We start from the raw sequence: 144,179 nt of genomic DNA on the forward strand, positions 1-144,179 counted from the left end.
TTTCGTAACCGCATTCAACGGGTGGCATAGTCGAACAATATCACATCTGCCACTAAAAACATCGCCACTTAGTTTGACACCCTGGGCACGGACCGGGTCACCGCCACGAGGACTACCACCCCCAACGGATCCGGCTCCGGGTATTCCCCAAACATGGCCCAGGGGGCGCGTCAAACTTTGGCGTAGTCGGCAGGATTTCGTGCCCGCAACCACCGGGTACTGCGTGCCTGAAAAAGACTGTTAAACTTACCTGTGGTGAAGATTCCCGCCATCCGACGCCATCTTTTGCCTTCTTCCCGCCATCCGTGGAGTTTTCCCGCCATCCGACTCCATCTTTTGACTTCTTCCCGCCATCCGTGGAGTTTTCCCGCCATTGGACGCCATCTCGAGGACGCCGCGCGGGAAGAAGAGGGGCGTGGACTCCGAAAGCGCGCGAGAACTGAAGCCCCGCCTCACGTCCGGACGTTGCATAAGGTCCTGGAAGGAACCCAGCAGACGCCGACGTCACAGGAGCGCGACGGAAGGTCCTCAACCCTGACGATCCACTGCGGAGCCGCGGCCTACGGAAGAGGATCATCGCAAGGTAGGCCACGGTCCACTAGGGGGGAGGAGGATGTCGGATACGGAGGAGAGCTTCACTGCCACAGCCACCGCCAGCACCACCGCTGCTGCGGTCATGCCTTTCACCATGCCCTACATCCCGGGGGCAGCCTGGCTACCCCAGTACTCAGGGGAGTCACATACCCTAAATGACTTCAGAGAAAGGCTGGATAGCCTCTTCCAGGTGTACCCCCTCACAGAAGAGCAAAAAGTGAGCATCCTGGTGGCTCAATTAACAGGGGCAGCCCAAAGGGAGGTAAAGTCCTGGCCACTTGGGAGGAGGAGGACTGTCGCAGAGATACTAGCCCGGCTGAAGGACACCTTTGATACCCGTACCTCAGCCGAGATCAAGCTTAGATTCTACGGGTGCAAGCAGCGAGCACATGAGAATATAAGGGACTATGTGCTAAACCTACAAGAGGCCCTGAGAGCCATTAAGCAGGCCAACCCTGACGGCATGGGAAACGAAGACAAACTGTTGACTGAACAATTTATAGAGGGTCTACATTGTAATGCCCACCGAACCCATTTGCGGGCCATGGCCTTACAGGACCCTCATCTGGACTTTGCACAGTTCAAGGACAGAGCCATCCGGGTGCTCCGAGAACCGGCACCAGGTGGCGCTGTGACCCACAAACGCCCTGCTACCACTTACCACCAGGAGACGGCGCCCTTGTCGGCAGGGCCTGTGGGAGCTGATGTGCAGGCTTTAAACAATGACCCGGCTACAGACCTGCACCATTAGGTCCAAGAGCTAACTAAAAGCGTTGCCGCGCTAACCCGAACTGTGCAGTCTTTGCAGGTTTCTACTCCAGGGAAGATCCAGCTGGCATCCGGACCGGAGGATATCCCGTGGCGCCGACCAAGGAGGACCCCACCGGCCAGAGGAAGACCCAGCGACCGATACAACGAGGACGGACAACCCATCTGCCGCCGCTGCAATCAACCCGGACATATGGCAAGGTACTGTCCTTTAAACTGGCACAACCTGGGGTAGAGGGCCAACCCCTAGGAATAAGATCACCAGGCCCATCGAACTGGCGTGACAAATACGTGGGAGGACGTCCAGTCTTGCCTGTGGTACTGGATGGCATTCCTATGAGTGCCCTACTTGACACCGGGTCACAGGTCACCACCATCCCGTACGTGCTCTTCAAGCAGTACTGGAATGACTCGGATATAACCCGCTACCCAGACGACGACTTGAGTATCATCGCCAGCAATGGTCAGCCCGTGCCACAGATCGGATTTAAAGAGATGACCATTAAAATCGGTAAAGTCGAACTGGCAGCACAGGGACTGATCATTGTAGACATTGACAAGCGCGAGAGTCACCCAAAGATAACTCTAGGAACTAATGTGATTGAAAATTGTCTTGCAGAGGTGATTCTCATTTTACAGCAGGTTGCCAAGAACGCCAGCTCCGGTCAGCAGCGGGTGCTCCAAAAAGAGATCCGGGCACTGATGCGACGGCAACAAGTGGAACTCTCCGGTGGTGAGATAGGTAGCGTGAGAATGTGTGACCCGTTCCCTATTGCCATGCCCCCAAAAAGTGAGATGATGATTTGGTGCCGGGCAGCTATTGGTCTCAGAGGTAGAGACTACCAAGCAATGGTAGAACCCGTCTACTCAGACAGTAGGCCCACCATTTTGACAGCACGGGGGGTGGTTGATGTACGCCATGGGAGGGTGCCCGTTCGCATAATAAATATCGGGAAGAGGGAAGTGTACCTGCCCCGGTATGCTACGCTAGCCAAATTGTATACCATCAACCAAAATTCTGTACAGTCCGTGGAACCCTTGCCTCCATCTCATCCAGAGGAAGGTAACGGCTCTAAGCAACAAATGGAGGACTGGTGTCAGCAACTGCATTTGGGTACTGACTCCACTCCCTCACACCAGAAACAGGGAGTCTAACGGGTGGTTCGAGAGTACGAGAGAGTGTTTAGTAAACACCCGCTAGACTTCGGGCGAGTAAAGGGGGTAGAACACCACATCCCCACGGGAGACCATCCTCCCATAAAGGAGAGATACCGACCCGTACCCCCTGCACACTACCAACACGCCAAGGGGATGCTTAGAGACATGAAGGAGGCTGGGGTAATCAGGGATAGCTGTAGCCCCTGGGCAGCTCCACTAGTCTTGGTTAAAAAGAAAGACAACACTATGAGAATGTGTGTAGATTACCGGAAAATCAACCGTATCACACACAAAGATGCGTACCCCTTACCAAGGATAGAGGAGTCTTTGGCTGCTTTAAAATCTGCTAACTTCTTCTCCACTTTGGATCTCACTAGCGGGTACTGGCAGGTTCCTGTAGCAGAGGCGGACCGGGAGAAGACCGCATTCACCACCCCGATGGGACTTAGCGAGTTTACCTGCATGCCGTTCGGACTCTGCAACGCACCAGGAACCTTCCAACGATTGATGGAATGCTGTCTGGGACACCGGAACTTTGAGACGGTCCTGCTGTACCTGGACGATGTTATAGTTTATTCCAAAACCTACGAGGACCACCTGAAACACCTGGCGGAGGTGTTTGAAGCCCTGGCAAACTACGGTCTGAAGGTGAAACCGTCGAAGTGTCACCTGCTAAAACCAAAAGTGCAGTACCTGGGACACGTGGTGAGTGCTGACGGAGTGGCCCCCGACCCTGATAAGATCACCGCGATTAAGGAATGGCCAAGACCCTCCAGCGTAAAGGAAGTGCGGCAGTTCCTCGGGTTGGTAGGCTACTACCGAAGATTCATTCCCGGTTTCACCAAAAAGGCAGCTCCTATGCAGGACCTCCTGATAGGCCAGTCCAGGAAGGCCAAGAACCAGAAGCCGCCCTTCAGATGGGAGAAGCTGGAAGAAGAGTCCTTCCGCCAGCTGAAGATGGCCCTCACGGGGGATGAAATCCTGGCGTACCCTGATTACAGCCAGCCATTTATCCTCTACACCGACGCAAGTAACATCGGGCTGGGAGCCGTACTGTCCCAGATCCAGCAGGGGAGAGAACGGGTAATTGCTTATGTAGCACCCTGAGGATTCGGCTGCTACAGGAGTATTACACCTCAAGACAGAGGTGTGGTATTCCACTCCCGGGTAAGGATGGAGTGTGGAACTGAGCTAGTAGGCTGCATGCACTACATGCATCCCATTTCCGGGGGACAGAACGACGGTACTCCCACCAGTTTATGTGCAGGTACGACAGCGTCTGTCCCTGGCTGGAGTGGGAGGGGGGTGGAACATCCCAGTAGTGTAGGGGCAGATAGGGGGAGTAGTCTGGGTAAAGATAGGAGCTCATTGGGTGCTGGTCACCTGAGCTCACACATAGAGGGAGTATATAAGGTGGGCACCATCTTAGAACAGGGTCAGAGTTTAGCCTGAGGAGCAGAGCAGAGGAGCTCAGCCAGGAGGGCTGACAGGGAGCTGTGGCTCCGGCTGGGCCCAGCTCCAGAGCAGAGCCTGCAGAGGGAGAGAGGAGAAAAGAAGGACCCAGAGAGGAGACAAGAAGGGAACCCCAAGATCCCAGAATAAAGACAAAAGGGTGAAGGGTTGGCAGACAAGGGTACCGGATCCCAAGCTGGCAGAGGCCAAAACCAACCTTAGCCAGGAACCGGAGGTCGTGGTCAGGATCTGTCACGACCCTCACCAAATCCACTAGAAAGGCACACCGAGTATAGGGTCAGGGAGCCCAAAGGAGGCTTGACCACCAAGAGACCCGAGGGAGCCGGCCAAAAGTGGATCCCTGGTGGGAACGGCCAGAGGAAGGGAGAGTCAGAAAGGAGCTCAGGACCACGCTCCGGAATCGCCTGGGGGTTAGCCGAGTCCAGGACCTGGTGGACGCAGCACGGCTCGGGTGGTCACTCAAGGCCAGAGTGACCAAAAGAACACCAGTAAGTAAAAACCCTGAACTGCATCTCCTGACTCTGAGTCTTCTTTCTGCATCATCACAACCCCCATCATCCACACCTGCTGCCCTGAGGCCATACCCCTCCCGTTGGGGGTTATACCATCACTGCTGCACATATACCACCGGCCTCAGCGGACTGCTCTGCAGCGGCGGCGTCAAAGCCGCACTCAACGGGTGGCGTAGTCGACAATCAAGTTAACATCTACTGCCATAGACTGCCACTTAGTTTGACACCCTGGGCACGGACCGGGTCACCGCCACAAGGACTACTACCCCTATCCAGATCCGGCTCCGGGTATCCCTTGCACATGGCCCAGGGGGTGCGTCAACTTTGGCGTAGTCGGCAGGATAACGTGCCCGCAACCACCGGGTACTGCGTGCCTGAAGAAAAGTTCACATTTACCTCAAAAAGAAGTCTCCCGCCGGTTCCGGAGGGTCCCAGCCATCGGACGCCATCTCGGATCGGTTCCCGCCGGTTGCCCGCCATCTGCAGCTTTTTCCCGCCATCCACAGAGTTTCCCGCCACTGGGAGGCGATTCCCGCCATCTTGGACAGTTTCCCGCCCTGGCAGAGCGGACGCCATTATGGGCGTGCCAGAGGGTGGCAAGAGGCCACCTCCCATCGTGGGCCAGGTCAAGGAATGGCGCCAAAAGCGGAAACCGCCCCCACCAGCAGAGACTGTGATGTTAGAGATGTCCATCAGCGTGAGGGGTCTGCCCCTGGAACTGACAATCACCAAGTTACCCCAGGACCGCCCTCAGTATGGGCGTATACAGAACAAAAGAGAGAAGATGGGAGCAGCTTGGAGGAGTCTGGAGGAGCCGTACCCGGAGATGGAGGGAGAGGCAGGCAGCACCGACCCAGTGGTCAGGAGCCTGTTGCAAGCGACAACCCCAGAAGGCCTGGTGGAGATCCTGGCGCAGCTCCCCAGAGATCGGGAGCATGCACGGACCGCACTGGAGGGCTTGGCTCAGAGGATGGCCCGAGTGCAGCGGGACGTACTGGCCGCATGGAGCAGAGAGATGGCCCAGCAGGCTGGAACCCGCCAGCGAAGCACGCCACCCACAACAAGGAGCATGTCCGCCTCTGAGGACGGTGCAGGAGGGACGACGGCCGGAGACGACGCCGCGGAGGGAGTTGAAGAAAAGGGAGCAGGTAATGGGGACGACAACATCCCGTGCCCGATGGTCGCAAGCCTGCCCCAACTCCCCGTCGCAGAGCCCGAGACCCCACTCACCACTCACGTTGCTGCATCGTCACCGCTCCAAGCTAGGCCTCAAGCGGCAGGAGCCACGACCACGCCCCCTGTGACGTCACGCGCCTCAACCCTGAGCGCGGCCAAGCAGGAGACGCCACCGGCCTGGTCGCAAGGCCGAGTACCCCCGGGCGCCGCAGTACCAACAGCGCCCTCTACCTCCACTGAGCCACCGGCCTGGTCGCTGGGCCAAGTAACCCCGGGCGCCGCCGTCTTCACGGTGCCCTTTACATTCAGGGTGCCCCAAGCCTGGTCGCAAGGCCTGGTGAACCCGGGCGCCGCCACCACAACAGCGCCCTCAACGTCCACAGCGCCACACCTGGGTGAAGACCTATTTGCCCAGCACACATGCCCGGATGGGCAGCCCTTTGTGTGGCCACTGGAGTTCCACCATCCCCGACTCCGGAAAGAAAGACCTCTGGATGAGCCCCTGATCCCGGCTCCGGCGCCCGTCAAGATGACCCCGCTCTCGTTAGAGGAGGCGCAGTTTGAGTGGGACCCCGCAGGAGGAGACCTCATCGGGTTCACTCAAGAAACCCGGGCGGCTGCAGCGGAGCGTGCAGAGTGCTGCCGCCAGCAGTTGGAAGCCTTTGACCGAGAAAGAAGAGAGAGGCGGGTCCGCGAGCAGCGGCTGCAAATAAAAAGTGCAGAACAGAAGAGCCGGACCAGGAGGAACCCCCGTGCAGCCCACGGTCCCCGTGCCACCGGGACTGTAATTAAATTCCAGTTGCAGCACGGTTGGGGCTTCATTCGAGATCATCACACCCCCGGCGACGTCTTTGTGACCAGAAGAGATGTCGAGTCCCACCTACCGGAGGGACACAGAGGTCGTGACCTTTACCTGGGTGATGAGGTCACCTTTACCCGGCACCAGTGTGCCAAAGGACCCTATGCACTTCATGTACATCGCCTGACGGAAGAGGAGTTGCGGTGTGAGGAAGGTCAAGAGGACCCGGACGGGTCTGAAGCCTACCCTCAGGAAGGAGCAGGAGGGCATCGTCACCATTAAGAGGTGAACTGAAACTGTAAAATAGTTACCCGTAAGGGTATCTGCCATGCTGCTAATTTAAATATGTTCCCCGTTGGGACAAGTGTGAACTGTTCCAGTGTGTCCCATCTCCCCACAGGCTGAGGACTGTGAGCAGCCATCCCTTTTCCCCACTGGCCGAGGACTGAGAGCGGCCATACCTCCCCTTGTATATAGTTGCGCTTTCTAAGGCGCCCCCTACTGGTTTTATAGGAAAGCTGTGTTTTTCTTGAAGAGACTGTGGCACTTCCCTGGTCGCAATTTGCACAAGTGGCCAGAGGTCAAAAATGTTTTATAGGAAAAGTTTTATTATGCTGAAAGAGTTAATATTATTATATGATGTGTCCGTAACATTTGATGCTGGTAACATTATAAGTAAGAAGTACCTCCCATAAAGGGATGATTGAAGGATAATGTTTATAATGTTTTATATGTTTATGATGTTTTGAAAAAAATTGTATGTTTTTGGATGTTTATTCTTTTACAGCCCGAGGACGTGCTGTGGTATACCAGGGGGGAATGTAGCACCCTGAGGATTCGGCTGCTACAGGGGTATTACACCTCAAGCCAGAGGTGTGGTATTCCACTCCCGGGTAAGGATGGAGTGTGGAACTGAGCTAGTAGGCTGCATGCACTACATACATCCCATTTCCGGGGGACAGAACGACGGTACTCCCACCAGTTTATGTGCAGGTACGACAGCGTCTGTCCCTGGCTGGAGTGGGAGGGGGGTGGAACATCCCAGTAGTGTAGGGGCAGATAGGGGGAGTAGTCTGGGTAAAGATAGGAGCTCATTGGGTGCTGGTCACCTGAGCTCACACATAGAGGGAGTATATAAGGTGGGCACCATCTTAGAACAGGGTCAGAGTTTAGCCTGAGGAGCAGAGCAGAGGAGCTCAGCCAGGAGGGCTGACAGGGAGCTGTGGCTCCGGCTGGGCCCAGCTCCAGAGCAGAGCCTGCAGAGGGAGAGAGGAGAAAAGAAGGACCCAGAGAGGAGACAAGAAGGGAACCCCAAGATCCCAGAATAAAGACAAAAGAGTGAAGGGTTGGCAGACAAGGGTACCGGATCCCAAGCTGGCAGAGGCGAAAACCAACCTTAGCCAGGAACCGGAGGTCGTGGTCAGGATCTGTCACGACCCTCACCAAATCCACTAGAAAGGCACACCGAGTATAGGGTCAGGGAGCCCAAAGGAGGCTTGACCACCAAGAGACCCGAGGGAGCCGGCCAAAAGTGGATCCCTGGTGGGAACGGCCAGAGGAAGGGAGAGTCAGAAAGGAGCTCAGGACCACGCTCCGGAATCGCCTGGGGGTTAGCCGAGTCCAGGACCTGGTGGACGCAGCACGGCTCGGGTGGTCACTCAAGGCCAGAGTGACCAAAAGAACACCAGTAAGTAAAAACCCTGAACTGCATCTCCTGACTCTGAGTCTTCTTTCTGCATCATCACAACCCCCATCATCCACACCTGCTGCCCTGAGGCCATACCCCTCCCGTTGGGGGTTATACCATCACTGCTGCACATATACCACCGGCCTCAGCGGACTGCTCTGCAGCGGCGGCGTCAAAGCCGCACTCAATGGGTGGCGTAGTCGACAATCAAGTTAACATCTACTGCCATAGACTGCCACTTAGTTTGACACCCTGGGCACGGACTGGGTCACCGCCACAAGGACTACTACCCCTATCCAGATCCGGCTCCGGGTATCCCTTGCACATGGCCCAGGGGGTGCGTCACTTACGCCAGTCGAAAACTGCGACCCACCGAAAGAAACCCTGAGAATTACAGCTCATTCAAGCTAGAGTTCCTGGCAGTGGTGTGGGCAGTCACCGAACGCTTTAAGCACTACCTCGCCTCTTCCCGGTTCACCGTGTACACGGATAACAACCCGTTGACACACCTGGACACTGCAAGACTCGGTGCCCTGGAGCAGAGATGGATGGCCCGCCTGTCCAACTATGAGTTCACAATCAAATACCGGGCAGGACGCTCCAATACCAACGCGGATGCCTTGTCCAGAATGCCAAACCTACCGGACGTAGGGGAAGATCCAGGGGAACTGGAAGAAGTAGAACTCCCCGCGTTTCACCGTCATGGGACTACCCAGTATTCCCACCGTGTAAGGGGTAAGCAATCCGCTACGTTCAACCCCTTACCTCATTACAACTGGGCAGAAACGCAAGACAGTGACCCCGCCGTCCGACTGGTGAAGGAGATGCTGATTCAGCCAGATGCCCGCCTTGACCCAGACGCTCCGGAGGAGACCAAGCAACTGTGGGCTGAGAAGAGTCGACTGTTCCTTTACAAGGGGAAGTTGTGCCGCAGAATGGTTAACTCCCGGACGCATGAACTGTTCTGGCAAGTAGTGGTGCCAAGAAGAGACGCGGCAATGGTACTGGAGGCATACCACGACGGAGCTGGGCACTTCGGATGGAAGAAGCTGGAGTTCCTACTGCGCGGGCGGTTCCACTGGGTAGGCATGAGAGGGACCATCGAGAGGTAGTGCAGAGACTGTGGCCCATGCAACCTAAGAAGGAAGGACCGTGCCAGCCAGAAGACTCCCCTGCAGTCCATCGTCACCAGGCAGCCGTTGGAACTGGTAGCCTTGGACCATGTAAAACTGACCCCCAGCAGAAGTGGCTACGTCTATGCGTTAACCATCGTGGATCACTACTCCCGGTTCTTGGTTGTAGTCCCCGTCAAGGACTTAACGGCTCAAACAGCAGCTAGAGCCTTCCAGCAGCACTTCTGCCGTCCACACGGATACCCAGAGCAGGTGCTGACGGACCAAGGACCTGCCTTTGAAGCGGAAGTCTTCCAGGAGTTCTGCACTCTGTATGGCTGCCGGAAGATGAGAACAACACCCTATCATCCGCAAACCAATGGACTCTGCGAGAACATGAACCAGGTGGTGATAGACCTTCTGAAAACATTGCCCCTGGAAGAACGCAGTCTGTGGCCTGAGAAACTGCCTGATCTGGTGGACCTATACAACCACATCCCTGTAGGTTCTACCAACTGTACCCCGGCTTACCTAATGAGAGCAAGACCTGGTAAGCTGCCTGTTGATCTGGATATGGGAGTCCTGACACCCGAGGACACTTCACCAGAAGCAGACTGGGACACAGAGAGGCAGCAGCAGTACCGGAAAGTACAGGAGAGCGTTGAGCGAAGTCTCTGTCAAGCAAGAGAAAGACAGGAGAAGACTTACAACCAGCATGCTCCCGCTGTTCCCCTGGTACCTGGAGAGCAGGTCTTGAAGAGGAAAAGACGGCTCCACAAGTTGGACGACCAGTGGGAGAAGGACCCGTACACCGTACTGCCATCAAGCCATGAAAACCCAAAAATCTGCACAATCAGTAAGGATGGAGGAGAAACCACAGCCATTGTCTCCCGAGGTCACCTGAAGAAGTGTCCCGAGCAACTACGAAACCCTGAAGAAGATCACGAAAACCCTCGACTCGCAGAGGAAAGGGAAGAGATGGTCAGTACTGTACTCGGAGACTTCCCTCGGTCTTGGACACAAGTAAATGGCGCTGTTGTAGTACCCGTCCTCACCTTCCTCCAGCCAGCATCCCAAGTGCCTACGGAAAAACAGGTAGAGCTGGAAGAGCAGCCGGTCCAGGAGGCAGAAGACCCCACACAAGCAGACCAGGAGAATCGACCCTCTGCTTATAGTGAGCCTGCCGTGCCCCTAGTGAGCCAAAGAGTCCGTAGACAGCTGCCCAGCTTACCTTTGACAGCTCCTACACCCTGTAGCTCAGGACCGGTCAGTAAGCTCCGTAGGTCTACTAGGGCCACTAGAGGCCAGTTGCCCGTACGTTGGAGGATCTAAAGTGTTCAGACTGTTTTATTGGTATTTACCTGTTTACTGTTGCTTGTAAATAATTATGTTTTTTCTAGTTATTTTATAGGTGTCTTTTGTGGATTAACCGGAACTCTGTTGTATATATGTTTGGAGCGTAACCCAGGAACGGACTAAAGACTGTTAAAGACTCGGGGCAGAACAGACCCCTACCTGGTTACGGCTCCCTGTTCTTTGGTGAAATGGACACCCTTTTTGCTTCAAAAATTGCACCCGGTTGCGGACACGCCGTGACCACCCTAATGTGTTTTTCCTTATTGTATTGCTCCTGTTTATACCCTGTTATGTTTTCAAAAATATGTTTAGTCCCGGAGTACTAAATTTTACTAGGGGGGAATGTGGAACCCCAGGGGTCTGGTTACCACAGTAATAGCAATATTACGTCTGTGAGCAGGTGGGAGGTCTCCTGGTCAGGAATCCTAAGCATGCCACACCTCCTGCCCAGTCCTGGGAGGGGAAGAACTTCCCCTATAAAAAACTGGGGCTGAGGTGGGGTTAAAAAAGAACACAGACAGAGACAGAGACATAGTCTGGTCTGGTGTGGAGCAGTTGCAGGGAAAGTGACAACAGGAGCTCTGTAGGAGCAGGAGTGAGTGCCAGAGGCTGGAAGCTAGATAGCTCGCCTTGGCTGAAGAGATCTCACCGGACACGGAGTCCGAGGCTGTGGGCACTGTTCCATACCCAGCAGCAGAAACCGACCGGCAGGGGATTTCAGGTCCTCTGGCCAAGAAACCCGAAGGCACAGTCACACGCAAGGGACTAGCACCGCCGTCGTGGAGCGGAGGCTACCAGAAGGCCCCGAGTCACCGGCCATACGGGTGAGCACCACACGGTACACTCAGGGACGTGGGCTACTTTTACCCGCTTCTAGCAAGGTAGCCAAGAAGAGTACAGTTAGTTGGGGAGGCCTACAACTCCGCCTGGCCAGGGGAGATCCTGTCTGCTCACGGACTGACCAGACCCCGACCGCTAGCCAGTACTCCCGGGAGGGTCTATCTTTGTCACCAGTAAAGACCCTGAACTACACCGCACCGTCTCTGAGTGGTTCCTGGTGCCTGCGTGCAATTCTACCATCCCCATCATCCACGTCCGCTGCCCTGAGGCCATACCCCTCCCGTTGGGGGTTATACTACCCACGCTGCACAACTGTACCACCGGCCTCAGCGGTCTGCCCTGCAGCGGCGGTTTCGTAACCGCATTCAACGGGTGGCGTAGTCGAACAATATCACATCTGCCACTAAAAACATCGCCACTTAGTTTGACACCCTGGGCACGGACCGGGTCACCGCCACGAGGACTACCACCCCCAACGGATCCGGCTCCGGGTATTCCCCAAACATGGCCCAGGGGGCGCGTCATTAGCTGTGACATCTTCTCACTATCCAAATTCACAAAAAGATGGCTGTTACATTCCCTACTTCAGCTTTTATACAGGCTATGATAAACCCTCCTGGTTGGCTGTGATGTGCTATGTGATGTGATAGCTGCAAGGCATTATGGGGAAGCTTTCTCTGGCCTATGAAATCTTCTGCAATGTTTAAATTGGCATCGCGTTCAGCAAATTCCTATATATTCTAAATAAATTCCATTTGCATGGAATCAATTAACTCACCTCCAATACACATATGTCAGTCACTCTTTGTAGCCACACTTCTCTCTAATTAATGGAAACAATTGATGGGGCTCCACCCTTTAATAAATTGAAATTCCTTAATCTCCCCCCCCCCCTTAAACTTGGTTCAAAGGGGGCCTTCAATTTTTGCACCTTTAGTAGAAGAGTCACATTTCACTGAATAAAATCTCACTGTTTTTGTAGAACCCTTTAATGTTCCGACACAATGTATCATGCAGCAGAACAGCAGATTTTCCCGACCCCGGCACATTATGTAACACGTTCACGTCGTTTAGCGATGCTCTTTGAAGTAGATCCAGCTCCTTCTCATTAATTTGCTGCAGGTTTAAAGGATTTGTCTCCTTTTTGTGGCCAGTTTTTACATATGTAACTCCTTAGCGACCATCATAGTCCTGTCGTATTCCTCTAGCCCGGCCAAGATTGATCCAAAAATTTGGCAAAATAGCAAGAGCTTTGGATGTTCATAAGCAGACTACAGGCTGCCGAATAACAGCTTAAAGGGGTTGTACAAGACTGCATCATTATTTTTGTATGAACCAAATAATGAACAGGCAGGTACTTGCTGACTGGTTAGTAGCTGCCTGTCCTATCAGGCATCGGTTCAGGGCAGTCACTGACCGCTAATGCCAGCGAATCTGCTGCTCCACATTAACCAAGAAGCTGTTCCTCTTCAGGGCTGCTCTGTCGACCGGGCGTAACTGGTGACATCACAATTGGCTCCCTGCAGTTAGGCAGCGGGGAGCCGGCTCCTAATCAACATGACATCGGCAGTTACGCCCTTTTTAGAGAGCAGAGTGGAAGAAAGGCCACTGTTCTGTTGAAGTGATGTCCGTGTAAGACGCAGAATTGCCGGCAGGAGCTATCAGTGACCGTTCTGTGCCGGCAGAGATTTGCGCTGGGCAAAACAGGACAGTAGTTAGGAACTACCATGCCCATAAGTTCTTAGGCCTACAGTAAAAAATGAATATAGTCCTGGATAGAGGTGAGCGAACATGTTTGGAAAACGTTTTTTTTTTTTTCAAATTTGGCACGAACGTTGCTTATTCGGATTTGAGTTCCGGAGCCTTTTGTGCAAAAATTGGCAAAAGTCGGCCTGAACACGTACATCCGTGGTTTCCAGCGCTGTCATCTGCATGACAGCGCGGGAAAGAGGGGCTGTGATCGGCGGTAACCGCGCTGCGGCATCATGCTGTCAGATGTCAGCATGATCCCACAGCTATGACAGTGACCCGCGGTAAAAAGCTTAATGGGGTCATAGGCGTCGGCTGATGAGACTACTACCCCCACCAGCCAGCGGCTGCTGACACTATTAACAATGAGCGCAAGCGCCGCTGATGGGAGGAGTAATCTCTCATCAGCCGGCGCTTGCTTAGTGAAAGTGAGAGTAAAAAAAAAAAGAGTTACAATCAATAAATAATTATTTAAATAAAAATAATAAACACATTATACTCACCTACACCTAATCGCCAATGTTATCATCCTTTGTAAAAAAAAATAAAAAAAACACCATATACTCACCTTAACACCTAATCCCCGATGCCCTCGTCTCCTGTGATAAATAAAAAATAATAAACCATAATCCTCACCTATCCGCCGTAGTCCAGGTAATAGCGAGTGTCCCACTGCAATCTCACTGATAGCACAGCCATGTCCGGAGATGTGATTGTGCTATCCAGCAGCCGGCGATACAATGACAGGAGCGCGATCGCTCCCGCAGTGTGTCAGTGTATAGCCTGCTGTCTTATAAAGCAGTCACACCATTGACTGCTGATGTGACTGTCCAGCAAATGATCGCCGTGAGACAATCAGGATTATGCAATCATGGGGGACAGGTGAGGGATATGGTTGTTTTTTATTTTTGGTTTCTTACAGGAGTCGAGGGCATCGGGGATTAGGCGTTAGGTGAGTATACAGTGTTTTTTATTTTTATATTAATTATTAAAACCATGTGGACTTTTATTTAAAATAAAAGACTTTATTCTGGCCGTGTGTTTATTTCTAAACCTTTAGTATGGGGTAAGTCTTATAGACGCCTCTCCATTACTAACCTGGGCTTCATGTCAGCTGCCATTACAGGGCTGACATGAACCCAAACCCTATTATCCTACTTGCCATTGCACCAGGGCAAGTGGGAAGAGCGGAGGCTAAGCACTAGAATTGGTGCATTTTATGGATGTGCCATTTCTGGGGCCGCTGAGGTCTGATATTATTAGCCTAAGAGGGGGCCAGGATTCATGGCCCCTTCCCTAGCTATTTATATCAGCCCACACCAGTCTGTTTATTATTATTATTATTATAGTGCCATTTATTCCATGGCGCTTTACATGCCTTTGCTGGTTAGATTTTATAGGGGAACCCTACGTCATTTTTTTTTCTGGAGTCCCCTTGTAATCTAGCCAGTAAAGGCTAAGCAAACAGCTGTGAGCTGTTATTAATAACCAGGGAACATCTTTGGCAAATGGCTCCTTCCCTGGGTAGTAATAGGCTTTTCCTCTAGGGTTTGGGTTCATGTCCGCCTTGTATTGGTGGCTGAAATGAAGCCCAGGTTAGTAATGGGGAGGCGTCTATAACATGCCCCCATTACTAACCCCATAGTAAGGTTTAGAAATAAACACACGGGCAGAATAAAGTTTTTTATTTTAAATAAAAGTCCACACGATTTTAATAATTTATTTAGAAATAAAAAATACTGTATACTCATCTAGCGCCTAATCCCCGATGCCCTTGTCTCCTGTAAGAAGCCAAAAATAAAAACTACCATATCCCTCACCTGTCTGCCGTGATTACATAATCCCGAGAGTCTCAAGGCGATCATTTGCAGGACAGTCACATCAGCAGTCAATGGTGTGACTCCTCTATAAGTGTAATCCCTCCTGTGTCAGTGTAAAGCACTGAGCTGCAGTGAGAGAGGTCACTGGAGTTCAATCAGCTGAGAGCTCCGGTGACCTCACTTATGGTACCACTGCTGCGTGAGAATTTTCTCTGCGATCAGGTGTAGGTGGGTATAATGTGTTTATTATTTCTATTTAAATAATTATATATTATTTTTAACTTTTTTTTTTTTTTTACTTTCACTGCTCCAGCACTGGCTGATGAGACATTACTCCTCCCATCAGCTTGAGCTCATTGTTAATAGTGTCAGCAGGCACCGGCTGATGGGGGTAGTAGTCCCATCAGCCGGCGCCTATGACCCACGGTAAGCTTTTTACCGCGGGTCACTGTAACAGCTGCGGGGTCACGCTGACACCTGACAGCATGATCCCGCAGCGCTGTTACCGCTCGTAACAATGTTACGCCGATCACAGCCCCAGTTTCCCTCTATGTCATGCAGATGACAACGTGGGAAACCACAGATGTTCGGGGACCCGTTCGGGTTCGGGCTAGGGTGCCTGTACACAAACCTTTTTTTGATGTTCGGGTTTAGCAGACGAATCCAAAAAATCAAAAGGTTCGCTCCTCTCTAGTCCTGGATAATCCCTTTAAATCCTTTGCTCCCTCTGTCACCCCATCTGCACCTCCACTTATTCTAATAACCAGGGCCCATCATATGACCCCAATGATCGGGTACTTAAATACAACAGCACAACCATATCCAGCCCTGACTCCTCCTGTAAGGAAGGTAAAAGAAACACAAGTTCAAGTCCCACAGTGAAACTTCAAAAAGATTCAATAAAGTTTCTTAAAAAAGTAAAAAAAAGTTGAGAAAACTTTTTCCAAACAGGACATACAGTCATGGCCGAAAGTGTTAGCACCCCTGAAATTTTTTCAGAAAATGAAGTATTTCTCCCAGAAAATTATTGCAATTACACATGTTTATCTCCTTTGTGTGTATTGGAACAACACAAAAAACAAAGAAAAAAGGCAAGTTGGACATAATTTCAGACAAAACCTCAATAATTGGCCAGACAAAAACTGTTTCCACCTTTATAAAATGTTGGTAAACAACTTTGTTTGAAGCATGTGATGCTCATTCAAACTCACCTGTGGCAAGTAACAGGTGTGGGCAATATGGAAATCTAACCTGAAACCAGATAAAAAGGAGAGAAGTTGACTCAGTCTTTGCAAGGATGAAAGAATCGTGTAGAATCTCAGCTCACCTCCATTAAAATAAATAGGGCTAAGTGGCAATACCACAAACATCCTGTGAAAAGGTGCGGCGCTGTTCTTGGAAGAGGCAGACTTACTATACTGTACAAATGCCTAACATAGCTAAGATTTGGTTCTTCCGAGCTGTAAAAAAAACTCTATGGAAGAACTAGGTGGCTTATAAAATGGTGAATATTTTGGATGTCAAATGGCTTATTTAGTGCTCGCTGAAGATTTTATTTGTTTACTGGGAAAGAACATTCGTTACTTATAGGCACAAAGACACATAAAGGATGTAAATGGATCATTTTTTAAATTTATTTTGCAAGGTTCTTAATATTTAGAGAGATTTAAAAAGAGAAGTTCAAACTCCAATTCCTCCCAGATGGTTTCAGAGAGATGATTATCAGATCAAAGGAAAGAAACACATGATATATTCATCATGTACTGCAGGGAACAACCAAGAGACATTGCATAATGAGCGGCGCAGAAGAAGCCGCAGCTAGAAAAGAGAAAGAGCAAAACACCCAGAAATTAGGTCTGTAAAAAATCTAAGATCCGAGGCAGTATTATAGTAGTTATATCCCTGTACATAGGGGCAGTATTATAGTAGTTATATCCCTGTACATAGGGGCAGTATTATAGTAGTTATATTCTTGTACATAGGAGCAGTATTATAGTAGTTATATTCCTGTACATAGGGGCAGTATTATAGTAGTTATATTCTTGTATATAGGAGCAGTATTATAGTAGTTATATCAGTGTACATAGGGGCAGTATTATAGTAGTTATATTCTTGTACATAGGAGCAATCTTATAGTAGTTATCTTCTTGTACATAGGGGCAGTATTATAGTAGTTATATTCTTGTACATAGGAGCAGTCTTATAGTAGTTATCTTCTTGTACATAGGGGCAGTATTATAGTAGTTATATCCCTGTACATAGGGGCAGTATTATAGTAGTTATATTCTTGTACATAGGGAGCAGTATTATAGTAGTTATATTCTTGTACATAGGGGGAGTGTTATAGTAGTTATATTCATGCACATAGGGGGCAGTATTATAGTAGTTATATTCTTGTACATAGGGGAGTATTATAGTAGTTATATTCTTGTACATAGGGGCAGTATTATAGTAGTTATATTCTTATACATAGGAGCAGTATTATAGTAGTTATATTCTTGTACATAGGAGCAGTATTATAGTAGCTATATTCTTGTACATAGAGAGCAGTATTATAGTAGTAATATTCTTGTACATAGGGAACAGTATTATAGTAGTTATATTCTTGTACATAGGGGGCAGTATTAAAGTAGTAATATTCTTGTACACAGGAGCAGTATTATAGTAGTAATATTCTTGTACATAGGGAGAAGTATTATAGTAGTTATATTCTTGTACATAGGGGGCAGTATTATAGTAGTAATATTCTTGTACATAGGGAGCAGTATTATAGTAGTTATATTCTTGTACATATGGGCAGTATTATAGTAGTTATATTCTTGTACATAGGAGCAATATTATAGTAGTAATATTCTTGTACATATTCTTGTACATAGGGAGCAGTATTATAGTAGTTATATTCTTGTACATAGGGGGCAGTATTATAGTAGTAATATTCTTGTACATAGGGAGCAGTATTATAGTAGTTATATTCTTGTACATAGGGGCAGTATTATAGAAGTTATATTCTTGTACATAGGAGCAGTATTATAGTAGTTATATTCTTGTACATAGGAGTAGTATAATAGTTATATTCTTGTACATAGGGGCAGTATTATAGTAGTTATATTCTTGAACATAGGGGCAGTATTATAGTAGTTATATTCTTGTACATAGAAGCAGTATTATAGTAGTTATATTCTTGTACATAGGAGCAGTATTATAGTAGATATATTCTTGTACACAGGGGGCAGTATTATAGTAATTATATTCTTGTACATAGGGGCAGTATTATAGTAGTTATATTCTTGTACATAGGAGCAGTATTATAGTAGTTATATTCTTGTACATAGGAGCAGTATTATAGTAGTTATATTCTTGTACATAGGAGCAGTATTATAGTAGTTATATTCTTGTACATAGGAGCAGTATTATAGTAGTTATATTCTTGTACATAGGCGCAGTATTATAGTAGTTATATTCTTGTACATAGGAGCAGTATTATAGTAGTTATATTCTTGTACATAGGAGCAGTATTATAGTAGTTATATTCTTGTACATAGGAGCAGTATTATAATAGTTATATTCTTGTACATAGGAGCAGTATTATAGTAGTTATATTCTTGTACATAGGGGCAGTATTATAGTAGTTATATTCTTGTACATAGGAGCAGTATTATAGTAGTTATATTCTTGTACATATGGTGCAGTATTATAATAGTTTTATTCTTGTACATAGGGAGCAGTATTATAGTAGTTATATTCTTGTACATAGGAGCAGTATTATAGTAGTTATATCCCTGTACATAGGGGCAGTATTATAGAAGTTATATTCTTGTACATAGGAGCAGTATTATAGTAGTTATATTCTTATACATAGGAGCAGTATTATAGTAGTTATATTCTTGTACATAGGGAGCAGTATTATAGTAGTTATATTCTTGTACATAGGGAGCAGTATTATAGTAGTTATATTCTTGTACATAGGGGGCAGTATTATAGTAGTTATATTCTTGTACATAGGGAGCAGTATTATAGTAGTTATATTCTTGTACATAGGAGCAGTATTATAGTAGCTATGTTATTGTACATAGAGAGCAGTATTATAGTAGTTATATTCTTGTACATAGGAGTAGTATAATAGTTATATTCTTGTACATAGGGGCAGTATTATAGTAGTTATATTCTTGTACATAGGAGCAGTATTATAGTAGTTATATTCTTGTACATAGAAGCAGTATTATAGTAGTTATATTCTTGTACATAGGAGCAGTATTATAGTAGATATATTCTTGTACATAGGAGCAGTATTATAGTAGTTATATTCTTGTACATAGGCGCAGTATTATAGTAGTTATATTCTTGTACATAGGCGCAGTATTATAGTAGTTATATTCTTGTACATAGGAGCAGTATTATAGTAGTTATATTCTTGTACATAGGAGCAGTATTATAGTAGTTATATTCTTGTACATAGAAGCAGTATTATAATAGTTATATTCTTGTACATAGGAGCAGTATTATAGTAGTTATATTCTTGTACATAGGGGCAGTATTATAGTAGTTATATTCTTGTACATAGGAGCAGTATTATAGTAGTTATATTCTTGTTCATATGGTGCAGTATTATAATAGTTTTATTCTTGTACATAGGGAGCAGTATTATAGTAGTTATATTCTTGTACATAGGAGCAGTATTATAGTAGTTATATTCTTGTACATAGGAGCAGTATTATAGTAGTTATATTCTTGTACATAGGCGCAGTATTATAGTAGTTATATTCTTGTACATAGGAGCAGTATTATAATAGTTATATTCTTGTACATAGGAGCAGTATTATAGTAGTTATATTCTTGTACATAGGGGCAGTATTATAGTAGTTATATTCTTGTACATAGGAGCAGTATTATAGTAGTTATATTCTTGTACATAGGAGCAGTATTATAGTAGTTATATTCTTGTACATAGGGGCAGTATTATAGTAGTTATATTCTTGTACATAGGAGCAGTATTATAGTAGTTATATTCTTGTACATAGGGGCAGTATTATAGTCGTTATATTCTTGTACATAGGAGCAGTTTTATAATAGTTATATCTCTATAACTATAGTAGTTATATTCTTGTACATAGGAGCAGTATTATAGTAGTTATATTCTTGTACATAGAAGCAGTATTATAGTAGTTATATTCTTGTACATAGGAGCAGTATTATAGTAGTTATATTCTTGTACATAGGAGCAGTATTATAGTAGTTATATTCTTGTACATAGGGGGCAGTATTATAGTAGTTATATTCTTGTATGTTACGCTCACGCCCGGACTGACTGGCGTGAGCGTGGTTAGTGGTCCCACCGGGCCACGAACCGAGGAGTGCCTGGAGGGCATGCCTAGGGCCCTCGTCAGATCTGACCACGAACACATGGCGGCTAAATCTAATCCGTGGTCCGAGGAGGGACGTGGGAGGTGGCCCACGTGCTACTTCAGGTCAGACCCCGGTCACAGCTGTTGACCCACACCTGGGAATGCAGGAATGGGCAGGTTAGGCTGGTATGCAGACAGGTGGGTACTGGCAGGCACGGCTGGTATTCAGACAGGTGGGTACTGGCAGGTACGGCTGGTATGCAGACAGGTGGGTACTGGCAGGTAGGAAAGCAGGCAGGATAGGGACCAGTTCAGACTAGGATACAGGAACAGAGCAGCAGGCGAGGAGGACAAGCGGAGCAGAGCAGAACCGCAGGCGCGGAGGACAAGCGGAGCAGAGCAGAGCAGAACCGCAGGCGCGGAGGACAAGCGGAGCAGAACAGAGCAGAACTGCAGGCACGGAGGACAAGCGGAGCAGAGCAGAACCGCAGGCGCAGAGGACAGACGGAGCAGAGCATAACCGCAGGCGCAGAGGACAAGCAGAGCAGAACCGCAGGTGCGGAGGACAAGCGGAGCAGAGCAAAGCATAACTGCAGGCGCGGAGGACAAGCGGAGCAGAGCAGAGCGGGACCGCAGGCGCGGAGGACAAGAAGAGCAGATCAGAGCGGAACCGCAGGTGCAGGCAGACAGGACAGGGCTCTGTTCACATGGAACAGACTGGGAAACACAGGAAGTTAGCTAGAACACAAGAGGTAGATACGGAGGCATGGAAACGGGACAAGCAGAACCAGATACATACAAGGTACTTGCAAGTGAACACAAAACTCACAAACAGAAGTATAGAGACAACGAGTTGGAGTTAGGTGCAGGTTCAGACACTGCAGGAAAAGGAAGGATTGGACATAGAGACAAACAGGTAATGGGCAAGGACACAGTTCAGACAGGAACAGACACTGGAACGAGATAGAGGAACGAGCCTGGGTACTCAGCCCCCAGGGTGGCGTAAACAGACAAGATACAGGACAGGACCTGGCAATTCAGTTGCACAGAACACACTGAAAGAAAGCGTTGCTCAGGCACCTCCTACTGGGTGGAGGGAGTTTAAGTATCCAGTGACTCACAGCAATAGGCTGGGGACGCATTAGGACTGTGCACACTGTAGCTTTAAGAATCAGGAAGTAACAGGGCCGCCACCTTAAGCAATCAGACAAGAGACATGCACACAACAAGTAATGGAGCAAAGTGTGCAGCCTGGACTGATAGGTAAGTTGGCGGTCTTGCATGGTGGGAGATGGTAAGCCATACCAGCACGGCGCCAGGGATGTTACAGTGTACATAGTGGCAGTATTATAGTAGTTATATTCTTGTACATAGGGGCAGTATTATAGTAGTTATATTCTTGTACATAGGAGCAGTATTATAGTAGTTATATTCTTGTACATAGGCGCAGTATTATAGTAGTTATATTCTTGTCCATAGGAGCAGTATTATAGTAGTTATATTCTTGTACATAGGGGGCAGTATTATAATAGTTATATTCTTGTACATAGAGGACAGTATTATAGTAGTTATATTCTTGTACATAGGAGCAGTATTATAGTAGTTATATTCTTGTACATAGGGGCAGTATTATAGTAGTTATATTCTTGTACATAGGGGCAGTATTATAGTAGTTATATTCTTGTACATAAGAGCAGTATTATAGTAGTTATATTCTTGTTCATAGGGGCAGTATTATAGTAGTTATATTCTTGTACATAGGAGAACTATTATAGTAGTTATATTCTTGTACATAGGGGCAGTATTATAGTAGTTATATTCTTGTACATAGGGGGCAGTATTATAGTAGTTATATTCTTGTCCATAGGAGCAGTATTATAGTAGTTATATTCTTGTACATAGGGGGCAGTATTATAATAGTTATATTCTTGTACATAGAGGACAGTATTATAGTAGTTATATTCTTGTACATAGGAGCAGTATTATAGTAGTTATATTCTTGTACATAGAAGTATTACAGTAGTTATATTCTTGTACATAGGGGCACTATTATAGTAGTTATATTCTTGGACATAGGGGCAGTATTATAGTAGTTATATTCTTGTACATAGAAGTATTACAGTAGTTATATTCTTGTACATAGGGGCAATATCATAATAGTTATATTTTTACAAATAGGGAGCAGTATTATAGCTATATTTTTGTACATATCAGGCAGTATTATAGTAGTTGTAATAGAGAATAAAAGAAGAAAGTAACACTAAGCATAAAACTAATATTGTTATGAGTCTCAAAAGAACCTGCTCCGTTGGTCCTATGTATACTCAAAAAAAGAAAACAGAGTGAACACTTCAAAAAAATACAAAATCACCTATTTTTTCACACTATGACATAAGCTGGTCTTCCCAGCTACTGAGATGAATTGCTGCTGACTTTGCTTAATCTTCTTTACAAACAGACATCAGACAAATGTCTTGAACCTTCTGTTTTCTTTGCATCTTATTCTTCTTTTGCTTCTTTTTACTATGTTATTTTCCCATGTTACTCTTTGTTTTCCTACATAACTGACATAGCACCGAACATACCTGAGAAAATCCGGTACCATGAAGAGAGCACAGCCCGACATCATACTAGCATAAAAAAATCACAGTCTCACAATCCACCTTAACTATTTATTGAACTCAGCTTCAGTTACTCTTTTGGGCTACATTTTTGCTCCTGCTCTATAATAAGAAATGAATACTATTGTATCAAGTATCTGTGAACTCCAGACTGACACATTGTAGCATCAGAAAGTTCTAAAAGGTTTAATTTATTTAATACCCTTAAATTCTACAAGTTCCATGAGGAAGTTTATGCGCAGTGTTTACTTGACACTTGTTTTTTATTTTTTTACAAGCTTCTGCATAAAAAAAAGAAAAAAAAAAGCAATAAAAATCCAAGTACTTAAAAAAGCCAGAAAATTCACTACAAGAGACAAAAATAAATTGCAAAAAAAATGTTGGTATGACTGTTTTGTCTTTTTTTTCATGGATTTTTTTGCCAGCAGCATGCAGCTCATAAAACATCCCGTTTTTTTTTTGTTTTTCTTCATTAAAAGTTTCAGCAACTGTATCAACAATTTTAACCCTAGAACGCATACCTGGGGACTCGCAGGTCCGCCCTGTTAATTGTTTTCTATTTTCTGCAAGATTACTTTAGTTAGAATTTTGAAACCCTAGGTATTCCTCAGGTATATAGTTGTTTGTCATTTTTGTTTGAGTTATTCTATGTTATTTGCACACGGGCCTAAAAGGCCCCAGGTATGTGAAAGTGTAGATTTTTATGGTCATGCGTTCTAGGGTTAATGAACATAAAATAAACCGGACGTTTCATGAGGGTTTCCACTTTCTGCTGAATTTTTTTTTTATCATATTAAATAAAAATGACAACTTCTAAAAAATTTTAAATTGACATGCCTAAGTTGGTTTAAAAAAAAAAAAAAGTGGGGGAAAAAAAAGTGTGTGGAAAGGGAATCTCAAGTAAATGTACAAAACACATACTCTGTGTGTACCAAGCTCCAATATATGTGGGGTGATATAATGTACAGTAGCCGGACCCATCTAGTCTTCATTCCAGGTGCACTAATAGTTTGGTGTTACATTTATTTAGTGGTAGAACTAATGATGTGGTCATTTCACACAACACCCCCGGGCCACTTGTTGCTGGTGTTAATGTGAGCATCCTGCGTGGCCTAACCGTGCTCCTGTGGCTGCAGCGTCTCCAGACTTGTCTCCCATCGAGCACATTGAGGACGTCATTGGTCGGTGATTACACAGCAGCTGCCAGCAGAGGATCTTGATGATTTGCATTCAGCGGCAGAACCTTCCTCAGACGACCATTAGTAACCTCAGTGACAGCAGCCGAGGCTGGAGCTGCCAGGATTTCCACACATGGTTTAGACAAAAGTGATCTGCGGCTTACAAAAACAAAGAGTGGCAGGGCAGGGAGACTGTACATCCTTGCTCTGCCAGGTTTAACTTCATCATTGTCCTATGAACACTGATACAGTTATAAGTGGGGTTGCTCCAGGTTGCCCCATCTCTTCCTTCCTGCGAGTGAGTGGGCCGAGAGCGACTACCCCTCTCTCCCCTCTTCGGTAGCTATGCTACTGCTGTGATGTAACATTTTGGTGGGGAAAGCGATTTAAGAAGATAGCACACAATCGCTTATCACATCTACTGCAAATATCAAATAAAAAGGAATCATATTTGCCATTTAAATACTGTCAAAGGGGTTTCCAGGCTTGGGGTGCAAGTCTGCAGTTACTGTATATGACTGCAGACTTGTGAATCCTCAGAGTGCTCACAGTGCTCTCTGTCTTGATTTTTATTTTTTTTTTTATAGTTATCTTGTTGCTGCGGCTACATACCAACTAGACGTGTCCAGCATCACTCAATTCACTTGTATTGAGTAAGGCTGCGCACGTCTAGTTGGCATGTGGCTGCCTGTATGCAAATTACATACACGCTCCAGGGACGTGTGCACTGTGCACACTATGAAGTCTGGAGTCCCACAGAGTGACCACAGACTTGAACCCCAAGCCTGGACAGTGAAGAATTATGAAATTTTCTTACTCAGCATGGCGCCACCTGGTGTCCACTGTGTATAGCAATGTGCACATCCACTTAATGAGCTGACTGCTGCCGATGTTTGATCATTCTTTCCCTCGCCATGTCTCCGCATAGGTTACTGTAGTGCAGCCCACTAGTGGACACAGACCCCTGTGCAAAAACAATATATGGGCCCTTACAGTCCAATAACTCATCATAATGCACCGGCTTTGGAGGTAAAAATGGCCCCCTGGTCTCTCGGGCCCCTGTGCGGCTGCACAGATTGCACCAATGATATGTTTTTTTTAATTGCATGTGAATGGTAAATATTATTCATGTTTATGATCTCTACAATGGATGTGATACGTAACAGTGACACAACCTCTTTAAGTGGGGATATTTTTTTTTTCTTTCCCTAGGGGAAAACATGGTTTAAAGAAAATCGTCGGTTCCCAGAATTGTGCGGATTTCAGAGCTCCTGATAAATGTTAAAGTGATAATAGAAAGTCCTTACTTCTATCATCCCCCGGTACAATAGGTGGAAATATGCCCTTAAGTAAATGCACTTACAGCATTGTGTATCCTGTGTGGAAAGTTAGGTGTTATCTGTTGTGTTTGGCAATAGCCGCTAATATCTGCCGGGAGCGCGGTGCCCTCCTTCTTGTATGGCTGAGATGAATGTTTACTATTAGATACGCGGCATTCACAGAGCCGGCTATTCTTCTGGAAATCGTCCAAGAAAACAGAAGTCTGCGCCGGCGAGGAGCTTGGGAGAACGCGCCACAGGTGGCCATTATTTGGACTGTAATCAGCCGTCAGTAAATCCTCGGCGCGGCTGAGTCTCCTCCATCTGCTCCATCAATTAAAGAAAATCCGCAGAATAATATGTCTCCTGCCGGGCCCGTCCTAAACGTGAACATGGACATAATTACTGGCGATTCAAATGAAAGGCTCCTAATGACGCCTACTGTCCTCCATGCGTGCCCGACCTGTGCGACATATTCAGAGTGCCGGGTGGGATCACGGTCTGGGGGGGGCTCGTTAGCAATGCTGAGTATTGTAGAGAGAATATACTGAAATATTACAGTGCAAAATAATGTAATGCAGCACAGAAAGCGCCAACCTCACAGTATTATAGGTTGCTGAAATAAAACAGCCATACAGTGTCCAAATAATACAGCCATGCAGTGCCCAAATAATACTGCCATACAGTGCCCAAATAATACCAATATAAAGTGCCCAAATAATACTGCCATACAGTGCCCAAATAATACCAATATAAAGTGCCCAAATAATACTGCCATACAGTGCCCAAATAATTATCCATACAGGTTCTAAATAGCACCGACATACAGTGCTCAAATAATACAAATATACAGTATCAAAATAATACAGTCATCTAGTGCTTAAGTGATACAGCCATACAGTTCCCAAATAGTACTTCTATAAAGTGCCCAAATAATACAGCCATACATTGGCAAAATAATACAGCCGTACAATGCCCAAATAATACTGCCATACAGTGCCCAAATAATACTGTCATACAGTGCCTAAATAATACCAATATACAGTGTCTAAATAATACAGCCATATAGTGCTCAAGTGATACAGTGCCCAAATAGTACCTCTATAAAGTGTCAAAATAATATAATACAGCCATACAGTGCCTAAATAATACCGGCATACATTTACAAAATATTGCAGCCATACGGTTTAAAAATAATGCAGCCATACAGTGCCCAAATAGTGGCTCAATAATGTACCCAAATAACACCGCTATACAATATCCAAATAATACAGCCATGTAGTGTCAAAATAACATTACCATAAATTGTCCAAATAATACAGTGTCCAAATAACACAGCCTTATAGTGCCCAAATAGTACCTCTATAAAGTGCTCACATAAAACAGCAATACAATGTCTAAATAATACACCCATTCAGTGCCAATTAGCATACCCATTCAGCTTCCAAATAATACCCTCATAGAGTGTCCAATTATTACAGCTGTAACGTGCCCAAATACTGGAAGACAGTGCCCAAATAATGCCACCATACGGTGCCCAAATAATACCACCATACAGTGCCCAAATAATACCACCATACAATGCTGCAATTGTGCACACAGTGTATAGCACTCAATTTATACCATTATACTAATACTACCAAGAAGTATTTAAAGAAAATCATCTTACAACACTTAAATATTACTAGCAGGTTTCTAATAAAGATACAATATAAATAATATTTGCTCTTTATACACCCCACATACCACAGCCACAGTTTACTAATAATGTGACCACATGATCTCAAAGTAGTTCCATACAAAGTTCATATAAGACTTCAAATAACATCTTCGTACAATCCCCAGGGGTTGTTGAGTCATATAGACTGGATGTGAGGTCTGCGTGTCTCTCCCAGTAATATAGGCTGGATGTGAGATCTGTGTGTCCTCCAGTAATATAGGCTGGATGTGAGGTCTGTGTGTCTCTCCCAGTAATATAGGCTGGATGTGAGGTCTGCGTGTCTCTCCCAGTAATATAGGCTGGATGTGAGATCTGTGTGTCCTCCAGTAATATAGGCTGGATGTGAGGTCTGTGTGTCTCTCCCAGTAATATAGGCTGGATGTGAGGTCTGCGTGTCTCTCCCAGTAATATAGGCTGGATGTGAGGATTTGTGTGTCCTCCAGTAATATAGGCTGGATGTGAGGTCTGTGTGTCTCTCCCAGTAATATAGGCTGGATGTGAGGTCTGTGTGTCTCTCCCAGTAATATATCCTGGATGTGAGGTCTGTGTGTCTCTCCCATGAATACAGGCTGGATGTGAGGTCTGCGTGTCTCTCCCAGTAATATAGGCTGGATGTGAGGTATGTGTGTCTCTCCCAGTAATATAGGCTGGATGTGAGGTCTGTGTGTCTCTCCCAGTAATATAGGCTAGATGTGAAGTCTGGGTGCCTCTCCCAGTAATATAGGCTAGATGTGAGGTCTGCGTGTCTCTCCCAGTAATATAAGCTGGATGTGAGGTCTGCGTGTCTATCCCAGTAATGTAGGCTGGATGTGAGGTATGTGTGTCTCTCCCAGTAATGTAGGCTGGATGTGAGGTCTGTGTGTCTCTCCCAGTAATTTAGGCTGGATGTGAGGTCTGTGTGTCTCTCCCAGCAATATAGGCTGTTTGTGAGGTCTGCATGTCTCTCCCAGTAATATAGGCTGGATGTGAGATCTGTGTGTCTCTCCCAGTAATATAGGCTAGATGTCAGGTCTGTGTGTCTCTCCCAGTAATATAGGCTGGATGTGAGGTCTGTGTGTCTCTCCTAGTAATATAGGCTGGATGTAAGATCAGCATGTCTCTCCCAGTAATATAGGCTGGATGTGAAGTCTGCGTGTCTCTCTCAGTAATATTGGCTGCATGTGAGATCTGTGTGTCTCTCCCAGTAATATAGGCTGGATGTGAGGTCTGTGTGTCTCTCCCAGTAATATAAACTGGATGTGATGTCAGCATGTCTCTCCCAGTAATATAGGCTGGATGTGAGGTCTGAGTGTCTCTCCCAGTAATATAGGCTGCATGTGAGGTCTGTGTGTCTCTCCCAGTAATATAGGCTGGATGTGAGGTCTGTGTGTCTCTCCCAGTAATATAAACTGGATGTGATGTCAGCATGTCTCTCCCAGTAATATAGGCTGGATGTGAGGTCTGTGTGTGTCTCTCAGTAATATTGGCTGCATGTGAGGTCTGTGTGTCTCTCCCAGTAATATAGGTTGGATGTGAGGTCTGTGTGTCTCTCCCAGTAATATAGACTGGATGTGAGGTCTGTGTGTCTCTCCCAGTAATATAGACTGGATGTAAGGTCAGCATGTCTCTCCCAGTAATATAGGCTGGATGTGAGGTCTGAGTGTCTCTCACAGTAATATAGGCTGGATGTGAAGTCTGCGTGTCTCTCCCAGTAATGTAGGCTGGATGTGAGGTCTGTATATATCATAGTAATATAGGATGGATGTGAGGTTTGCATGTCTCTCCCAGTAATATAGGCTGGATGTGAAGTCTATGTGATGCTCCCAGTAATATAAGGTGGATGTGGGGTCTTTGTGTCTCTTCCAGTAATATAGGCTGGATGTGAGGTCTATGTGATGCTTCCAGTAATATAAGGTGGATGTGAGGTCTGTGTGTCTCTTCCAGTAATATAAGGTGGATGTGAGGTTTGTGTGTCTCTTCCAGTAATATAGGCTGGATGTGAGGTCTGTGTGCCTCTCCCAGTAATATAGGCTGGATATGAAGTCTGCGTGTCTCTCACAGTAATGTAGGCTAGATGTGAGGTCTATATATACCATAGTAACAGAGGATGGATGTGAGGTCTGTGTCTCTCCCTGTAATATAGGCTGGATGTGAGGTCTGTGTGTCTCTCTCAGTAATATTGGCTGCATGTGAGGTCTGTGTGTCTCTCCCAGTAATATAGGCTGGATGTGAGGTCTATGTGATGCTCCCAGTAATATAAGGTGGATGTGAGGTCTGTGTGTCTCTTCCAGTAATATAAGGTGGATGTGAGGTCTGTGTGTCTCTTCCAGTAATATAGGCTGCATATGTAGTCTGTGTGTCTCTCCCAGTAATATAGGCTGGATGTGAGGTCTGTGTGCCTCTCCCAGTAATATAGGCTGGATATGAAGTCTGCGTGTCTCTCCCAGTAATGTAGGCTAGATGTGAGGTCTGTATATACCAAAGTAATATAAGATGGATGTGAGGTCTGTGTCTCTCCCAGTAATATAGGCTGGGTGTGAGGTCTGTGTGTCTCTTCCAGTAATATAAGGTAGATGTGAGGTCTGTGTGTCTCTTTCCCAGTAATATAGGCTGGATGAAAGGCCTGTAAGTCTCTCCCAGCAGTATGGGATGGATGTGAGCTCTATGTGTTCCTCCAAGTAATATAGGCTGGATGTGAGGTTGATGTGTTCATTCTAGTAATATGGGCTGGATATGAGGTGTGTGTGTACACAAGTAATATATGCTGGATGTGAGGTCTGCGTGTCTCTTCCAGTAATATAGGCTGGATGTGAGGTCTGTGTGTCTCTCCCAGTAATATAGGCTGGATGTGAGGTCTGTGTGTCTCTCCCAGTAATATAGGCTGGATGTGAGGTCTGTGTGTCTCTCCCAGTAATATAGGCTGGATGCGAGCTCTATGTGTTCCTCCCAGTAATATAGGTTAGATGTAAGATCGGTGTGTTCCTCCCAATAATGTAGGCTGGATATGAGATCTTTGTGTCTTCCAGTAATTTAAGCTCGATAGGTAGTTTGTGTGTTTTTTCCCAGTAATATAGGCTGGATGTGAGATCGGTGTGTTCCTCCCAGTAATATAGGCTGGATGTGAGATCTGCGTGTCTCTTAGTAATTTAGGCTGGATATGTAGTCTGTGTGTTCTTCCCAGTAATATAGACTGGATATGAGGTATGCAGTTTCTTCTTTCTATGTGCTTTTTCCATTGCCTGTTGTCTCTGCTAACCATCAACTTTCTCCATTGTAATTATGTTCCTACTGCTATCTCTAACACTGAAAAAAGTGACGGGGGGAGCTTAAATTTATATTTAGGAAGCTAAAGAACAATAAAAAAAAATTCAAAGGTATACATTTGATTCAGGCAGATGAGCTTGAATTCAGTAGCTGATCGGATTCATTCTGAATAAAATCGAACGTTAAAATAAAATAAAAAATAATAATTCTACATTTCCTCACCGGCTCTTGCACTGCCTTCACCAGAACCGCAGCTCCCCAGACCAAAACACTGGATACTAGACTTCAGTTCTGCACCCATTACAGCGCGTGAGGTCAATCGGAGACCTGAGATCGGCCATACTCCCTCACATCATTGACCTCACGCTCTGTTATGGAGGATGAACAGAAAGACTGGAGGAAAGGAGGCTGGAGGAACAGAAGTTTAATGCTTTTCTGGCCTAAAATAATCCAGTAAACCAAAAAATCAAGTCCCCAAAATTTTGCTTTTTTGCAGGAAACAAATTTTGGAGGGAAATTGATAACAACAATCAGTTCACTTTGAATTAATTCACTCATCTCTATTCCATAGTCTTTAATAAGTGGACTGCAGAGTGAAGGCAAAAGGGCCAACAAGTGCTAAGCATCTCTGGGAACTCCTTCAAGATTGTTGGGAGACCATTTCCGGTGACTACCTCTTGAAGCTCATCAAGAGAATGCCAAGAGTGTGCAAAGCAGTCATCAAAGCAAAAGGTGGCTACTTTGAAGAACCTAGAATATAAGACATATTTTCAGTTGTTTCACACTTTTTTGTTAAGTATATAATGCCACATGTGTTAATTCATAGTTTTGATGCCTTCAGTGTGAATGTACAATTTTCATAGTCATGAAAATACAGAAAAATCTTTAAATGAGAAGGTGTGTCCAAACTTTTGGTCTGTACTGTACATCCAAAGAAGATGATGCTTTCTATACATTTAGCTTCTACTTGTTATTATTTATGGTTCGTGTTTTCTTTTGTCTATTTTATACCTCCATATATCGCATATTAATTAGAGACCAGTAGGAGAATCAAATTCAAATTCTGTACAACAGAAGATGTCTTACAAAAAAGCAACATTCAAAAATCTGTCCTTCATGTGTGACTAGATTAATGGAGTCTGTGAATCAAATAATGCCACCTTTTATGCCAGAAAATAATATGGCAATATTCTGTTTCGAGAGATGATTTGCCTGCCCCTGGACCTGAAAATAATGGTGACAAGGCATTAAATCATCACAAATTGTGCAGTTTCTCAGTGAATACTCAGTAGTCCAAGCAATAAAATATCTCTGTTATATCACTGAACAAAGGTTAAATGCTGGATAAATACTGAATCCACTGCACAAGAATATAACTACTATAATACTGCTCCTACTTACAAGAATATAACTACTATAATACTGCCTCCTATGTACAAGAATATAACTACTATAATACTGCCCCTATGTACAAGAATATAACTACTATAATACTGCTCCTATGTACAAGAATATAACTACTATAATACTGCTCCTATGTACAAGAATATAACTACTATAATACTGCCTCCTATGTAGAAGAATATAACTACTATAATACTGCTCCTATGTACAAGAATATAACTACTATAATACTGCCCCCTATGTACAAGAATATAACTACTATAATACTGCTCCTATGTACAAGAATATAACTACTATAATACTGCTCCTATGTACAAGAATATAACTGCTATAATACTGCTCCCTATGTACAAGAATATAACTACTATAATACTGCCCCTATATACAAGAATATAACTACTATAACACTGCCCCTATGTACAAGAATATAACTACTATAATACTGCTCCTATGTACAAGAATATAACTACTATAATACTGCCCCCTATGTACAAGAATATAACTACTATAATACTGCTCCTATGTACAAGAATATAACTACTATAATACTGCCTCCTATGTACAAGAATATAACTACTATAATACTGCTCCTATGTACAAGAATATAACTACTATAACACTGCCCCTATGTACAAGAATATAACTACTATAATACTGCTCCTATGTACAAGAATATAACTACTATAATACTGCCCCCTATGTACAAGAATATAACTACTATAATACTGCTCCTATGTACAAGAATATAACTACTATAATACTGCTCCTATGTACAAGAATATAACTACTATAATACTGCCCCCTATGTACAAGAATATAACTACTATAATACTGCTCCTATGTACAAGAATATAACTACTATAACACTGCCCCTATGTACAAGAATATAACTACTATAATACTGCTCCTATGTACAAGAATATAACTACTATAATACTGCCCCCTATGTACAAGAATATAACTACTATAACACTGCCCCTATGTACAAGAATATAACTACTATAATACTGCTCCTATGTACAAGAATATAACTACTATAATACTGCCCCCTATGTACAAGAATATAACTACTATAATACTGCTCCTATGTACAAGAATATAACTGCTATAATACTGCTCCCTATGTACAAGAATATAACTACTATAATACTGCCCCTATATACAAGAATATAACTACTATAACACTGCCCCTATGTACAAGAATATAACTACTATAATACTGCTCCTATGTACAAGAATATAACTACTATAATACTGCCCCCTATGTACAAGAATATAACTACTATAATACTGCTCCTATGTACAAGAATATAACTACTATAATACTGCCTCCTATGTACAAGAATATAACTACTATAATACTGCTCCTATGTACAAGAATATAACTACTATAATACTGCCCCCTATGTACAAGAATATAACTACTATAATACTGCCCCTATGTACAAGAATATAACTACTATAATACTGCTCCTATGTACAAGAATATAACTACTATAATACTGCTCCTATGTACAAGAATATAACTACTATAATACTGCCCCTATGTACAAGAATATAACTACTATAATACTGCTCCTATGTAAAAGAATATAACTACTATAATACTGCTCCCTATGTACAAGAATATAACTACTATAATACTGCTCCTATGTAAAAGAATATAACTACTATAATACTTCTCCCTATGTACAAGAATATAACTACTATAATACTGCCCCTATGTACAAGAATATAACAACTATAATACTGCCCCTATGTACAAGAATATAACTACTATAATACTGCTCCTATGTACAAGAATATAACTACTATAATACTGCCTCTATGTACAAGAATATAACTACTATAATACTGCTCCTATGTAAAAGAATATAACTACTATAATACTGCTCCCTATGTACAAGAATATAACTACTATAATACTGCTCCTATGTAAAAGAATATAACTACTATAATACTTCTCCCTATGTACAAGAATATAACTACTATAATACTGCCCCTATGTACAAGAATATAACTACTATAATACTGCCCCTATGTACAAGAATATAACTACCATAATACTGCTCTATGCACAAGAATATAACTACTATAATACTGCCCCTATGTACAAGAATATAACTACTATAATACTGCCCCTACGTACAAGAATATAACTACTATAAAACTGTCCCTACGTCCAAGAATATAACTACTATAATACTGTCCCTACGTACAAGAATATAACTACTATAATACTGCCCCCTATGTACAAGAATATAACTACTATAATACTGCCCCTATGTACAAGAATATAACTACTATAATACTGCTCCTATGTACAAGAATATAATTACTATAATACTGACCCTATGTACAAGAATATAACTACTATAATACTGCCCCTATGTACAAGAATATAACTACTATAATACTGCCCCTATGTACAAGAATATAACTACTATAATACTGCCCCTATGTACAAGAATATAACTACTATAATACTGCCCCTATGTACAAGAATATAACTACCATAATACTGCTCTATGCACAAGAATATAACTACTATAATACTGCCCCTATGTACAAGAATATAACTACTATAATACTGCCCCTACGTACAAGAATATAACTACTATAAAACTGTCCCTACGTCCAAGAATATAACTACTATAATACTGCCCCCTATGTACAAGAATATAACTACTATAATACTGCTCCTATGTACAAGAATATAACTGCTATAATACTGCTCCCTATGTACAAGAATATAACTACTATAATACTGCCCCTATATACAAGAATATAACTACTATAACACTGCCCCTATGTACAAGAATATAACTACTATAATACTGCTCCTATGTACAAGAATATAACTACTATAATACTGCCCCCTATGTACAAGAATATAACTACTATAATACTGCTCCTATGTACAAGAATATAACTACTATAATACTGCCTCCTATGTACAAGAATATAACTACTATAATACTGCTCCTATGTACAAGAATATAACTACTATAATACTGCCCCCTATGTACAAGAATATAACTACTATAATACTGCCCCTATGTACAAGAATATAACTACTATAATACTGCTCCTATGTACAAGAATATAACTACTATAATACTGCTCCTATGTACAAGAATATAACTACTATAATACTGCCCCTATGTACAAGAATATAACTACTATAATACTGCTCCTATGTAAAAGAATATAACTACTATAATACTGCTCCCTATGTACAAGAATATAACTACTATAATACTGCTCCTATGTAAAAGAATATAACTACTATAATACTTCTCCCTATGTACAAGAATATAACTACTATAATACTGCCCCTATGTACAAGAATATAACAACTATAATACTGCCCCTATGTACAAGAATATAACTACTATAATACTGCTCCTATGTACAAGAATATAACTACTATAATACTGCCTCTATGTACAAGAATATAACTACTATAATACTGCTCCTATGTAAAAGAATATAACTACTATAATACTGCTCCCTATGTACAAGAATATAACTACTATAATACTGCTCCTATGTAAAAGAATATAACTACTATAATACTTCTCCCTATGTACAAGAATATAACTACTATAATACTGCCCCTATGTACAAGAATATAACTACTATAATACTGCCCCTATGTACAAGAATATAACTACCATAATACTGCTCTATGCACAAGAATATAACTACTATAATACTGCCCCTATGTACAAGAATATAACTACTATAATACTGCCCCTACGTACAAGAATATAACTACTATAAAACTGTCCCTACGTCCAAGAATATAACTACTATAATACTGTCCCTACGTACAAGAATATAACTACTATAATACTGCCCCCTATGTACAAGAATATAACTACTATAATACTGCCCCTATGTACAAGAATATAACTACTATAATACTGCTCCTATGTACAAGAATATAATTACTATAATACTGACCCTATGTACAAGAATATAACTACTATAATACTGCCCCTATGTACAAGAATATAACTACTATAATACTGCCCCTATGTACAAGAATATAACTACTATAATACTGCCCCTATGTACAAGAATATAACTACTATAATACTGCCCCTATGTACAAGAATATAACTACCATAATACTGCTCTATGCACAAGAATATAACTACTATAATACTGCCCCTATGTACAAGAATATAACTACTATAATACTGCCCCTACGTACAAGAATATAACTACTATAAAACTGTCCCTACGTCCAAGAATATAACTACTATAATACTGTCCCTACGTACAAGAATATAACTACTATAATACTGCCCCCTATGTACAAGAATATAACTACTATAATACTGCCCCTATGTACAAGAATATAACTACTATAATACTGCTCCTATGTACAAGAATATAATTACTATAATACTGACCCTATGTACAAGAATATAACTACTATAATACTGCTCCTATGTAAAAGAATATAATTACTATAATACTGCTCCCTATGTGCAAGAATATGACTACTATAATACTGCCCCTATGTACAAGAATATAACTACTATAATACTGCTCCTATGTACAAGAATATAATTACTATAATACTGACCCTATGTACAAGAATATAACTACTATAATACTGCTCCTATGTAAAAGAATATAATTACTATAATACTGCTCCCTATGTACAAGAATATAACTACTATAATACTGCCCCCTATGTACAAGAATATAACTACTATAATACTGCCCCTATGTACAAGAATATAACTACTATAATACTGCCCCCTATGTACAAGAATATAACTACTATAATACTGCCCCTATGTACAAGAATATAACTACAATAATGCTGCCCCTATGTACAAGAATATAACTACTATAATACTGCCCCCTATGTACAAGAATATAACTACTATAATACTGCCCCCTATGTACAAGAATATAACTACTATAATACTGCCCCTATGTACAAGAATATAACTACAATAATGCTGCCCCTATGTACAAGAATATAACTACTATAATACTGCCCCTATGTACAAGAATATCACTACTATAATACTGCCCCTATGTACAAGAATATAACTACTATAATACTGCCCCTATGTACAAGAATATAACTACAATAATGCTGCCCCTATGTACAAGAATATAACTACTATAATACTGCCCCTATGTACAAGAATATAACTACTATAATACTGCCCCCTATGTACATGAATATAACTACTATAATTCTTCCCCCTATATCCAAGAATATAACTACTCTAATGCTGCCCCTATGTACAAGAATATAACTACTATAATATTGCCCCCTATGTACAAGAATATAACTACTATAATACTGCCCCTATGTACAAGAATATAACTACTATAATACTGCCCCTATGTACAAGAATATAACTACAATAATGCTGCCCCTATGTACAAGAATATAACTACTATAATACTGCCCCTATGTACAAGAATATAACTACTATAATACTGCCCCCTATGTACATGAATATAACTACTATAATTCTTCCCCCTATATCCAAGAATATAACTACTCTAATGCTGCCCCTATGTACAAGAATATAACTACTATAATATTGCCCCCTATGTACAAGAATATAACTACTATAATACTGCTCCTATGTACAAGAATATAACTACTATAATACTGCTCCTATGTACAAGAATATAACTACTATAATACTGCCCCTATGTAAAAGACTATAACTACTATAATACTGCTCCCTATGTACAAGACTATAACTACTATAGTACTGCCCCTATATACAAGACTATAACTACTATAATACTGCCCCTATGTACAAGAATATAACTACTATAATACTGCTCCTATGTACAAGAATATAACTACTATAATACTGCACCCTATGTACAAGAATATAACTACTATAATACTGCTCCTAAAAAATACACCAATCATGAGTGGGTAGTATAGATCACACAGCGTGTGTAGATATATGTATATAATGTGTGTAATATAATGTGTGCCTCCTATTAGTTACTACCCTATATGGACTAAATGCGACTCCATCGCCAAAATATAGAACAACTACCAGAGAAAAGAAGCGAAGACGGAATCCACAATTCTATAGCAAAAAGTAGTCAATATTTATTATGATAAATAGATCAGACATACACAGAGATCAGTGCAGCAACACAAAAGGGCAATAAAATCCACAACAACCCTCTCCACATGTAACCCCAATAAAGGACCCATTATGAAAGTTATCCAAAGCAAACACAGATCCTATATATTTATTACATCGTATCTGATGTGTAGATTACAAGTGCAGCATTGAAGTAAATCACTATATAGGCTGACTACCCTCACTGGTGTATGATGGATACTTATATGAATCATCCACCATGTTACACTCCTATTTACCACTACTGTTTGCCACGTGCGGTGCGCTAAGTAAATACAGGGAGCATAGATGTCACTACTGTATGCTTACCACAGCTCTCCAGTTTCCACATACGATCCACAGAGGGCAGTGAAGCTACTGGAGGTCCATTTAGAGGAGGCACATGTTGAGAGAGGCGCCCCGACGCGCGTTTCGGTTGTTCCCTTCGTCAGGGGGCGTGTTCATTCCACCTCTATTGCTTGTTTATATTGGCACCGAAGGTGCCGTAAAACAGGAAGTGATGCGTGCGTCGTCATAGTGATGAGGACGCCAACGGGCTCCCGCATCACGTGACATCGGGTAGGGCGGAGCTAAGTTCCAACGCCGATGTCACTGTGAGACCAGAGGTCCGCCGGCGCCCCCGCCCATCTGTATACACGCAACACATTGTCCTCCATCTATGCAAGTATATACCGTGGTCATCATCCCATATACATATATGAGAAGTGGACAGTAGAATAACATATAACAATTAACAAAAAGGACATATAGTAGGGACAACAGAGGAAAGGGGAGGGGGGGAGAAAAAGAGCGAGAGGGAGGGGGAGGGGGAGTGTGCCACATGTGAGGACAACAGATTCTGGGCAGAAGACCACGATAAGTACCACGCACAGTAGGGCAAGATATATATATATATATATATATATATCTCTCTCTCCTCTCTTTATTGTGCCAGTATGGAGGGGGCAAATATACATCAGATGCATATATTTCATATTTCCTGTCTAATGCATCATGATGACAGGCATATCCTCCACAGGGTACACCTAGGAGAACACAGCTACATATAAACATGCAAACATATACAAAAGCTATATCTACCTTCCACATATATGTTATGGATGACTCCACAAAGAAGCTAATTAATTGGGGCACATTAACCACATACCACATACATATATATACCAAGGTTACATCCACTTCCTGTATGTATGTTCTGGGGGACACCACAGGAAAACCAATAAGTCGGGGCATATTCAATATCCGACCCGGTGTCCCCCACGCACACACACATATATATATATATATAATGTCCACAATCAGAGTCAACCTTAGTGTCCCCCCCCAGGAGAACTAAAGTGTGTATAGTACACATATTAAAGATAATAAAGATAAATACACTAAAAGTAAACATACCTATACAATCCACCCACCAGCCCATGCCTGCCGTATATTGCACCAGACTTAATGTATCCCATACGACGTATATCAGGTGCACCTTATGGAAGTCAATATAGGCGCGAAGACAGATACAAATTTCAGTAGGTCCACAAAAACATAGTGCGATCAAATAGAGTCCCCAATACTACGCTGATAGGACCTCAATATGCGCACACAGTCTTCTTAGCTATAATGCTTTGATGTCCCTCGCATCAACTTGCAGTCAACACTCCCTCGTCGTTGTGTCTGGATCAAATGTGACACCATATCTGAGCGATCCTCGCTCCCCAATGACAATCACCCCGTTGTCCACGAAAAGAGACGACCACAGATACATAGAGAGATCCTGATGAATGCAAAAGGAGATAAAATCAATATATACACTTAATAGACATATACAAAATAAAAAATGAGCCTAGGTTGTGAAGGGCCACTCGCATTGAGATACTTATACTCAGATTTTGATATATAATATGGGTTTTAGAGAAAGGGGGAGTAACTAATGCTCTCGTTCAGACCCTTCGGCTGTAGTGTACCTAGGGTCCAGATCCAACGGGATTCTATTTGGGCCAATTTTTGGCCCATCCTACCACCCCGAATGTTAGGTGTTATACAATCGATACCCCTGACCTGGAGTACTGATGAGTCACAATTGTGATGGGTCTTAAAATGGCGGGGCAGGGTTTTGAGGGTGGATGTATCCACGTGGTCGGCCGCCACAATGATGCCCAGAACGTGCTCACGGACCCGCACCTTAAACTGACGGGTAGTCATCCCCACGTATATAAGACCACATGGGCATGTGGCAAAGTATATGACGTGTTTGGTAGTACAGGTGATAAATTTATTGATCTTATACACTCTAGATCTATCCGATCCAAAGAACGTGTCACAACGTTCCACATTCGGGCATGCGACACACCGGCCACATGGAGCACATCCATTCCTCCTCCTCTGAGTGTCCAGAAATGAAGCCCCTTCCGACCCCTCATAATGTGAGTGAACTAAATGGTCCCGCAAATTTCTTGATCGTCTAATTGTGATCAATGGCTTCTCTGGAATAAACTTGGAGATGATACTGTCAGCTCTCAGGATGTGCCAAGATCTAGACAGTATCTGTCTCATCTTAGAAAATTGGGAATGATAGTTGGTGATGAATCTCACTTTTTCTTTTTCTTTAACCCCCTCATCACTTCTCTTTCCATAGATCAGGTCATGTCTGGACGAGAATCTCGCTCTATTGTATGCCCTCTTAATCATACGACGGCTATATCCTCTCTCGAGGAATCTCTCTCTGAGTTCAGAGGCCTGTCGTTCGAATTCGGTATCAGTGGAGCAGATCCTCCGAATCCGGAGGAACTGTCCCACCGGCACCGATCTAATCATATGTTTAGGATGAGATGATGTTGCATGTAGCAACATATTAGTAGATGTAGGTTTCCGAAATAGCGTCGTCTGTAGACAGTTAGTGTCATCCCTTGTCAGTGACACATCCAAAAATTCAACTTGTTGTTCATTAGACTGATATGTAAGATGTATATTCCATGCATTCCCATTTAGTTGATCCATAAATTCTTTTAGTTTCAACGATGAACCCTGCCAGATCATGAGGATATCATCAATGTAACGTGCCCAAAATAGGACACGACCCATTGACTCCTCACGATCTGTCAGGCAGAGGTCCCTTTCCCACAGACCCAGGAACAGGTTGGCATAGGACGGCGCAAAGGCCGCGCCCATTGCTGTCCCCTGGGTCTGCAGGAAAAAGGACCCCTTAAATGTAAAAAAATTGTGATATAGAAAGAACTCCAACAGCTCCAGAATCAAAGATCTTAAGGCATAGGGCACAGACGAAGTACTCAAGAAGAACTTAGCCGCGGAGATGCCATCCGCATGTCTAATGTTGGTGTAGAGTGACTCCACATCGGCAGTCACTAAGGTGGTGTCATCCTCAACATATAGTCCATCCATTTTCTTAAGCAGCTCGCCAGTATCTCTAAGAAACGAGGGTAGGCATTCCACCAGTGGCTGCAGATGGGAGTCAATCCACCTGTTGACATGTTCCAGAAAGTTCCCCCTACCCGAAATAAGACGTCCAGGGGGAACCTCAGCATTTTTGTGGATCTTGGGGAGAAGATACAGGGTGGGAATCGTAGGTTCTGCTACCAACAGAGCTGAAGCTAATTCTTTTGTAATAATTTCCTCTGCAACAGCTCTGCTGATAATCGCTTTCAATTCTGCCACATATGAGGTGAGGGGATTAAAGGTCAATTTTCTATAACAGATTTTATTATTAAGTTGTCGATATGCCTCCCTCTCATACATAGGTTTGGGCCACACCACAATATTCCCCCCTTTATCCGAAGGTTTAATAAGGACGCCTGGTAGGTTCTGAAGGAAGATTAGCCTATCCCGTTCATCCTTAGACAGATTGTCGCGTGAGATATGGCGTGGAATCGCCATCAGCTCATCAGCGACAATCTTCACAAATAGATCCACATTGGAACATGCCGTTAATGGTGGAAACTTCTTAGATTTTGGTCTAATAGATTTAGGAATCTTACCTCCTAAGGGGGTATTATGCTCGATGGCCAGATCCTCCAGTATCCTCACCGCAGCCTGTTCTTCCTCTGTGGGGAAGAGATCATGGAGACCACCATCAAAGAAGTGTCTTTTGAAGATCAGGGCCCGTGCAAAGATATGCAAATCTTTAATAGCTGTGAATGCATCAAATTGGGCACTCGGGGCAAAAGATAGTCCCTTACTTAGAAGGGCCACATCTGACTCAGTAAGAATATAATTACTCAGATTAATTACCTTAAAGTCATTCCTCTTATGATCCGGTGATATATATTCCTGTCGTTTGTAGGGATGGAAGTTGGTTTCCCTCATTCTTTTGTTAGAAGTACCAGATCTTGTAACTATGGATGAGGAGGATGCCTCCGAGTGATCACTAAATGATGTGGCTGATGAGTTAGAAAGTTTGCGTGGAAGATTAGGGCCCTGACCTCCTGGTCTACGCCATATATATACTCTCTTCTGATGGTAGTCTCTCATGTCTCTATTGAATTTAGACACCTGCACATCCTGGATCCTCTTGACTGTGGAATCCAAAATTTTATCAATTTGTACATTATAATTAGAGAGTTTCTCCGTTGGACAGTTGGATCTCAGCTCCGTCTGTGCGGCATCTATTTGGTTATCCAAATCCATAATGGATTGTGAATTCAAGTCTACCAATAGTTGCATCAATATCAACGAGCAGTTCGTACAAGACTCCTCCCATTTAGACATAAATGTTTCATCTTCTACCGGAAATGTAGGGGTAATACGAATTCTCAATCCTCGTGGGATCATTTGACGGGTAATGTATTTTCCCAAAAACGCCTTATTCCACCAAAGTTTCGTTCTTTTTATTAATAATTTCTGTATAAACGTGGATTTCTCATCCCATCCCTGTTCAGCTGCTACTGGCCCATCAACCACTGAACCCCCGAACGTCTGATCAATTTGTGATAGCCAGGACTTCTCCTTGGCCTTGTAGTCCATGTTATCAGAAGGAAAAATACCTGTGCAAAACACAGTAATAAGACTATAAAATACACCAATCATGAGTGGGTAGTATAGATCACACAGCGTGTGTAGATATAGGTATATAATGTGTGTAATATAATGTGTGCCTCCTATTAGTTACTACCCTATATGGACTAAATGCGACTCCATCGCCAAAATATAGAACAACTACCAGAGAAAAGAAGCGAAGACGGAATCCACAATTCTATAGCAAAAAGTAGTCAATATTTATTATGATAAAAAGATCAGACATACACAGAGATCAGTGCAGCAACACAAAAGGGCAATAAAATCCACAACAACCCTCTCCACATGTAACCCCAATAAAGGACCCATTATGAAAGTTATCCAAAGCAAACACAGATCCTATATATTTATTACATCGTATCTGATGTGTAGATTACAAGTGCAGCATTGAAGTAAATCACTATATAGGCTGACTACCCTCACTGGTGTATGATGGATACTTATATGAATCATCCACCATGTTACACTCCTATTTACCACTACTGTTTGCCACGTGCGGTGCGCTAAGTAAATACAGGGAGCATAGATGTCACCACTGTATGCTTACCACAGCTCTCCAGTTTCCACATACGATCCACAGAGGGCAGTGAAGCAAGAATATAACTACTATAATACTGCCCCTATGTACAAGAATATAACTACTATAATACTGCCCCTATGTACAAGAATATAACTACTATAATACTGCCCCCTATGTACAAGAATATAACTACTATAATACTACCTCCTATATACAACAATATAACTATTATAATACTGCTCCTATGTACAAGAATATAACTACTATAATACTGCTTCTATGAACAAGAATCTAACTACTAAAATACTGCCCCTATGTACAAGAATACCGCTACTATAAAACTGCCCTGTGTACAAGAATATAACTGCTATAATACTGCTCCTATGTACAAGAATATAACTACTATAATATTGGTCCTACGCACAAGAGTATAACTACTCTAATACTGCCCCTTTGTACAAGAATATAACTACTATAATACTGCTCCCTATGTACAAGAATATAACTACTATAATACTGCCCCTATGTACAAGAATATAACTACTATAATACTGCTCCTATGTACAAGAATATAACTACTATAATACTGCTCCTATATACAAGAATATAACTACTATAATACTGCCCCTATGTACAAGAATATAACTACTATAATACTGCTCCTATGTACAAGAATATAACTACTATAATACTGCTCCTATGTACAAGAATATAACTACTATAATACTGCTCCTATATACAAGAATATAACTACTATAATACTGCCCCTATGTACAAGAATATAACTACTATAATACTGACCCTATGTGCAAGAATATAACTACTATAATACTGCTCCTATATACAAGAATATAACTACTATAATACTGCTCCTATATACAAGAATATAACTACTATAATACTGACCCTATGTGCAAGAATATAACTACTATAACACTGCTCCTATGTACAAGAATATAACTACTATAATACTGACCCCTATGTACAAGAATATAACTACTATAATACTGCTCCCTATGTACAAGAATATAACTACTATAATACTGACCCCTATGTACAAGAATATAACTACTATAGTATTGGTCCTACGCACAAGAGTATAACTACTCTAATACTGCCCCTTTGTACAAGAATATAACTACTATAATACTGCTCCTATGTACAAGAATATAACTACTATAATACTGCTCCTATATACAAGAATATATCTACTATAATACTGCTCCTATATACAAGAATATAACTACTATAATACTGCCCCTATGTACAAGAATATAACTACTATAATACTGCTCCCTATGTACAAGAATATAACTACTGTCATACTTGTCCAAATGCTTTACATTTATATATAATGATGGTAGGGTATGAGATATATTTTTGTCTTTTGTAGGTTTTGCTTCTTTTTGCTAGTGTGAACATGCTCCTATTTCTTGCATGTCTACCATCTTAGACCTCAGTTCACATTTCTTGTTTTTTTGTCCAATGTACAGTACAAGGCAACAGCTGCTATAATGACTTAGTAGACCTTTATTATCCTAGATTTGCTGAAAATATGATCAGTAGCAAGTTGTGTTCATTTCTCGCTATTGCTGACAATACTCAGTTTTTAAGACCAGATATTTTCCCTGTTTTTGTCAGTTTTGGGGAAATCCATTGTTTTTTACAACTTTTAAATGAGAACTTCTGAAGTAGGAAAATAAATATATCGACAATGCCAAATATAAATTGACCTGCGCATATAATATTCGCTTACTGTGTGATCCTATCAAGGTGGTTTATGGCCGGTTTCCTGTATCGTGTCTGTTTTCCCTGTAACATGATTAGTAAGATGGTCAGGGATCCGGCATATTATGTGTTTTTGTAACATTGGCTCCTCTTGGGGTAGAATGTGGAAAGTACAAAAATACCCTGTAAACGTACAGTGGTGAAAATAAGTATTTGATAATCTGACGATTTTGCAGGTTTTCTCCCTACAAAGAATGGAGAGGTCTGTAATTTTTATCGGAAGTACACTGCAACTGTGAAAAACAGAATCTAAAAATAAAAATACAATTAATTTGCATTTTATTGCATGATATAAATATTTGATACAATCGAAAAACAGAACTTAATATTTGGTGCAGAAACCTTTCTTTGCAGTTACAGAGGTCAGACGTTTCCTGTAGTTCTTGACCAGGTTTGCACACACTGCAACAGGGATTTTGGCCCCCTCCTCCATACAGATCTTCTCCAGATCTTTCAGGTTTCGCGGTTGTCGCTGGGCAACATTGAGTTTCAGCTCCCTCCAAAGATTTTCTATTGGGTTCAGGTCTGGATACTGGCTAGGCCACTCCAGGACCTTGAAATTATTCTTATGGAGCCACTCCTTAGTTGCCTTGGCTGTGTGTTTCGGGTCATTGTCATGCTGGAAGACCCAGCCACGACCCATTTTCAATGCTCTTACTGAGGGAAGGATGTTGTTGGCCAAAATCTCATGATACATGACCCCATCCATCCTACCTTCAATACAGTGCAGTCGCCCTGTCCCCTTTGCGGAAAAACACCACCAAAGTATGATGTTTCTCCCACCATGCTTTATGGTTGGGCCGGTGATCTTGGGGTTGTACTAATCCTTCTTCTTCCTCCAAACACGGCAAGTTCCATTTTGGTCTCATCTGACCACATGACCTCCTCCCATGTCTCCTCTGGATCATCCAGATAGTCATTGGCAAATTTCAAACAGGCCTGAACATGTGCTGGCGTGAGCAGGGGGACCTTATGTGCCCTGAAGAATTTTAATCCATAGCGGCGTAGTGTGTTACTGACGGTAATGTTTGAGACTGTGGTCCCAGCTTTATTCAGGTGTTACAGGTCCGGGGGGTGGAACCTCTGTGCCGCGGTGCAAGAAGGGACCCAGAGGGGCGTAACTAGGTATCAACTCAGACCGACCCTGGTCGTACGGCGGCTAACGACTCCGTGACCAGGGAGGGACCAAGCAGAGGGACCAGGTGCTACTCTGGGGATGACCTTGTAAGAGAGCAGGTGGCTCCCACGGGTCAGATGACTGGGACTGACCGGTATAGCGGATGGGCACAACAAGCAGGCAGAAGTCTCTGGGTTAGCTGACAGGTGGTCACGGCACGTGACGGCAGAGCAGGCTGGAGTCTCTAGGTTAGCAGACAGGTGGTCACGGCAAGTGACAGTAGGAGCCTCCAGGTAGGCTATCCGGTAACAAGCAGGTAACAGGCGAGTGCTCCCAGGTGAGCGGGCTAGCAGGCACGGCAGGTAGCAGGCAGGTAACTGGCAGGTGCTTCCTGGTAAACAGGCGAACTTGCCCATAGACAGACTGGCGGGTAGAACGGAAGACAGACTGTCGGGCTGGAGAGTAGTCAGGCTGGCAGACTGGAACAGTAGTCAGGCTGGCAACTGGACCTGAGGGCTGACGCAGAGGTAAGTATACTGTGCAACAACTATTGCTCGGGCACCTCCATTTTGGAGGAGGTGCCTTATATATGGGAGGACCCTCGGCTATTGGCCGGGAACTCCTTAGGACGGCGCGCGCGGCCCCTTTAAGAGAGAGTACAGTGCCCGGAAAGCTGCGCGCGCCGGCAGCAGCAGGAAGAGGAGCGCAGGAGGACGCCCCGCGGGAGCGGGGAGGTGAGAGGGACGGCGTCTCTGCCTGGCAGGAGGCAGAGACTCCGATGCTACATCAGGTCATTGACCTGGTCCTTCCATGTAGTTCTGGGATTAATCCTGACCTTTCTCAGAATCATCCTTACCCTACGAGGCGACATCTTGCATGAAGCCCCAGATCGAGGAAGATTAACAGTCATCTTGTGTTTCTTCCATTTTCTAATATTTGTGCCAACAGTTGTTGCCTTTTCACCAAGCTGCTTGCCTATTGTCCTGTTTCCCATCCCAGCCTTGTGCTGGTCTACAATTTTGTCCTTAGTGTCCTTAAACAGCTCTTTGGTCTTGGCCATGGTGGAGAGGTTGGAGTGTGATTGATTGAGTGTGTGGACAGGTGTCTTTTATACAGGTGTAGCGCCCCGAGGACTTGGTCGCTACAGAGGTATTGCACCTCATCCAGAGGTGTGATATTCCACTCCCGGGTAAGGATGGAGTATGGATCAAGGCTCAGTAGGCTGCATACAGCACACTCACACCATTTCCGAGGGACAGCTCAACGGTACTCCCATTAGACAGAAATGCAGGCACGACAGCATCTGTCCCTGGCTGGAGTGGGGAGGGGAAGGAAAACCCAGTGGTGTAGGGGCAGATAGGGGTTGGTTCCTGAGCATAGGAAGGAGCCCATTGGTTGCTAGTCACCTGGGCTCATGGTCAGAGGGAGGTATATAAGGTGGGCACCATCTTAGAAGTTCAGACAGTCAGAGGAGAGGAGAAAGAAGAAGAAGTTCAGTCTGTGAGGAGAAGTGGAGAAGGCAGGGAGCAGGGCTGCTGCATGGGCTCTGCTCCCTGGGCAGGCCTAGCACAGAGGCCGGGGCCAGAGAGAGAGAGAGAGAGAGAGGAGAAGGAACAGTGGAAAGGAAAGGGAACAAGACCAGAACAGAAGTAACAAGTGAAACAGAAAGGCTCAGGAACGAGAAGGAAGAGAGAACCCTAAGGACCCAGGAGATTACAGGTGACGGGTTGGCAGAACAGGGTACCGGATCCCAAATTGGTGGGAGCGAATCATCTTCAGCCAAGAACTGGAGGTCGTGACCTGCCCTTGGTGCGACCCCTCGCTACACCTTGCTAGGAAGGCATACCATAGAGGGTCAGGGACTTGGGCACGTAGCCCTCCCAAGAGAAGGCCCGTGGGAGCTGGACATAAGCTTGGTCACTGGTAGGGCACGAGCCAGAGAAAGGACAGAAGGGAGCTTTGAGACATACTCCAGAAAGACCTGGGAGTTGACCGAGTCCCTTGCCTGGTGGACGCAGCACGGCTTGGGTGGTCACTGCTTCGCGAGAGTGACCTGGAGAATACAAACTGTGAGTAAAGGACATTGGATTGCAACACGTTGTCTGTGACTTCTTGCTCCTCTGGCACTATTGGTATTGGGGCTATCTGCACTATCACCCCATCCACGACACTGCCCTGGGGCTGTACTCTTCCCGTGGGGAGTCACACTACCTCAGCTGCATACACCATCTGCCCCAGCGGTCTGCCCTGCAGCAGCGGTCCGCACTGACCGCATTCCAAGGGTGGCGTAGTCGGACTATTATCTCACTAATAAGACTGCCAGTTGAATTGACCACCCTGGGCACGGACCGGGTCAGCGCCACGGAGACTACAACCCCCAGCGATCCAGCTCCGGGTATTCCCTGCACAACACAGGCCCAGGGGGTGAGTCACAGGTAATGAGTTCAAACAGGTGCAAGTAATACAGGTAATGAGTGCAGAGTATTAGGGCTTCTTAAAGAAAAGCTAACAGGTCTGTGAGAAACAGAATTCTTGCTGGTTGGTAGGTGATCAAATATTTATTTCATGCAATAAAATGCAATTGAATTATGTAAAAATCATAAAATGTGATTTTCTGGTTTTTATTTTTAGATTCTGTCTCTCACAGGTGAAGTGACCTACGATAAACAGTACAGACCTCGCCATTCTTTGTAGGTGTGGAAACTTGCAAAATCGGCAGTGTATCAAATACTTATTTTCCCCACTGTATGTCGTGTCCTATATCTGTCTTTATGTTAAAGGGGATATCCAGGACTTTAAAAAAAGAAAGGCATGCAGTTGCTAACAGAGGCAACTACCTGCCTGTTGTACCCAGCGCTGGTCATTGATCGCTCCAGCCAGGGATTCAGCTACTCCTTCTCAACAGAGCAGCAGTTTCTCTTCTTGTTGACAGGGCGAGACTACTGGTGTCATACTGATTGACAGCTGTCTCTCTGCTGCCTAATTGGGGGAAGCCAGCTGTCAATCAGCATGAAGCCAGTAGTTCCACCCTATCAACATGAAGAGAAACTGCTGCTCTGTTCACAAGGAGTAGCTGAATCTCTGGCAGGAGCGGTCAATGACCGGTCAATGACTGGCACTGGGTACAACAGGCAGGTAGTTGCCTCTGTTAGCAAAAGTGCTTGACAACTTGGTCACACTATATAAATCCATGCAACCCGCATGGATTTATATAGTGTGACCAAGTTAACAGTTAAAAAAAAAATAAAAATGATAAAAAATAAACATTATACTCACATTCCTATGGCCCCCAGTCTCCTGGAGACCGGGGGCCATTGGAAGGTGAGTATAATGTTTATTTTTTATTTAAAATTCTTCTTTTTTTACAGGTACCATGGTACCCGGGTCTGGTGGAGAGTCTCCTCTTCTCCAGACCCAGGTACCATCCGCACATTGAAACGCTTAATATCCGCATGTACACATGTAGTCATGCGGATATTAAGCGATTCAATGCAAGTCAACGGCGGCAATTACGCTGCGTGTCCGCATAAATAACGGACATGCTGCGTATTTTTCCGCAATGATAATCCGCAGTGGAAATTTCCGCAGCATGTGCACAGCACATGCGGATTATCATGGGGGACCATGGGGCACGTATTACCAAGCGTTTTTTAAGCATTTTCGCCGCGGAAATTCTGCTGCAAAAATGCTTGAAAAGCGCATAGTAGGCACGCAGTCTAAGACACAACTTTTTCCTCCAAAATTTTAGTTTCTTATAATCCGGATGTACTGTCAGGCAAGGTGTAGAAAAGACTAAGTGCAACAGGAAGGGGGAAAAGGGGGCCCAGACTCTAGGGAAAGGGGGTAGTGGAGACTTCCTAGGCTGACCTTAGGTCACCCTGTCTCCCCTTACATCCCTATATTGGTTCTGCACCAATCGCCGCACAGGAACCTCGCCCTGTTTTTCCCTGGCGTTTGGCCCTGTCTAAGGAAGGGAGTTAATGAGTGCTAGTCGATCCCCACTGACAACTAAAGACAACAAGAGGGAACAAACAAGGGAAGATAGCTTAGCTTTAGTTTACTTCAGAGAGATGAACACATGTCCTCTTAGCTCCAGAGAGGAAGAAGTACTGCTCTTGCTCAAGCCTTCTCAAGGGGTCATGTGAATATCGCCGGCACCTCCTTCTAGCAAACAGCAGGTAATTATACACCCAGGCCAGGGTGTTAATTAGCAAGAGGAAGGTAGCCGCTGGGTCTTAGAGAGATAGCTTCTAAGAAGGTGTCTGTAATGTCAAATGAAGAGATCTCCTGCAACCAACTGCAGGGCGACTGTCTGTCACTTCTGACACACCTGTGACATGTACGGTTTGGCTGTGGATGGTGGAGGGTGTGTGGGAAGCAGCAGCGAGAGAGGAGCGGATCAAAGGCAGGAGCTGCCTGCTGCAACTAACACTGTGCCCGCTGTTAAAAAAAAATAATATTCACTGCTCCCCATGCCCATGGGAGTGGAGAGCAGTGAATATTCATGCTCTTTAGTAGCAGGCACACTTGATCGCTGAGCTGTTGCAGGAGCCGGTGACTGCGGCTGACACTGTGCGTGCTAATAAGGAGAATATTCACTGCTCCACACGCCCATAGTCCTGGGCTTGTGAAGCAGTGAATAATCCGGCAGGTGACCTCAGCGTGTGAGGGCGAATGACATCATGTGCTGCTTACACGCTGAGATCAGCTGCTGGCAGCAGAACAGGACACAGCACTGGAGCAGAGAGGAGGTGAGTAGAATCCTTTATTTTTTTAGGTGTGCAGCGTGATGGGGATGGGAGTGCCATGCATACCAGGATGGGGGTGCCATGCATACCAGGATAGAGGTGCCATGCATACCAGGATGGTGGTGCCATGCATACCAGGATGGGGATGGGGGTGCCATGCATATCAGGATGGGTATGCAATGCATACCAGGATGCGGATGGGGGTGCCATGTATACCAGGATGCGGATGAAGATGCCATGCATACCAGGATGCGGATGGGGGTGCCATGTATACCAGGATGCGGATGGGGTGCCATGTATACCAGGATGCGGATGGGGGTCCCATACATACCATGATGAGGATGTGGTGCCATGCGTACCAGGGTCAAGGCATATACTGTATATACCAGGATGGGGCATATTAGTACAGAATTTTGGTACATTACCCCTATAATAGTGTCAGCAGCAGACCCCCTCTCCCATATCAGTGCAGCATAGGTTAAATCTTCTGTGATGATAAATTCACTAATACATTTTTGCAAACTTTACATGAAGGAGAATGACTTCTTTATATCCATCTCTCCCCAGTGGTACCTACATGCAGGCAGGGTTATATAAATTATATCTTTCAAAGGTTTTGAAACTATGTAAGGGACCCTTATCAAAGTACAGACTTGCTGACCTACTTTAAAAGCATGCTAGTAGTTGACTTTACAGAAAGAGCTGTTATGTGTATACATGAGGAATAACATTATTTCTGGCCATTATATATTGTGTATTTTTCATTTTTTTACTTTTATTTTTCATTTGTCACTGAGCAAGTGGTGGAGGTTAGTCTCCCGTACACAGCACACAGAGACATGAGCGAGTTCTGTTTTTTAGCCTCTATGAAGGACATGTTCAGAAGTAGCTGCATGGAGGACATTATAGAGCAATACGGCACAGTGTAGCTGTGAATCCAGCATTGGGGTGAGAAAAATACTAACAAAGAGACTTGAGCAAATTGATTCTGTATAGATCAAGTCAGTATGAATTTGGGAAATTTTTTGAAGTGTGTCACAAATCTGTTTGCTAAAATTGCGGTCTTCATTTTACAGATAGCACAAGATAGAGAAGAAGGATCTTATGACCTTGGGAGCGGCCTGGTGGGCTTCTCTATCTTTTCTTGCAGTTACCCCACCCTATATAAAAGCTAGTCATAAGGGACTACAGGTCAGAGGACACTGATGACTTATAGCCGCTATAAAAGCTCAAGAAGGGGTTGCAGCTGCCATTTTATGAGGAATGTGGATCGCAGCTGCGGTACCCAGCCACAGACACTATAAGAAGTCGGAGCAGCTCTGCAATTGAGCAATTCTGGCCGGCGGCTACCGTTGCCAACACCGAGGCCAGCTGATCAACGGAAGTGCCTGTTGTCGTACCAAAAACGATCAGACATTGATGACCTATCCTAAAGATATATCATCAATGATAAAGTAGTGGACAACCTCTTTAAAGGAGCAAGCGCCCGAAAGCAAAAATGGTACCAAGATCTTCCAATGTGGCAGAACAGCTAGCTACGTATATTCCTGTCCCTGGGACATTCCGCAATCCTGCAGGGCAACCTAGTAGTTTATTTTTTGCTGCAGCACCTCTAGAGGACAACGATAGAATTACACACTGCTGTCTTTGTAAATCTTCATCAGTCTGGATTCTTCAGATAGACTGGCTCCTTTATTCTCTATTTTGGCAAATTGATAAAGGTCCCAGAACTGGGACTTCCATCTGTTAACCAAGAATGCCCTCATTTGCCTATTAAGGAAACGTTAATTAAATTAGTAAAGCAGATCCCTGCCAACACTACACCATCAGGTTGTGGCCGGTCAGCAACAGGGTGATCAGTGTCAAAAACTGGATCTTCTAATGAGTGTTTATTATTATGTTGGGGGAAATAGAAATTGTGTGGTTTGACGAGAAAAACAGGATAATGATTGTTTTCTATGAGTTGAGCGCCGGTACAATCACAAAGAACTTGGCAGAAGTCCTCCAGGAAAGTATAAAGAACATAACAACCCTGATAAGCACCTCTGCTGGAAGCCTGCTGGAGGGAAGCCATTGGCTGACATCAAAGACAAAGTGCGAAAAGTAAAAGGTGTCGCTGTGCACCTTATGTAACACTACTGAGATGGTGGATAATAATCTGTCTGAGGGTACGCGGGAAAATGCTCAGATTACGCAAAGTTCACACCATCACCTGCTGCTTATATATGGACTAAAGATGAGACAAAAAACATAACCTACCAGGATAGATCAAAAAGAGATTATCTTCATTACAGACGATTATAATAATAATAACGTAAAAATTCTAATTGAATTGTAATGATTTACATTACTTTTGTTCACTGTCACACCCTTTATGATTTAGGAAGGAGTAAAAACACAACTACTATAAAGCAGCCACCTATGTGTACTATAATACTGCTTCTAGGTACAAGAATATAACTACTATAATAATGCTCCTAGGTACAAGAATATAACTACTATAATACTGCCCCCTATGTACAAGAATATAACTACTATAATACTGCTCCTATGTACAAGAATATAACTACTATAATACTGCACCTATGTACAAGAATATAACTACTATAATACTGCTCCCTATGTACAAGAATATAACTACTATAATACTGCACCTATGTACAAGAATATAACTACTATAATACTGCTCCTATGTACAAGAATATAACTACTATAATACTGCACCTATGTACAAGAATATAACTACTATAATACTGCTCCTATGTACAAGAATATAACTACTATAATACTGCACCTATGTACAAGAATATAACTACTATAATACTGCTCCCTGTGTACAAGAATGTAACTACTATAATACTGCTCCTATATACAGGAATATAACTACTATAATACTGCCCCTATGTACAAGAATATAACTACTATAATACTGCCCCCTATGTACAAGAATATAACTACTATCATACTGCTTCTAGGTACAAGAATATAACTACTATAATACTGCTCCTATGTACAAGAATATAACTACTATAATACTGCCCCCTATGTACAAGAATATAACTACTATAATACTGCCCCCTATGTACAAGAATATAACTACTATAACACTGCTTCTAGGTACAAGAATATAACTACTATAATACTGCTCCCTGTGTACAAGAATGTAACTACTATAATACTGCCCCCTATGTACAAGAATATAACTACTATCATACTGCTTCTAGGTACAAGAGTATAACTACTATAATACTGCTTCTAGGTACAAGAATATAACTACTATAATACTGCTCCCTGTGTACAAGAATGTAACTACTATAATACTGCCCCTATGTACAAGAATATGACTACTATAATACTATTCTAGGTACAAGAATATAACTACTATAATACTGCTCCTATGTACAAGAATATCACTACTATAATACTGCTCCTATGTACAAGAATATAACTACTATAATACTGCCCCCTATGTACAAGAATATAACTACTATAATACTGCCCCTATGTACAAGAATATAACTACTATAATACTGACCCTATGTGCAAGAATATAACTACTATAATACTGATCTTATGTACAAGAATATAACTACTATAATACTGCTCCCTATGTACAAGAATATAACTACTATAATACTGACCCCTATGTACAAGAATATAACTACTATAATACTGCTCCTATGTACAAGAATATAACTACTATAATACTGCTCCTATATACAAGAATATATCTACTATAATACTGACCCTATGTACAAGAATATGACTACTGTTATGCACACGCCCGGGCTAAGCGGCGTGTGCATGGGATTGATAGTGATTCCACTGGACCGTGCCGGAGAGTGAATGCCTGGAGGGGCGTGACTAAGTATTCACCCGATCCGACCAGGGTCGCACGACGGCATACGACGCCAGTGCACCAAGGAGGAACCGAGCAGAGGGACCAGGTGCTACTCCAGGACAGACCCCGGACACGGCTGTTGACCCACACAGGGGAATACAGGAACAGGCTGGTAGGCTGGCACACAGACTGGTGGGTATAGGCAGGCACGACTGGTATGCAGGCAGGCGGGTATGCAGGCAGGGGGGTAAAGGCAAGCACAGCTAGAGTGCAGACAGGAGGCACTAGCAGGTAGGAACACAGGCGGGATAGAACCCAGTACACACCGGGACTCAGGAACAATACAGGCAGGATAGGGCCCAGTACACACTGGGACTCAGGAACAATACAGGCAGGATAGGGCCCAGTACACACTGGGACTCAGGAACAATACAGGCAGAGGGGTACAGGCAGGGCAGGACAGGACTGCCGGAGCAGCGGGCAGAAGCAGGGCAGGACAGGACTGCCGGAGCAGCGGGCAGAAGCAGGGCAGGACAGGACTGCCGGAGCAGCGGGCAGAAGCAGGGCAGGACAGGACTCTGTTCACACGGAACAGACAGGAAGGGAAAGACAGAGCCAGACACCCACAGGGTACTTGCAGTGAAGTAGCGAGTGGACCACAAACTCACAAACGGAAGTACAGAGACAACTGGCAGGAGTTAGGTACGAGTTCAGACTCTGCAGGAAAAGGAAGGGAATGGACATAGACAAAACAGGTAAAGGATAGGAGAGAGTTCAGACTGGAACTGAGTGTACGGAGGAGACCGACACTGCAGCGGGATACAGGAGCGGGTCTAGGTAATCGGCCCCTAGAAGGCGGGAGGAACAGGCTAGGAGCGTGTTCAGACAGGACAGACAAGAGAACACAGAAAAGACTAAGTTCAGACACGGGAACTAATACCGCAAAGCAGGAGACATACAGGACACAGTTCAGACACGGGAGCTGACACCGCAAGGCAGGAGAAATACAGGACTTAGTTCAGACACGGGAACTAATACCGTAAAGCAGGAGACATACAGGACTTAGTTCAGACACGGGAACTAATACCGTAAAGCAGGAGACAAACAGGACACAGTTCAGACAGGCCTGGAAATACAGCCTCCAGGAAAGGCGGACAGGGAAACAGGAACGGGACCTGGCAACTTCAGAGTGCAAGCACACACTGAAAGAAACACATATGCTCAGGCCGGGATAGAAGGGAGCTGCTGAGCTATATACCAAGTGTCAGACAGCAATAGGCTGAGGACGCACAAGGGGTGTGACCCACAGCAGGTACAAAAAGCAGGAAGTGATCGGGCGCCGCCCTTAAGCAGCAGAAACAGACACAAGCAGACAGCATGGAGGGAAGCCAGAGAGACATTCTGGACAGGAGATCAAGTGCGCTCTCTTGCACAGTGGGAGATGGACCACCATGCAAGGACGCCGCCAGGTATGTTACAGTACCTCCCCCCTTACGCCCCCTCTTCTTCAGGCCTGCCAGAATCTTCCGCAGGGAATTCGAGGACCAGTCGTTCACTGGGTTGGAGGGGGACAGAGACTTGAGGGTAATCTCTGCTTCGAGGTACATCTTGTCAAGCTCACAGGAAAAAATAGACGGGTTATCAGGTACATAATGAGGAAAAGTCACTGTCTCTTTGTTATCTGGTGGTATCCCGGAGGATTCAGGAAACAACTGGAGGTCCTCCGCCGGGTCAGAAGAGTACAGAGGCTCAGAGAAAACATCTGCTTCAGAGTACACTAGGTCGGACTCACTGGAGGAAGCCGGCGAGGTATCAGGTACAGGAAATAGGAAAGTCTCTGTCCATTCACCACCAGGTGGCACCCCGAAGGGTTCTAAACACAACTGGAGGTCCTCCGCCTGGTCGGAGGGGTGTAGAGACTCGGGAGTAACTTCTGCTTCGGAGAACACTAGGTCGGACTCACTGGAGGAAGCAGGCGAGGTATCAGGTACAGGAAATAGGAAAGTCTCTGTCCATTCACCACCAGGTGGCACCCCGAAGGGTTCTAAACACAACTGGAGGTCCTCCGCCTGGTCGGAGGGGTGTAGAGACTCGGGAGTAACTTCTGCTTCGGAGAACACTAGGTCGGACTCACTGGAGGAAGCAGGCGAGGTATCAGGTACAGGAAATAGGAAAGTCTCTGTCCATTCACCACCAGGTGGCACCCCGAAGGGTTCTAAACACAACTGGAGGTCCTCCGCCTGGTCGGAGGGGTGTAGAGACTCGGGAGTAACTTCTGCTTCGGAGAACACTAGGTCGGACTCACTGGAGGAAGCAGGCGAGGTATCGGGTACCGAGTATAGGAAAGTCTCTGTCCATTCACCACCAGGTGGCACCCCGAAGGGTTCTGAACACAACTGGAGGTCCTCCGCCTGGTCGGAGGGGTGTAGAGACTCGGGAGTAACCTCTGCTTCGGAGTACACTAGGTTGGACTCACTGGACGAAGCGAGCGAGGTATCAGGTACAGAGTATAGGAGAGTCTCTGTCCTTTCGTTACCAGGTAGCACCCCGAAGGGTTCAGGAGGTCTCAGGGAGGACAGACCCAGGCGTGACTGCTTGCCTCTAAGTCTAGCACGTCTGGACTGCCTCTTGAGGTTGGGAGAAGTATTCCGGAAAGCGTAGTCACCCTGTGAGGATTCTGGGTGGGCAGTAGTCTCATTGGGCTGGAGAACTATTACGCTACCCACACACATTACCCATTGGGGCTGCTCCGGGATATTGGGAAGTGAAGCTTCAGCAGGAGCCTCCGGGTTAGGATCATCGAAGACCATTAGAAAGGCCACCAGGAAGGCCATTAGGTCCCGGAGGATCGGATCCTGTGTCTCATATAGGGGGTTGATCCATTCCAAGGCATCCCCCGCCAGGTAAGACATCATAAAGGCCACTTTAGCCCAATCGGAAGGAAAATAAAGAGGGTAGGCCTTAAAGTGTAGCATGCATTGCTCCACAAATGCACGACACTGTCTTGGATCCCCATAGTAACGTGGCGGATCCGCAGGAACGAGAGCTGATAGATCCATCTGGACGGTGCGTAATTCGCCTGGAACTCAGCTAAGGGGGAAAAAATTTATTTATTTATTTTAATGCATATATTCGCTGGAAAAACTTCTCAAAGAGCGAAGGCCGTGGGGCTCAACGGGAACCATGGCCTGAGCATGCTGTTATGCACACGCCCGGGCTAAGCGGCGTGTGCATGGGATTGATAGTGATTCCACTGGACCGTGCCGGAGAGTGAATGCCTGGAGGGGCGTGACTAAGTATTCACCCGATCCGACCAGGGTCGCACGACGGCATACGACGCCAGTGCACCAAGGAGGAACCGAGCAGAGGGACCAGGTGCTACTCCAGGACAGACCCCGGACACGGCTGTTGACCCACACAGGGGAATACAGGAACAGGCTGGTAGGCTGGCACACAGACTGGTGGGTATAGGCAGGCACGACTGGTATGCAGGCAGGCGGGTATGCAGGCAGGGGGGTAAAGGCAAGCACAGCTAGAGTGCAGACAGGAGGCACTAGCAGGTAGGAACACAGGCGGGATAGAACCCAGTACACACCGGGACTCAGGAACAATACAGGCAGGATAGGGCCCAGTACACACTGGGACTCAGGAACAATACAGGCAGGATAGGGCCCAGTACACACTGGGACTCAGGAACAATACAGGCAGAGGGGTACAGGCAGGGCAGGACAGGACTGCCGGAGCAGCGGGCAGAAGCAGGGCAGGACAGGACTGCCGGAGCAGCGGGCAGAAGCAGGGCAGGACAGGACTGCCGGAGCAGCGGGCAGAAGCAGGGCAGGACAGGACTCTGTTCACACGGAACAGACAGGAAGGGAAAGACAGAGCCAGACACCCACAGGGTACTTGCAGTGAAGTAGCGAGTGGACCACAAACTCACAAACGGAAGTACAGAGACAACTGGCAGGAGTTAGGTACGAGTTCAGACTCTGCAGGAAAAGGAAGGGAATGGACATAGACAAAACAGGTAAAGGATAGGAGAGAGTTCAGACTGGAACTGAGTGTACGGAGGAGACCGACACTGCAGCGGGATACAGGAGCGGGTCTAGGTAATCGGCCCCTAGAAGGCGGGAGGAACAGGCTAGGAGCGTGTTCAGACAGGACAGACAAGAGAACACAGAAAAGACTAAGTTCAGACACGGGAACTAATACCGCAAAGCAGGAGACATACAGGACACAGTTCAGACACGGGAGCTGACACCGCAAGGCAGGAGAAATACAGGACTTAGTTCAGACACGGGAACTAATACCGTAAAGCAGGAGACATACAGGACTTAGTTCAGACACGGGAACTAATACCGTAAAGCAGGAGACAAACAGGACACAGTTCAGACAGGCCTGGAAATACAGCCTCCAGGAAAGGCGGACAGGGAAACAGGAACGGGACCTGGCAACTTCAGAGTGCAAGCACACACTGAAAGAAACACATATGCTCAGGCCGGGATAGAAGGGAGCTGCTGAGCTATATACCAAGTGTCAGACAGCAATAGGCTGAGGACGCACAAGGGGTGTGACCCACAGCAGGTACAAAAAGCAGGAAGTGATCGGGCGCCGCCCTTAAGCAGCAGAAACAGACACAAGCAGACAGCATGGAGGGAAGCCAGAGAGACATTCTGGACAGGAGATCAAGTGCGCTCTCTTGCACAGTGGGAGATGGACCACCATGCAAGGACGCCGCCAGGTATGTTACAACTACTATAATACTATTCTAGGTACAAGAATATAACTACTATAATACTGCTCCTATGTACAAGAATATCACTACTATAATACTGCTCCTATGTACAAGAATATAACTACTATAATACTGCCCCCTATGTACAAGAATATAACTACTATAATACTGCCCCTATGTACAAGAATATAACTACTATAATACTGACCCTATGTGCAAGAATATAACTACTATAATACTGATCTTATGTACAAGAATATAACTACTATAATACTGCTCCCTATGTACAAGAATATAACTACTATAATACTGACCCCTATGTACAAGAATATAACTACTATAATACTGCTCCTATGTACAAGAATATAACTACTATAATACTGCTCCTATATACAAGAATATATCTACTATAATACTGACCCTATGTACAAGAATATAACTACTATAATACTGACCCTATGTACAAGAATATAACTATTATAATACTGACCCTATGTACAAGAATATAACTACTATAATACTGACCCTATGTACAAGAATATAACTACTGTAATACTGCCCCTACGTACAAGAATATAACTACTATAATACTGCTCCTATGTACAAGAATATAACTACTATAATACTGCTCCTATGTACAAGAATATACCTACTATAATACTGACCCCATGTACAAGAATATAACTACTCTAATACTGCCCCTTTGTATAAGAATATAACTACTATAATACTTCCCCATATGTACAAAATATAACTACTAGTGTTGAGCGAGCACTAAAATGCTCGGGTGCTTGAAGCCCCGAGCCCAATGTTAGTCTATGGGAGACCTGAGCATTTTTGCGGCGGCACCCCCGGCAGTCTGTAGAAAGCCTGAAAAGTGCCCAAAACGATAGTGACAGTGCTCAAATGACATGGGGACAGCATGGGGATCGCCCCAGGAAGCATTTCTGACCCCCAGGTCACTGCTGTCAACAACGTGGTCAGAGGTATTAAGCCACTTTAACGGGCTCACAATAAAACGTTCAAAAACTAAACTGAAACTGTTTTCCTGTGAAATATGTTAAGGAACATCCTTTCCAGGGTAAAGACTTGTGTATAAGGTAAAATAAATAACCGAAAACAAAAATACTCCTCCACACCTTGGGCTATGTTCACAAGTAGCATTTTTTATGCGTTTTTGCACTTTAGTATTGCTTTCAACCGTGACAAATGCATTCACCGGGAAATGTCATTTTAACATTTTACAACCTTATCTGGCCATGTGCTGTGTGACACATGCATACAGTGCTGAAAAGACATGGGAACAGCATGGGGAAGACCCCTGGAAGCATCTCTGACACCCAGGTCACTGCCTAAAAGTGTGCCCATCAGAAGTGATCCTTGCAGCATCAGGAGATGCAGACTTTCAACTATCCCCATGCAAGTCCTTGTCCCAGGGCAGTGTTCAATTGTTCCTCCCCCATTCGTTGCAATGCAAGCGCAAGTATACAGCCTGCCACCCACCCACCCGCAGGCTGCAATACTATACTGCTAGCTTGCACTTGAAATTGGGCCTTTTAGGCATGTGGAGGCGGGATCTGGCCACCACGTCATGGCTGCGTCGGCGGCCTGGTATACATACTCAGTCCCCAGCCGCCCGGCGGCCGGGTGTCCACGCCTGGTCCCCAGCCGCCAGGGGGCGGCCGGGTGTCCATACTCGGTCCCCAGCCGCCCCGCGGCCGGGAGCCCACACACGGTCCCCAGCCGCCTGGGGGCGGCCGGGTGTCCATAAGCGGGCCCCAGCCGCCCCTATTTGAAGGACAGCCTAACCACAAACACATGGACAAGTGAATGTGGCCAGGAATGGTCCATCTGACGGACTCCTTCACACTGGGTTAATATTGTGGAAGCCGGGACACAGTTGGGCACTGGGATGCAACACGTCCTCCAGACATAGAGGATTGCGGGTCCTGGGTCAATCAGGCTTTAACACAAAGTTCAGAAGGTAGACAGCAGCAGTGGTCGGCCTCCAACACAACGAGTAAATTATTCATGATCATGAGGCCATCCATCTCCTTAGCTTTCTGTTCCTTGGAATGCAAGCGCATGTATGTAGTAGTGACTAGGCCTGAGGTGGTCAGCGTTTTGGCGCATATCCTACCTCCTCCGAGGATTGCTGGATGTTTTCCTGCTACTATCCCAGTTCTATGACTCCCGTTAAAACAAAGCTTCAGGTGATGAATGATGGATGAGGTGGTGGCAAAGGAGAAAGAGCAGGAGGAACAGGGACCATTCACATCAATATCAGGCCAGTCAACCACACATGTCTTGTAGGATATGTTTCTGTACCAAAAGGAGCGGTTCGGCTACACAGTTATAGGGCATACAGTGAGTGCAATGCCTACCAAAAATTTCGAGGCACTCCAATGCCCCTTGGAAGTGACATGGAGGTCAGGGGGCCTTAACTAAACCGTTTTTTCCATTTATAGCAACTGGGTCTCCCGTGCACTGTTGGCCTAAGCAGTGAATGGAAGGCTTTCCAAATATTATGAGGAACTGCAATGCCCCTTGAAACAGACGTGGATTACAGCATACTAAAAACCTTCTACCCATTATTGAGGAGTGGGTCTCCCTTAGTGTTCGCCTATGCATTGAAAAGCAAAAGCTGACTAAAATTAGGAGGAAATGCAATGCCCGTTGGAAGAGCTGTGGAGTTCAGAGTGGTTTAACAAGACGCTTTTAATGCCCCTTGGAAGAGCTGTGGAGTTCAGAGTGGTTTAACAAGACGGTTTTAATGCCCCTTGGAAGAGTGGTGAAGGTCACAGTAGCTTAACAAGACAGTTTTAATGCCCCTTGGATGAGTGGTGGAGGTCACAGTAGCTTAACAAGACGGTTTTAATGCCACTTGGAAGAGTGGTGGAGGTCACAGTAGCTTAACAAGACGGTTTTAATGCCCCTTGGAAGAGACGTGGAGGTCACAGTAGCTTGACAAGACAGTTTTAATGCCCCTTGGAAGAGTGGTGGAGGTCACAGTAGCTTAACAAGACGGTTTTAATGCCCCTTGGTAGAGACGTGGAGGTCTTAGACGGTTTTAATGCCCCTTGGAAGAGTGGTGGAGGTCACAGTAGCTTAACAAGACAGTTTTAATGCCCCTTGGTAGAGACATGGAGGTCTTAGACGGTTTTAATGCCCCTTGGAAGAGTGGTGGTGGTCACAATAGCTTAACAAGACAGTTTTAATGCCCCTTACAAGAGCCATGCAGAACAGCATATTAAAAACATTATTCCCATTATTGGGGAGTGTGTCTCCCATAGTCTTTGCCTATGCCTTCCAAGCAAAAGCTGCCAAAAATTAGGACGGAGGAACTTGCAATGCTGGCAACACGGACCACGGTCACCCTCGTGGTATAGTGGTGTTGGAGGCTGAGGATAAGGAGAAGAGCAAAAAAAAGCCGAATTGAGGAAGCGTATACCCATGTGTGGGTGTGATGCGGTGCATGGGAATACACCTCCCGAAATAACACAGTGGATTTGACTTTATGTTACTCTGGTGATGAGAAGTCTGGCCCAATCCAGCCCTTGTTCATTTTGATAAGGGTCAGCTTGTCAGCATTGTCAGTTGACAAGCGAGTGCGCTTATCAGTTATAATTCCCCCAGCGGCACTAAAAACACGCTCCGATAACGCGGCAGGGCAGGCCAGGACCTCCAAGGCATACAGAGCGAGTTCATTCCAAGTGTCCAGCTTGGATACCCAATAATTAAAAGGCACAGAGGAATCACGGAGGACGCTGGTACGGTCGGCAAGGTACTCCCTCACCATCTTTTGAAACTTTCCACTCCTTGTGAGAGTACCCGGCGCCTCAGGGCCTGTAAGCTGGGTGGGTCTCAGAAAACTGTCCCAGAATGTTGACAGTGTTCCCCTGCCTCTGCTGGATTGGAGTTGCGTCTCTCTCACCTGTACACCTTGGTTGGTCAACGAACTGTGACCTCTGCCGCTAGCGTGTTCAGATGGGAATTTTTTTAACAATTCTGCAGCAAGGGCCTTCTGGTACTGCCACATTTTTGCAGACCTCTCCACCTCAGGAATAAGAGAGTGAAAGTTCTCCTTGTAGCGGGGGTCTAAAAGTGTCACCAACCAGTAATGACTGTCACCCAACATTTTGACAACGTGAGGGTCACGGTTAAGGCAACGTAACATAAAGTCAGCCATGCGTGCCAGACTGGTAACGGGCAAGACTTCCGTGTCCTCACCAAGATGACGACTGACCATGCTCTCCTCCTCCTCCTCCTCATCCTCCTCTCCCCTATCCTCAGGCCACCCACGCTGAACCGACGGTATGACAGTTGTACAGGTACTACCGTCTACAGCGCATGATACCAGCTCCTGTTCTTCCTCCTCCTCCTCTCCCTCATTGTTCCCCAATGCACTTTGGGATGAGATGAGGCTGGACTGTGTGTAATCGCCCATTACGGCTTCTTGATCCATCTAATCATACTCTGGCTGCAATGCCTCCTCTTTAATTCTCTGCAGAGAGCGTTGCAAAAGACAGACAAGTGGGATGCTGACGCTAATGATGGCGTCATTGCCACTCACCATCTTGGTGGACTCCTCAATGTTTGTCAGGATGGTACATATGTCAGACATCCAGGTCCACTCCTGAGGTCTTATGTGTGGAGTCTGACCTGAATATCGACGGCCTTTTTCCAGCTGGTACTCTGACGCGCCCTCTGGGCCGTGTGTGCACGTGTGTCGGTTACCCGGAGCCGGGTCTCTGGGGGTTGTAGTCTCCGCGGCAGCGACCCGGTCCCGTGGCTCAGGGTGGTCAGACCAAATTGTGGCAGTCTGCCATGCGCTGTTGGTTATGTCCGACTACGCCACCCATGGATTGCGGTCAGTGCGGACCGCCGCTGCCAGGTAGACCGCTGGGGCTGATGATGTATGCAGCTGGGATAGTGTGACTCCCCATGGGAAGAATGCGGCCCCAGGGCAGTATAATGGAAGACGGGGGTGATGGTGTAGGGCGTCCCAGTACCGTTAGTGCTGGAGGAGCAAGGAGCACACAGACAACAGGTTGCAGTCCAGGGTCTTTACTAGAACAGGTGAACTGACCCACAAACAGTCCCGGCTAGGAGGGGACCTGGATGTCTGAGAGCAATTGGGAGATTGGCCCAGGTCAGGGTGAGGGTGTAGGCCTACCGTGCTCTCTGCACTCCTTCTGGCTATCTCCTCCTTGTAGGGTAACAGCCCACGGTCCCGAGCTCACCGTGTCCTCTCGCCCATATGGTTTGCAACGTGGGTTCCTTTCTACTCCCGGCCTGGTACGGCTCTGCTGGTCCCTTCTGCTGTGGCGGAGCCTACGGCTTCTTAGGCCAAGGAACGTACAGTCCCCTGCGGACTGGTTATCTGCTGTAGGACGTGGAATCCTCACAGCCTCAGACGCCAAAGTCTGGTAGATTAGTCTCTTGTCTGCCAGGACAGGCATACTTCACCTCTTGTCCCTGGCTTGTGGCTCTCCTACCGCCACACGTCCTCTTAGGGTGCAATACAACTGTCCCTCTCTGCTCTGGGACACCTCTCAATCCAGAGACAGGTCGTCCAGTTCTCCCTAACCCTGCCCCCAGTTCCAGCTTTTATAGGGGCAGCCTGCTCCCCCTACTGGCCTGAGACAGGAGGTATTGCATGCTAATGTTCCCCTGACCAGAGAACCTCCCCCTTGCTCTCAGACACAGCTTTTTTGTATTTGTGGCATCCAGGCCAGGGTGACACAACTCCACAACTGCCCTCTTCTGCTCACAAATACTTTGCAACATGTGGAGGGTAGAGTTCCAATGTGTGGGGACATCACACACCAGTCAGTGTGCCAGAAGCTGCAAACGCTGCTGCAACACAGCAAGGGCGGCGGAAGCTGTAGCCGACTTCCGAAAATGAGCTGACAGGCGGCGTACTTTGACGAGCAGATCTGGCAACTCGGGGCATGATTTAAGAAACCGCTGAACCACGAGGTTAAGCACATGAGCCAGGCATGGTACGTGTGTGATCTCGCCTCACCTCAGAGCTGCCACTGTGGCACCCCAGGTCTGGTCGCCACAGTGGCAGCAATGTCATGTCTGAGAGCAGGTGGGAGGTTCCCTGGTTGGGGACAATTAGCATGCAGCACTTCCTGCCTCAGTCCAGGGAGGGGAGAAACCTGCCCTTTATAAACTGGATCTGGGGCGGAGTTAGAGTGTGAAATGCCAGACAAGTTCCAGAGAAGTAGCAGATAGGGACAGGTCAGCAGCAGGCTGAGGAGTCCCTGTAGGCAGAGGAGGAACATGAGGCCAGGAGGGGAGCTAGCAGAGCTCGTCCTGCCTAGAGACTTGCAAAGCCGGACACTGGAGTCCGAGGCTGTGAGGGTTATAGGCCCAGCAGCAGAAAACCACCACGCAGGGGACTTCAAGTCCTCTGGCCCAAGGAAGCCCGGAGGCTCAGCCACACGAGAGGGACCACTACTACCCCGGAGGGGTGAGAGGTACGGAAGGCCCGAGTCGCCAGTCATACGGGTGAGAACAACACGGTACACTCAGAGACGTGGGCTACCACTACACTACAGCAGGATAGAGACACAAAAAACTGCCACAAAATTAGTGCAGCTTCAGCAGGAAAGCATAAAACTCATGACTTAAAAGTATAATTTTATTTAGATGTACACATAAAAGGACTAACAAAAATAAAAATACTAAAAAAGCAGGAACCCTTGAGTTCCCTACAAAATAGCTCACTCAACCATGCAATAATAACATTAAATCCAATGTTTGGGTAAGAATATATCCTCTTACAAGTAATGATCATAAACAATGAAGGTACGTGTACTAAAAAATAACACTAGTAAGAGATCATTAGTTATGTAAGGTGCTAGTGCATATAGAGGATACTCGTACCTAAATATAAACACATGAACAGTAGGTAAGGTAAGCAAGTAATAGGATAGGCATAGACAAAGTAGTAAGTCTTAATGCTTCCAAGGAAAGAGTAGTGGTGTATATAAAAATACAAGTGTATATAAAGTGTATATGGAGATACACGGATTAGGGGATATATTCTTACCCAAACATTGGATTTAATGTTATTATTGCATGGTTGAGTGAGCTATTTTGTAGGGAACTCAAGGGTTCCTGCTTTTTTAGTATTTTTATTTTTGTTAGTCCTTTTATGTGTACATCTAAATAAAATTATACTTTTAAGTCATGAGTTTTATGCTTTCCTGCTGAAGCTGCACTAATTTTGTGGCAGTTTTTTGTGTCTCTAGTGTATTATTAGGAAATTATACTTGGACCGTTGTGGTTTATACTACAGCAGGATAGCCAAGAAAGAGTGAAGTCAGCACGGTAGGCCTACAAACTCCCCCTGACCAGCGGGATTTCCCAGTTGCTCTCAGATTGACAAAGCCTCCATTGTTAACCTGTATTCCGGACGGGTCCCTTAATACCACCAACAGTAAAGACCCTGTATTGCATGATAGACTCCGTGTGTTACTGCTGCTCCCACGCACCATCACCACCAACATCCACACACTGCCCTGAGGCTACACTCCTCCCTTGGGGAGTTGTACTACCCTAAGCTGCACCCACAACACCAGCCTCAGGGGTCTGCCCTGCAGCAGCGGTTCATCCTGACCGCAATCCACGGGTGGCGTAGTCGGACATTTAAAATACAACAAACAGACTGCCATTCAGTTTGACCACCCTGAGCCATGGGACTGGGTCACCGCCACGCGGAGACTACAACCCCCAGCATCCCACAAAAGGCCCGCTTCCGGGTTCCCCACACGGCCCAGGGGGCGCGTCAACGTTTTGGCGTAGTCGGCAGGATTTCGTGCCCGCCACCAACGGGTACGGCGTGCCTGAAGAAAGACTGTAAAACTTACTTTTGTGGAGTTTCCCGCCATCCGCAGCTGTTTCCCGCCATCCGCGGCCATTTTTTCGCCATCGGGCGCCATCACTGGGACGCCGCGCAGGAATAAGAGGGGCGTGGACGACGAAAGCGCGCGAGAACTGGAGCCCCGCCCTACGCACGGACGCTGCGCAAGGTCCTGAAAGGAGCGGACGCTGACGTCACCAGGACGCGACGCAAGGTCCTCAACCCCGACAATCGCCTGCGGAGCCGCGGCCTACAGAAGAAAAGCAACGGAAGGTAGGCCACGGTTAACTAGGGGGGAAGAGGATGACGGAAGCGGAAGGAACTGTCACCGCCAGCACAGCCGCTGCCGCAGTAATGCTATTCACGATGCCTTATATCCCCAGAGCGGCCTGGTTGCCCCAGTACTCAGGGGATTCGCATACCCTGAGTGACTTTAAAGAGAGACTGGATAGCCTATTCAAACTGTACCCCCTGAAGGAAGAACAAAAAGTGACCATACTGATAGGCCAGTTAATCGGCGCGGCCCAACGAGAAGTAAAGTCCTGGTCAGTCAGGTACAAGGGGACCGTGAAGGAGATTTTAGCCCGTCTAAAGGACACTTTTGATACCCGCACCTCAGCAGAGATCAAAATGAGATTTTATGGGTGCAAGTGTGACACCCCAGGGGTCTGGTTGCCACAGTGATAGAGATATTATGTCTGAGAGCAGGTGGGAGGTCCTTTGGTCAGGGATCCTGTGCATGCCACACCTCCTGCCCAGTCTTGGGAGGGGAAGAACTTCCCCTGTATAAACCCGGGGCTGAGGCAGGGTGAGTCAGACAAGGAGAGTGGAGAAGAGAAGCAGCATAGGAAACAGCAGAGTTACAAGGAGTCAGGGGCTGGCAGCTACAGAGCTCGCCCTGACTAAGAAGATTCTTTACCGGACCCGGAGTCCGAGGCTGTGGGGACTAACTCCTACCCAGCAGCAGAATCCGTCGGGCAGGGGATTTCAGGTCCTCTGGCCCAGAAGCCCGAAGGCACGGTCACACGCGTGGGACCAGCACCGCCATCGTGGAGCGGAAGCCATTAGAAGGCCCCGAGTCACCGGCCATACGGGTGAGCACCACACGGTACACTCAAGGACGTGGGCTACTTACATCAGCTTCTAGCAAGGTAGCCAGAAGAGTACAGTCAGTTTGGGAGGCCTACAACTACGCCTGGCCAGGGGAGATCCCATCTGCTCAAAGACTGACCAGGCCCCGTTTGCTAGCAAGTACTCCGGGAGGGTCTGTCGTTGTTACCAGTAAAGACCCTGAACTACACCGTACCGTCTCTGAGTGGTTCCTGCTACCCCCATCATCCACGTCGGCTGCCCTGAGGCCATACCCCTCCCGTTGGGGGTTATACTATCACGCTGCACAATCCTACCACCGGCCTCAGCGGTCTGCCCTGCAGCAGCAGCTTCCTGGCTGCACTCAACGGGTGGCGTAGTCATCAACTATTTACTACTAATAGACTGCCGTCTAGTTTGACTCCCTGGGCACGGACCGGGTCACCGCCACGAGATTACAACCCTCCACGGATCCGGCTCCGGGTAAGCTCCCGCGTGCGCACCGCAGCGCGACACAGGCCCAGGGGCGCGTCAACTTTGGCGTAGTCGGCAGGATTTCGTGCCCGCAACCACCGGGTACTGCGTGCCTGAAAAGCAAAGACTGTTCAAACTTACCAGTGGTGAAGGTTTCCCGCCATCCGGCGCCATCTTCTACCTTCTTCCCGCCATCCGCGAAGTTTTCCCGCCATCCGGCGCCATCTTCGACCTTCTTCCCGCCATCCGTGGAGTTTTCCCGCCATTGGACGCCATCTTGAGGACGCCGCGCGGGAAGAAGAGGGGCGTGGACTCCGAAAGCGCGCGAGAACTGAAGCCCCGCCTCACGTCCGGACGTTGCGTAAGGTCCTGGAAGGAGCCCAGCAGACGCCGACGTCACAGGAGCGCGACGGAAGGTTCTCAACCCTGACGATCCACTGCGGAGCCGCGGCCTACGGAAGAGGATCATCGCAAGGTAGGCCACGGTCCACTAGGGGGGAGGAAGATGTCGGATACGGAGGAGAGCTTCACTGCCTCAACCCCCGCCAGCGCTACCGCTGCTGCAGTTATGCCCTTCACCATGCCCTATATCCCGGGAGCAGCTTGGCTACCCCAGTACTCAGGGGAGTCACATACCCTGCATGACTTTAGAGAAAAGCTGGATAGCCTCTTCCAGGTGTACCCCCTCACAGAAGAGCAAAAAGTGAGCATCCTGGTGGCCCAACTAACCGGGGCAGCCAAAAGGGAAGTAAAATCCTGGCCACCTGGGAGGAAGACTGTCGCAGGGATACTAACCCGGCTGAAGGACACCTTTGATACCCGCACCTCAGCCGAGATTAAGCTTAGATTCTACGGGTGCAAGCAGCGAGCGCATGAGAGTATAAGGGACTATGCACTAAACCTACAAGAGGCCCTGAGGGCCATAAAGCAGACCGACCCTGATGGGGTGGGAAACGAGGACAGGCTGTTGACTGAACAATTTATAGAGGGTTTATATTGCAATGCCCACCGAACCCAGTTGCGGGCAATGGCCTTACAGGATCCCCATCTGGACTTTGCACAGTTCAAGGACAGAGCCATCCGGGTGCTCCGAGAACCGGCACCAGGTGGCGTTGTGACCCACAGACGCCCCACTACCACTTACTACCAGGAGGCGGCGCCCTTGTCAGCAGGGCCTGTGGGAGCTGATGCGCAGGCTTTGGACAATGACCCGGCTCCAGACCTACACCATCAGGTCCAAGAGCTAGCTAAGAGCGTTGCTGCGCTAACCCGAACTGTGCAGTCTTTACAGGTTTCCACCCCAGGGAAGATCCAGCTGGCATCCGGACCGGAGGACATCCCGTGGCGTTGACCAAGGAGGACCCCACCGGCCAGAGGAAGACCCAGTGACCGATACAGTGAGGACGGACGACCCATCTGCCGCCGCTGCAATCAACCCGGACATATGGCAAGGTACTGTTCTTTAAACGGGCACAACCTGGGGTAGAGGGCCAACCCCCAGGAAAAAGATCACCAGGCCCATCGAACTGGCGCGACAGATATGTGGGAGGACGTCCAGTCTTGCCTGTGGTACTGGATGGCATTCCCATGAGTGCCCTACTGGACACCGGGTCACAGGTCACCACCATCCCGTACGTGCTCTTCAAGCAGTACTGGAATGACTCGGATATTACCCGCTACCCCGACGACGACTTGAGTATCATCGCCAGCAATGGTCAGCCCGTGCCACAGATCGGATTTAAAGAGGTGACCATCAAAATTGGTAGAGTCGAACTGGCCGCACAGGGACTGATCATTGTAGATATCGATAAACATGAGAGTCACCCAAAAATAACTCTAGGAACTAATGTAATTGAAAATTGTCTTGCAGAGGTGATTTTCCTTTTACAGCAGGTTGCCAAGAATGCCAGCTCCGGCGAGCAGCGGGTGCTCCAGAAAGAGATCCGGGCACTGATGCAACGGCAACAAGTGGAACTCTCCGGCGGTGAGATTGGTAGCGTAAGAATGTGTGACCCTTTTCCTATTGCCATGCCCCCAAAAAGTGAAATGATGATTTGGTGCCGGGCAGCTATTGGTCTGAGAGGTAGAGATTACCAGGCAATGGTAGAACCAGTTTACTCAGACAGTAGGCCCACCATTTTGACAGCACGGGGGGTGGTCAATGTACGCCATGGGAGGGTGCCCATTCGCATAATAAATATCGGGGAGAGGGAAGTGTACCTGCCCCGGTATGCCACGCTAGCCAAATTATATACCACTAATCAAAGTTCTATACAATCTGTGGAACCCTTGCCTCCATCTCACCCGGAGGAAGGTAACGGCTCTAAGAAAGACATGGAGGACTGGTGTCAGCAACTACATTTGGGTACTGACTCCACTCCCTCACATCAGAAACAAGGAGTCTATCGGGTGGTTCAAGAGTATGAGAGAGTGTTTAGTAAACACCCGTTAGACTTCGGGCGAGTCAAGGGGGTAGAACATCGCATCCCCACGGGAGATCATCCTCCCATAAAAGAGAGGTATCGACCCGTACCCCCTGCACATTACCAACACGCCAAGGGGATGCTTAGAGATATGAAGGAGGCTGGGGTAATCCGGGATAGTTGTAGCCCCTGGGCAGCCCCATTAGTTTTAGTCAAAAAGAAAGACAACACCATGAGGATGTGTGTAGATTACCGGAAAATCAACCGTATCACACACAAGGATGCGTACCCCTTACCAAGGATAGAGGAGTCATTGGCTGCTTTAAGATCTGCTAACTTCTTCTCTACCTTGGATCTCACTAGCGGGTACTGGCAGGTTCCTGTAGCAGAGGCGGACCGGGAGAAGACCGCATTCACCACCCCGATGGGACTTAGCGAGTTCACCTGCATGCCGTTCGGACTCTGCAACGCACCAGGAACCTTCCAACGCCTAATGGAGTGTTGTCTGGGCCACAGAAACTTCGAGACGGTCCTGTTGTACCTGGACGATGTCATCGTATATTCCAAGACGTATGAGGACCACCTGAAACACCTGGCGGAAGTGTTCGAGGCTCTGGCGAGTTACGGCCTAAAGGTGAAACCCTCCAAGTGTCACCTCCTGAAACCAAAGGTGCAGTACCTGGGACACGTGGTGAGCGCTGACGGAGTGGCTCCCGACCCCGATAAGATCACCGCAATTAAGGGATGGCCAAGCCCCTCCAGCGTAAAAGAAGTGCGGCAGTTCCTCGGGTTGGTAGGCTACTACCGAAGGTTTATTCCCGGTTTCACCAAAAAGGCAGCACCTATGCAGGACCTCCTGATAGGCCAGTCCCGGAAGGCCAAGAACCAGAAGCCGCCCTTCAAATGGGAAGAGCTGGAAGAAGAGTCCTTCCGCCAGCTGAAGATGGCCCTCACGGGGGACGAAATCCTGGCGTACCCGGATTATAGCCAGCCCTTTATCCTCTACACTGACGCCAGTAACATCGGGCTAGGAGCCGTACTGTCCCAGATCCAGCAGGGGAAGGAACGAGTAATCGCCTACGCCAGCCGAAAACTGCGACCCACCGAAAGGAACCCCGAGAATTACAGCTCATTTAAGTTAGAGTTCCTGGCCTTAGTATGGGCAATCACTGAGCGCTTTAAGCATTACCTCGCTTCTTCCCGGTTCACCGTGTACACGGATAACAACCCACTGACACACCTGGACACGGCAAGACTCGGTGCCCTGGAGCAGAGGTGGATGGCCCATCTGTCCAACTACGAGTTCACAATTAAATACCGGGCAGGACGCTCCAATACCAACGCGGACGCCCTGTCCAGGATGCCCAACCTGCCGGACGGAGGAGAAGATCCGGAGGGACTGGAAGAAGTTGAACTCCCTGCGTTCCACCGTCATGGGACTATTCAGTATTCCCACCGGGTAAGGAGTAAGCAGGCTGCTACGTTGAACCCCTTACCCCACTACAACTGGGCGGAAACGCAAGACAGCGACCCTGCCGTCCGACTGGTGAAGGAGATGCTGACTCGGCCGGAGGCTCGCCTTGAACCAGACGCTCCGGAGGAAGCCAAACAACTATGGGCAGAGAAGAGTCGACTGTTCCTTTACAAAGGGAAGTTGTGCCGCAGAATGGTTAACTCCCGGACGCATGAATTACTCTGGCAAGTAGTGGTGCCACGAAGAGACGCAGCCATGGTGATGGAGGCATACCACGACGGAGCTGGACACTTTGGGTGGAAAAAGCTGGAGTTCCTGCTGCGCGAGCGGTTCCACTGGGTAGGCATGAGGGGAACCATCGAGAAGTGGTGCAGAGATTGTGGCCCGTGCAACCTGAGAAGGAAGGACCGAGCCAGCCAGAAGACTCCCCTGCAGTCCATCGTCACCCGGCAACCGTTGGAACTGGTAGCCTTGGATCATGTAAAACTGACCCCAAGCAGAAGTGGCTACGTCTACGCGTTAACCATCGTGGATCATTACTCCCGGTTCTTGGTTGTCGTCCCCGTCAAAGACTTAACGGCTCAAACAGCAGCTAGAGCCTTCCAGCAGCACTTCTGCCGTCCACACGGGTACCCGGACCAAGTGCTGACGGACCAGGGACCTGCCTTTGAAGCGGAGGTCTTTCAGGAATTCTGCAATCTGTATGGCTGCCGGAAGATAAGGACGACACCCTACCATCCGCAGACTAATGGACTTTGTGAAAAAATGAACCAGGTGGTAATGGATCTTCTAAAAATGTTGCCCCTGGAAGAACGCAGTCTGTGGCCTGAAAAGTTGCCCGATCTGGTGGACCTATACAACCACATCCCGGTAGGTTCCACCAACTGTACCCCGGCTTACCTAATGAGGGCAAGACCTGGTAAGTTACCTGTTGACCTGGAAATGGGAGTCCTGACCCCCGAGGACACTTCACCAGAAACAGACTGGGACACAGAGAGGCAGCAGCAGTACCGGAGAGTACAGGAGAGCGTGGAGCGAAGTCTCTGTCAGGCTAGGGAAAGACAAGAGAAAACTTACAACCAGTATGCTCCCGCTGTTCCCCTGGTACCCGGAGAGCAGGTCTTGAAGAGGAAGAGACGGCTCCACAAGTTGGACGACCAGTGGGAGAAGGACCCGTACACCGTACTGCCCTCAAGCCACGAGAACCCGAAGGTCTGTACCATCAGTAAAGACGGAGGGGAAACCACAGCCATTGTATCCCGGGACCACCTGAAGAAGTGTCCCGAACAACTGAGGAACCCTGAAGAGGAACAAGAAGACCATCGACCCGTGGAAGAAAGGGAAGATATGGTTAGTACCGTGCTCGGGGACTTTCCTCAGTCTTGGACTCAAGTCAATGGTGCAGTTGTGGTACCCGTACTCACCTTCCTCCAACCATCATCCCAAGAACCTACGGAGCAACGGGTAGAGCTGGAAGAACAGCCGGTCCAGGAGGCAGAAGACTCCACACAAGCAGAACAGGAGAATCAACCCTCTGCTTATAGTGAGCCTGCCGTACCCCTAGTGAGACAAAGAGCCGGTAGACAGCTGCCCAGTTTACCCTTGACAGCTCCTACACCCTGTAGTTCAGGGCCAGACAGTCAGCTCCGTAGGTCCACTCGGGCCACTAGAGGCCAGTTACCCGCACGCTGGAGAATTTAAAGTGTATAAATTGTTTTATTTATGTTTTTCTGTGTCTTGTTGCTTGTGTATAATTTTGTGTTTCTAGTTATTTTTAGGAAACCTTGGTGGATTTACCGGGAATCCTTGTATATAGTTGGAGCGTAACCCAGGATGGACTAGAGACTGTTAAGGACTCGGGGTAGGACAGACCCCTACCTGGTTACGTCTCCCTGTGTTGGTGAAATGGACACCTTTGCTTTTCTTCAAAGACTGCATCCGGTTGCGGACACGCCGTAACCATCTTATGTGTTTTTCTTATAGTATTGTTATTGTTATACTTTGTTATGTTTTTCTAAATGTGTTTAGTCCCGGAGTACTAAATTTCACTAGGGGGGAATGTGACACCCCAGGGGTCTGGTTGCCACAGTGATAGAGATATTATGCCTGAGAGCAGGTGGGAGGTCCTTTGGTCAGGGATCCTGTGCATGCCACACCTCCTGCCCAGTCTTGGGAGGGGAAGAACTTCCCCTGTATAAACCCGGGGCTGAGGCAGGGTGAGTCAGACAAGGAGAGTGGAGAAGAGAAGCAGCATAGGAAACAGCAGAGTTACAAGGAGTCAGGGGCTGGCAGCTACAGAGCTCGCCCTGACTAAGAAGATTCTTTACCGGACCCGGAGTCCGAGGCTGTGGGGACTAACTCCTACCCAGCAGCAGAATCCGTCGGGCAGGGGATTTCAGGTCCTCTGGCCCAGAAGCCCGAAGGCACGGTCACACCAGCACCGCCATCGTGGAGCGGAAGCCATTAGAAGGCCCCGAGTCACCGGCCATACGGGTGAGCACCACACGGTACACTCAAGGACGTGGGCTACTTACATCAGCTCCTAGCAAGGTAGCCAGAAGAGTACAGTCAGTTTGGGAGGCCTACAACTACGCCTGGCCAGGGGAGATCCCATCTGCTCAAAGACTGACCAGGCCCCGTTTGCTAGCAAGTACTCCGGGAGGGTCTGTCGTTGTTACCAGTAAAGACCCTGAACTACACCGTACCGTCTCTGAGTGGTTCCTGCTACCCCCATCATCCACGTCGGCTGCCCTGAGGCCATACCCCTCCCGTTGGGGGTTATACTATCACGCTGCACAATCCTACCACCGGCCTCAGCGGTCTGCCCTGCAGCAGCAGCTTCCTGGCTGCACTCAACGGGTGGCGTAGTCATCAACTATTTACTACTAATAGACTGCCGTCTAGTTTGACTCCCTGGGCACGGACCGGGTCACCGCCACGAGATTACAACCCTCCACGGATCCGGCTCCGGGTAAGCTCCCGCGTGCGCACCGCAGCGCGACACAGGCCCAGGGGCGCGTCACAAGCAGCGGGCCCAAGACAGTATAAGAGACTATGCTTTGAATTTGCAAGAGGCCCTGAGAGCCATTAAGCAGGCTGTTAGGCGTCGGTCTGGTGCTGGATTCGAAATGGGTCCAGGACCTTCTGTGGTCTCCCATTTCTGTCCAGCCAGGGCTGATGCTTCTCACCATCGCCGTCAGCCTCAATGCCTAGCTGGTCCACGAGCCGTACAGATTGTCTCCCAGGTAGTTGTGCCTAGCAATGTTAAGCCTGGGTTGCAGAGGGAGACAGGGCTTGTGGAGTCTAAGTCCAGGATTCGCCACACTGAGCATGTTCGTGACCTGGTAGATCATGATTGGTGGTTTGGCAACCGCCTGATCCGGTGACCTGGCACCATCTGATTGGTCCATGGGTGGCGTCACCAATGGCGCGTCGGTGGGCAGGGCTTAGTCTTTAAAAGGCCCGCCCACAAACATGGCGGCGCGCTCAGATCATTGAGCATGATGCTGTTGTGTGTACGTCTGTGCTCCACGTGTAGTTTCCTCAGGCAGGTCTAGTGAAAGTAGGCAGGCTAGTGAAAGTAGGCAGGTAGCTTCGCCTTGCAGTCTGGCTCTGTCAGAGGAGGTCACCTTACACCCCGAGCAGCCAGCAGACGTCCTACTCCCTGTAGACACCTGTGGACCACGTGGAGAAATACTCCTCTGTCCGGTAGCACGCCGGCAGAGGGCACGTACCCGTCGGCGTGAGTCACACACGCATCTTAGCGCCAACTCCTACTGCGTAGCGCCTGTATCGAAGACAGGGCTACTGCTTTTCCCCTGGTCGCACGTCTCCCTGCGGTTCTTGGAGATTGTGTGAACCGCTGAAACCCGCTCCGTGTGCTTTAACACGGAGTGGTTTATCTGTTAAGTAGGTGCTATCCCGGACGCTCTCCTCTCGAGCAGTTAACGGAGATAGAGCATACCGCTATACCCGTTCCTGTGTGCAGAAACACGGAAGGGTTTAACATTTAAGTTTGTCGCTTTCCTTCCCACCCGGAAAGTGTTCGGCAGCAGTCCACCAGGCTACATTGCGGACCCCGGGGTCGGTTGCGTTCCATTATATTAAAGTTGTTTGCAACCGCCCTCCTAACACAGGCAGTCCCTGACAGTGTGCGGAATGCAGATAAACTGCTGACTGAACAATTCATTGAGGGTCTGCTGTCCAGTGCCCACCGAACCCAGTTACGCCTAATGGCCCTGCAGAACCCTGAGTTAGACTTTGCACAGTTCAAAGACAGGGCCATCCGGGTGCTCCGAGAACCGGCACCAGGTGGCGCTGTGACCCATAGGCGCCCTGCTATTACCTATCACCAGGAGGCGGCGCCCTTGTCTGCAGAGCCTGTGGGAGCCGATGCACAGGCTTTGGGCAAAGACCCGGCTGCAGACCTGCACCATTAGGTCCAAGAGCTGACTAAAAGCGTCGCTGCACTAACCAGGACTGTGCAGTCGTTACAGGCATCCTCTCCAGGAAAGATCCAGCTGGCTACCAGTCCGGAGGACGTCCCGTGGCGCCGACAGAAGAGGATCCCACCGTTCAGAGGGAAGCCAACGGACCGCTACGACCAGGATAGACAACCCATCTGCCGCCGCTGCAGCCAGCCAGGACTTATTGCGAGGTACTGTAATTTAAACGGGCCCAACCTGGGGCAGAGGGCCAACCCCCAGGGGTAAGATCATCAGGCCCGTCAAACTGGCGTGACAAGTATGTGGGGAGACGACCAGTCTTGCCTGTGGTACTGGATGGCATTCCCATGAGTGCACTGTTGGACACCGGGTCACAGGTAACTCCCATCCCCTATGTACTTTTCAAGCGGTACTGGGATGACACGGATATTACCCGCTACCCAGATAATGACTTGAGCATCATCACCAGCAATGGTCAGCCCGTGCCGCAGGTGGGGTTCAAGGAGGTGACCATCAAAATTGGTAAAGTTGAATTGCCAGCGCAAGGACTGATTATTGTGGACATTGACCGTCGTGAAAGTCACCCTAAAATAACCTTGGGTACTAACGTTATTGAAAATTGTCTTTCAGAGATAATTGTTATCTTACAGCAAGTTGCTATGAATGCCAGCTCCAGCCAGCAGCATGTCCTACAAAAGGAAATCAGAGCCCTGATGAAGCGGCAACAGGTAGAACTGTCTGGTGGTGAGATTGGTAGCGTTAGGATGAGTGATCCATTCCCTATCGCCATGCCCCCAAAAAGCGAAATGATGATCTGGTGCCGGACTGCAATCGGTTTAAGAGGTAGAGACTACCAAGCTATGGTACAAACCGTTTACTCAGACAGTAGGCCCACCATTTTGACAGCACGGGGGGTGGTTGATGTCCGTCATGGGAGGGTACCCGTCCGCATCCTAAATATTGGGGAAAGAGAAGTACACTTGCCCCGGTATGCCACTCTGGCCAAATTGTTCACCATTAACTAAAACTCTGTAAAAGCCGTGGAACCCTTGCCTCCATCTCCCCCAGAGGAAAGTAACGGCTCCAAAAAAAAAAATGGAGGACTGGTGCCAGAAGCTGCACGTGGGCACTGACTCCACTTCCCCACACCAGAAACAGGGAGTCTACCGGGTTGCTCAGGAGTACGAAAGAGTCTTTAGCAAACACCCGCTAGACTTTTGCAAGTAAAGGGGGTAGAACACCAAATCCCCACAGGAGACCATCCACCCATAAAAGAAAGATACTGGCCCGCACCCCCTGCACACTATCAGAATGCCAAGGGTATGTTGCGAGGCTGCCGTGATCAGGGATAGCTGTAGCCCCTGGGCAGCTCCTCTAGTTCTTGTAAAAAAGAAAGATGGCACGATGAGAATGTGTGTAGATTATAGAAAGGTCAACAGAATAACACACAAAGATGCGTACCCGTTACCTAGGATAGAGGAGTCTTTGGCTGCATTAAAATCTGCTAACTTCTTGTCTACTTTGGATCTCACTAGCGGGTACTGGCTGGTTCCTGTAGCAGAGTCAGACAAGAAGACTGCCTTCACCACCCCGATGGGTCTCAGTGAATTTAATTGTATGCCGTTCGTACTCTGCAACACACCAGGGACCTTCCAGAGGCTGATGGAGTGCTGTCTGGGGCACAGAAATTTCGAGACGGTCCTACTCTACCTGGACGATGTCATCGTATATTCTAAGACCTATGAGGACCATCTAAAGCACCTGGCGGAGGTGTTCGATGCCCTGGCAGGCTTCGGCCTAAAGGTGAAACCCTCCAAGTGTCATCTACTGAAGCCAAAAGTATAGTACCTGGGACACGTGGTGAGTGCTGACGGAGTAGCCCCAGACCCTGACAAGATCACGGTGATTAAGGACTGGCCAAGACCCTCCAGCATAACGGAAGTGCGGCAGTTCCTTGGGTTGGTAGGCTACCACCGAAGATTCATCTCCCGGTTCACCAAGATGGCAGCCCCTATGCAGGACCTCCTGTTAGGTCAGTCAAAGACTAAAAGTCAGATGCCGCCCTTTAAGTGGGACAAGCTGGAGGAGGAGTCTTTCCACCAGCTGAAGATGGCCCTCACGGGGGATGAGATCCTGGCCTACCCTGATTACAGCCAGCCTTTTATCCTCCACACCGACGCCAGTAACGTGGGGCTAGGAGCCGTACTGTCCCAGATCCAGCAGGGCAGAGAACGGGTAATTGCTTATGCTAGCAGAAAGCTGAGACCCACAGAGAGAAACCCTGAGTATTATAGCTCCTTCAAGCTAGAGTTCCTGGCAGTGGTGTGGGCAGTCACCGAACAATTCAAGCATTACCTGGCTTTTTCTAAGTTCACTGTGTACACAGACAACAACCCGTTGACACACCTGGATACTGCAAGACTTGGTGCCCTAGAGCAGAGATGGATGGCCCGGCTGTCCAATTATGAATTTACTATCAAATACCGGACAGGGCGCGCAAATGCCAAAGCAGATGCATTGTCCAGAATGCCTCACTTGCAGGATGGGAGAGAGGATCCAGAAGAACTGGAAGAAATTGAACTCCCTGCATTCCACGGTCATGGGGTCACCCAGTGTTCCCACTGCATAAAGGAGAGGCGCTCTGCTACCGCTACGTTCAATCCCTTACCCCACCACGGCTGGGCAGAGACACAAGATAGTGACTCCGCAGTCCACCTGGTAAAAGAGATGCTGACCCAGGCTGATGCCCACCTTGATCCGGATGCTCCTGAAGAGGCCAAACAGCTGTGGAAGGAGAGGAGCAAGCTGTTTCTCTACGAGGGGAGGCTGTGCCGCAGAACCGTCAACTCTCGAACACATGAGCTGATCTGGCAGGTAGTGGTCCCAAGGCAGGATGCGGCTATGGTCCTAGAAGCATACCATGACGGCGCAGGGCACTTTGGATGGAAGAAGCTGGAGTTCCTGTTGCGTGAGCGGTTCTTCTGGGTAGGCATGAGAGGGGCTATCGAGATATAGTGCAGAGATTGTGGCCCGTGCAAGCTAAGGAGGAAGGACCGCGCCAGCCAGAAGACTGCCCTGCGGCCCATCATCACAAAGCAGCCCCTTGAGCTGGTGGCCCTGGACCACGTAAAGCTGGCTCCGAGCAGATCAGGATACGTCTACGCCCTCACAATCGTAGATCACTACTCCCAGTTCCTAGTGGTGGTACCTGTCAAAGACTTAACAGCTCAGATGGCCGCCAGAGCCTTTTAGCAGCATTTCTGCCATCCACACGGGTATCCAGAGCAAGTGTTGACTGATCAAGGTCCAGCGTTCGAGGCTGAAGTCTTTCAGGAATTCTGCAACCTGTATGGCTGCAAGAAGATAAGGACAACACCTTACCACCCCCAAACCAACGGGATGTGTGAGAAAATGAATCAGGTAGTAATAGACCTGCTCAAGACGTTGCCTCTGGAGGAACGCAGCCTGTGGCCTGAGAAACTGCCGGATCTGGTGGACTTGTATAACCATATCCCAGTGGGTTCTACCAACTGCACCCCGGCTTACCTAATGAGGGCAAGACCTGGTAAGCTGCCAATTGACCTGGAGATGGGAGTCCTGACACCCGAGGACACCTCACCAGAAGCAGACTGGGACACCGAACGACAGCAGCAGTACCGGAAAGTACAGGAGTGTGTGGAGCGAAGTCTATCTCAAGCAAGAGAGAGGCAAGAAAGGAATTACAACCAGCATGCTCCTGCTGCTCCCCTGGCACCTGGAGAGCAGGTCTTGAAGAGAAAGAGACGGCTCCACAAGTTGGATGACCAGTGGGAGAAAGACCCGTACACCGTACTGCCCTCAAGCCATGAAGACCCAAAGGTGTGTGTTATCAGTAAGGATGGAGGAGAGACCACAGCCGCTGTCTCCAAAGACCACCTGAAAATGTGTTCCGAGCAGCTGCAAAGTGCTGATGAAGACCAAGATAGCCCTCAACCCGCAGAGGAAAGGGAAGAAATAGTCAGTACAGTGCTCGGAGAATTTCCCCGGTCCTGGACACAAATCAACAACGCTATAGTGGTACCCATCCTTACCTTTCTCCAGCCAGCCCCTCAAGGGCCTGCAGAAGAGCAAGTAGTGTTGGAAGAGCAAGTGGCCCTGGAGGCAGAAGATTCCGTACCAGCAGCTCAGGAGAATCAACCCTCTGCTAGTAGTGAACCTGCCATGCCCATGGTGAGCCAAAGAGTACGCAGAAAGCTGCCCAACCTACCCGTAACATCTGCAAGCACCTCCAGTGCAGACACGAGCACACCCACTACACAAGGGGTGGAAACAGGGGACACGAATAGAGTACCACCAGACAGTGGGTTACGTAGGTCCACAAGGAGCACTAGGGGTCAAATACCAGCTCGCTGGAGAATTTAAAAATGTAATATAAATACTTGTATATTGCAAATTGTTTATGTTTGTTGCCTGCGTACTAATTATGTTTTTCTAGTTCATGGACTAACAGGTTATGGACAATGAATAACCGGAACTGTACCTTGTACATAGTTGCACCTGGTAAGGTGCCCTCTTTGAAGACGACCACAGAACACAAAACCCGTGGAGGTGGCTGAAGACGTGCTCCAACTCTGGATCATCAAAGCCCTGTAGCCACCCCAGGGCCTACGTGGAGGGTTTGGGTGCATCATGGGTGACAAGGACACCTGGTTACGGAAGCGCCGTGACCTAAAAAAGACTAACTTCTTGTATATATGTTACTGTACTGTTATTAGCTGTTGTGTTTTTGTAAAATGTGTTTAGTCCCGGAGTACTAAATTTCACTAGGGGGGAATGTGGCACCCAGGGTCTGGTTGCCACAGTGGCAGCAATGTCATGTCTGAGAGCAGGTGGGAGGTTCCCTGGTTGGGGACAATTAGCATGCAGCACCTCCTGCCTCAGTCCAGGGAAGGGAGAAACCTGCCCTTTATAAACTGGATCTGGGGCGGGGTTAGAGTGTGAAGTGCCAGACAAGTTCCAGAGAAGTAGCAAATAGGGACAGGTCAGCAGCAGGCTGAGGTGTCCCTGTAGGCAGAGGAGGAACACGAGGCCAGGAGGGGAGCTAGCAGAGCTCGTCCTGCCTAGAGACTTGCAAAGCCGGATACTGGAGTCCGAGGCTGTGAGGGTTATAGGCTCAGCAGCAGAAAACCACCACGCAGGGGACTTCAAGTCCTCTAGCTCAAGGAAGCCCGGAGGCTCAGCCACACGAGAGGGACCACTACTAGCCCGGAGGGGTGAGAGGTACGGAAGGCCCGAGTCGCCAGTTATACGGGTGAGAACAACACGGTACACTCAGAGACGTGGGCTACCACTACACTACAGCAGGATAGCCAAGAAAAAGTGAAGTCAGCACGGTGGGCCTACAAACTCCCCCTGACCAGCGGGATTTCCCAGTTGCTCTCAGACTGACCAGGCCTCCATTGTTAACCTGTATTCCGGACGGGTCCCTTAATACCACCAACAGTAAAGACCCTGTATTGCATGATAGACTCCGTGTGTTACTGCTGCTCCCGCACACCATCACCACCAACATCCACAAACTGCCCTGAGGCTACACTCCTCCCTTGGGGAGTTGTACTACCCTAAGCTGCACCCACAACACCAGCCTCAGCGGTCTGCCCTTCAGCGGCGGTTCATCCTGACCGCAATCCACGGGTGGCGTAGTCGGACATTTAAAATACAACAAACAGACTGCCATTCGGTTTGACCACCCTGAGCCACGGGACCGGGTCACTGCCACGCGGAGACTACGACCCCCAGCATCCCACAAAAGGCCCGATTCCGGGTTCCCCACACGGCCCAGGGAGCGTGTCAACGTCAGGTTACGGCCATAGTCACACACGACCATGTCTGGATGTAGGTTCAGCGGTCTCAGCCACAGATCTGCCTGCTCTTTCACAGCTGTCCACAACTCACAAGCAGTGTGAGGTTTATCACCTAAGCTTATGAGTTTCAGCACAGCCTGTTGCCGCTTGGCTGAGGCAGCACTGCAGTGCTTCCAGCTTGTAACTGATGTGGTGATATCTGAAATGGAGGCTGAACATTAGGAGGAGGAGGAGGATGATGCGCAGGAGCTGTACACTGTGGGGGCAACTCTGACTGACATAGGGCCCGCAATCCTCGGTGTGGGGAGGATGTGTTCCGTCCCAAGGTCCGACTGGGTCCCGGCTTCCACTATGTTTACCCAGTGTGTCGTCAGGGAGATGTACCATCCCTGGCCACAAGCATTTGTCCACGTGTCCATTGTCAGGTGGACTCTCCCAGTAACTGCATTGTTGAGGGCACGGCAGATGTTTTGGGACACGTGCTTGTGTAGTGCAGGGATGGCACACAGGGCAAAATACTGTAGTGTCGGCTGGGGACCGAGTACCGAGGGACGGCCATCGTCATAAGGTTGCGGAAGGATTCCGTCTCCACCAGCCTAAAAGGCAGCATTTCCAACACAAGCAGTCGTGAAATGTGCGAATTTAGGACCGTGGCCTGTGGGGCGTTGGCTGCGAATTTGCGCTTTCGTTCAGAGCTCTGGGATATGGACAATTGAACGCTGCGGTGGGACGTGGACGTGGACGTTGATGCTGTTTCTTGAGAAACTGCCATAACAAGTGAAGACTGAGAGGAGGGGGCATCTTTGTGTGGCGCCCCTGAGGGTTCAGTCGCCACAGGGGTGGTATCTCCTCTCCAAGGAAAGGGTGGAGCACCTCTCAGGACTCAGCCGTCCAACACTATACCTCTCCCACCTGAGGGGGCTTATATGCACCAGGGTGATGGGGGGAACCAGGGTGCTGCCCCAGCCGGGATAAGAGGAGATGGGGGGGAACCAAAAGATAGGGGGAACCATGTAGTGGGTGAGGGTGGAGGACACACTTTAGGTTACACCAAAAAATTCATACTTAATCAACGGCCATCTTGGGCTTATGGTCTTTGATTGTGATCTTCTTCACTGAACGTGGCTTTCTGTGTGAACCTGCTGTTGATTGAAGATACACGGTCCTCGTGCTCTGGCTTTGAGGCGAGGAGCGGGCTAGAGTTAATGGCTGTCTCTACCCGGTCAAGGTCCCTACCTAAGAAGGCCTGGAGGGGAGCAGAGGAGACAAGCTCCACAGGCAAAAGGATTCCAGGGGGATGCAGACGGAGCGGCATACGCCACCTGTCCTCACTATTCTGGCCTAGCCAGAGAGACTCCTGCTGCAAAAGTGGTACCGGCCCCCGATATCTGGCTTTGCTACTTCATGTCCTAGTCAGAAAAGCCCGGAGGCTTAGAGGATCCCACCAGGTAACGGACGGAGCAGAGTCGCCACCCGTACCCTTGTTCTGTGCATAGCCAGAGGGAGACCCAGCCTTGTAACACGCACCACATACAGACAGGAGAGGACCTAGAGGGAAAGTCTAGGAACACTCTGGTGCAGAGGGTCCTGATTGATGCACTCAAACTACCCGGAGTGTGCTGAACCCCTTCCTGGTGGCCGCAGCGCGACGTGAGGAGCAAGGAGAAGCCTTGCAGCTGACACCTAACAACGTGAGTAAAGCTTGGAAGACTGCATCCATTGCCTCCGGTCCCTTATTTCAGCGCGACACCACACCGCACCACCCACTACGACTCCCCTGATCCGTCTTCTCTGCCCTGAGGCCCTGCTCCGATTGTGGGGAGTAGTACCATCTTCTGCTGCCACGACATCCCGCCTCAGAGGACTGCCACAGCGCTGGTGGCGAATCACCAGGCACCACAAGTGGCGTAGTCATTTAATCCACTTGATTACCACCGTCCCTCCTGGCCCCCTTATTTTTACTGTGATGACCCTGGGCACGGGCCGGGCCTAGGCCACGACTGCATCCACCGTACACCAGGAGGCCCGGTTCCGAGTACCCCCATCTCTCAGGGTAGGGCCAGCGAGCGGGAGCGAGGCGTCACAGAACTTGGTGTAGTCGGAAGGATTGCGTGCCCGCAGCAACGGAAGAAATTGTCCCCATTGCTACCGGGTACTGTGTGCCTTTACCAAAAGACTGTCGTTTCACATTCCATGTGGCGCCCGCCTAAGAAGAACGGACGCCATTATGTGCAGAAAGGACAGCAACCCAGCACCTCCCATCGTGGGCCTGGCTCTCCAATGGCGCCAAAAATGCTGACCGCCCCCTCCAGCAGAGACAGTCCGCGCAGGGATGTCCGTCAAAACGGATGGGATGTCCCTGGGAGTGCCCATCAGTGAGCCGTCCTGGAGCCGCCCCGAAAAGAGGAGGAGACAAAGACAACAACGAGGTGTGGCCGCAACAATCCGAGACTCGCCGCACCCGGCAGCGTGAATGGACGCAGCGCAGGAGGGGAACTCCGATGCTGGCCCACAAGCTGCTACCTTCCGTGGCATGGGAGGAATCCATTTGACCCCGGAGGAAGCCGAGTTCCTCCGCGAGGAAGCTCAGGACCTCACCAGGAGGATCGCGGAGGTGCAATGGTTGGTCTCTGGAGAGTGGCGAGAGGAGGTGCTTCGCAAGATTCGGGCCCGCAGCCAGAGCTCTGCAAGCCTGTCCAGCGGAACCATAGCCCGGACAGAGGAAACCCAGGAGGCCTCGTGCAGCCTAGGAGCGGGTAAGCAAGAAGTCCCCGTCCCAGGCGCAAGGCGTACTGTACCTCTCCTGAGTATCATGCCAGCAACCGTGTCCCCGGGCGCCATCCAGTGGGAGCAGCTTCTAGCTCCGGAGCTGGAGGCCCAAGTGACCGCCACTACCGGAGGCCTGCTGTGTCTCCCGACTCCCAGCCAACCTCCTGCCCTTACTGAGGAGACTCCCAGCTCCAACCCGGACTGGTCCTCGTTACCTGAGGACCTGCAGCAACCCCTACTGTCGCCACTGCCAGCGCCTCTGGTCGCCTGCTCGGCAGCGGAGGAGATGGCCTGGGACAACCGGGGGGGGACCTGATAGGCTTCCTCCAGGAGACCCGGGCTGAAGCGCGGAGGAGGGAGGAGATGTGTAGAAAGCAGCTCCTCCAATTCGACAGGGAGCGACGGGAAAGGCGGATTCGCTGCGAGCGCCTGGAGGGGTGCGCGAAGGCCGCAAAGTCTAAGGCCCGCCAGGAGGAGGCCGCCCATCCAAGCCCCCGGGAGGAAGGGCTGATAGTCCGCTTCCACCAGGAGGCGGGATGGGGCTTCATACGGAGCCCTCAGTTTGCCCATGACGTCTTTGAAAGCCGTTGTGATGTGGATCCACAATTGAAGAAGGGACATCCTGGCCGGAACCTCTACCCGGGTGATCTGGTGACATACACCCACCACCACGGGGTGCGTGGCTGGTACGCCCTGGAAGTTCACCGAGTGTTCAAGGGTGAGGCTCCCGCGCGCCTTCCGGTGGAGGACCGGTCAGGCTCCGTAGGGAAGAATGAGCCTTTTCCCCAGTGGAGATACCTGCACTGAGCAGCCCCGGAGGTTGCACCTCTAAGTTTGACATGTTGTCAGTTTTGTTTGATATGTTAGTTATGTTTTTCCTCCCGATTTAGAGAGACATTTGTCCCTGTGGACATTGGCAGTAGACAGACTCACTCTGTAAATAGTTCTGCATCTCTTTAGGTGCTCCCTATTGGTTTTATGCAAAACCGCTCTACTACTACCTCAGACCTCAGAAGCAAAACCTGTCTGGAGTGGCTCTACTGGAGGTCCAACTCAGGATCTCCATGCCCTGCAGCCACCCCAGGGCCCACATTGAGGGTTTGGGACAGGTCCCTCTTGCTGCTGGACTGACTCTTTTTCTATTTTTCTACTGAATTGTCTATGTGCATAATGTCTCTTTAATGTCTTCCATGCATGCATAATGTCACCTTAAAGTTTTATACATTTGTACTATTTAATCTGCAACGTTTAAGAAAGTACCTCCCATAAAGGGAAGATAGTTATATGGTTATAAAAGCATATAAAAAGTCTGTATCAATGCTTTGCTCTCTTTTCAGCCCGCGGACGAGCTGTGTTTCACCAGGGGGGAATGTGGCGCCCCTGAGGATTCAGTCGCCACAGGGGTACTGCACCTCAGACCGAGGTGTGGTATCTCCTCTCCGAGGTAAGGGTGGAGCACCTCTCAGGACTCAGCCATCCATCCAACACTACACCTCTCCCACCTGAGGGGGCTTATATGCACCAGGGTGATGGGGGGAACCAAAGATAGGGGGAACCATGTAGTGGGAGAGGGTGGAGGACGCACTTTAGGTTACACCACAAACTTCATATTTAATAAACGGCCATCTTGGGTTCAAGGTCTTTGATTGTGATCTTCTTCACTGAACGTGGCTTTCTGTGTGAACCTGCAGTTGATTGAAGATACACGGTCCTCGTGCTCTGGCCTTGAGGCGAGGAGCGGGCTAGAGTTAACGGCTGTCTCTACCCGGTCAAGGTCCCTACCTAAGAGGGCCTGGAGGGGAGCAGAGGAGACAAGCTCCACAGGCAAAAGGATCCCAGGGGGATGCAGACGGAGCGGCATACGCCACCTGTCCTCACTATTCTGGCCTAGCCAGAGGGACTCCTGCAGCAAAAGGGGTACCGGCCCCCGATATCTGGCTTTACTACTTCATGTCCTAGTCAGAAAAGCCCGGAGGCTTAGAGGATCCCACCGGGTAACGGACGGAGCAGAGTCGCCACCTGTACTCTTGTTCTGCGTATAGCCAGAGGGAGACCCAGCCTTGTAACACGCACCACATACGGACAGGAGAGGACCTAGTGGGAAAGTCTAGGAACACTCTGGTGCAGGGGGTCCTGATTGATGCACCCGAACTACCCGGAGTGTGCTGAACCCCTTCCTGGTGGCCGCAGCGTGCCATGAGGAGCAAGGAGAAGCCTTGCAGCTGACACCTAACAACGTGAGTAAAGCTTGGAAGACTACCTCCATTGCCTCCGGTCCCTTATTTCAGCGCGACACCACACCGCACCACCCACTACGACCCCCCTGATCCGTCTTCTCTGCCCTGAGGCCCTGCTCCGCCTGTGGGGAGTAGTACCATCTTCTGCTGCCACGACATCCCACCTCAGAGGACTGCCGCAGCGCTGGTGGCGAATCACCAGGCACCACAGGTGGCGTAGTCATTTAATCCACCGTCCCTCCTGGCCCCCTTATTTTTACTGTGATGACCCTGGGCACGGGCCGGGCCTAGGCCACGACTGCATCCACCATACACCAGGAGGCCCGGTTCCGAGTACCCCCATCTCTCAGGGTAGGGCCAGCGAGCAGGAGCGAGGCGTCACATTTACATGCAGTATGGACAGGGGATTGCCTTGCACACACAACAGGGGGTTTTATTGCACGCACAACAGCGGAAGAAGCAGTGGTGACACCCGCTGACACTGGTCGTGGACCCTGGGGTTCGCCCCACAAAGCCGGGTGCTTTGCTGCCATGTGCCTGATCATGCTGGTGGTGGTCATGCTGGTAGTTTTGTCACCCCTGCTGATGCTGGCATGGCAGGTGGTACAAATGGCCTTTTTGGGGTTATCAGCAGAGTCTTTAAAAAAATTCCAGACTCTGGAAGACCTACAGGTTGTACTGGCAACATCCCTCGTGTTGGTGTTACGGGGAACTGTTGCCTGCCTTCTGTGTGCGGCCACCACACTGCTTCTTCCTGCCTGTTGGGGTACTCTGCCTCCCTCACCCTGTGTGCTGCTGGCCTCGCTCTGCATGTCCTCCTTCCACGTTGGGTCAGTTACTAGATCATCCACCACCTCCTCCTCTTCCACTTGCACACCACGATCCTCCTCCTCACTTCCTGGCAATTGTGTCTCGTCATCGTCCACCTCTTGTGACAAATTGCCTGCGTCGACTTCCTGTGGCCGTGGCTGTTCAAATATTTGGGCATCGCTACATGGGATCTCCTCTTCCACCACTTCAAGCGGAGCAGGCGAGGGGCACAAATCTGGAAATGGACCAGTGAACAGCTCTTCAGAGTGTCCAAGTGTGGGATCAGTTGCTGTCTGACGACACTCGGCATGCTGGGAGGAAGGAGCATCAGGGTGAGGAGGAGTATGCGGTCGAGACTCACGGCTATTAAGAGTTGACCGTGTGGAAGACAGACCGGAGGTGGTGGTGCCCAGGTAACTGGAAGTATCATCTGCTATCCAATTAATAACCTGTTCACACTGATCAGTTCGCAATACTGGTGTTGTTCTTTACTTCCCTAGTAATTCGGTCAAGAACTGGGAGCGAGAAGATGTGGCTGTTGGTTGTGGCACATTTTCACCTTGGCCACGGCCCCGTCCTCTGCACGCACCATCACCAGAACGTCCAGTCCACGTCTCTTGCCACATGCCTTGCCCATTGTAAAGGAAATAAAATCGCTTACACTCGCACTATCAATGGGAAAAGGGTAATAAAAAGTAGATTAGAACCGTGACACTCAAACTGTTTTTTTTTTAAGGTACAAATGGCTCAAAAGTCGATAATACAGAGGTTTGAACCGTGGAACTGCAAAACCACACTTCTGTTTCTCTGGCCTACACCAAACTATTTTAAACAGATATATTTGTGTCTGAACTGTCACAGACACACTTTTTTTTTTTTTTTTTTGGAGGGGGGGGGGGGGACACCAAAAGGTTAATAAGACGGGTATTTGTACAGTGTGAAGGAGGAAAAATAAAAAGAGGATTTAGATGAAAAAAAAAGGATTTTTCCTGGCCCCCGGGACCTGGGGCTAAGTCCAGCAATTTCAGCAACAGGAGCACACAGGACTGTAATGCAGCGTTTGCTGGAATAATCACTGCGTCTCCTATACAGCCTGCCTGCCTGCCTGATATCTGGGATGGATATTAATCCTGAGAAGGACTGTTTGTTTGATCTGGCAGCCTTTACAGACCCTACACTAATTATTTTGCAGGATATATCTCTCCCTAAATCAGCAGCGCTGTTCCTACACTGTCTGATCCCAGCCGTCTGTGTCCAAGATGGCGGCGCCCGGTTTTAAATACTCGAGGTGACGCTGTGCGGCCAGCCAATCAATGCCCACAACCAACATGACTGCGGCATTACAGTGACTGGCTGGCAATCGTTGCATGTTCATTGGCTCTATAAAGAGCGCCAAACATGCAGGACGGAGACCCGAGCTCCCGCCCGAGTAACCCGGAAATGCTCGGTGCTCGCCGAACATCACGAGTAGCGTGATGCTCGGGCGAGTACCGAGCAGTGTCGAGCATGCTCGCTCAACACTAATACTTAACAAAAAAGTGTGAAACAACTGAAAATATGTCTTTTATTCTAGGTTCTTCAAAGTAGCCACCTTTTGCTTTGATGACTGCTTTGCACACTCTTGGCATTCTCTTGATGAGCTTCAAGAGGTAGTCACCGGAAATGGTTCTCACTTCGCAGGTGTGCCCTGTCAGGTTTAATAAGTGGGATTTCTTGCCTTATAAATGGGGTTGGGACCATCAGTTGTGTTGTGCAGAAGTCTGGTGGATACACAGCTGATAGTCCTACTGAATAGACTGTTAGCTGCTTTTTTCTTGCCATAATACAAATTCTAAGTAAAGAAAAACGAGTGGCCATCATTACTTTAAGAAATGAAGGTCAGTCAGTCCGAAAAATTGGGAAAACTTTGAATGTCTGTCCCCAAGTGCAGTTTCAAAAACCACCAAGCGCTACAAAGAAACTGGCTCACATGAGGACCGCCCCAGGAAAGGAAGACCAAGAGTCACCTCTGCTTCTGAGGATAAGTTTATCCGAGTCACCAGCTTCAGAAATCGCAGGTTAACAGCAGCTCAGATTAGAGTCCAGGTCAATGCCACACAGAGTTCTAGCAGCAGACACATCTCTACAACAACTGTTAAGAGGAGACTTTGTGCAGCAGGCCTTCATGGTAAAATAGCTGCTAGGAAACCACTGCTAAGGACAGGCAACAAGCAGAAGAGACTTGTTTGGACTAAAGAACACAAGGAATGGACATTAGACCAGTGGAAATCTGTACTTTGGTCTGATGAGTCAAATTTGAGATCTTTGGTTCCAACCACCGTGTCTTTGTGCGACGCAGAAAAGGTGACCGGATAGACTCTACATGCCTGGTTCCCACCGGGAAGCATGGAGGAGGAGGTGTGATGGTGTGGGGGTGCTTTGCTGGTGACACTGTTGGGGATTTATTAAAAACTGAAGGCATACTGAACCAGCATGGCTACCACAGCATCTTGCAGCGGCATGCTATTCCATCCGGTTTGCGTTTAGTTGGACCATCATTTATTTTTCAACAGGTCAATGACTCCAAACACACCTCCAGGCTGTGTAAGGGCTATTTGACCAAGAAGGAGAGTGATGGGGTGCTACGCCAGATGACCTGGCCTCCACAGTCACCAGACCTGAACCCAATCGAGATGGTTTGGGGTGAGCTGGACTGCAGAGTGAAGGCAAAAGGGCCAACAAGTGCTAAGCATCTCTGGGAACTCCTTCAAGATTGTTGGAAGACCATTTCCGGTGACTACCTCTTGAAGCTCATCAAGAGAATGCCAAGAGTGTGCAAAGCAGTCATCAAAGCAAAAGGTGGCTGCTTTGAAGAACCTAGAATATAAGACATATTTTCAGTTGTTTCACACTTTTTTGTTAAGTATATAATTCCACATGTGTTAATTCATAGTTTTGATGCCTTCAGTGTGAATGTACAATTTTCATAGTCATGAAAATACAGAAAAATCTCTAAATGAGAAGGTGTGTCCAAACTTTTGGTCTGTACTGTACATAGCAGTATTATAGTAGTTATATTCTTGTACATAGGAGCAATATTATAGTAGTTATATTCTTGTACATAGGGGCAGTATTATAGTAGTTATATTCCTGTACATAGTAGCAGTATTATAGTAGTTATATTCTTGTACATAGGGGCAGTATTATAGTAGTTATATTCTTGTACATAGGGGGCAGTATTATAGTAGTTATATTCTTGTACATAGGGGATAGTATTATAGTAGTTATATTCATGTACATAGGGGCAGTGTTATAGTAGTTATATTCTTGTACATAGGGGCAGTATTATAGTAGTTATATTCTTGTACATAGGAGCAGTATTATAGTAGTTATATTCTTGTACATAGGGGCAGTATTATAGTAGTTATATTCTTGTACATAGGGGCAGTATTATAGTAGTTATATCCTTGTACATAGGGGGCAGTATTATAGTAGTTATATTCTTGTACATAGGGGGCAGTATTATAGTAGTTATATTATTGTACATAGGGGCAGTATTATAGTAGATATATTCTTGTACATAGGAGAGCAGTATTATAGTAGTTATATTCTTGTACATAGGGGGCAGTATTATAGTAGTTATATTATTGTACATAGGAGCAGTATTATAGTAGTTATATTCTTGTACATAGGAGCAGTATTATAGTAGTTATATTATTGTACATAGGGGCAGTATTATAGTAGATATATTCTTGTACATAGAGGGCAGTATTATAGTAGTTATATTATTGTACATAGGGGCAGTATTATAGTAGATATATTCTTGTACATAGGGGGCAGTATTATAGTAGTTATATTATTGTACATAGGGGCAGTATTATAGTAGATATATTCTTGTACATAGGAGAGCAGTATTATAGTAGTTATATTCTTGTACATAGGGGGCAGTATTATAGTAGTTATATTATTGTACATAGGAGCAGTATTATAGTAGTTATATTCTTGTACATAGGAGCAGTATTATAGTAGTTATATTCTTGTACATAGGGGCAGTATTAGAGTAGTTATATTCTTGTACATAGGAGCAGTATTATAGTAGTTATATTATTGTACATAGGGGCAGTATTATAGTAGTTATATTATTGTACATAGGGGCAGTATTATAGTAGATATATTCTTGTACATAGGAGATAGCATAATGTTTATAATTAAATAAACTTTCCTATTTCTTTGGAATGATTACTTTTTACGATTTATTAATCCTTTGAGCAGGGTTAGGAATTATCTTGCACATGTAATTATGTTTTGTACTGTCATATTAACTCCCTATTGTAATTCTAATATATATACAGTATATATCCTATAATTGCAATGGGATACATTGGAGATTTTATCTTCACTTGTCTTTTTTTTAGCTCCCCTGTTGCGTGAGGTGAAAATTGAAATAGCGCCCCTCCCCATAGTACAATACAAACCTATAGAGAATAAACTCAATTTGGGTTTTGTTGTTACAGCATTGTTTGAATTGTATAAGTTACCGGGCGGTATGGTTCTCTAGTTCTGATATTTCGGTCAAAAGTGTATGCAATGTTTTTCATTGAAGTGGTGGGAAAAAAAAAACAGAAATTTGTACAATAATAATTTGTAAACCTTTTTCAAAGCCTAGTAAAAGTTTTTTATTTCTCCATGGATGGAGCTGTGTTTGGTTTTGTTTTTTACATGGTGAGCTGACGTTTTAATGGATATAAATTCGGGGTAGATACGGCGTTGTAGTTGCCTAGAATTGCATTTGGTTCAGGGAAGTGAGGTGACAAAAAAAATTAAATTTTGGTGGTTTGATTTATTTTTTCTTCTTTATGCCAGTTACCGTATGGGTTAATTAATTTTATATTTTGGTAGACCCAAGTTTTACAGATGCAGAGATACAAAATATGCTTATTTTGTTTACTTTTTATTTTTAAAGGGGGGAAAAGTTTATATATATATTTATTTATTGGAGTATACAGGACAAAATCAGAGTCCATCATCCTCAATGATTGTCCAGTAAAAAGAAGATGAGCTCTACCACAAGTTCTGAGTCTGCCAACTGTTTGACTTCCTGAGACCATCCATGTGTGGGGGCTTCTCCTCCATGGAGGGGCTACCTCACAATTTTGCCTAAGAACAAGGCCATGAATAAATAATGGGATCTAAACCTCCTCTAACAGCAACTTCTCCCAACGACCCGGGAGCAATGTGTGGATGATGGTCTTTCCAGCATGATGAGACCAGGCCACAAGGAAAATTGATAACCAAGTGACTCGGTGAACAAAACATTGAAACTTAGGGTCCATGACCAGGAAACTTCCCAGATCTCAGTCCAATTGAGAACCTGCGGTCAATCCTCCACAAGCAACAAACAAAATCCAGAAATTGTGATAAACTCCAAGCGCTGATGAGACAAGAACGGGCGGCCATCAGTCAGGATTTGGCCCAGAAACCGATATCCATCTGCCTGGGTGAAGGGCAGAAGTCTGGAGAATAAGGGGGCAGCGCTGGGGATATTGAGGAGTAACAGAAACTTCATGAATTTGTCAATAAAAGTTTAAAAACTCCTGAGATGTTTATAATTGTACTTCAGTCACCAGAGAAATATCCGACTAAAAAAATCAAAACACACTGAAGTAGAAAACCAAAGCAAACCCAAGTTTGTGCTAGTCTGAAAACTTTCGGCCACAACTGTATAATGCTCTATATTTGTGCTGTAATGTAACTTTCTCACTTAGTCCAACAGAAAAAAATCCTTAACTTCTCTCCAACCTGAAAGTCCGTACTAATCTGTCAATAACAGGAGTGATGTGATGTAGGTTTGACCTATGAAACTTTGCACTAGTAGAGATGTGTGACCGCGGATTATGATGTAATGGGGCTTTGGAGCTTGGAGCTTTTAGGGTCATGCAACTTTCTCCTTCAGGAACTTTGATGTTTGATGGTTTATGTTTAGTAATGCAAAAGTGAAGTGACCTCGTCCAGGGTAGATAGGGACGACTCGGTTACCCGGGCCTTTTTTTGCCTGACCTAGGGGATGTCGCGGTGGTCGGCTCCCAGGCCCGTACTCTGGGGTCACTCTTTAAAAGGCGTTTTTAGTTGTTTACTAAATGGCCAACGGCAGCTTGCCGCGCTTCACCGATCTTATGGCGCCGACACACCTACAGCTCACTACTCTGAGCTACGACTCAACTGAATTCCAGAATAGACTAGCTCTCACTTAGACTGACCACTGGCTGGCTCCACCTTCCCTATTTATCTATCCCTAACGGGCTCCCTCTGCTGGTCTGAGGTGGAAGGTGAAGATGTGTGAATGGTTATGGGGGCCTCTTGTGGAGGAATCCATCAATGCACTCTTCCAGGATCTGTGTGTTATGTTCTGCTACCAGAGCTAAGGAAAGAGAGGAGATCTGTCCCTACGATAGAACTCAGCTTAATCCCTACGATGTAACAGGGGACCTGATCCTGCGATCAGACCTGCTAAAGTCCTAAGCTAGTCTGTACGGAGACCTATAGATGTGGGGAAGGAATCCCTACAAGTACTAAGGACTGGGAGGAAAATGGGACACCTCCTAACAGAAATAGTAGCAGACAGACGAACAAACAAAATATATAGAACATAGAGGTCCGTAGACCAAGCAAACTAACAGAGTTAGATACAGAGCACAGGCTAGCTAGAAAGTAGTTATACAATGAAGTTCAGCAAAGCCAGAAGGGCGGAGCAGGATTAAATAGGCCAACAAGGTCATGTGACCAGCAAAGGAAAAAACCTAAGAGCAAGGTTCTAACAGTACCCCCCCTTCTAAGAGGATCCTCCGGATCCCCTAGGACCAGGCTTATCAGGAAATCTCCTGTGAAACGCTCTGATAAGTCTGGACGCGGGAACATCATCTGACCTCACCCAAGAGTTATCCTCGGGTCCGAAACCTTTCCAGGCCACAAGATACTGCAAACTACCTCTATACCGTCTAGAGTTAAGGATGCGAGAAATTTCATATTCCCCGTCCTCCACCACCGGAGGAACAGAGGCAGAGGCGTCACCATCCGACACAACAGCTTTTTTTAACAGAGAGACATGAAATACCGGATTAATTCTCCAGGAGGTAGGAACCTCCAACCTAACAGCACATTGGTTGACAACCTGAAGCACCTTAAAGGGCCCTACAAACTTGGGACCCAATTTCTTAGAAGGAATCCTCAACCGCAGATTCCTAGAGGACAACCAAACCATGTCACCAACAGCGAACAAAACCTCCTGTCGTTTCCTATCAAAGTAGTCTTTAGATTTTCTGTTGGCCTCCTGAAGATTACCACGCACATCCGTCCAAACTCTCTCCAAATCACCGGAAAAATTCTCCTCCTCAGGCACGGCAGATCCCAACTTGGAGAACGACCCAAACGACGGATGTCTCCCAGAACAACAAAAAAAAGGCGAACAACCAGCAGAAGAAGATGTATGATTGTTCAGAGCAAATTCAGCAAGTGGCAGAAACTCAGACCACCCCTCTTGATTGTCTGCCACAAAACAACGCAAGAACTGCTCAACATCCTGGTTTTTCCTTTCTGTCTGGCCATTAGATTCAGGATGATATCCGGACGAGAACGACAAATGAACTCCCAACCTGTCACAAAAGGCACGCCAAAAACGAGCCACGAACTGAGGACCCCTATCAGAAACAATGTCAGTAGAACGCCATGAAGTCTGACAATTTCCTTGACAAAGGCCTTAGCGAGAGTTTTAGCGCAGGGCAGTTTGACGAAGGGAACCAAGTGACACATCTTGCTAAAACGGTCCACGACCACCCAGATGACAGTAAAACCCTCAGAGGGGGGAAGGTCAGTTATAAAGTCCATAGCCAAATGTGTCCAAGGAGCACTGGGAACCTCCAAAGGACAAAGCAACCCCGCAGCAGGAGTATGTGAGGACTTAGATCTAGCACATATAGTACATTGACGCACCCACTTAATGACTTCCTTCTGCCATCCAGGCCACCAAAAACTGCGACCCACCAGTCTCTTGGTCTCAGAGATTCCGGGATGACCTGCCAACCGAGATTCGTGACACTCAACAAACAAATCTCTCCTAAAGGTCCCAGGCACAAACAACCTCCCATGAGGAGTGTTAGATGGGGCATTCTCCTGTGCTTTAAGAATCTCATCTTCCAAAACGGAGTCCAAAGCAGCTATCACAACACCTTCTTGTAAAATGTTCTCCTCTTTCTCAGCACCGACTATGGGAGAAAAACTGCGAGACAAGGCATCCGCCTTAACATTCTTAGTACCAGGGATGTAAGTAACGGAGAATTAAACCGCGAGAAAAACAGTGCCCACCTAGCCTGACGGGCATTCAGGCGCTTGGCAGCATCAAGATATATCAGATTTTTATGATCCGTAAGAACCTGAACGGGAAATTCCACACCTTCCAAGAAGTGGCGCCAGTGTTCAAATGAGAGTTTAATAGCCAATAATTCCCGATTACCAATATCATAATTCAGTTCAGTCTCCGAAAATTTTTTTGAAAAAAAGGCACAGGGATGTAATCCATCCCCGTTATCCTGAGACAATACTGCGCCAACCCCCACAGAGGAACCTCAACCAAAAACGGCTTAGTCACATCAGGCTGCATAAGGATGGGAGCAGAGGTGAACCTCTCCTTGAGATACACAAAAGCTTCAATGGCCTCAGAAGACCACTGAACCGCATCAGCACCTTTCCTGGTGAGATCGGTCAGAGGTTTGACAATACTAGAAAATTTTTTTATGAATTTTCTGTAATAATTGGCGAAACCTAAAAACCTCTGTATCGATTTCAAACCAATAGGCCTAGGCCATTCCTGCACAGCTTGAACTTTAACCGGGTCCATCTCAAAACCTTCGCTGGAGATAATGTAGCCCAAAAAACTAATTCTCTGTACAGCGAACTCACATTTCTCCAGCTTAGCAAAAAGTGAATTGTCCATTAATAACTGTAATACCTCACGTACGCTCCGCCAATGAGACTCCAGATCCGGCGAATAAATCAAAATGTCATCCAAATACACAACCACATTTTTGCCGATCAAAGGTCTAAGGATGTCATTAATAAGATTCTGAAAAAATGCAGGAGCATTAGTAAGACCAAAAGGCATAACCAGATTCTCAAAATGACCCACAGGAGTGTTAAAAGCAGTCTTCCATTCGTCACCCTCCTTCATGCGCAACAGATTGTATGCCCCCTTAAGGTCAATTTTAGAGAACCACTTGGCCCCCATTAACTGGTTAAACAGATCAGGAATCAATGGCAGTGGGTAAGGATTGCGTACAGTAATTTTGTTAATCTCACGAAAATCCAGACAAGGACGTAAACCGCCGTCCTTTTTTTTTACAAAAAAAAATCCAACCTCCACAGGAGACTTAGAGGGCCTAATGTGACCGGCGGCCAAACTTGTCTGTATGTATTCCTCCAAAGCCTTCCTCTCAGGAATAGTAAGATTAAATAAACGACTTTTAGGAAGAGTCGCTCCAGGGACAAATTCAATAGAACAATCATAGTCTCTATGGGGAGGCAAAACCTGCGATTCCTTCTCAGAAAAAACTCTCCAAAAATCCTGAATAGGAACAGGCAATTCTCCCCTATCCAAAGCTGCAATACGCCCGTTACAACACTTGTCATAACACTTATGGCTCCAGGATTTAATTTCACTGGTAGACCAATCCAGTACAGGATTGTGAAATTTTAACCAGGGCAATCCCAATATTACTGGAGAAGGCAAGTTATTCAACACTACCAAATCCAATTTCTCATGGTGAACACCATTAATAGTGAGAGGAAATTCACAGACCTTGAGAGTAATATTCTTCAAAGGGGAACCATCCACAGAAACCACAGCAATGGGGGATGATAAAGGTTCGGGTTTTAAATTGAGTCTTTCCAAGAATCCCCCATCAATTACATTCAGAGTAGACCCACAATCAACAAACACCCGAAATTCCATTAATTTTTCCTGAGCAATCGTGGAAGCAGCTAAAAATACACCCTTGGAATTTAAACAGGCAATACGGGCATGACTGACCATTTTTTTTTCTTTCTTCATACGAAGCTCACAGCCTTTAATCAAATGACCAGATTTTCCGCAATAGAAACACAAGCATTCAGAAAATCTACGGTCTTTTTCTTGAGAGCGAGGTGCCACCGATCCAATCTCCATCGGTTCACCACTGTTAGTACACACATTCTCATAACCAGAAACTGACATACCAGAGGATTTGCTCTCATTAACCCTTGCACGCAGTCTCCTATCCACCCGTATAGCTAATTGCATAGCCTGTTGCAAATCTTCAGGTGTAGGATAAGCAATTAGCAGGTCTTTAACCCTTTCATTAAGCCCAGCAAGAAATAGACTTTTCAGAGCAGAATCGTTCCACCCTGTTTGAGTAGACCAACGACGGAAATGAGTACAATATTTTTCCACATTACCTGATCCCTGTTTCAAACGTCTCAACTCAGTCTCAGCTGATGCGACACGGTCAGGATCATCATATAATAGTCCCAAAGCAGAAAAAAACTATCCACTGATCTGAAGCATGTATCACTAGGTTGCAAAGAAAAGGCCCACTCCTGAGGCTCTTTGCGCAAAAGTGACATTATAAACCCTATGCGCTGGGATTCATCCCCAGAGGACTTGGGTCTCAAACGAAAATACAATAAGCAAGCATTTTTAAATGAAAAAAATTCTCGGTGTTCACCAAAAAATAAATCCGGCAAACATACCTTAGGCTCCAAGAAATGTGCTCCAGGACAGTTACTCACGTGCTGACGGAGCTCGGCCACCTCCAGAGAGAGTCCCTGCAGGCGATGAGCCAAATCCTGAACCGACACCATGATGGAACAGAAAAATCTTTCCTTAGAGAATTTGCAGGCTGGACTTACTGTTATGTTCTGCTACCAGAGCTAAGGAAAGAGAGGAGATCTGTCCCTACGATAGAACTCAGCTTAATCCCTACGATGTAACAGTGGACCTGATCCTGCGATCAGACCTGCTAAAGTCCTAAGCTAGTCTGTACGGAGACCTATAGATGTGGGGAAGGAATCCCTACAAGTACTAAGGACTGGGAGGAAAATGGGACACCTCCTAACAGAAATAGTAGCAGACAGACGAACAAACAAAATATATAGAACATAGAGGTCCGTAGACCAAGCAAACTAACAGAGTTAGATACAGAGCACAGGCTAGCTAGAAAGTAGTTATACAATGAAGTCCAGCAAAGCCAGAAGGGCGGAGCAGGATTAAATAGGCCAACAAGGTCATGTGACCAGCAAAGGAAAAAACCTAAGAGCAAGGTTCTAACACTGTGATACCAAGCACAGCTGGGCATCACATTCCCCCCTAGTTAAGCTCAGCATTCCCGGGCTGAAGTACATTTTTTTATAAAACAATAACAATAGGAAACATGAACAATTCAATAACTCTTCCCTTTATGGGAGGCACCAATCTTAAACGTTATATAACAACAACAAATACTAAGTGTCCTCAGAATTCGAGTCTCCTATGGTGAGGTTCCCAAAAGGATGTCCATCTCACAAGGTAGAGTACTTGGTGGTTTCCACTTCCCGTTCCGCAGCACCAGTCAGTTTTCCCAATACAACAGCAGCTCTTTGCTTGCCTGTCATGGAATACATATCTAAGATACCACATATCTTCCGTTTTAATCCAGACAGGGTATCTGGTTTGCCGTTGTACTGGGGGAGCCATTTTGCTCCAGGAATGTACGGTAAAGTCATAGGAATTACAGGTGTTACAGGCGCTGCCGGTGGAGCGGCGGCTTCAGCCTGCTCATCATCGGGCGCGGGTTGAACTTCAGGGACGTTGACCGGCGTTGTGCTGTTCTTCGGATATCTTAGTGCCCCCCTAGTTAACCGTGGCCTACCTTCTAGTTCTTCTTCCGGTAGGCCGCAGCTCCGCAGGTGAAAGTCGTCTTCAGGACCTTGCGTCGCTTGCGTCTTACGTCAGAGCGTTCGGCGACGTTCCTTACAGGACCTGGCGCTTCTCGCTTTGACGTCGAGGCGTGGGGCGTGTCCGGGGCTTCGCGCTCTTTTGCAGGTACGCCCCTAATTTTCCCGCGGTTACGCCCTTCTCGCTCGGCGGCCCAACAATGGCGGCAATCTTCACCACAACTTTACGTACACAGTTCAGAATAAAGGCGCACAGTACCCGGTGGCAACGGGCATAACACTCCGACGTTGCAACGGGCACGTGATCCTGTTCGTGACGCCAGGAAGAGATGACTCGCCCAGGGTGGATAGGGACGACTCGGTTACCCGGGCCTTTTTTTGCCTGACCTAGGGGATGTCACGGTGGTCGGCTCCCGGGCCCATACTCTGGGGTCACTCTTTAAAAGGCATTTTTAGTTGTTTATTAGTTTTATTAAAGTTCGTGACGCCACCCGTGGTTTCTGGTGAGATTCACCAGCGCTGCGGCAGTCCACTGAGGCCGATGTAGTGGCAGCTTAGATGGTATCGCTCCCCACAGGCGGAGCAGGACCTCAGGTCAGCATAGGAAGGGGGATGCAGGACAGGCGAGACCCAGCCGGTTCAGAGCAAGAACAGGGACAGACACGATAGTCACTTCAGTACCTTTTACTGATGGAAATTCAGGCACATCCTGGAGCACTGTAGGGTGAAGGGTGCATGTCAGGATCCTCCCCAATGAGCGGGCGTAGGGCCTCCTGTTTCTTGCCTCTGCGTGGTAAGTTTTTGACCTGCCTGGAGCTAGGCCTAACTTTGCCTCTGTCCTGCGCTGGCTGACCTTGTGGTAGGGCCTTTCCTCGGAATACATGCTCCCAGCTTCAGGGCCTATGTGTCTCCTGGCTCTGTTACGTATCAGCACTTTAGCGATCCTGGGACTTGTAGTTCTCCAGGGATTCCGGTTACACTTTACTGGGTCATAGAGATCCCGGTAACTTCGGACCCGGTGTCCGGTATCGTTCGGGGTGAGATGGTTAAGCTCCTCTGCCCCCTATGTACTAACTCTCTACTCGCCTTCAGCCTACTCGGGCCCTCACTAGGCTAACGGCAGCTTGCCGCGCTTCACAGATCTTATGGCGCCGGCACACCTACAGCTCACTACTCTGAGCTACGACTCAACTGAACTCCAGAATAGACTAGCTCTCACTTAGACTGACCGCTGGCTGGCTCCACCTTCCCTATTTATCTATCCCTAACGGGCTCCCTCTGCTGGTCTGAGGTGGAAGGTGAAGATGTGTGAATGGTTATGGGGGCCTCTTGTGGAGGAATCCATCAATGCACTCTTCCAGGATCTGTGATACCAAGCACAGCTGGGCGTCACCGAAGTCAAAAAGCAGTGTACTTGGGCTTTTCTAAGATGCATTCTTGTGTGATTTTGGAACTTTCAAAGGGTATGAAAATTTGAATTAGTGAGGCTGTGGAGCCGTCCACCATTGGGGCTCTGGAGCCGTCCACCATTGGGGCTCTGGAGCCGTCCACCATTGGGGCTCTGGAGCCGTCCACCATTGGCGATGTGGAGCCGTCCACCATTGGCGATGTGGAGCCGTCCACCATTGGCGATGTGGAGCCGTCCACCATTGGCGATGTGGAGCCGTCCACCATTGGCGATGTGGAGCCCTCCACCATTGGCGATGTGGAGCCGTCCACCATTGGCGATGTGGAGCCGTCCACCATTGGCGATGTGGAGCCGTCCACCATTGGGGATGTGGAGCCGTCCACCACTGGAGATGTGGAGCCGTCCACCATTGGGGATGTGGAGCCGTCCACCATTGGGAATGTGGAGCCGTCCACCATTGGGGCTGTGGAGCCGTCCACCATTGGGGCTGTGGAGCCGTCCACCATTGGGGCTGTGGAGCCGTCCACCATTGGGGCTGTGGAGCCGTCCACCATTGGGGCTGTGGAGCCGTCCACCATTGGGGCTGTGGAGCCGTCCACCATTGGGTTTGTGATTGTATACATCAATGGGTATATGCAACCACTCTTGGGCTTTGGAGATGTGCCATCTTCCGGCTGTGTAGACACCTCACAACAATGCTAGACTGCAATTTTTCTTTTATTTTTGAGAAATGTGAAAAATGTATGTGTTAAATCTGTTTTACTTTCCTGGGAGTCATCCGTTTAGTACATTGTTTCTTTTACCATGAGAACATGACATAATCTATATTGTGCTTTTGTCTCAGTGACACGATATTTTTCACATGGCCTGAGAACTGTTATTTTAGCGTTTTTTGCTGTGCCTCCCGATTGCTTGTGCCATTTTCTGTTTTTCTTTCTGTCTTCTTTCACTTTTGAAGATGGGTGATTATCAGCGTCCCAGAAGAAAAACTATTGTTCTCCGAGTGTAATGAGTGCCAAACAGGAGCAGCGAGGCATTCAGCACACATCCTGTACCCACAGACAATAGGGGAAGAATCACATGGTAGAAACGAAGCTAGAATTACCTACAACTCCTAGAGACCCAACGCGCTCCACACCTCCACCCTCACAGCACTGGAAAAATAATTCATCCACTTCCACCATCGTACAGTTCTGTGAATTTCAAAAAATATCTATTTGGGCTTTAAGAAATGGACATCAAACAAGTAGAATGTTTCACGGAAAAAAGATCAACCTGGCGGAGCTTTCAGGACTTCTTTGTGTCTAGTAGAAATGGATAACTCTTGGTTGAGACCCCTGTGCAAAAAAATGTTATGGACTCCACTGGAACTTGGACCCCCTAAAAAATATCAAGCACCAAAAAGTTAGTCAGAGTTGGGAAAGTGGTTGATGGTCCCAAGAAGTGATGGAAACGCAGCCCCGATATTTATATAGCTTCCCTATTCTTCAATTCCCTAAATCGAAAAATTTAAACATCAACCCCCGGGACTTTTCAGGATACCCCTAAAAGTTCAGGCTCACCCACTTTGGGGTTCAGTTTTCAAAATTTTCCTGCAAAATTCGGATTATTTTACAGGACTACATAAATTATTCTAAATAGTAAAATAAAGTTTTTACAGACCCCCTACCTAAAATAAATAGAGTTTGTCAAAGCTATGAAATCTCTATGCTGCGTCGTTTGTTTACCAGATGGGATACATGACAGGTCGCAGATATCGTTCAGTCTGCTAAATTTGCTTATAAATAATACCAATGTTTGGGCTAAAAACAAAACAAAACAATGTGACAGGTGCCCTTTAAGGAAGGGATTAGCAATTGATAAGGCAACAATTAAATCTGCTGCTGTAGTAACATATTGTACCAATAGGTGGCAGTATAGAGGCAAATGTTTGTTTGACATTTGACAAAGAACTTTGGTAAAAAGAGGCCGAGCTTCAGCTTACATTTGGTGATGGGACTTGCAGAGGTTTGGGAGTTGAGGAATTGTGAAAGATGGGGAACCACAGGTTGGGGAGCACTGTGTATAGTAGAGAGGAGCAAATCTGCAGATTCACACAAATTTGTCCACTGTGCATTTTTTCCCCATACCCAAGAACCTAACAAGCAGTGGAAAAAAATGATACTCACCCGGCCGTCACGTGTGCCCGTTGCAGCTCCACTCCGGTTCAGCCCAGTCTTCCTTGAGCCATCTTCTCGCGCCTTCTGACACCTTCTCCGGTCATGGTCAGCGTAGGAGATGGTTCAAAAAACACTGAAAATGTCAAAGATGAAGCGAAGACCAGAATGAAGAAGATGACCATGACGGGACATGTGTGAGTGTAATTTTTTACATTTTCTTGAACCCCTTTCTTCGCCCTTTATAATACCCAGCTGCCTTTTTTTTTTAAGATTCGCAGAAAGCAAAAAAAAATTAAAAAATGTATTTCGGAAGAATCCAAATTTTTGTGTAAAATTCAAGGTGAATTCCTTTTATCTCTAACTGATTTGCTCATCTCTTAGGTCCATGACAGGTGACTCCATCTTACCTGCATTGTCTGTCGCAGTCTACGGTAGTCTGAAAATGATCGTCTTCTGCGTATAAGGATGAGCTCGATAGGAATTCAGGACACAGAGAGGGGATTTGTAATATGGGGCAGATTTTGACTATATACACCACAATTTCCCACTGGTCACCCGGCTTCTCCAGACCCCTAAGGAATGCACCAGCTTAGTTATATGACAGTATACGGGGGTTATCCCCTGGTGTAATTCTTGTAATATTTATACTCTCAACACCCAGTTTTCCCAAGTATACAACTCCCATTGTCTTTTACCTTAACATCTACTCCAGCAGTTTGGTGCAGGGAGAAACAGTAACCCTACATTGCTTGCTCAGTACAGATGAGGGGCAAAACGACCGAAACAGCTATCTGAAGAAGAAGTGATTTCCTTTTGGAGGAAACTTTGGTTTATTCAATGGAGATGTAGGATTGGATTCTCGCTGCCCTGGTCCAGTCTGGACCTCTATGGTCTTCCCTTCTGTTCCTGGGATCCTCTGCCTTTTTGGAGGCATCTACGTTATTATGTCGCATGAAGCCTAGACTCTAACCAGACCCGATGTCATGACAGGTGTCACACGCCAACGTCATGATGACTAGAGGTGCCCAGAATGCCAGGCTGATGATACTGAGCATGGACGTGAAAGCCAGAAGTCTCGAAGAACCAGACTGGAAGCCGGACCTGGGCATCGTGAATTGCTCATCCAGTAGGTGGCCTAGAGAGAAAGCTTTCCTTCCTTCTGGACAAGTTACTTTGCTTATTCTTCCTAGAAAGCATCACATGGCATGTAAGACTCCCTTAACCAGTTGATGATCTCCATAAAGAGAAATTGGGAAAGCTCGGTGATGGCCTCTATGGTTGACAGCCATATTGATCATCAGTCTCATCCAGTTTACGTTGAAACCATAAGAAAGAAAAAAATGTAATAGAAAGTTACAAGAAGGGAATTAACTTCTTTTTAAGGGAAAAGCTCTTTAATTGAAACTTAAAAACTTAGATTATAGATTGCAAATTCCAATTCCTCTGCTTCGCTCAGTACATCTTGTATTACGTCGCGGCTGCTTTCAGTTTCCAGGACAAGTGGATGAAGCAGATTAGGTTTTCTGCAGTTGCAAATTCCAGTAAATCTGCTGATTATCATGTGTGAGGGCAGAACACGAGGTGAACTCCCCGGGCTTTATCAGCTGTCACTCAGGGACCCGTGTGTCACATCCGCCTCTGCGCTCAGATCACGAGGTTTCAGTTCTGTACATTTGTTTTCATTTAAAAATATAAAGACGTGGTAAAAAGGAACAGATAACGCGGGAGGAGCACACGGCACGTCGACTGAAGAGAAGAGCAACGACGGAACAAAAAATAATAATTCACAAAAATAGATGTGGACTTGTCTGGATAGATACATCTGTGCTAAGGAAAGCAGAGTGGTGGGTGGTATAATGCTCAGTATTAGGGTGATCAGTATCGGAGGTGATCAGTATTGGATGATGATCAGTATCGGAGGTGATCAGTATTGGATGATGATCAGTATCGGAGGTGATCAGTATTGGATGATGATCAGTATTGAAGTTATCAGGATTAGCCAGTGATCATCAGAATTGGGGGTGATAAGTACTGGAGGTGATCGGCATTGGAAGTGATCAGTATTAGGCACTGATCCGAATTGGAGGTGATCACTATTGGGGTTGATCGTATTGGAGGTGATCAGTAAAGGAGGTGATCAGTATTGGATGATGATCAGTACTGGAGCTCATCACCAGCATTGGAAGTGATCAGTATTAGCCAGTGATCTTCAGAATTGGGGGGTGATCAGTATTGGGATTGATCAGTATTGGAGGTGATCAGTATTAGGCAATGATCAGTACTGGATGATGATCAGTATTGGATTCTGTCGTCAAGCCATTGAGCTTTTGGTCAAGCAGAGGAAGGTGGGACTGGGTGGGAAATAGAGTCAGGGAGGCAGAAACTCGGAAAGTGCTATGACACTCCCAGAGCACTTAGGCCTTATTTGCATATGCATTAAAAAAATAGATTTATTAGTCAGGGAGCAACAGACTGTATCAGTAGAAGTCTTGGATGACATTACCTTTCAGATCATTTCAACAATTTTGGGGAGTGGATTGTTGCTGTCTGCCGCCACCACTAGGGGGAGCTCACTTCAAGGGGCTTTATATACCCAATGGGAGCTGTAGAACTGTGTATGCAGTGAGCTCCCCCTAGTGGAGGTTCAGGAATTTGTTCAGTATCAGGCCCCTCTAACCAGGGGCCCCATAGTCACCTGCTCTGTCATGAAGGTGCTACATACAACTACTGAAGTATGCAATGATGCCGCTGTTATAAAAACGAACTCACCTGCACTGAGGAGTGAAGATCGGGGAGGGCAGAGGCTGCAGGCGCTGACTGTCATTTTCTATACAGACTGGAAATTCAGGTGAGATCCCATTGTCCACATGTTAGACCCGGGGGGGGTGGAGAATAAGTGAATCTATGAGAACCGACACCAACAGGATTTATTTCTATCACCAGAGCGAAGATACGAATGTGAAAAACATCAGATGTGTCCTGATCCTGCAGATGATCAAAGCTGACACGCGGTGTTATGTCTGGTGCAGGTCCTGGGGGGCAGAAACCGAAATAAAGAGATTCTAAAACCACAAGATACTTTATTCTCTGTGTATATAACTGCTGGAGTGGAGACATATTTGTAAAGGGGTTGTGCGGCATTTTATGAAAGTTGTCTAGGTGACATAGAAGATAATCTGGAATGTTTCTCCACTTTCCCCTCTTCCCTTTTTTACTAGTTCTGCAAAGTGTGTTGTAACAATGAAAAGTGTGTGTCTATGAGGTGTAAAGAGGGATCATTGGGGCAGGTCAGGGTCCAATAAAGGGCTGAAATCTGGTATCAGACAGAGAATAGATTTTTGCCTCTTCTCCACACACCTCGCTCTCTCAGTGAGATTGGAGATGTCTGTGATCAGCAATTTTCACGTCTTGTCACAGATTCTCAATGGGATTTAGGTCTGTGACTGAGCCGTTCACACACATGAATATGCTCTGATCTAAACCCTCCATTGTAGCTCCGGCAGGATGTTTTGGGTCTTTGTCCTGCTGGAAGGTGAACCTATGTTCAAGTCTTTTGCAGCCTCCAACAGGTTTTCCACTTAGCTCCATCCATCTTCCCAACAACTCTGACCATTTTCCCTGCCCCTGCTGAAGAAAAGCCTCCCCACAGCAGGATGCTGCGACCACCATGTTTTACAGTGGGGATGGTAATTTCAGGTTCTCATCTGACCAGAGCACCTTCTTCCATATACCATGTAGGGGACACAGCTAACATGTGGAACAAGGTGCTCTGGTCACATGAGGCCAAAGTAGAACTTTTTGCCTACATGCAAAACTAACACTGCACATCACCCAGAAAACACCATCCCCATCGTCAAGCATGGTTGAGGCATCATCATGCTGTGGGGAGGCTATTCTTCAGCAGGAATGCTATGTGTGGCAAAAAACTAACACTGCACATCACCATGAAAGTGCCAGTAATGGACTGCAGCGGTTGCTACAAAGAATAAAACTGTGCTCATCAGCTCCATTGAAAATATTTAAATCCAGCTGCCACCGGAGCAAAAAAAAGAGCTGAAAGATGGTATCAGGCCCCCACCTGTCTGCTATTGATGACATGTCCTATACATAGGTCATCAAATGTCTATGCCTGGACAACCCCTTTAAGCAGGCTAAGCTCTGGACTGATACAATGTATCAATGCAGGTAAAATGTATTCAATAATCTGCACAGAAGGATTAGAAGAACACATTGGATACAATGGTAACGAACCCTCAGCTTTGAGAAGTAATGGATCTGGACAGTGCTTTCAGCCTCTGAATGTTCTCATTTACTAAAAGCAAGCGGAGATCGTAAAACTAGATTCCATATCTCTGCTTGCTGTCGATTATTAAAAACATGTTTACTAACACCAAGAGGCTGATAACCTTTAAAAACCTCAAACTTTTCACAGCTTAGGGTTTGCTACAGTTGTATCCAGTCTATACTGCAGATTGATACATTTTAACTGCAGCGATACATTGTAACCAACAGGAGAAGGATTGGAGTACAGAAGTTAGACTAGTCTGGATACATTGGTACCAAACCCTCAGCTGTGAGCAGTATTAGATCTGTACAGGGTTTTCAGTCATTGAATGAAAAAAAGAATGTTCATATTTACAAACAAAAAGCAGATATTTTGCAAATAACTTATCCAGTATATTAATGAGGGTTGATTTTATATTCCATATCTCTGCTTGCTGTCAATAAATGGGAATATTTCTGTTCACACCAAGAGGCTGATAACCTTCACAAACCTCGCAGCTGAGGGTTTGGTACAATTACGTGCAGGGTTTTTTCAGCCTCTGAATATAAAGAAGAAGGTATTTATTCACCGACAGCAAGCAGAGATTTTAAGAATAGAAGTAGTCAATTATTATTGAAATTCGGTTTGACCGTCGTATAATGATTTTTTTCTCTCCATATTCAAGATCTCTGCTTGCTGTCGATAAATGGAAATGAATTTTGTTCACATGTAAGGACTTTAAAAAAAACTCATACTTTTCACAGCTGAGGGTTTGTTACAGCTGTATCCAGTCTATAAGCTAAGCAGCTGAGAGCCAGACTGATACATCTTACCTGCACTGATACATTGTAGCACATGAGCAGCACATTGGAAGGATTTGTGCTGCTGATATGTTTAGTTTAGATAGAAGTGTAGCAAATACCCAGCTGTGAGAAGTATCAGGTCTGTACAGAGTTTTCATTAATTGACAGCAAGCAGAGATTTGGAAAATGGTGAGAAAAGAGAAGCACAAAGTATATTAGAAAGTTGCAAAACTTTTCCTCCTACAGTGAATAGATGTTACTTCCCTGCCCTGGTTCAGTATGTAAATACCCAGGTGGTGGCTTATTGGTGCCCCCCTGGCACATACCTCACCAAGCTTCTCCCCCATCCCCCACTATGCTCCTGATTGACATGCAACTTGCAGAGATTACCCCCCACCTTGCAGTTTTCTGGTTCCTAAATTGCACAGTGCACAGATACATCTCATTACATTTTCCAATATAATGAGCCTTTTGTTGGTATTTTTCCCAGGGGCTCATGATCTACAGGGCCGGCTTGTACCTTTTCAAGTGGCCCTGCACTAATGAATGGCTTCATGGAGCTTTGTAGGTGAAGCACTGAATTTGACCTTACAAAACTCCACTCCAACAGGAAAGAGTTGAATCCCGGGGCCTGAGCTCTGACAAGTCTCTGCGCCCCATTGTGTGGTGCGGAGCGCGCCTGGCCGGGGTCCAGCTCTCTGCAGGGAGGGGGTTCAGGTTTATACAAGTGTAGACGCAGCTGGGAATTAATACTGGAGCTCAGAGCTGTTCTGCTTCCAAGTATGGTCAGGATGGGAAAGCGCGACACGTTCTGGCCCTTTGTCATGTCTCGTTTTACGTAATCGCGGACTATTGTTTGTATATATTACGGAGAATGGCACCAGGAGCTCCTGGAAAACGAGAGATGTAGGTAAACCACAGCGGGGTCCCATCCAGACAGTCCGATATCACATGAAATACTGTACAGGGGTGATGTCAGTGGTGTAGCATGGGGTGGGGGGCGCAGAGATGGTCGTCCTGGGTGCAAAATTCCTTGAGGCACAACTTCAAGTACGTGTGCCCAGATACAAAAGCCCCAACGGTGCCCTCAGTCTTTACCAGCAATGGATCTTTTCATATGGGCAAAAGGGATCTTTTGGGCCCCCTAGACTCGAGGGCCCAGGTGCGATTGTTATCCCTGCACCTATTATAGTTACGCCCCCGGGCACAACATTTCATAAGAAATAAGTAAATCGCCAAGCCCCAAAGATCTGGAACGGTGGCGGGTGCCAAACATTACTTAAAGGGAATCACTATATTTTAAGGAGGCATTAATACTTTTAATGGAGCATTATTTATTTAAGGGGGGCATTATCATTGAGTTTAGGGGTGCAATAACTGCCTTGCCCATGCTACACCACCACTGGGTGATATTTCACACGTGCAGGCTATTACCCAGGTGTAAGCCTTGTTCATGTTCTCTTACATGCCCACGGGTGTCCTTTCGGCACACACTGTTATTCCCGTATCCCCGTATCCCCAATCCCAACCAGCCATAAGACTGTGGCACTCGGTTATCGTCATCAGACAGGAGCATGGCGCATGCACAGCTAGTGCTCTATCCAGCTCCTCATGGACGGGGTCCTGTACTTTGGGGAGAGGGCTCAAGACTCCCATTATGACAATAGTTGGGTATCCCATTGGTCGGAATAACACTGATCTAACAGTTCAATCGGATAGGTTATACTTTGATTAATCCGGAATATCCCTTTAAAATTATAAAGTCAATTTGCAAGAACAACTGAATGCAAAGCAAAGAGGGGCAACTATAGGACTTATAAACGGGGTCCAAAAGCCATAGCGCCCACAATTGTCGGGGCTAAATACACTTCTACATTACCTTTGTCAACTCATCACAAAACTACTGATAGGGGGTTAGTGATTAGCTCTTCTGGTCTAGGGGGTATACAGGAGTTTGTGCAATATTTCTGGTAGTAATGTCCCTTTGTGGTCGGGGGATTTTGTGGCATTAATATTCCCATGCTCCTCCATGTTTCAGGAGGATGAAGGAATTAATGATATGATCTGTAGTAGGTCCAAATGCATCAATGACCTCAGTGGGGGAAGGCAAATGCCCCATCATACTTGCAATGTGCCATCACTCACTGCAACACATGGAGACTCCTCTCTTGATCCCATTGGCAACTTCCAGGACCGGACTCCTATCACCGGGACAGCTCCTTACTCCATCCATCTGTCTGGCAGGAAATACTCTAATCATCGGGGTCAGGTCCACATATAGGAGCCTAAACCCAATACTTACTGGCACTGTTTAGCTGCTGCAGCTTCATACATACACCACCTGTCGAAGCAGAAGCATGGCGGCACCACTCATCGGGGGTCTCTTCCAGTTCAGCATGACTCATGGCAAATAGAGACCTACGCTCTCTGGGGTCGATCAGGGGCAGACATATCATTGGTGCAGCAGCACAGGGGCCCAAGAGATGAGGGGGTCCATTTTGAACTCCAAAATAGGTAGAACTGTGCATTATAATGAGCTATTAGACTAGAAAGGGCCCGTAGATTGATCTTGCACAGTGGCCGTCTTCAGTCTGTGTCCCCCAGTGCCCCTCACTACTGAGCTTTAAGCATCAACAGCTGCACAAATCTCTCTGCAGGTTTGCTACAATGTATCAGTTTGGACTCCGAGCTGTTTATCTCACAGAGGATTTTCTGGATTGGATACAATTGTAACGATCTCTCTGCAGGACTTAATGAGGACTAATATGAACAAGGATTTTTTTTCTTTGCTTCTGGAGGAGAGCTAATTTGCATCCTTTTTTTTTCCCAGGGAGCATTACCAGTAAGTCTCCATAAACCATATGGATCTCTTCAATGCAAACTCAGGCAGTAAAGTGATCGCTTTTGATTTGATGTTTGACTTTATAGATTATACACACAGTATGGAGCAAAACTGACACCGGGGAGATCAACTCGGGGGTTTGTTATTTCTGTACTACCAGATAATACCAGAACATAAGAGCACCGCGCCGTCACTTTAAATCTGCACCTGGGGCCTGGAACCTGCTCCATTAACCACAAATGAGGCAGCGCTCCTAGAACAATCTATAAATCTTTCTTTATGGCGAAAGGTGAAAAAAAAAAATTGAAGATTGCAATTCTCACTGGCAGCTTTTACTTTTGCTCCAGGAAATTTGCAGATCGTCCGGGTCGAGGTCTCACAATTACCAGTGTTTACGCCTCCTGTTATACTGATCTCATCACTTTTGTCACGAGGAACATTTCCCCGGGCGCCGAGAAAATGCTAATCCTGCACCTGTAGATTCTCCGAATTACCAGATATCCCGTAGCATCCCCGATACAAGTCACAGTTCTACCGCAGTTTTCACCTGTTGCTTCTTTTCTTCTTTTTATGGCCCTTTAAAAAAAAAACTTTGAAAGTTTCAAACTTTGAAAAAGTTTGAAAGTTATTAGTGTTGTGCGCAACTTGCACAAAAAGTCCAGACGTACAAAAAATATATATATATATCACTCCGGAGTCACTAGAGTACAACTGCACAAAAGTGTCACTTTTTAAAAAGTGGGAAACAATGAATCATTCACAAATATCTTGATTATAAACCCCAGAGAAAAGAAGCAGACAAATGAGTAGACATAAAAACAGGCGCAACTTAAAAAGAAGAATCTGGCAGAAAACAGGAAAAACTGGTGCAAATGCAATAATGAATCGACTAGGCCCTTTGTGTTTGAATGTTTCTCCATGTTCCGGATTTCTGCTTGCAGTCACTGAAAGGAACAATTTATATTTACATCCAAAGGGCTTGTTACAGTAACGTTAATACAGCAGAAGCAGATAGTTCAACTCAAGTAAAATGTCTCAGCTGCAGGTATTTAGATTTACAAGTGATTAAATTAGCACAGGTACTTTTTTTTTCTTTTTTTTTTACAAAAACAGCGCCACCACCGTTTTCAGGTTGTGGATGTTACTGCAGCTCACCTCTATTTTCTTTAATGGAACTGAGCTGCAATACCAGACACAACCTGTGCACATGGTGTGGCGCTGTGTCTTATAAAGGAAGAAGACCTGTTTTTCCAATCTAGTACAACCCCTTTTCAATACTATTGTAACCAAGTATTAGTTGTGAGCAGAATTTGGTCAGCACAAGCTAAAATGTACAAGCAAGAAAAGATCTTGAGGTTCTGCTCTTGTGCATTGCTTTCAGAGTATTCAAGCCCAGGGGACACAGAAAATGATGTCACATAACTATATGACATGATCACATGGACCACCTGCATTTGTGGACACATTGAGCTATGTTTTTTGATACAAGCTACGTGCAAACAAAAAATTTAAAGGGGTTGTCCAGAGTTGAAAAACATAACTGCTTCTTTCCAAAAACAGTGCCCCATCTGTTTACAGGTTGTGCATGGTACTGCACCATGTATTGTCAATGAGAGTGATGATGGTGGCCTAGCGCAGTTGGACAAATTAATTGTTTCCAAAGCAGAGGCAAAAGTGGGTAACCTCCAGCCCATTGCACATTTCTGTTGCTTTCAAGGGAGGAGAAAAGGAGACAGCCAGCAGGAGTTCAGTAGAGTTGAGCCACCAGCTGAGCGCCATTTTTTGTCAATGATAATGACGATAGTTCATTAGTCAGTGCAATCGACTTTTAATAGATTGGTGGGGTGCATTGGCGACTAGTCACTCCATTCACTCCAGAGGTAGGACATTTACTGTTTAGGGACCATCCATATTATAAGGTCACCTTGATGTGGTTAGAGGCTTTTGCACTCTTTGATGAAAAAAACGCTAACTTAGCACCTTACGTTATTAACGTTTTCAGCAATATCGGAATTCATGTATTCATTAGTCGCAGTGTGCTGACTCATCGTGTATGTTTGCATATTGGCCACATAGCATATTTGCACGCTTACACATTAATTTTGTACTAAAGGTGTGCTAGCTTCATTTTTTTTTTTTCTTTTTTTTCCTTATTCTTTTTCTTTTTGCTTTATTTTTTTATTTTTTTCTTTATTTTAAATTTTTTTCTTTTTTCCTTTTTTTTTCTCTTTTCTTTTTTATTTCTTTTTTTCTTTTCCTTTTTTTCTTCTTTTTTTTCTTCTCTTCTTTTTTTCTTTAGTGTTTTCTTTATTTTTCTTTTTTTTTCTTAATTTTTTTATTTCTTTTTTTTTTCTTTTTGAAGTTTTTTCTTCTTTTTTCTTTTCTTAGTTTTTCTTTTTCTTTTTTTTTTTTTTTTTTTTTATTCCTCTTGGTCAGTGAAGGATAGGAATAAAGTCTTGTTCTGGTGATCCAAAACTGAACACCTATCCGATAGTGTTCATTGTTGTAGAATGGACTTTGCGTTCAGTCCCAGCTCCCATATCCTTTCTCCTTGGACCCCGTAGTCGGGGTGCACCCAGCCTCCGTGTTCGCTAGCTCCCCCGCCATGGACACTGTGCGTAGGCACATGAACAAATATTGAATTGCAGTATCCCGCAGGAACCTTGGCAAGGAGTGAATGGTTACTGTGTAACGTGATCTGCTACTGTAAGGAGAATCCGGTCCATCAGATAAAACGTCCATCGCCTGTGCTCAGTGCCGGGTTGGCCCTCGATGGCGTCCGCAGGGCCGGTGCCTGGTTGTAGCACCTGACACGCTGATATTAGCACAGTCCCCGCAGGTTGTAGTCATGGGGAGCGAACGCTTTGTTCCAGGACTCGCTTGTGTTTGTCTTAGCGGGGTGCGGCTCTGTACTTTGTCTAAATGTGTTACAAGCGTCGTTTCCTCTTGTCCAAGAACAGAAATGTCAAAATAAAAGAGAGATCTGCTCCAAGTCTCGTAAAAAAAAAAGAGAATGACGGCTGCAAGTGGAAGAAAATTCCCTGAAGAAGAATCTCATTTTACACATGTATCACAACAATAGTGATGAATGTAAGATGATCACCGGCGGGGATCCAACGGCCGGGACCCCCAGACCCTAAGAACGTAGGAGCACTCCATCCATCTCTATGGAACCAGATAATGGCGCTAGACGTTCCTTCAGACCCATAGAAGTCGACATACTTGGTGGCAAAAGCCACTTTTCTCTGTTTCTGGGAAAGCTGGGTGACCGCTTCCACCATTGCTCTGATTGATTTTTATATATTTCCGCTTCCATTCTGCTAAATAATTGGTCGGATTAGCCATTCAGGAGTTTGGAGAAGCTGGGTCATTCTATGGTGGTATTAATTAGTCACTGTATGGCGATATTAAATAGTCACTGTATGGCGGTATTAATCAGTCACTGTATGGCGGTATTAATCAGCCACTGTACGGTGGTATTAATCAGCCACTCTACGGCGGTATTAATCAGTCACTGTATAGCGGTATTAATCAGTCACTGAATGGTGGTATTAATCAGTCACTGAATGGTGGTATTAATCAGCCAGTGTACGGCGGTATTAATCAGTCACTGTACGGTGGTATTAATCAGCCACTCTACGGCGGTATTAATCAGTCACTGTATAGCGGTATTAATCAGTCACTGAATGGTGGTATTAATCAGCCAGTGTACGGCGGTATTAATCAGTCACTGTACGGTGGTATTAATCAGCCACTCTACGGCGGTATTAATCAGTCACTGTATAGCGGTATTAATCAGTCACTGAATGGTGGTATTAATCAGCCAGTGTACGGCGGTATTAATCAGTCACTGAATGGTGGTATTAATCAGCCAGTGTACGGCGGTATTAATCAGTCACTGTACGGTGGTATTAATCAGCCACTCTACGGCGGTATTAATCAGTCACTGTATAGCGGTATTAATCAGTCACTGAATGGTGGTATTAATCAGCCACTCTACGGCGGTATTAGTCAGTCACTGTACGGTGGTATTAATCAGTCACTCTATGGTGGTATTAATCAGTTACTGTATGTCGGTAGTAAACAGTCATTGTATGGCGGTATTAATCAGCCACTGTATATTTATATTATTCATTTGCAGTGTTTTTCAATCTGCGGGTGGCAGTATTATTCAATCACTCTATGGTGGTATTATTCAGTAACTGTCTTGTGGTGTTATTTAATTACTCTATATTGGTATTATGTAGCCACTGTATGATGGTGTTCATTCATACAGCAATGATATTATTCAGTCACTGTATTGCAGTATTATTTAATTACTCTGTGGTGGTATTAATTAATTACTCTAGTATAAAGTCACTAAGTGGAAATATTATTCAATTACTCTCTTGTGGTATTATTCAGCCACTGTGTGGTGTTATTATTCAGGAATTGTATTGTTATATTATTCTGTTCCCATATGGCGGTGTTTTTAAATTAGTGTGTGGTAGCATTATTCAGTCACTATTTGGCATTATTACTATATTTTGCTGCTAGTGGTAATATTTAGTTTCTCTGATGGTATTATTCAACTGGTTTGCGGTGTTATTTAATCACTCTGTGTCGGTATTATTTAGCCACTGTATGGTGATGTTCATTCACACAGTAATGATATTATTCAGTCACTGTATTGCGGTATTATTTAATTACTCTGTTGTGGTATTATCCACTTAATAAGTGGAAATATTCAATAACTTTCTTGTGGTGTTATTCAGCCACTATATGGCGGCATAATTCTGTCAAAATATCACAAAACTGTTTGATCACAGGCAGTGATTTCTAGATGTCCGTCACAGGGGATCATTTGATACAATTGTATTTGATCTTTCTCTTAATCATGGAGAACTCAGACAAACCTGATACATTGTAACGAAAATTAGTAGAGGAGAATCTTCTATTTCATTCACAAACATTTTTTACTGTTAAGACGATATAAGACGACCCTACCCTGATGTGTTAATCATTGTCCACCGAGCTCTGCCGTACAAAATAAGATCTCCGCACAGAACGTTCAGCGAGTATCAGTATTATCATGTGCCCGCATGATAGGATATCAACATATTATTGTGCTGGAGCTTTCCAGACAGTAAAGAAGCACGGGGAGCCCTTGTGACATCTCGCATTCTATTTTTACACTCATTTATTCATAGTCTAGTATGCCTTTAAGGAAAAAAAAAATCTAAATAAATTCCATAGTTTGTACAGGATAATAAAAACAGCGCCACACCTGTCCACAGGTTGCATCCGGTAATGCAGCTGAGCCACATTTATTAAAAAGAAGCTAAGAGCCGAGCTGCATTACCAGAAGTAACCTGTTGACAGGAGAGGCGCTGTGTGGGAAAAAAAAAAGAAACAGTGTTTTTATACCCTCTGCTCCCTGGGCTAATTCAGTCAGTACGTCAGTCTCAGTATTGGCTAAAATAATGCATTCTAGGTCTCAAAATGAAATATTGGGTGAAATTTTAATCATCAAGAATAAATTTGAATATAAAATAAAATGTTATTTCCTGTTACGTACACCACTGCATGGTGATGCTTGAGAGTTTTTAAAGTGTATTTGTTTTTTAAAATAAAAAACTTTTATAGAAGATTTTCACCCTCGCCAAAAAAAAAAAAGGAATGAAGGTTAAAGGGTTATTCCCAAAATAGTATTAATAGGGGATAACTTTTTCTCATCGGACCACTGATCCTACGTAGCTTTGGAACTCCAAGAACGGGACTCTGCTGCCCCATCCTACCAGTCCAAAAGATAATGGAGGCAGTAGAGGCCGAGCATGCGAACCTCCGCTCCATTCAGGAAAGGGCAGTAGAGTCCCTGTGATAACTTGTGTATCTGTAGGAGTCTGACTGCTGTGACAGTCCGATCTTATATCCAAGGGGTAACATTTCTCCTTGCGGAGAGTGACATGTTAAGCATGTCAAGGTGAGGAGACTTTTAAGCCTTGCAATGCTCCTCTGGGAAATATGCAAATTGTCTCTTCAGAGAGGAAGAGGACTAGAACTCTAGTGCCACCTATAGGAAGTAGCAATCCTAAAAGTCAATATCGACCCTTTAACAAGCCTTGTCACATGACTCAGGATAAAAGCCAGAACATGTCACTCTCCGCAAGGAGAAACGTTACCCCTTGGATACTGGTCAGATGCCTCTCACTTAGCCAAACCAGATCTCACACTTTGCACTGATGAAGGGCAGTACACCGAAACAGATTGTCTGCAAATTGAGATTATGGTTCTGGCTTTTATCCTAAATCATGTGATAAGGCTTATTAAAGGGTCAATATTGACTTTTAGGATTAATGCTTCCTGTAGGTTTCACTAGAGTTCTAGTCCTCGTCCTTTCTGAAGAGACAATGTGCATATAGTCCAATCTTAAAAATGGGGGTCTGCCTTGAAATGTCCCATAAGAATGAAGCGGTAGCCGCACATGCGCAACACTTGACTAGTTCTCTATGATACGGCAGGAGAGAGCCGAGCTTTGTACATAACATTGCTAGAGGATGAATATAGCAATGCCACCACTACTCCATTCCTATAGCGCATTTCAAGGCTTTCTTTATGGAAGTCCATCAAGATCAGATTATTTGGGGTCACACTCTTGGCATCTCCGCCAATTAGCTGATTTATGGAGTCCCGGTGCTGCACCCAGACATAGTTCTGGATCTCCGTTAATAGTTATGTCTGGTATTACCAGAATCCATCTGATATGGATGATCTATTCAAAGGGTAGGCCATCAATTGTGTGACAAGTTAAAAACAGACCCCTGTGTTTTTAAGGGGTTAATTATTATTATTACTATTATTATTATTATAATATTTATTTTATCATCATTTAGTGAGCATGCTAAACTTATTTTTACCAAATTCACATATCAGTGCCTTTTGGGCATGCCCAGTAATTTCCTTTTTTTTTTTACATTTTATCTCAACATGCATGGGCACAAAGTTCTAAAAACTATTCTTTACACAAAGTTCTAAAAACTATTCTTTACGCAAAGTTCTAAAAACTATTCTCTAGTAGAAGATTCACAAGGAAGAAAAATCCGACGGCAAAATTGAATTAAGGAAGATACGAGACCTAGAAACGTTTTTACAATCTGGGTCGCATATGTTAAAGGGTCAACGTCGCTTCTCCGGCTGTGGCTGTAATTTTAGAATGTGCTGATACAGCAGGACGGGCTGAGAGAGGCGAATGTGAACTGGACGTGTGCCAGCAAGCGCCTGTGTCCGTGTCCTGCTGCCTTATCGGGAACCTAATTGTGGGAACCTAAATAATTAATGAACAGTGGCCCTGTGTGTTCTCCGTAGGCCGGCAAGTACACTAATGTTGTGCATTGAAGACTATGAGTGAGTTAATAGGACGCGTCTATCTATGTCTTGCTTAAAAATCGTCAGCCATTTTGTGTATTAAGCTCCAATGCAGATCTATGTGTCTCCATGTAAACAGACTACAAACATCCATATAAGTAGTCTGATCTGAGAGTCATTAATGATTGCTCTTCTTATTGCTAACCTTACCCCAAAACAATGAAGAGGTATCTGAGAACATACAGTGGATGATACCCATCAAAAAGCAGCTTATCAGATCCGCCCACTGAGCTCTGAACCTGCAAGTCCACAAGTAGTGTTAGAGAAAGTGAGTCTAGAAAAGTATAGAAGCCATCCAGAAATCAGCCAATATCATGGTGTCCAGGCACAAAGATTACTATCAAAAGGTCGTTTTTTTTCATATAATAAAGCACTCATGCTCTTTAAATCATAAAAGCTTGTGACTAGTCACATTATTTGGATTTTAAGGTGTCCACATGATATTTATTTTAAGAATTACTCTAAGATGTCCTATAAGTTTGCATAGTCGTGTCATTGAAAAAAGGAGGGAGAGGTAAAAAAAACTTCCCAGGGAAGGCCCACCGAGCTCCGAACCTGCAGCTACACAAGCAGCAAATCTGACAAAGCTGATCTAGAAGTAAAAATAATCAAAACTGAAATCAGCTAATAGAAAACTGATACATGAACCTTTCTAAAAACCCAGATAAATGTGTAACATGTTATCCAATGGCTACTATGCTCATATTTGTAAAATTCTAAATGCTCGGGATCATTCACATTACCCAGAATTTTATGTATCCACAGCAATTTTATTTTAGAAAACCTTATTTTAAATTTCAAGCAAGATTGCGCAGATGTGTCAGTGTGAGAAACAAAAGAGGCCATATACACGCAGTTAGGACATTAGAAAAGGAAGAAAGGATAAAGAACAGCTTCACAGAGAAGGCCAACTGAGCTCTGAACCTGCAGCTTCACCAGCAGATATGCTGAGGAAAAAAAACAGGTCTTGAAGATAATTTATTATCCTGCAAGCTTGCACAGTCATGTATAGGTGAAAGAGAATGGGGCCATAGGTAGGCAGACTAGAGCACTGAGAGAAATGAGGGAAAGTAAACACTCACTGAGCTCTGGACCTGCAGCTCCACAAGAAAGTCAGAGAATGCATGGATCTATTTATTTCATGAGAAAGGTGAAAATTACTTTTAAATAGTAAAACTTGTAACCTAGTTGTGACCACTTACATTACTCATAGCATTCACGGCGTCAACAGCACCTCTATAAAATTTCCTGCGAGCTTGCACAGCCTTGTGTGAGTGTGAGATAGAAAAAGGACACCCAAAGAAGTAGCTTCTCTGGAAACGCCTACTGAGGTCAAAACCTTCAGGCTGCAGCTACACTGCACTAGCAAGTATGTGGGGAAAAGCAGGTCCAAAAAATCAAAAGCTTTGTGTGACCCTTCACTTTACTTATTGCATTTAAAGTATCTTTAAAAGGGTGTTCTCAAATTTTAAATTTAACTCCTAACCAAAAAAGATAGGTAATAACCTTCTTATTGCTGGGGGTCGGACCGCCATGGCCCTTATCAATCTCAAGAACCAGGGATTTTCAGAGCCCCAGCTGAATGGAGCAGAGGTCGACCTTTTCAGAGCCGCGGTTCTCTGGATTGGTGAGGTTCATGGCATTCTTACCCCCAGCAATCGGAGAGTTAAAACTTTGGATACAAAAGTTATAATAATTGGATAACTTTTACTCTTGCGAAATCCCCTTTAATTTTCTTTTCTTCACTTGTCAGTGTGAAAGGGGAGAAGATCACAGACACCCAGCAGTAACTTCAAAGAGAAAGTCCACTGAGCTCTGAACTTGCAGCTCAACAAGCAAGTGTTGAAAATAAAATTAGTAATCGATTAATATCGACAGACACATACCTAGAACTATTTTTTTTTTTAATGAAAAATGAGAAAATACCTTTTAAATTCTGAAAACCTATGCCCATCCAGCATTCAAAGTATCCACGACATCGCTATTTTAGGAAACATTCTGTAACATTTCCTGCACGCTCGGAGCTGAGAAGAATATCTATTGTGTTACTGTGTTACTTAGAGTACTTGTCGTTTTATGTTATTGGATCCGCCACTGAGCGGTAACCGGCTAAATCCCCTTTCATTGAAATTGCCTAAATCTCCAGCCATAAGTGGAGACTTTCACAGATGTATCCTATTATTTGACTCGCCGCTTATATTGGTGCCGTGGCTTTTGAAGGTACAGTTGTGTACTCCGAGGGCTCGTCTCTTTAATGGAACTTTGATGTCAGTTTATATTTTTTCTTTTCTTTTTTCCAGTCAATAAAGCTGAATGAGACCGAAGCTGAAAAATAGCGATTTATAATACCGCCAAACACAGTCACTCAGGGATGGCAGGACCTGCGGAGAACAAGTCTACAGGATTCATAGCATTCCCTCGTAATAATCGTGGTATACAATAGTAACGTGATCACAACATTGTAAAGGCATGCACAAAACCTGCAGAATCTCCTGTGCTCTGGAAAATAACTTGTTGTTCCCTGTTATCAGCCTGGATTTCGGACAAATATATTTCATCCAGAACCATCTCTAAGGCCATGTTCAGATGTGGTGGTGTGTATTGCAAATTTGTGGCAATTTATAGTACGACACATGTGGATGGGATGTTGTCAAGATACATAACAATTTGGAGTGAAATCGGCAAGGGAAAATTTTTGCCGCATTTGGGTTTTGCTTAACCTTAGTGGATATAGGGATACCAAATTGTATCACATAGGTGTGGAGCGATGGGACATTGACCTCCCTTCTCCTCCTAACCACTTAGATGCCACGGTCACTAAGCGGCATCTAAAGTGGTTAAATTGCTGTCCTTGGAGCTAGTTTTGGTTGCAGCACTTATAGGAGGGTGTTAATAAGGTAATGTGGATAATTCCAGGATCTGCAATTAAAAAAGATAAAAAAAAACATATTTATTAGATCACTCTAAAATTTCAAAACCAAAAAAAAAAAAATTAAAAGAAAGTTTAAAAGAAGTTTACAAGATCAAAAGAGGCGGGTGTCAGCTGTATAATACTGCCAGCTGCCCCCCTGTGTCAGCTCCTGAGCCTTCTCTAATCTCCATGTATACCACATCTCCTATACCGTACATTTATGACCAATATCCTTGAGGAACGAGCCAATCGAATTAAATGTGAATTTCTCCAAAATTTTGGATTCTAGCAAATCTGAAATTTTTGGGGTCCAATTTTCATGAGTTCAGCAAAGTGGCAGCCAGCCTCCTCTGACATCTCTGCTGCACTCCAAGGTCTTCTTCCAACCTTCCGACATATACAGTCATTGACATCCGTGCTGTGCCCCCTGTGTAACCGTGTAGGCCTCAACACTGGAAGAATTGTACAAATTCTACAAAAGAATTTGGAGTAATCAGCCAAAGTATCAAAAACAACTCTTTATTAAATACATAAACCACAAACATGACATAATAGAATGATAAAAGCAGATAAAAGGTGAATGTACCTTTAGTGTCAAGTGACAGCAATCTGCTCAGCATTATAGAGGACTGCAAGAAGAAAATAGCAGGGCACAATAGACAAAACGGAGTTAGCGGTGTAGATAAAAAGTGAACCACAATGAGGTATCATATACTTATGCAATCAATGGATGACTATGAGAAAGGCATACCAGGATGGGGGTGCAGCAGGAATCACCCCTGACGCGCGTTTCGCATCAGCTTCCTCCGAGGGAAGCCTTCATTTCCTATTGACTGCAGTAATACAATACAGTATATGTTCCCTGTGTAGGGTTAAACCACTGGGTTCCTACAGTGCATATATTTGATGGTACTATATATGATAATGAACTGTCATCCACTATGATATAGGGCATTAGACTTTGAGGTTTTTCAGGTTGTTATTTTCTATATTTATATCAACATCTGTGATTGTTTTGAGCTCTTATATGATTGTCATCCACTATGGTATTGTTTTTGAGCTCCTATGCGATTCATAAGGCAGCTACTTAGCTACTATAATACACCAACGATGGCCAGTATGTGAGTGCATATCTTTGCTTGTACATTCACCTTTTATCAGCTTTTATTGTTTGTGGTTTATGTACTTAATAAAGAGTTGTTTTTGATACTTTGGCTGATTACTCCGAATTTTTTTGTAGATTTTGTATATAGCATTGGCGTGCCCTCTATTGACCCTTTGTGATTGGTTGACTGCAAGAACTGTGCAGAGGGCTGGGATGTTGTGGTGGTGATGACGTAAGGAGTCAGGCGAGGGCCTAGGACAGGTAAATATAATGTGATTTCACCCCTTCACTGCACCTTCATTATGGTTTTGGGTCTGGAGAGACATTGGAACATAATAAATGTCTAGGCATTTTCAATTTGAAACAATTCTATCCGGCCCAAATGAGATCTACCGGCCGAATGGAGCAGAGGTCTAAAACCAATTTCCATACTAAGAAGTTTAAGGCGGCCTCAAAATCTGTAGGGGATCCAGAGGTAACAGTTGCCTTGTAATTGAGAGGGCCTAAACCCTCAGCCGCATCATATGGAACCAAATTGCACATGTTAAGTGTTACAGAATCTTTTTGGAGCCCAGAAGCTTCAAGTTACGCCTTTGGATGGTCCTATAAAATGCCACCCATGACTGGTGGGAAACACTCAGCTCACAGAACTTTGAGTTGACTCTCTAACCTCCTTGTGCTACCTTCGAGACATTCTGGTCCTCAGAAGGATCCCGTAGGTCCAATGATAACTTGATCAAGCCACATTATCACACGCTGCGTATGCCATCTTCTCCCAGAAGACCAATCTGATGGAGCCCATAATATACAACAGCGCAAAGAACCAATAAAGAAACTTTTAAAAACAGTTAAAAAAAAATCATTAAAGTCACAACTCCCACACTATATTTCCTTGACATTGTCTTTTTTTTTTTTTTTACAACCTCCTCTTCCATTGGTCTCATTGTTGGCTCCAAACAAAGCGTCAGCCTGGTGGACGGTTAGAAGACTTCACGCTTCCTACAATATGAAGAAGTGTAGTAGTAAGCTCACATGGTCACTCCTTGCCCCCTTTTGTTTTCTGCTCTTTCCCATAGATCAGGTCATGAATTATTCACAGCTTGTAAAGCCATCCAGCCCTGTAATGAAGCAAAAACGCACACCCATTAAGATGTAAGGTTCAAACAAGCAATGCCAAGAATTCCTGACCTTCTCCTCCATTGACCCAACAACTTTGCCGAGGTCGTCATCCAAGCCTGACCCTGGTTACTTGTAATTTTATGACCCTGCTTGTAACATTGCACAACTGCTGACTCCAGGCAATGGCAGCAGGTTGACAGGAGCCATCATTGCTGAAGGTTTATTACCTGTTTAGAGATGATGGTGTCTGGTGGGAGGAATGTTCTGTAAAAGAAACCAGGAACTTCATGACCTCCACCTCGTAAATCTTGGTTTTATGGGGTTTTTTTTTAAACACTTTTAGTATCTTAGTACATATTACAGGAGGAGGAGTGGGCTGGCGCTGTTCTAGGTGCGACAGACAGAAATATGACTCAATAAAAGTTATATAAGATATGAAACATAAAGTAAGTTAAAGGTTCTGCTCCCCATATAATAAACTCCTCAGAGGGTATTCTACTACTGGGATCTCGGTGATCACCTGTGGTCTGTAGGGAAATGTAGCAGCAAGTGTTCATTGTCAGTGTAGCGCCACCACAGGGGGAGTCAGGTAATACACGAATTCTTAGTATCCATCCTCCACTCTGTTTATTACACTGGGAGAGGGGAGGGGGAGGCTGAACAGGGAAATCTACATCTAACAGATCAGAAACATGTTTGAAAATGTATTTTCAACACCAAATTATCGCTTAAACATAATTTAAGATTAATGTGTATAAAAAGTTACGCCATTTTATACATACATTACATTATTTATCCTGTACTGATCCTGAGTTACCTCCTGTATTATACTCCAGAGCTGCATTCACTATTCTGCTGGTGCAGTCACTGTGTACATACATTACATTACTGATCCTGTAGTGATCCTGAGTTACATCCTGTATTATACTCCAGAGCTGCACTCACTATTCTGCTGGTGGAGTCACTGTGTACATACATTACATTACTGATCCTGAGTTACATCCTGTATTATACCCCAGAGCTGCACTCACTATTCTGCTGGTGCAGTCACTGTGTACATACATTACATTACTGATCCTGAGTTACATCGTGTATTATACTCCAGAGCTGCACTCACTATTCTGCTGGTGGAGTCACTGTGTACATACATTACATTACTGATCCTGAGTTACATCCTGCATTATACTCCAGAACTGCACTCACTATTCTGCTGGTGCAGTCACTGTGTACATACATTACATTACTGATCCTGAGTTACATCCTGTATTATTCTCCAGAGCTGCACTCACTATTCTGCTGGTGCAGTCACTGTGTACATACATTACATTACTGATCCTGTACTGATCCTGAGTTACATCCTGTATTATACTCCAGAGCTGCACTCATTATTCTGCTGGTGGAGTCACTGTGTACATACATTACATTACTGATCCTGAGTTACATCCTGTATTATACTCCAGAGCTGAACTCACTATTCTGCTGGTGCAGTCACTGTGTACATACATTACATTACTGATCCTGAGTTACATCCTGTATTAAACTCCAGAGCTGAACTCACTATTCTGCTGGTGCAGTCAATGTGTACATACATTACATTACTGATCCTGAGTTACATCCTGTATTATACTCCAGAGCTGCACTCACTATTCTGCTGGTGCAGTCACTGTGTGCATACATTACATTACTGATCCTGTACTGGTCCTGAGTTCCATCCTGTATTATACTCCAGAGCTGCACTCACTATTCTGCTGGTGGAGTCACTGTGTACATACATTACATTACTGATCCTGAGTTACATCCTGTATTATACTCCAGAGCTGCACTCACTATTGTGCTGGTGCAGTCACTGTCTACATACATTACATTACTGATCCTGAGTTACATCCTGTATTATACTCCAGAGCTGCACTCACTATTCTGCTGGTGCAGTCACTGTGTACATACTTTACTGATCCTGTACTGATCCTGAGTTACATCCTGTATTATACTCCAGAGCTGCACTCACTATTCTGCTGGTGCAGTCACTGTGTACATACATTACATTACTGATCCAGAGTTACATCCTGTATTATACTCCAGAGCTGTACTCACTATTCTGCTGGTGCAGTCACTGTGTGCATACATTACATTACTGATCCTGTACTGGTCCTGAGTTCCATCCTGTATTATACTCCAGAGCTGCGCTCACTATTCTGCTGGTGCAGTCACTGTGTACATACATTACATTACTGATCCTGAGTTACATCCTGTATTATACTCCAGAGCTGCACTCACTATTCTGCTGGTGCAGTCACTGTGTACATACAATACATTACTGATCCTGAGTTACATCCTGTATTATACTCCAGAGCTGCACTCACTATTCTGCTGGTGCAGTCACTGTGTACATATTTAACATTACTGATCCTGTACTGATCCTGAGTTACATCCTGTATTATACTCCAGAGCTGCACTCACTATTCTGCAGGTGGAGTCACTGTGTACATACATTACACTACTGATCCTGAGTTACATCCTGTATTATACTCCAGAGCTGCACTCACTATTCTGCTGGTGCAGTCACTGTGTACATACATTACATTACTGATCCTGTACTGATCCTGAGTTACATCCTGTATTATACTCCAGAGCTGCACTCACTATTCTGCTGGTGCAGTCACTGTGTACATACATTACATTGCTGATCCTGTACTGATCCTGAGTTACATCCTGTATTATACTCCAGAGCTGCACTCACTATTCTGCTGGTGCAGTCACTGTGTACATACATTACATTACTGATCCTGAGTTACCTCCTGCATTATACTCCAGAGCTGCACTCACTATTCTGCTGGTGCAGTCACTGTGTACATACTTTACATTACTGATCCTGAGTTACATCCTGTATTATACTCCAGAGCTGCACTCCCTATTCTGCTGGTGCAGTCACTGTGTACATACTTTACTGATCCTGTAGTGATCCTGAGTTACATCCTGTATTATACTCCAGAGCTGCACTCACTATTCTGCTGGTGCAGTCACTGTGTACTTACATTACATTACTTATCCTGTACTGATCCTGAGTTACATCCTGTATTATACTCGAGAGCTGCACTCACTATTCTGCTGGTACAGTCACTGTGTACATACATTACATTACTGATCCTGTACTGATCCTGAGTTACATCCTGTATTATACTCCAGAGCTGCACTCACTATTCTGCTAGTGGAGTCACTGTGTACATACATTACATTACTGATCCTGAGTTACATCCTGTATTATACTCCAGAGCTGCACTCACTATTCTGCTGGTGCAGTCACTATGTACATACATTACATTACTGATCCTGAGTTACATTCTGTATTATACTCCAGAGCTGCACTCACTATTCTGCTGGTGCAGTCACTGTGTACATACATTATATTACTGATCCTGAGTTATATCCTGTATTATACTCCAGAGCTGCACTCACTATTCTGCTGGTGCAGTCACTGTGTACATACATTACATTACTGATCCTGTACTGATCCTGAGTTACATCCTGTATTATACTCCAGAGCTGCACTCACTATTCTGGTGCAGTCACTGTGTACATATATTACATTACTGATCCTGTACTGATCCTGAGTTACATCCTGTATTATACTCCAGAGCTGCACTCCCTATTCTGCTGGTGCAGTCACTGTGTACATACTTTACTGATACTGTAGTGATCCTGAGTTACATCCTGTATTATACTCCAGAGCTGCACTCACTATTCTGCTGGTGCAGTCACTGTGTACTTACATTACATTACTTATCCTGTACTGATCCTGAGTTACATCCTGTATTATACTCCAGAGCTGCACTCACTATTCTGCTGGTACAGTCACTGTGTACATACATTACATTACTGATCCTGTACTGATCCTGAGTTACATCCTGTATTATACTCCAGAGCTGCACTCACTATTCTGCTAGTGGAGTCACTGTGTACATACATTACATTACTGATCCTGAGTTACATCCTGTATTATACTCCAGAGCTGCACTCACTATTCTGCTGGTGCAGTTACTATGTACATACATTACATTACTGATCCTGAGTTACATTCTGTATTATACTCCAGAGCTGCACTCACTATTCTGCTGGTGCAGTCACTGTGTACATACATTACATTACTGATCCTGAGTTATATCCTGTATTATACTCCAGAGCTGCACTCACTATTCTGCTGGTGCAGTCACTGTGTACATACATTACATTACTGATCCTGTACTGATCCTGAGTTACATCCTGTATTATACTCCAGAGCTGCACTCACTATTCTGGTGCAGTCACTGTGTACATATATTACATTACTGATCCTGTACTGATCCTGAGTTACATCCTGTATTATACTCCAGAGCTGCACTCACTATTCTGCTGGTGCAGTCACTGTGTACATACATTACATTACTGATCCTGAGTTACATCCTGTATTATACTCCAGAGCTGCACTCACTATTCTGCTGGTGCAGTCACTGTGTACATACATTACATTACTGATCCTGAGTTATATCCTGTATTATACTCCAGAGCTGCACTCACTATTCTGCTGGTGCAGTCACTGTGTACATACATTACATTACTGATCCTGTACTGATCCTGAGTTACATCCTGTATTATACTCCAGAGCTGCACTCACTATTCTGGTGCAGTCACTGTGTACATACATTACATTACTGATCCTGTACTGATCCTGAGTTACATCCTGTATTATACTCCAGAGCTGCACTCACTATTCTGCTGGTGCAGTCACTGTGTACATACATTACATTGCTGATCCTGTACTGATCCTGAGTTACATCCTGTATTATACTCCAGAGCTGCACTCACTATTCTGCTGGTGCAGTCACTGTGTACATACATTACATTACTGATCCTGAGTTACCTCGTGCATTATACTCCAGAGCTGCACTCACTATTCTGCTGGTGCAGTCACTGTGTACATACTTTACATTACTGATCCTGAGTTACATCCTGTATTATACTCCAGAGCTGCACTCCCTATTCTGCTGGTGCAGTCACTGTGTACATACTTTACTGATCCTGTAGTGATCCTGAGTTACATCCTGTATTATACTCCAGAGCTGCACTCACTATTCTGCTGGTGCAGTCACTGTGTACTTACATTACATTACTTATCCTGTACTGATCCTGAGTTACATCCTGTATTATACTCGAGAGCTGCACTCACTATTCTGCTGGTACAGTCACTGTGTACATACATTACATTACTGATCCTGTACTGATCCTGAGTTACATCCTGTATTATACTCCAGAGCTGCACTCACTATTCTGCTAGTGGAGTCACTGTGTACATACATTACATTACTGATCCTGAGTTACATCCTGTATTATACTCCAGAGCTGCACTCACTATTCTGCTGGTGCAGTCACTATGTACATACATTACATTACTGATCCTGAGTTACATTCTGTATTATACTCCAGAGCTGCACTCACTATTCTGCTGGTGCAGTCACTGTGTACATACATTATATTACTGATCCTGAGTTATATCCTGTATTATACTCCAGAGCTGCACTCACTATTCTGCTGGTGCAGTCACTGTGTACATACATTACATTACTGATCCTGTACTGATCCTGAGTTACATCCTGTATTATACTCCAGAGCTGCACTCACTATTCTGGTGCAGTCACTGTGTACATATATTACATTACTGATCCTGTACTGATCCTGAGTTACATCCTGTATTATACTCCAGAGCTGCACTCCCTATTCTGCTGGTGCAGTCACTGTGTACATACTTTACTGATACTGTAGTGATCCTGAGTTACATCCTGTATTATACTCCAGAGCTGCACTCACTATTCTGCTGGTGCAGTCACTGTGTACTTACATTACATTACTTATCCTGTACTGATCCTGAGTTACATCCTGTATTATACTCCAGAGCTGCACTCACTATTCTGCTGGTACAGTCACTGTGTACATACATTACATTACTGATCCTGTACTGATCCTGAGTTACATCCTGTATTATACTCCAGAGCTGCACTCACTATTCTGCTAGTGGAGTCACTGTGTACATACATTACATTACTGATCCTGAGTTACATCCTGTATTATACTCCAGAGCTGCACTCACTATTCTGCTGGTGCAGTTACTATGTACATACATTACATTACTGATCCTGAGTTACATTCTGTATTATACTCCAGAGCTGCACTCACTATTCTGCTGGTGCAGTCACTGTGTACATACATTACATTACTGATCCTGAGTTATATCCTGTATTATACTCCAGAGCTGCACTCACTATTCTGCTGGTGCAGTCACTGTGTACATACATTACATTACTGATCCTGTACTGATCCTGAGTTACATCCTGTATTATACTCCAGAGCTGCACTCACTATTCTGGTGCAGTCACTGTGTACATATATTACATTACTGATCCTGTACTGATCCTGAGTTACATCCTGTATTATACTCCAGAGCTGCACTCACTATTCTGCTGGTGCAGTCACTGTGTACATACATTACATTACTGATCCTGAGTTACATCCTGTATTATACTCCAGAGCTGCACTCACTATTCTGCTGGTGCAGTCACTGTGTACATACATTACATTACTGATCCTGAGTTATATCCTGTATTATACTCCAGAGCTGCACTCACTATTCTGCTGGTGCAGTCACTGTGTACATACATTACATTACTGATCCTGTACTGATCCTGAGTTACATCCTGTATTATACTCCAGAGCTGCACTCACTATTCTGGTGCAGTCACTGTGTACATACATTACATTACTGATCCTGTACTGATCCTGAGTTACATCCTGTATTATACTCCAGAGCTGCACTCACTATTCTGCTGGTGCAGTCACTGTGTACATACATTACATTGCTGATCCTGTACTGATCCTGAGTTACATCCTGTATTATACTCCAGAGCTGCACTCACTATTCTGCTGGTGCAGTCACTGTGTACATACATTACATTACTGATCCTGAGTTACCTCCTGCATTATACTCCAGAGCTGCACTCACTATTCTGCTGGTGCAGTCACTGTGTACATACATTACATTACTGATCCTGTACTGATCCTGAGTTACCTCCTGTATTATACTCCAGAGCTGCACTCACTATTCTGCTGGTGCAGTCACTGTGTACATACATTACATTACTGATCCTGAGTTACATCCTGTATTATACCCCAGAGCTGCACTCACTATTCTGCTGGTGCAGTCACTGTGTACATACATTACATTACTGATCCTGAGTTACATCCTGTATTATACTGCAGAGCTGCACTCACTATTCTGCTGGTGCAGTCACTGTGTACATACATTACATTACTGATCCTGAGTTACATCCTGTATTATACTCCAGAGCTGCACTCACTATTCCGCTGGTGCAGTCACTGTATACATACATTACATTACTGATCCTGAGTTACCTCCTGTAGATCTTTTATTCTAAAAATGAAAAACATAACAATAATAATAACAGAAACATAACAAAATTAATAACCAGAAAATAAACAATGTAATGAAACTGGTCCAGCCGCTCCCTCTCTCCTCACACACATATTATACATATATACACAATAATAACTACTTACACCATGACATCTGGTCCGGTTACCAAACAAATAATAATATACTAAATAATAACCGACAAATTATATACAAACTAATAAATACATTCTTTTTTTTTTTTTTTTTAAATAAAATAAATACTAACTATACAAATATATACAAGACAAAACAAAACCCCCCACACTGGAGCCCACCAGTCCCTCCCCGGCACTGACCTGAGAGCTGCTCCTGCGCCTCATGCCTCAGTACATGTCCAACATCCATAGGCCAGATCAGGCAGTGCCAGTTTTTCACCCAAATAACCAGTGTCCCACAAGATGAACCCACCTCCCCCCTTTTCCCTCCACCCAACCTAACACCTACACCCAAACCCATATATACAATATATACAGAAACAAACAATAGAATAACAAACAATACAATAACCACAACTGACAAAGCCCAAGTTCGGCGCCTGCAGCCCTACATCACTGTCTACTGATCAAAACAAAACAAAAATCTATGGTGTCAGCAGCAGCCCACCACCAGGAGAGGAGATGACCAGACTAGGGCACACTAAAAGAAAAGCCCCTCCAGAGGAGAGCGGCCCTCCGTGTACCCAGTCTCTCATACTCCAGAGAACGCACCTTCACCAGGTCACCGAGTATGGTTCTAAACACATCGTCCACTGGGAGGATTTTCCGCTGCGTCGATACTAAGCACCGTGCGTTCCACGTGTGATACCTAACCACTGCGCTAACTAGAAATAAGGTGCAGCGGTCCCGACCACCCAGGTCCCCGAATGCTCCATAGGCCCATTCCGCATAAGAGAGACCGGCCAGCCGGGGCCAGCCAATGGAGGCGCCCACCCTGTTGTACACCTCTGTGTTAAAGGGACAACGAAGCAGGAAGTGGTCCATGCTTTCAAGCATGGTACCACAATGCTCCCGAGGACAGTTACTGTCCTCAGAGCTCCTACACTTCAGATTGTCCCTCACACACAGTTTCCCATGGAAGCAGCGCCAAGCCAAGTCCCAAATCTTCGAGGGGATCCTGATAGAATTCAAAAGATGCAGACCCACCCCAATATCCCGACTTGGGCAATCTCTGAGCGCCAGAGGCCTCTGAAAATGGGTCAACAGAACCCTTTTGTCAAGGAGCTTCCTTGGCAGAGTCCTGACCTCCCACATTCCCAGACCCCACCGGCGAATTACCTTCAGAACCACAGTAGCGTAAGCCGGGAGATGTCCATGCGGTGTGCGTAGATCCTTCACTTGCCCTCCTATCTCCCATTCCTGGAAGAAAGGCTGAAACCATCCCCTACAGGAGAATACCCACGGAGGAGCCCTCTCTTTCCAGAGGTCTGCAATATTGATCTTAATAAAGGTATTCACAAGGAATACCACAGGGTTGACCATACCCAACCCTCCTAGTCTCCTCGTACGGTAAGTAACCTCCCTCTTGACCAGGTTCAGTCTATTCCCCCATAACAGTTGGAAGAACAAACTGTAGACCCGAGTCCAGAGAGGCTCCGGCAAGATGCACACACTGCCCAGATAGATCAGCAAAGGGAGCAGGTAAGTTTTGATCAGGTTTACCCTTTCCCTTAGGGTCAAAGACCAACCCTTCCATTGGTTCACCTCCTGAGTGGCGATCTCTAGCCTGCTGTCCCAATTTTGTTTGGGGTAATCCCCCTGGCCAAATTCGATGCCAAGAACTTTTGCAGAGACTTTGGGTTCTGGAAGGGTGTCCGGGAGATCAAAACCAGGATCTCCTCCTCCCAGCCAGAGACTCTCACACTTATCCTGGTTGATCTTAGACCCGGATGCCTCCGAGTAGCGATTTACTTCTGACATCAGCCATTCTGCCTCCCCATCAGAGGAAACAAAAACGGTGACGTCATCGGCATACGCCACCACTCTCAGAGTGGCTTCCGGTGCTGCCCGGTCCATCCCGATCCCAGCCAACGGTCCACGCTCCACCCTCCTAAGAAGTGGGTCAATCGCAAACACGTACAGTAGCGGGCTCAAGGGACAACCCTGGCGAACACCACACCCAACCTCAAAAGAGCTGCCAATCCAACCGTTCACAAGCGGGAAACTCTCTGCCCCAGCGTACAAGGTCTTAAGCCAATCAACGAACCCCCCCGGCAGGCCATACCTCAGAAGGACAGACCAGAGGTACTCATGATTAACCCGATCAAACGCTTTTGCCTGGTCCAATGACAGCATGTACCCCTTCCAGTGACCAGCCCTACCCTGCTCCACCGCCTCTCTGACACAGAGTACAGCACTAATTGTACTGCGGCCCGGAACACAGCAATGCTGGGCCCCCGAAAGGAGTTGGGGTGCAAGTTTCACGAGCCGATTAAACAGCACCTTTGCCAAAACCTTCCTGTCTGCATTGAGAAGCGCTATGGGACGCCAATTCTCAATGCAAGATGGGTCCTTACCCTTTGACAAGATGATCAGGGCAGACCTCCTCATTGACTTTGGCAGAGTGCCCGAGGAAAGACACTCATTGAATACCTCAGTCAAGAGGGGAACCAAGGCGTCCTTAAAGGTCTTATAGAATTCAGATGTTAAGCCATCTGGACCAGGAGATTTCTTTAGGGCAAGCCCTTCAATCACCAACTTAACTTCCTCTTCCCTGATCATCTCTGTCAAAACGCCAAGAGAGGGATCTACCCCTGTTTCGGGGACGGCTTCAGCCAGAAAAGCCGACATCTCATCCCAATCCAGATCCCTCTTCCCCAAGAGGTGCGAGTAGAAGGATCTGACGACCTCCAGGATCCCTGATCTGGATCTTTTCAGGGACCCCGCAGTGTAAACCAGTCCTGTAACAACTTTACTATTCACTGACATCTTGCAGTTTCTGTAAGGGTCGGGCGAGCGGTACTTCCCGTAATCCCTCTCAAAAACCAAAGATGCGTGTCTATCATACTGACACCTCATTAGCAAAGATTTCACTCTGGAGATCTCCTCGCGGCTACCTCCAGTTGAGACAAGATGCTCGAGTTTCCTCCTCAGGCCCTGATACAGGCAGTACCTGTCCAGGCTCCTGAGGCTCGAGAGCTGGCGGAAGAATCTCGCCACCCTTTTCTTAAACATCTCCCACCACTCTGACTTACTACTACAAAGATCCAGTAAGGGTACCTGGCTCTGAAGAAAATCCTCAAAGGACTGTCTTATCTCCGCTTCTTCCAAGAGAGACGAATTGAGCCTCCAAAAGCCTCTTCCCATCCGGGGGGTCTCTGTAACATTCAGGGAAAACAAAATCATACAGTGATCGGAGAACTCCACCTCAACAACAGATACTGCTGAAGAGACGGCTTCCTCCTTTAAATAAAACCTGTCTATCCTGGACCTACAGTTACCTCTATGATAGGTGAACGCCTCGTGGCCTGGCGTGTGCCGGATGTGGACATCCACCAGGCGAGCCTCACTAGCTATACTATTAAGGGCGACGCTATCATAAGTCAGCTTGTCTCTGGAACCTCCTCTATCCCGGGGCCTCGTGACAGTGTTGAAGTCCCCTCCAAAGACGACCTGCGGACTCGTAAAAAGGTAGGGCTTGATCCTCGTAAAGAGACACTTCCGATCCCACTTAGATTGGGGACCATAGATGTTAAGGAGCCGGAGCTCTTGTCCCTTCATGAGGACATCTAATATCAGGCACCTCCCCATTTCTAACTCAATAACCCGTCAGCATTCTACCGGTGCGGTAAAAAGGACCGCCACTCCGCTATACGGCTCGGCCGCAAGAGACCAATAGGAGGGCCCGAGTCTCCACTCCCTCTTAGCTATAAACACCTCTGCCATATTTGGCAGCCTGGTCTCTTGCAAAAAGAAAATGTCAGCTTCAACCCGGCTGAGAAAATCAAAGGCCGCAAATCTAGCCATATTTGACTTAATGCTGGCGACATTAATGGACGCCAGCGTCAACGGAGTGGGTACCGCCATCATTGGTGATTAAGTTAGACGGCTTTCCTCTTCCCACTCCCCTTATCCTCTGCCTCAGACGAGGAATCCTTCCCCCTCTTTAATGACATAGAGGTGTCCATTTCAGCATTTTTCCTTCTTTTCTCGTCCTCGTCTCCGGACTCTGGGCCAGTCCCTCCCCCCAAGGACCTTACATCCCCAGGAGAAGGAGACTCGGCGCCCCCTGTAAGCTCCGCTGAAGCCGGAACCTCAGCCTCCTCCTCAGAGGAAGAGATGTTATCAAGGGCTTGGAACCGGTTAGAAAGACCAACCAGAGGGGAGTCAGTTTTACCTTCCTTGGTCAGAGCGGGAGAAGATGTTTTATCCCCCTTCTTTTTCTTCTTTTTGGTGCCGAGCTTACGCTTGTTCTCTAGCCACCGCTTATTATCCTCATCCATACTTTCATAATGGGAGGATTCTGAGGCAGAGGCAGTTTCCTCCCTGTGGATCCTCCTGACCTCCTCATCCAACTCATCATCCCTCTGGGCCTCAGCAGCAAGACTGGCATCCAGGACAGGGGCTGTCCCGGTAGTCTGGGGCTCGCCCCGCTCCCTCTCCTGTCTGCGCTTGTCTAGACGCCTCAGCTGGGCAGGCGTCTTTTTATTGCTTTTCTTCCCTGGCCCCTCAGCTCCCCCACCCCTGCTAGTCCCCTCCCCAGCAGAATCGGCCTCACGGCTTTCTCCCACCGGGGTCTCGACTGCATTAGCGAAGGAGCGAGGACAACGGCTGAATGGGTGACCTAACTCACCACACAGGTGGCACCTAATCTCCACACAAGAGGCAGCAAGATGGCCGACACCCCCACACAACGCGCATTTCTGCACAGTGCAGTTTGCACTGAAGTGTGTGGGGTCGCCGCACCTGTGACAGAGCTTCGGTTGCCCCTGGTAGAAGACCAGGATACGATCCCTACCCAAGAAGGCAGACGATGGAATGTGGGCAACCGTACCACCTGAACGCTTAAGTTTTACCATAAACGTCCAGGCCCCTGACCAGATACCAAACTCGTCGCGGTTTTTCTTTGGCATCTCCACCACCACTCCATACCGACCAAGCCACGTCATGATGTCATAGCAAGAAAGCGACTCGTTACGAGTCATCACGGTCACTTTCTTGATCTGGTTTTGGCGAGACACTGCCTGAACGGCAAAGTCTCGCCAGCAGGGCTCATTTTTTGCCAACTCATAATTCGCCCAGAAGAGCTCAAGCCCCTCCAGCCGAACAAAGCTGACATCAAACTCAGGCGTGGAATAGGGATGTATCAAGGAGTAGATGTCAATCGCCTTGAAGCCCATCCTCAGCAGAAGCTCCACAACTTTAGACCTTGGAGGACATGCATCACTGCCCCTCCACCGAAGACGGACCACATTCCTACGCACACTGCCTGGCCCGGCTCTTGGCAGGGACCACACTGTATCCCCCCCTTCTTGCTCTCGGAAGGCCCCGAGGCCATGCCTCTCTATCCAGAAGGATAGATCAACCTCTCGACCCTCTACCATTAGTGATCTCTCCCCCTTCTTTAGAGCCTCCAGAAGGCGCCGTTGCAACATGCCATCCCCAAAGCCCGGAGACTAGGAGGATGCCCTATTTGCCCCGGAGGTGACACTGGCATAGCTCTGGACAGGTGTTGCCACCCCCGGGGGGGCAACCGGACCAGTGACCACATCAGCCCCAACAGTATCACCATTACCCACCTCCATCTCACCCTCCACCAAACCAGCAACCACACCACTAGACAATGAATTAGCCTCATTCACCCCCACCACCACATTCATTCCTGCTGGACCAGTAACAATGGCGGATGACATTTTGACCTCCGCATCAGGCACAAGGGGCACAGTCACCTCCATAGAACTGGAGACGACCTCACCCCCGGTCTTATGTGTGCCCTCCACATCATTGGTCGGTAATTTCCGCTGTTTGGCATTCGGTATAATGTGCCGCTGATCTTTAGCTGCTGTTAGGCGCCGCTGATCTTTAGCATCAGGATCTTCCAGACCAGCGACGCCAACACAAAATAGCACTTTGGTGGGAGGACCGGAACGCTTAGCCCCGACAGCCCCCTCACACTGCCGCCGCTTCTCAACTAAGTGATCAGCGGCAACAGCATTCAGAGGTGCCGAGGCTACCGGAGCTGCCCCCGACACCGGGCTGCTCCCCCCTCCCACTGAGGAGCGCACCACAGCATCGTGGCCTGATGGAACGCCCGCCGCCGGGCCGCCCTCACTGTTCAGCCTCTCGGCTGATGCACCTCCTGCTGCGTCCCCGCTACTACAAGCAGAGACGGAGCTCTGCGCCTCACTACCGCGCTCTGTAGTCTCCCCGCGCCTTTGCACCGGATCCACAGCAGAACCCGGGCTGGGCTGGGCAACGGGGCTTATACAGCAAGCTGAGCCTGCCTCCGACTCAGGGGGTACAGGGAGGGGGGCATATACGTATCTTACCGCTTCCTGCAGCTTTGGCTTGGTCTTCTTTGCCGTTTTGTGGCCCCCAGGTGCCTCTTCTGGTAGATCGTCACCAAGATGGAAGTTTTGGAGGCACACTGGGGACTCCAGGAGCTTAATCTCCGCCATTAGCGCCCCTCCCTGGCCGCTGCTGTCACTGTCCTCCCCAGAGCCAGCAGAACTGCGACCGGATGTCACTGTCGCCTGTCCTGCAAGGAGCTCGCTGCACGTGGCCTGCGGGTGACTTTGCAGGCTGCCAGGTGGGGCTTCCTGCTGGTCATCATCACTCTCATCATCCACCTGGCTCTCAGGCTGCAGCCCCATCTGCCTTTGCTCTCTGGTATCAGCCATTTCTCTGTAGCGGTCTTCATTTATTAGTTTTTCTTTGAATGGAACACTCTGCTCTCTGATGGTGGCTTTCCTTATTTCCAGCAGGTGAATCTCGCTGGTCAGCCTCTTTACTTCAGCCTGGAGCTTGGCCTTCTTTGGTTTGGAGGCCCCTGCAGCTTTTGCGCTTGTGCAGCGCAGCTCCTCCCGGAGCCTCCTGATGAGCTTACTGGCATCTTCATACTCACGGAGGTGGATCATGACCCGGGAGGCATAGGTGGACACAGACTCCCGGGGTCCCTGCAGTGCCCAACCCCCTCAGGGAGGTCGGCCTCACCTCCATGAGCACTCAGCTTTCCTCCGGAAGGAGCGCCATCATGCACGCCGCTGTCAGGCTTTTCCTCCATGCTGGAAGCCTTGCGGCTTCTAGGGGTCTCCACAATCCCGGGGGGAGTAGGAGCCACATTGCTGCGACTCCTGGTGCAGCGTCTCACCCCCGAGTCCTCTGATGCGCAGGCCGGTTGCTGGTTTCTTCTGCCCCCCGCCGGCCTGGTTCGGGAAGCAGAAGCCTGGGACTTGGCTCCTTCACTCATCCCAGAAACCCGCTCTCTCTCTGGGAAAGAGAGAGAGCAGGTCCCCAGGTGGAGAGGTGTTGGTTTCTCAGAGATCAGGAGCTCACAGCAGGATCTGCAGCCACCACACCCGTAATCAGCACACTAACTAGCAGCTGATCAGAGCTGCACCCAGTATGCTGCTGGTGGAGTCACTGTGTACATACATTACATTGCTGATCCTGAGTTACATCCTGTATTATACTCCAGAGCTGTACTCACTATTCTGCTGGTGCAGTCACTGTGTACATACATTACATTACTGATCCTGAGTTACATCCTGTATTATACTCCAGAGCTGCACTCACTATTCTGCTGGTGCAGTGACTGTGTACATACATTACATTACTGATCCTGTACTGATCCTGAGTTACATCCTGTATTATACTCCAGAGCTGCACTCACTATTCTGCTGGTGCAGTCACTGTGTAGATACATTACATTACTGATCCTGAGTTACATCCTGTATTATATTCCAGAGCTGCACTCACTATTCTGCTGGTGCTGTCACTGTATACATACATTACATTACTGATGCTGTACTGATCCTGAGTTACATCCTGTATTATACTCCAGAGCTGCACTCACTATTCTGCTGATGCAGTCACTGTGTACATACTTTACTGATCCTGTACTGATCCTGAGTTACATCCTGTATTATACTCCAGAGCTGCACTCACTATTCTGCTGGTGCAGTCACTGTGTATATACATTACATTAGTGATCCTGAGTTACATCCAGAATTATACTCCAGAGCTGCACTCACTATTCTGCTGGTGCAGTCACTGTGTACATACATTACATTACTGATCCTGTACTGATCCTGAGTTACATTCTGTATTATACTCCAGAGCTGCACTCACTATTCTGCTGGTGCAGTCACTGTGTACATACATTACATTACTGATCCTGTACTGATCCTGAGTTACATCCTGTATTATACTCCAGAGCTGCACTCACTATTCTGCTGGTGCAGTCACTGTGTACATACATTACATTACTGATCCTGAGTTATATCCTGTATTATACCACAGAGCTGCACTCACTATTCTGCTGGTGCAGTCACTGTGTACATACATTACATTACTGATCCTGAGTTACATCCAGTATTATACTCCAGAGCTGCACTCACTATTCTGCTGGTGCAGTCACTGTGTATATACATTACATTACTGATCCTGTACTGATCCTGAGTTACATCCTGTATTATACTCCAGAGCTGCACTCACTATTCTGCTTGTGCAGTCACTGTGTACATACATTACATTACTGATCCTGTACTGATCCTGAGTTACATTCTGTATTATACTCCAGAGCTGCACTCACTATTCTGCTGGTGCAGTCACTGTGTACATACATTACATTACTGATCCTGTACTGATCCTGAGTTACATCCTGTATTATACTCCAGAGCTGCACTCACTATTCTGCTGGTGCAGTCACTGTGTACATACATTACATTACTGATCCTGAGTTATATCCTGTATTATACCACAGAGCTGCACTCACTATTCTGCTGGTGCAGTCACTGTGTACATACATTACATTACTGATCCTGAGTTACATCCAGTATTATACTCCAGAGCTGCACTCACTATTCTGCTGGTGCAGTCACTGTGTATATACATTACATTACTGATCCTGTACTGATCCTGAGTTACATCCTGTATTATACTCCAGAGCTGCACTCACTATTCTGCTTGTGCAGTCACTGTGTACATACTTTACATTACTGATCCTGTACTGATTTCTGTGTATGCCAATTGAGAATGTGTTTACTAAATACGCTAGAATTTATACACAGCGGTGTGAAAAAGTGTTTGCCCCCTTCCTGATTTCTTATTCTTTCGCATGTTTGTCACTTAAATGTTTCAGATCACAAAACAAATGTAAATATTAGACAAAGAAAACACAAGTAACCACAAAATGCAGTTTTTAAATGAAGGTCTTTATTATTAGGAGAAAAAGAAATCCAAACCTACAGGTCCCTGTGTGAAAGTGATTGCCTCCTAAACCTAATAACTGGTTGGTCCTCCCTTAGCAACAACAACTGCAATCCAGCGTTTGCGATAACTGGCAATGAGTCTTTACAACGCTCTGGAGGAATTTTGGCCGCTCATCTTTGCAAAATTGTTGTAATTCAGCCACATTGGAGAGTTTCCGAGCATGAATCACCTTTTTAAGGTCACTGAAAAATTTAAGTGTGACAAATATGAAAAAGAATGAAAAATCAAGGAGGGGGCAAACACTTTTTCACACCACTGTATATATGCCACAATAGCTGCACCATGTCTGAACTTGCTGGGAGTTATAGTGCTCTACATCCAGAGAGCCTCAAGAAGCAGATCACTGATTTACGTCATACACTTGGGTTGGGGATGACTCAGTAACATGAAGTCTTAGGAAACAGTCTGCAATAAAGTCTTCACATCCTGCAGTGCAGAGGATCAGCGTTACACGTGCTGAATATTATTTTATGGGTTATGGGGACAGTGACGTGGACGTTTTCCCATGCAGCCGGGAGTTGCGGTATTTGGTCACTGCGCCCGTGAGTCACCGCTTATCACTATATTTGCGTACAAAGGTTTGTTTAGTTATTTCCTAAGAGTGGCCATTACCTGATTGTATTAAGAGGTGAGACAGAGTCGTAATCACGGGATTATATAGTATGCAGTAGCCATGGCATATACGCGGAACAGCGAGTCCAGGGGTACGGCTACACAAAGCTGTAGGATAGAGCTCTGATAAGGCCGCTAACACCCCATTCATCGCCAAAAACAAGGATTATGAAAATTCTTAATAATCAATAGAGATGAGCAAATTGATTTGTAACATCGAATTTGTTACAAATAAAAAGAAAAATTCGTATTCGCACAAACACAATAAAATAGTGGCAAGCCAATCGTTACTTTGTTTTATTCTTCGGATGGCCAGTAAGGGATTAAAACATGAAAAATCAACACCCACCTGTCCTAGACCGGTCCCTTACGTTCCTGGTAGCGCAGCTCCCTGCCCGCTCCTCCACTTATTTCGGAATGGTCTTTTGATACGTCCGGTGCTGGCTTGGCGTGACGTCCATAATTGATATTGGTGACATGCGTCACATTATTGACTAGACGTAGGCAAGCCACCTAGTCAGCGCCGGATCGGACACAAGACCAACCCAAAAAGAGCAGAGGACCATGGGCAGCGGTGGGAGGACTGGTAAGGGTCATCCACAGGATTGGTGGGTATAATTTTTTAATTTTTTCGACACATTTCCTGTCCTCTATTTATTATTCTTTGCTGTGCAGAGCGACCTCAGGGCATAATAAACATTATTTTGGGGCAGATTCAGACTGAATTTTATTATGACCAAATCAAACCTATGGCCAATTTCAACCAATGTCCCCAAAACAAAACTTGTGAGATTCGCTCATCTTTGTTGAACACCAAGGACCAAGCCTCATTAAGTGCAAAATCACCAACCCTTCTGGAAAGGCTCCCGGGAAAAGTGGAAACCTCATGGACTCTCAAAAGTGTTGGCTAGCCTCGTTTTGCACTGCTGAAGCTTCATAGAAAGCAGAGCTTCAAGGAATTTTCTAGCACCTGACACTAAGGTGGCCCATCATATGGCGATGCCCTGGCGTCCAAATGCACCTTCATGTAGAAGGAAATACGATGGGGCCTAGAAAACGGGCATAGTTGAAAACAAAAAGACAGCATGGCCTGTAGCTGGTCAGAGTGGTCAACTTGATTATGAAAGAAGGGCTTTGTTCCCCTCACCTCACCTTTTATGTGACATTACAGGCCAATCCCACACCACTTTTAGCAATGCAACTTCCATCCAGAAGAGAGTCACTGCACAGTAAAGTGCCACCCAAAGGGATGGCAAAAGGTTGGACCAACAAGAAATGGCACCTATACAAAAAATCTCCTGTAGGAGTCCCAGTGGTTGTAATCAGAGGAAGAAGATGAAAAGTAATCCACTGTCATGTGACAGCCGCTCCATTCTCAATTTCAGTGACAGTTATTTGTTGGTAACTGTTGGGTAGATAATTTTTGAGCTGGAGGATCAAGAGTAGATCCAAGAGCTC

General features: G+C 46.1%; 1 protein-coding gene and 1 long non-coding RNA gene across 2 annotated transcripts; both read right to left on the reverse strand.

Annotated features, from left to right (window-relative positions):
• Positions 1-38,945: 38,945 nt before the first annotated feature.
• LOC141264160 (uncharacterized) lies at positions 38,946-107,751 on the reverse strand. The gene is made up of 5 exons (XR_012319811.1): positions 107,505-107,751; positions 104,745-104,868; positions 42,263-43,014; positions 42,010-42,075; positions 38,946-39,791 (listed from the first exon to the last, which is right to left on the reverse strand). It is a non-coding gene; the product is annotated as an uncharacterized lncRNA (long non-coding RNA).
• Positions 107,752-123,462: 15,711 nt separating this feature from the next.
• Positions 123,463-139,920, reverse strand: LOC141264882 (uncharacterized). Its single transcript, XM_073677279.1, has 2 exons — positions 139,166-139,920; positions 123,463-125,182 (listed from the first exon to the last, which is right to left on the reverse strand). The coding sequence occupies exons 1-2, from the start codon at positions 139,751-139,753 to the stop codon at positions 125,147-125,149; spliced, it is 624 nt and encodes a 207-aa protein (XP_073533380.1). The 5' UTR covers positions 139,754-139,920; the 3' UTR covers positions 123,463-125,146.
• Positions 139,921-144,179: the final 4,259 nt, after the last annotated feature.

Source organism: Phyllobates terribilis, unplaced genomic scaffold (assembly GCF_046119375.1).
Source record: "Phyllobates terribilis strain yellow unplaced genomic scaffold, ASM4611937v1 Scaffold_4__5_contigs__length_816908805, whole genome shotgun sequence".
Lineage (NCBI taxonomy): Eukaryota > Metazoa > Chordata > Amphibia > Anura > Dendrobatidae > Phyllobates > Phyllobates terribilis.

Bases quoted from the DNA above. Each gene is read 5' to 3' on its own strand.
- LOC141264882 (XM_073677279.1), bottom strand. From the start codon at position 139,753: ATGATCCACCTCCGTGAGTATGAAGATGCCAGTAAGCTCATCAGGAGG. The intron at 125,183-139,165 runs GTAAGATACGTA...GCTTCATTACAG, and splicing joins AGCCAAAGCTGCAGGAAGCG to GGCTGGATGGCTTTACAAGC.